This window comes from Xiphias gladius, unplaced genomic scaffold (genome assembly GCF_016859285.1).
Source record: "Xiphias gladius isolate SHS-SW01 ecotype Sanya breed wild unplaced genomic scaffold, ASM1685928v1 HiC_scaffold_1477, whole genome shotgun sequence".
Lineage (NCBI taxonomy): Eukaryota > Metazoa > Chordata > Actinopteri > Istiophoriformes > Xiphiidae > Xiphias > Xiphias gladius.
In genome coordinates, this window is record NW_024401807.1 from 1 (window position 1) to 144179 (window position 144179).

The following is a 144179-nucleotide window of genomic DNA, read 5'->3' on the forward strand; positions in this document are numbered from 1 at the left end:
TATTCCCTCTCTTTTAGCTTTGTTTTTGGTCTCTACCAACTCCTGAGGGAAATATCTGGCTCTTTATCTGCTAAATGCTACACTGCACCAGCTAGTCTCTAACAGCTTCTGTCTGCTGTTTTCTGCTCAGCAGGCAGTGGATTGTGGCTTTCTACATCTTTTTCTCTGAAAACAGCTGCTGCTTATGTTGGAAACAGGGCTGCCATAAAACTAAAACAATGAGCTTAAAGAGGTTAAAAAGCTATGTAGAACTGAAGAGAACTGCAGAGTTGGTGATAATTCTCTCTAGGTTTGTAGCTATTAGCAACATCTTGTTGATACACAAATACTGACTGGTGCAGCTTTAAGGATTATAACTTTTGCATGAGGAGTTATGGTTTCAAAAATTAAATTGTATTTTTATTTACTCATATAAAAATGTAGCAAGGTGCTTCAAAATGTAGGAGAATACTTTTTCTATTATGTATTGTTGAGGTGCTGTGTTTTCAAGAATATGTCTATACACACAAATACACAAACACACAAGATAAAAATACGACAGACAAAAAAAAAACTAACATCCTAAGGTGAAATCAAAGAATGGATATGATTGAGGTAAATAGATCAATATGGTCGTGTCTTAGTTTACCATCTTTTCTTCACAGGGTGAATAAAGGCTCGCAGTCGGGGGTGAAAAATGTGCAAGCAATGAGTTGGAGCTGTCCAAGTTTTCTGTAAATGGCATCTTGGCTTTTTGTTCTTGGATCTGCAAAACAAGGCAGGATGTTGAGTGGCAGGAAAACAACAAAGACCAGGGCTGGGCAGCCATGTGTTGCATTTGACTTCTAATCTGCATGTTTATGTTCCAGCCAAACTCGGTAGCAGCTTATGTGACTGATTAGCAAACATTCAAGTAAAGAGGAGGAAAGTCAACAGTGAAATGTGCTGCTGGAGTGTTTGGAGAGAAATCCTGCAGGGCATCTGCCAAACATGGAACATAAGTTGCCTTCCTACTCTGTATAGTTCAACAACATGGAGTGACACTGCTGAAGGTTAAATGTAAAAGCAGAACCATCATATACTGTAGGAATGACCAGTCAAACATTTACCTATAAATGTGAATTACCGTGAAATTAATGCTGAGACTTTTTTTTACCAGTTACATATTATTGTACACTTTCCTAAAAGGCCTCTGGTAAGTATTGGATTGATATAGATTTGGTTCACTTTTGAGAGTCTTTTAGTCAGAGCACAGGTCAGCTGAACATCCAAAAATGTCAAATTCATCTACAGGCAAACAATTTCATGACTAAAGACTAAGTCTGGTCATATTCTATATTTTTCTTATAGTGTCCTTATTACAAGTATTATATGTGTATCCAAGCCTGATATACTTTAAGCTCTAGTGCCAGTTGAATAGCCATTTATTTTTGCATGAGAATGTCTTTGTTTCTGTTCTTGGATCATGGTGTAAAATGAAGATGAACATCATATGCAGATATTATCAGTTAGCCCAGTAGTTATAATTATTACCAATGTTGTTGCTTTAGTTATCTTCATTGTTTTATTCTCATTCATGTCAATTTCGATCTCATGTTTGAAAAAAAAAAGTAATTAAATGAGCAAAGTGCAGAAAATGAGCAGATTTTTTATTTAATTCATAAAATGCCATTGTCTGAGTGCTGGGACATCACAGACTCAAATCACATACAGTAAGGTTAGTTGACACAATTTTCGTAAGTCTGTCTCTGTACACCACCATGATGGATGTGAAATGAAGCCATCAAGATGGGACAGAAGTGTAGACTTTCAGCTTTTAAGTGTTTGGGAACTACAACCATTTTTAACATAGTTCCTCCATTTTAAGAGGCTCAAAAGTAATGGGAGAAACATACATAATTATAAGGTTTATTTTTAATACTTGGATGAAAATCCTTACAGTTAATGACATCACCATGGACATCACCAAATACAGAGTTTCCTCCATTTAGATGCCAGGCCTTTACTTCAACTGCCTTCAGTTGCTGCTTGTTTTTTGGGTCTTTCTGCCTTCATTTTTGTCTTCAGTAAGTGAAAAGAATGCTCAATTGGGTTGAGGTCAGGTGGATGGTTGGCCATTGAAGAATATTCAATTTCTTTGACTTCAGAAACTCTTGGGTTGCTTTCGCAGTATGTTTTTGGTTATCACACCTTTGTACTGTAAAGCACAATCATATAAGTTTTGCAGGATTTGGCTGAATCTTAGCAGATAGTATAGCCACATACATCTCAGAATTCATCCTGCTACTTCTATCAGCAGTTACATCATAAATAAACACCAGTGACCCAGTTCCATTGGCAACCATACATGCCCATGCTGTAACACTGCCTCCGCCACGTTTGACAGATGATGTGGTATGCTTTGGATGATGAGCCATTTGTTTCCTTCTCCACACTCTTCGCTTCCCATCATTCTGGTACAAGTTAATCTTGGTTTCATCTGTCCAAAAGACTTTGTTGCAGAACTGGACAGGCTTTTTTAGATGTTTTCTGGCAAAGTCTAATCTGGCCATTCTGTTCTTGAGTGTTATCAGTGGTTTGTACCTTGTGGTAAACCCTCTGTATTTACATTAAGAAAGGCGTCTCTTCATTGAATGTTTTCCTCAAGAATGTTCTTAACCTGGCCAGATGATGTGAAGGGCATTTCTTCACCAAGGCAAGAATTCCGCGATCATCCACGTTTATTGTCTTCTGTGGCTTTTTGGCGTTGCTGAGCTCACTAATGCATTCCTTCTTTTTAAGAATGTACCAAATTGTTGATTTGGCCACTCCTAAAGTTTCTACCATCTGTCTGATAGGTTTGTTTTGTTATTTCAGTGTAATGATGGCCTCCTTCATTTGCATTGACACCGCTTTGGAATGCATATTGAAAGTTCTCATGAACAGCTACAAAATACATATTCAACCCTTGGAATCAACTGCAGACCATTTATCCGCTTAATTTGTCATGGAAAAACAAGGGAACAGGCCACACCTGGCCAGGAAATGGATTGTCATTCAACTGACCCCCTCTTCCTGGTTTGCTTCATTTCAAACCCATTGCGGTCGTGTACAGAAGCAAAATTACAAAAACAAAATCTTATGTACCCAACTGTAGATGTTGGTACCTGTTGTGGTTTCTCCCAGTCTTGAGTGAGCTGTTTCCCTGGTGCAGATGATGTTGTGTGACTGAGGTATTCCTTCCACCACAGAGTCAAAAACTGTTCCATGGTTTTTGAGTGGCTGTCATCCCTCTGGCTGCTTGAGCTCCAGGGTTTCATTGCTCCTAGGAAATGTACAATCTTTGCATTGTGGCCAAACCTGCAAGAACAAAAAATCCAGCATTTTCATCAGATTATTGACAATTTTGTTGTGCTTTTGTTTTCTGCTCTAATCTGTGCCCATTTAATTTGACTCCATAAAGATATATCAAATAAGCATCGGTCAATTACATACAAAGTCAATGGGAAGATTCAGTTGGACGAAAATAGACACAAATTATCTGCAGTCAGTGCAAACTGAGACTAAGATGTATCTCCAACTTGAAAACATTTCACCTTCGGTGAAAAGTTTGCGCTTATCCCGAGGTCTTATGACTCTTGATAATCATACAGAGACAAAAGGAACAAGGAGACAGACTAGAGGGAAAAAAACAGAACTAGAGTTCCCTGTGAGTTCTAAAATCAGTCTGAGGATGAGCTGCTACAGCTAACATCTACAATCAGTCCATTGACGCTTTGGGTCAAATAAACACCAAATTTGTGTTTATTTGGGTCAAATAAACAGCAAATTTGTGTCAATAACACGAGATGAAAATGAACTTTTCATAATAAGTGATAAGTTGTTACTATCTTTTCTCATCAATTTACAGCTGAGAAAAGAGAGTAACAACCCTTAATCATGGCTAAGATTAACCCCTATCCACTATCCACAAACACAAAAGTGTGTAAACAGAATTTAAATGTATCCTTTTTACTATGAGTATAATCAAAAATGGCAACAGGCAGACACACTCACTGTTGGAAAGCAGGGAGGTAGCTGTAGATGGAGCTGGCACTGAGGTTGTAGACAAATGGCAGGTGTTTATGGATATTTTCCACCGGCCAGCTACTGAAGAAAGAGTTCAACAGGCCCTGGTCCCCTCCTGACAACAGATAAAGTGGGGGGTAACAGAAATGAATAAAAGCAGGTGTAAATAAATGTAATTCTATTCCTAGAGAAATTCACTTATTCAGACATGTCTTTATGTAAAGAAAAGATCACAAATAATTCTATCAGGATGTTATATTTCTCAAATCTTGTTTCCAGCACTTTGAAATGAAGTCAACAAAGCAAACAAAGTATGGTCTGTGATCCTGTTGTTACTGATAGAACATATGGACAAACGACAGATGAATGGGAACTGGGTTTGAAAAACAAGAATTACCCTGAACTGTGATTGAGCCCAAAGATGCAGTCGAATTCTCAATAATCAAGCTGTCGATGATGTTGTACTACACTATTGGTGGTGTTGGCAATATAATTAACAGCCAAAAACTCAATGATTTGAAAGGCTGGCCCCCTACACTGTGAGTCCTATTGACTTCAAATTTGACCCACATCTACAACTCAATATTCTCTACAAAGAAGCCTCTTGGATAACAAAGGCCACCATGGTGAACTTTTAGCTAATTTGCATAATGTGAATAACACCTACGTTTTGTGTGTTGACACAACACAGAAATTTATTATACAGCCTTACAGGAACGAGCTACACAATTCTATTATAAATGGGTAAGACTGGTCCAAAAACATGTCCGCCATCAATTGAAAAACTGGCCATAACTCATTAACAATTTGTCCATTAATCATAAATCTTTGAAGATATTTTCAGACTGTGTTTGGGAATAGGCCTACCAAAGCATTTTGAGCCTAACCCGTAGGCGGTGCCACAAATTAAAAAAAAGGTGTACCTCAAAACCTGATGGACAGAATTTCAAGGATTTTGTTACACATGCTGTGGGGGCAAGTATTAACCAAGATCCTAAGTGTCATCATGATTGATAAATGTGGCTGTGGCCTATTCATCAATATCTGCCATCTTAAGCAGTACTCGATGTGCTGTGAGCTGGAATGAGCTATAGAGATCAAACTTCAAACAAGAACTGGAAATGGTGGGAAATGATGTGGGAATACTTACCAAGAAATATGATTCCAATGGTGTTACTATAATTACCAGCGAAAAAGTGAAAAATATGAAACGCTTTCCGTATAACTTGAAATTTGGCACAAATATACAGACAGATGACAAATTAAAGAAAAAACCTAAATAAATGAGTGGAGAAACATAACAAATGAAGATTCTTCTACACAGCTGCATGGTACAATTAAGGAATTAACATCCAATCATGCTCTGGCATGTACAAAAAGCTGAGCAGGCCCAGCTGATTCTGCTTTTGTATCAAGATGTCAAGAAGAAAGGATCTAGTGACCTTGAAAGAGGGTTCATTGTTGGGGCAAAGATTGCAAGATCTTCAGTCACAAAGACTGCTCAACTGGCTAGTGTTTCAGTAGGAACAGTGACTAAAGTGACATCTGCATTTAAACCTAGAGGAAAGACATCAGTAAATAGGGTCAGAAGTTGTAGTCAACAGCGCACATTTGATGGCCTTGATGCTTGTGCATTAGTGCGATGTGTAAGGAAAAACAGAAGACCAGGTCTTCCTCAGATGACTGAGAATGGAAATGTAGAATGTACTCAGACTGTGTCAGCAAGAACAGTCCATTGACAATTACATAGACAGGGATATTATAGTGGGATAGCATTGCATAAACCTCTTATTACAAAGCACATTTGATAGTTCAGTTGTGCAAAACCCATAGGCACTGGTCTATAGAAATGTGGGAAAAAGTGATATGGTCTGATGAGTCGTCTTTCACCATATTCTCAACAAGTGGGTGAGTGCATGTGTGGCGTACACGAAGAGAATGGTACAGGCCTGAATGGTAGACCCCTACAGGGAGGCCATCTGGTGGCTCTGTTATGCTGAAGAATGCATTTTGCTGGTGTGGTTGGTTCAGTTATCCCCTTAGAGTGAAGGGTCAATGCAAATCAGTACAAAGTTGTTCTGAGTGATCACCTTTATCCAATGATGAAACATTTCTATCCTGACGGGAATGGTCTCTTCCAGGATGACAATGCCCCCATTCGGAGGGTCCGAGAGGTCACTGAATGTTTTGATGAGTGTTAAAATGATGTGAATCATATTCTATGGCCTTCGCAGTCGCCAGATCTGTATCCAATCAACACCTATGGGATATTTTGGACCGACGTGTTAGACAAGCGCTGTCCACCACTATCATCAAAACACCAAATTAGGGAATATTTTATGGAAGAATGATGTTTAATCCCTCCAATAGAGTTCCAGAGACCTGTAGAATCATTACCAAGGCACACTGAAGCTTTTTTCCGGGGGCACATAGTGGCCCAACAACTTACTAAGATACTTTGGGCCCTATCTTACATCCAGCAGAAATTGGCATCAAGCGTGACACAAGTGTCTATGCTAGTTTCAGACCAACACAGTTGTCATTTTCCCATCCAGCGCCCTTTTTCTTTAAATAGCAAATGCACTTGTGACTATCTGAGTACCCATGGAAATATTGGTCTTCAAATGAGGTGTGGTCAGGCACATTCTTGTCTATCTTGAGGCACTGGAAAGCGTTTGTGATTGACCAACAAAAACCTGGTCTGATGTCGATGGCGCTTTTTAGTGTTACTTTAATTATACATTATCAAGATAGTAATATGCACCTTCATAGGGGGGGTGCACAACGCACATACACTGCTTGTCACACACAGGGATGTGAAGCAGCACACAAACATGCAAAAGTTTAAAAATTAAGACTACAATGTGAAATATTACTATTGTGTACATCAAGATATAAAAAAAAATACATAATAGGCATAATGATTATTCATAATATTTATCAGAACTAGCTAATCACAGTTACATGTTACAATATGCCCTTTGTGTGACTCTACTTTGAAATTACACCCTTGTTTGTCGGTTGATTGTTTTACTTCCTCTCTTTGTTTTTTCCCACTTCTGTGATTGTCTGCCCTGCACTGATATGTTTCACCTGTTCCCGATTACTACTGACTCCCTTGTGTATTTAATTATCTATGTTCCCTTCACTCCTTACCAGTTGATCTGTGTATTATCGCTCATGTTCTTTATGTTGAGATGTATGGTTACATATGTAGAGCTGAAGTCATGTGTTTTCACAAAGGCCCTAGGTCAAATGTCCTCAGAGGGTGCCTTGCAGTATGAATAGGAGGAAATGCTTTGGACGTAAAGCCATAGGTTAGTGATGTTTTTCAGGAAAGACTCGGTGGTCAAGGCTGATTTTCAGAGTGGTTCATTGGCTTCACACCCTCTCACAAGCAGACCTGCAAGTGCTTGATTTGATGCTGTACTTCTTTGTAATAAACCTTTATATGCAATCAAGACGGTGTCAGCCGAGTCTCCTTCATCCTCTTCACATCGTCCTCAACATGTAATAAACTAAAAGAATTTTGGCGTCATGAACTTGGTCGTGTTGTGCCCAGCAGCATTTTCTCGAGCATCAGCGCGCCGCTCCATGCCGGCAGTTAAGGTGAGCATTCCTCACGTTCTTGGGGCACTGGTTTGTTCGTTGAAGCTGTTGTATTTGCTGGTTGGACACACTGCAAAGAATCATTCGTGTGTGTGTGTCATGATGTGTTGATGTTTGATTCGGTGCTCCATTCTAAATTTGGTTTTGTTGCGTTGATGGACAACGCAAAGGGGGGAGTAGTGTAGTAAAGACGTGAAGAAAATAAGAAGTTAAAGTAAAATAGATGTGAAGAAAATGAGAAGTTAAAGTAGGAAAACTGTAGAATACCCTAATTAGTAACGGTAAAGTCTGCTAAAAAAAAACGGCATGCAAGATTAATGAAGACAGGGCACTTATCTTTCTTAACGGTAAGACATGCGTATTAGCTGCTGCGTGAAAGTTGGCTTTTACGAATAGTGGAATTTGACTGGGAATTAGAAACGTAACTCCGGATCTGGAGGAATTAGGAATTCTGAAGAATTCAGAGGAATTTGGAGGAATCCGGAGGAATCCGGAAAAATTAAATAAAGTAAAAGTAACATGGTAAAAGAGGTAATGTAAAGGAAAAAAGAGAAAATGCAAAGGTCAAGCCGCAGATTCGGATGAAACCCTTAGGAAGGCGGTGTTAGACAGGCCATAAAACCTGGAATGTGACTAGGGGATGTCTCAGGTCAGTTCTAAGAACTGGAGAAAATTCAATTGTAAGCTCCAACTCGAATATTCGTTGACGAACGATGTCTGAAGCAGCCACTCATTGAAATGGCTGCATCTCATTAAGGTAGTATAAATTTAGGAAAAAGAGAAAAGTGAGCAGCAAAAATGTGCATTTAGTAAGGGAAAGTATGAATGAGTTAACTTTGAGAAATTTGGGATGATGAGTTTGTTGTGAGCTTTTGTTTTGTGTAATCTGCTCTGTGCATTTGTTTGTTAAACGATTGGTCTGCGTGTGTGTGCCTGTTGTGTGGTGTGTCAGCTGTGTTTCAGCTGGGTGTGACTGGCTGCGGAAGGTTCATGTGTGACAGCCACACATAGGTTGTGGTTGAAAATATGTGAATTATTGATTAATAAGGACAGATTCGTTTGCTTTTAAATGTTAAATATACATGAGCCTTTTTCAGGGGTTTGTTCTGATAAAAATCATGAGCCTCTTTGAGAGGATGTTTGAAACGAATGATCTATGAGTCTTAACTTGTCTTAAATTGTTAAAAATATATACATGAGCCCTTGAGGGACGTTTGATAATATTTATGAGATTCCATTGAGAAGACGTATTGAATATACTAAATATGAACCCTGAGAAAAACATTTATATTGTAAAGAGAAGTGAGAAGAACAGCGAGGATGTTTTGTGTGCACAAGAATGATTAAGAAATAAGATAGGAAGGGAAAGACCACCTTCTGATAAAGTTTACCAATATTAAAACATACATACTCAGATCCAACGCCCCCTCCTTCTCTCATTTTCCTTCTTGTCTGAATCAGCTGCGGCCTGTTTTGCTTTTTCTAAATGCAGTGTTGGTTTTTGGCTTGTATATATTGTCCCTTGTGGTAGTTTGCGATCTTTTGAGGTTTATTTTTGCATAGGATTTCTTTTATTGTGGGACGTTTTGGAAAACTTCACGTGTGACTCCAAGGATTATTTGTGTGTTTAGCTAATATTATATGCGGACATAGTGTTGTGATTTTGCTTTGTGTTAATAAGACTTTTGATTCTCTGAAGTTGGCAAATTTATTTCACGTTCTGTTACTGATTGTGGCAACACAGTGGTTTATAATTCATTTAAATTGGAAACTAAAGAGAGGAATAGCCTAAATAAACTTTAATAAATTGGATTTGATTTACAATAAGGGAGTATAAGGAACCATTACAATGTTGAAGAAGGATGCTAAAACTTCGAAAGCAATTACTCTGGTTGATGTTGTGCAGAAGAGTAATCCCCTAATTAAAGGTAGAGAAAAAATGTCGGAAAAGTGGCATAAGCGTGGCCTGAAATTGACCAACCTTGGCCAGTGGAAGGGACTCTCAACCCAGCGGAATTAAATAGATGCAGGTGCTTATATCCACATATAAGGCGGATCAAAAGAAAGGTAAAAAGGGACAGAAAAACGCAAAGAAAAAAGACAAACAGAGCTTGGCATTCTCCAGTTGTTCGAAAATGAGGGACAGAAATTATTGGAAGCTGCAAAAGATAAGAGGGAGAAAGGCGCAGAAGAAATAGAAAAGAATTGCAAAGGAAACAGAAAAATTAATACACCATTCTCATATATGGCCCCAATAAAGAAACCCCCACCTTATGAAAAGGAGGTGAAGTTTGAGGAGATTTATCCCCAACTTCCAGTGATTAGTCAGCAGGGTAACTATCACATTGCAGATGAGAATGAGCCAATAATAGAAACGGGAAGAGCGGAAACAATCATAAAGATGTACCCAAGCACAAAAGTAAAAAGAAAAGGGCTCGTTTGAAAACTAATGGTGGACTAAGGATCAAAAGGATGGAAATTGGAGATGATGATCAGAGTGATTCGGATGAAAGTATGGGTGGATATGACCCAGCAGTCAGACGGATACTGGCAAAAACAGAGAGAAGAGGAGTCAAAACGTGGAGGAAAAATCACAGAGGAGATGACAGCTCCAATGAAAGTGAGAATGGAAACAGCGATGGAGACTTGGAGAGTAAGGGTCCATCGTCTTCGAGAAGATTTTTGGAAAAGGAGAAAGCTAAAGATGGAAAGAAAAAAGGAAAGTGATAAAGGCAAACACAAGAAAATGTGCAAGAGAGGCTTGATGAGCAAAAGAGGGAGCATCACCACTAGGGAAGTTTGTGTTAATTAATGACCAGAGGAGAATAAAGATTGAAGGTGACTGTAGCCTTTATGTACGAGGGCTTCAGCAAGAGGATCAAGGTGATTATAGGTGTTCTTATTATGATCTACAAGTTCAGAGTGAGGGGTCAGAGACAGGGTTTAGAACTAGGATAGTGACTTTAGTAGTAATAGATGTAAGTAAGATCAAACAACTCCAAGTTGTTAAAGTTGTTAAAGAGAGTTGACAACAAATTTCAGACCCATGTGCAGGTAGAAATTTATGGTTTCAACAGTTGACTCATTCAGTAAGATCGGTTTGGTGAGAGTTCACCCACTAGGCACATGGCCTGCAATTATGGAGATGGTAGCAGAACCGCTGCTTCCTAGGTGTCAATCTTATGTGCTGTTGTGGTTGTTGTATCAGCAGATGTCAGGAGAAGATAGAGTTATGGCTTTATCAGTGCATCTGTTTAGACCTAGACTTGACTGCTCTTGGCTGAGAAACATAACATATGTAAATTTACTCGACAAACATGAGGATGTGACAACAGCAGTTCCTGAAGTGACACCTGTAAAGGCTGAAGACTGTTTTTGTTCGAATGAAATGCATAATTGCCCTGGTATGTTTAGGGGAATAGCAGACTGTGATAAATATATGATGCAATATTTAATGGGCGTAAACACAAGACTGACTGATGGTTTGTATACAGTGACCTTTCATACACCTCAATGCAAACAGAGTAGAACTTTGATGGTAAAGAACCAAACTTTGCCTACAAATGATACTACAGGGAATTTCAGAGACATTTGGTGGGTTTGTGGTGATACTTATTTCTACCATATGGATGGACCAGATGCTGTTACATGGCAAGATTAAAGCTTCCATATGAAGTTTTTGCGATCCAGAAGGGACAATCACCTGATGAGGTCAAATCTACTGCTGTTCCCGGTAGTAGGAAGAAAAGGGAAATGGCACAATTTCATAATCTGGAGTCCTACCATTGGAGGATTAGTCTTGGAGAGTAATGGGGTATAGGACTATTTCCGTGGTATGGTGTAACATTTTTGTGTATCATATTGATAATCTCACCTACACTTCGCAGCGTTTTGCAGATTAGACTATAAAGGGGTTTGAATACTTGTCAAACACTCAAAGGAGTCACAGACTGACGTACTGAAACATGATATGGCTCTTGATTATATTTTGGCCAAATAAGGTGGCCTATGTGTGGCTTTGAACTTAACTGATGATGCATGTTATACTTTGATTCATGACAACTCTGATAAATATCACTAGTGTTGTAGATGCATTGAAGCACATTGGGGATGCGTTTGGCGCATCGCAAGGAGCTGGATGGTCTACTAATGTTTGGTTACGAGACAGATTTGGAGTCTTAGGTGCAGCGTTGATTCAAATATTGATACCAGTTCTTATATCACTGTGTGTGATGTTATGTTTTTGTACGCTGCCACTGACCTTTGCGAAAGCTATGATATTAAGATGGGTTGGAGTTGTGATGCGTGGAAAGCAGGTACAGATCCCACTACTACATAAGACTGACCCAGACAACGAAGATGAGGAACTGGTGGTAGAATGCAATTTATTGAGAAGTATCCTTTTTGAATATATAATCTCATTATACTTTATGCATTTATTCTTGGTATTATTTAGTATTTTGTAGTCTCTTACTATAGAGTGGTATAATCAAAGGGGGGAAATGGAAATGTATCTGTTAACTTGGGATAATGTGAAAGTATGATACTGCTAATTTCACATCAAATGTGATAATCTGCATCTGATGTTTTTTTATTTTTGCAAGATACTGGTTGGTGTTTTCTTTCTTTTCTTCTAGAATGGTATTGGGGAAAACCACTGTGAGGGCGGCTGACTGTTCTCAAACACTCAAAACAAGGACAGTGGAAAATGGACGAAGGGCCCTGAACAAGGACAATGTGGAAATAAAATGTCTGGACTCAAAACACCATCAACACTATAGCGAGAGTCAATGCTGCTGAGTAGCTGCAGTGTGATACTTTCTTATGTCTTCTTATATATATATATATATATACATTCTACAGTGTTAGATGTAATTTGTGATATTGATAATATTCGAAGTTGGACATTTATATGTTAGTGAGTCCAAATGATAATTTGCTTTACTTGGGGATCTTTTCAATTGAATTACTTTAAGAATGTTCTTCTCTGTCAGTAGGTAAATACACTGGGACCTAATTTGTTTTCTTTTTCTCAGTGCTTAGGGAGATTGGTGCTAGGCAGGAAAAGGTTCATTGGAGGGTCAGATGGGATGACCAGCCTGAATTTGGACATTATTTTGTTTTATTTTCTGAGGTTTCAATATGTATTTGCTTAGAACATATCTCTATATATTTTTCACAAATTCTTTTTTAATTGGCTTGGAGTACTATATGTGGTCGCTTAAAGGCAACGAGGACTGTGAGAAGAATTTCCTGCATTGATTGATTGATGAAACTTGTAAAAAGGAAGCTGCCCGACAGGTTTTTGCTCTCACACTCCATAAATTTGTTGTCTGGCTAAGGTTAAGCTGCAGGAGCAGTATAGGAGGACCTGTTATTCTTGTTACATTTGTAAACATGCATGTGTAATTCTTTTCTTTTTTTGAGGCTCTGCAAGCCTCAAAGGGGGGAGATAAGGTGTATGTTTACCTATGTAGAGCTGTGTTTACATAGAGGCCCTATGTCAAAGGTCCTCAGAGGGTGCCTCACAGTTTGGAAAAGGAAGTTAATGCTTTGTGACTGAAACCATATGTTAGTGAAAGTTTTTAGGAAAACGATTGCCTTATTTAAGAGTCAGTGGTCAAGACTGATTTTCAGAGCGGTTCATTGGCTTCACACCCTCTCACGAGCAGATTTGCAAATGCTTGACTTGACGCTGTACTTCTTTGTAATAAACCTTTATATGCAATCAAGACGGTGTCAGCGGAGTCTCCTTCATCTTCTTCACATCATCCTCACCATCTAATAAACTACAATGTGCTGTTTTGTTCCTGTAGGGTCCCCTCAGTGTGTTTTTTTCACCTGATGCCTGCTTATCTGGATACCTGCCTGCTAACTTGTTAACCCATCTGACTGTAAGCCTATTATTTCCATCATTAATGTACCTTCATTGCATCTACCTGGTTTCATGTGAGTCTGCATTTGGGTCCTCCCTGCCTGTGCCGTGAAAGTACGAAATGACCAAAACATGGACCCGGCAGATCAACTCGTTCATAGCCTGCCATTTACCTGGGAGGACTTTGACGTGTCTAAGGACAAGTTTCTTGGCGATGTATATGGGTTCATAAAAAACGTTGACTGTTCTCTGGAGGCATGATCCTAACCTTGCCAGGCAGACAGCCTTTTTCAGGTGGAAATTCCATTCCAGGCCTGATACATATGCTGTTTTTCCTTAGCTTGTCAGCTCAGTCACCTGTCCAGTCAAGCATAATGCCTTTCAGCTAGCATCGGGCATGCTAGCCCTCCAACCGGTTTCCCAGCTTGTCTCCAGCCTGTATCTCGGCCGGCTAGCCTCCAGCCGGCATCCCAGTCAGCTAGCCTCTGGTCTGCACTTTAACCTGCAGACCAGCCTGCTACCTGCAGCGTGCTAGCATTTATCGTTCTCTCCAGCTCAGGCAACTGAGCCTGCAGCCTCCTGCTCCTGAGCCAACTAAGTACATGCATGTTCCTGCTCCCAAGTCCTCCCAGTTGCCCAGCACCATAGAGCTGGGGTACCTAGAGCTGGGGTACCCTGGCCTCGTCTGTTCCTGAGTCGACCAACACCAAGCCTGCTCCTGAGCTGGCCATCCTGGCCGACATCAAACCTATTCCTGAATTGGCCTGACGTCAAGCCTGCTACTGGTCCCCAGTCAGTGGGCCGGCCAACATCTGTTCTTGCATCGAAGGTCCTAACCGACGCAAAACCTGTTTCTGAGTCCGCCGAAGTCCAGCCTTCTCCTGATCTCCCATCTGCAGTCCAGCAAAAACCAGCTCCTGATCTCCAGCGGCTTCCATTCTGCCCTGACCTGTAGCTGCTACAGTTATTACCATCATTAAAGTACCTTCATTGCATCTACCTGCTTTCGTTTGAGTGTCAGGGTTTGGGCCCTCCCTGCCTGTGCCATTACATTATTTGACCAATCATGGCAGTACTCATGGTATGTAAATAGACCCGTCAGGTTGAGAATGTCTGTCAAGACCCAAAAAAATTGATCGACAACGGATCAGACACGGATCAACTTTCCTGCTACATCAATAGAAGTAAGTACAATGTAAGCAACATAAGGAATGATGTTCCATTTTTTTATTGTTGTTTTCCTCTCTGCCATTACCCCCTCTGTTTTCACAGGTAGTCTGTCCCTCCCACTGCCACAGTAAATCACAGATTAATCTTGGAGGACTACTGATGTAGCACTCTTCTCGTGTATGAAAGTAACACCTGTGATTGTCTCAGCAATGAGAATTTGGATGGACAAGAGCATATCGACCAGCCAATTGACCAGTCGAGTACAGCCATAGTGACAACATATCATTTAAGTTTGTCAAACTAATGCAGTTAGAATTTCATATTTGGTATATCTTGCATCTCAATAGATGAGTTTGACGTAGGAATTGAAGCATAAATGTAATACAAAAGTTATTTGCCCAACATTTTTTCTATGAAACATTTTAGTCAGAGATTAAGGGGGGCAATGACAGCATTTTTATATACTGATTTTTATATACTAATTATGTAATTTTCAATCTAATGTACGTATAGTAAACACCTTAAGTATGCTATGAGAACATAGGCTTTGACATAGCCATGTAACTCTTTAGAATAAGTCTCTCTCCCTTCCCTTGTTTCTGGGTTGCAATTGCTAAGCAAGGAATCTTAATGCGTAATTAGATTCCGGTTTTCACCTGCATCTCATGCAGCAATCATATTTAGGAGAAAAATGATTGATGTGGCTAGCTCACCAAGCTAACTTCACAACACTTCCAATCATCTCCCCAATGGGAAAACGATGCACGCACTTTTCTTTGCTTTTAGCTAAATTGAGCATTCAAGTTAGCCTGACATGGTTTGAAAGCTACTGCTGTAAACTAAATTGCAGACTGGAGTAGGCTATGCCACCCAAATCTGTATTAATCAGAGTTGAAAAGTAGCTCAAAATTGTAGCATAGCAAAGCTAATGCGAACCATTTCATTTAAGTAGATGGAAGATGTTAAAACACTTAGCTTCTTATTCCTGGAAGTATAGTTAAATAAAAAAAATGGAAATGGAAAATGCTAATGATTAGCGCCATACTCTGGGAAGCGTACTTAAATAAGAAAGACTTGGGTGGTCTAAACTAGTTTGTTAGTCAGGTAGTCAAACTTTCTAACCAGGTAGGGTCAATTTGATTGATTTTGTAGTTTATTCCATGGCAGCAAAACATTTTAGTCAGTGACAGGAAAATGGTACTTGAGCTGAGAGGAGCCATCAACCCAGAGTCATATGATCATGCCCCAAAGAAAATCCTGAGAAAAATTACTTGTTTTTGAACTAGTACTAATAGTTATGAACATTTATTTTCACTCAAATTTTTGTGGATGCTTAATGAGAGACTCAACTTCATCGTATAAATTTTTTAAAATTTCAAGCCAAAGTTCCAGTGGCTTTAAACATCTTAAATATCTGATGCCTTTGTCTCCTTATAGTTCTGAAAATGGTATATTTTACAAAGATTTGCCTCTCTCTATTTTTGTGTCTGTCAGTGTGTCTCTCTTTCTCTACTCTCTCACAATCCAACCTGAACCAGGAGGCCAAGTGTGGAGTGCAGACCTACTAGGAGGGGCCAGTTGATACTGCCAATCTGGGCACTGACAATACACTATCCCCTCAGTGTACAAATTTTGTCAAAACTCTCTGCTCAAAACTTCTCAAACTGCTCAAAACCTCAAACTCTCAAACCTTGTGAAACTGTAACAAACCCAAGTGCTTAACCACTGTCTAATCAAGTCAAACAAAACTGACGGTATGTCTGCTTCTAACTTGTTCATGCAGTCTGTGTCTGAAAAGCAGGTCCCTCAAACCATGTCCAAAGCTGTTGGTAAGCCAGTGACTGAATCCAAGATTGCAGGCAACCACCTAGATGGAATGCAGGCTGCATCATCAAATTCCCCTATGGAGAATTGTATTTCCAAATCAACTATGAAGCCTTTCTTACTTTGCTCATTCTCTCAAAATGAGTGTTTACATGATAATGCTGACAAACTGTGCATAGGTAACAGCTAAGCAGCACTTATGATGAATGAGTTGAAAAATGTACTGACTTGGATTGATGATGAAAATGCTGATGAGGATACGGTTCTTATTGAAGGGATTACGTTGTACACTGCTCTCAAAGACAGTGGTGAAATAAGTGGAAAAACCAGGTATCTATGAGTTGAAGAGTTGCCAAATGTATATGCAATGAAAGATGCACAGTTTAAAATAAATGTTGATCCAACTTTCAGTGGGATAGTTGATGTGTTTGATGAGACTGCTCATTCAGATATGAGTAATATAAATGTACCACTGCATATGGCTATTCAACGGGCCATTATTCTGTAGATCATGATGCTTTGTGACTTTGAGTAGTAACAAGTGTGGTTGTGACGCAAGGCCACCATTTTGCTGTGATTGATCCTCATAATCGCTACAGTCAGGGTCATATGGATGCAGAGACAGGTACTGCTGTAGTTGTTTATCACTCTGAGTACAGAGCAATGTAAGACCACTTGGAGAACCTTGCGAAACAGCCACCTCTTTATTATCGCATGTTTCAAGCCATGCCACTTGAGGATAGAGGAGTCAAGGTGATGTGAAGACATTGTGAAGTGCCAACCACCAGGGAAAACTCTGTTAAAAACAGCAATGCTAACAGAAACCACCAAGAAGCGAGGCCACTTTATAGTGCTGTGTTGAAAGGTAAATATAAGAGAACTGCCACGTGCAAAAAATTTTGCATGAAGATTTGACTAAAAATAAATGATGTGCCTAAGTAGTAACTTACTCTTAGGAGTAGGCAAGTGCAAGTAACCCAACAAATGCATTTGGAATGAACACTTCAAATGGCAATGACACCCATATGAAGACAGATATTGAAATAACCAATGTATCCATGATCCCTTACAAGCCGCTGAATGCTGTGACAAAGGGAAGACTTTGTTTAGAGATGGATGTGAGAGTTGAGAATACATAGCAGCCACAATATGGGGAAATATCAGCTATGGGAAGAGTCTGTGAAACGAAATCAGTTCAAGGTGATGGCAGTTGTTTCTTTTGAGCTTTATCCTATGCCATTTCAGGAAGTCCAACTGGACACATGAAACTCAACCGGGGAATTGTTGATCATCTTACAAGACAAGCAGCAGGATTCATAACAAGCAGGACAGTCCTCTATTCGAGACCACTTAAACAGTTCAAACATGCAATGCTCAGGTTCATTTGCAACACAGATTGAAATCTGAGCAACTGCTAAAATTCTACGGGTTGACATATACATGTGCAATGCAGACAGATGGAATTATTCCCCAAGTGTTCGTATACCAGGTAATCATCAAACAGATGACAGAAGTGGTAAGACTATTTACCTGAATCGTGAGAATCAATACGATATTGTTACATGTGTGAAGGATGCACATAATGAATCCACATGTGCATCATTTGATAAATATGGCACGATAAACACTGTCCAGATGGAAAGAGACCAAACACAGAACAACAGGCAGAGGAGTATCATGCAGACCACTGGTCAAGAAAGAGGCAACCGAAGGCTGTAGAGAAAACATGCAGCCAATGCAGAGAAGATTTGAGAGAAAATAAAAGCAAGATGTCAGAACTAAAGCTAAACATCTAGAAAGAGAGCGAGTAAAATATGCTACAAATGAGCAATACAGAAATTTAAAAAAATTTAAGTCATGGAAAATACCATAGTGAGTCTGAGTTTCAACACCCTGTGCATGAGCAAAGTAAGAAAAGATATGCAAATGAACCTGATCTGAAGAAAAAAATATGGGAAGCAACACTGCAGAAGTCTCACAAGGATGAGGCATTTAGAGATGCAGTGAAATATAAAAAACATATCAGTGCAAGATCCACAGTTTGGCATGGCAGGTTGAGGTGTCGTGTCTCTTCGTGATCTGTTTTCCCAAAAGATTGTTAGGTCTGCATTCTTGCTGTTTTCCTGCACTGCCTTTTATAGCGTCATTGGTGTTATATCTGTCTCTACTCTCTTGTGGCCAGCTTGTCTTCTGGGTGCACATACGGAATAATTTTTCCATTTTGAGCCTGTGCTTAATGCAGCTTTTCTTTCCTTTTAGGTAGGCTGGCTCAGATTTTTTTACCAACTTAATTCAGCTTCTACTATGCTTTCAGGCAGTGTAACTCTTCTTCCAGGTCTGTGGTTGGCTGATCGTGACTGAGCCACAGTGTTTGCAGCTCTCACCCTCTTGCTGTTTGTGAAGCTCTCTACTCTCAGGTACTTGTGGGCCAGGCTGTGTATCATGGTTGGTGGCTTTTTTTCAGTTCCTGGCCTCCCCTCCCCAGTAGGACTTCAGTCTTGTCTCTGGATTGGTCTGTTTGCTGCTTGAGCTTAGTTTTATATATATAAGTTTTTTTATAGGTTTATGGATATAGTTGGATAGTTTTGTTTTTTTTTAATTTGTTTTCCTAATAATGCAAGTAGGTGTTTTTCTTTTTTCTCCCCTTTTTGAAGTTGATCATTGGCGGATCAATTTATATGCTCTTATTTATTGTTTTACCTTAAGTTGCTGTTGGGTTTTCTACCTGGAAGATTTATTTTGGTTGTTCATCCTGTGTTTTCTTCTTTTGCTTTGTGATTATTATTCATAGGTTTTTTTTGTGTTTGTTTTTTTAGATATTGCTTATTTTTGGTTCCCCCATATTTGGTGTGTGGGTTTGTGTGTTCAATGTGTATATATATTGTTTTTAGCCACAGTTGACCATTGTGGTGATATTTTTCTAGCCTGATGATGCGTTGTAGTGGCCGGAGTTTAAAGCTTGTGTGATTGCCGCCTTGAACAGACACGTGGCCTTTGTATTAACCAGACACCAGCTTCATTTGTTTACCTCCCAGCACTGCATGATTCTCTGTTTTCTCTGTCTTGTTGAAACCCCTGGTGGTGTCCCTTCATGGATGCCTTTATTCAAGTGAACTCAGGGTGTCATTTTGATAGTTTGGTGTGCTCATGTATGATGTGAAGCATCAGGACGATTCCCACTCAGCTGGTCTCAGCTGCCACAGTAAGCCCCAGCCCTGCTCCTTGTTTGCTATAGCTCATTAGTAAGCTACCAGACCTATGGGGTATTGCGCAATAGTCAGCAAGCAGCTAATTCGTTATTGTGTGTTTGGTTTTTAATGTTCTATGTTTGCTAAGCAAATTTGTTAATCAAAGATATATATATTTTTCAGAATCACGTTTCTAGGCCTTAGTGTTTTCAAACCTGTGTGACCTTCTTGAGTGCTAGAGTTACTGAATCCCCTAACAATTTACTAGGGGTGAAAATCCCCTTCATGGCGTTGTTAACACAACAAACTACCACCTGCACCTTCCACATTCTGGTGCTGTTTTTGCAGGATATACACTTCTTAAAGGCAGAGATGTGAATTGTAGTTTTGTTTTTTTGTTGTTTTGTTGTTTTGTGCAGTATCATTGTGCGTTGCACTTTACACTACAAGCCACATTCACCCATTCACACACACATTCATACAGCTCTTTTTCTATCACTCAGACACTGATGAAACATCAGGGGCAAGTTGGGATTCTGTATCCTTCCCAAGGACACTGCGGACTGGAGGAGCCAAGAATCAAACTACCTATCTTCCATTAGTGGACGACTTGTTCTTCCTCCTGGACCACAGCTTATCACTTGCAGGGAGAGGCAAGATGGGGTATAAGTTTTCACACCAGTGCAGACTAAGGGGAGCCCAGGTTCTAGCTATCTTAATACATACATAACCCAGCAGCAAGCCAGGGGGCAGCCAGAAGGGCAGATGTTGCAGGAGTTTTCTTTAGCTTTAATGGAACAGCTAAAGCAGTGTGCAAGAGTTTGTGGAGCAAAGAGTGCCCTCCACAGGGAGTTAAAGTTTTTGCCGTGCCAAGCACACCGTTACCCTGTTGGAAGTACACTTGTAAGCCATTAAGTCAGAGAGGGAAGGATTTCCAGGGGACTTGAGGGATGTAGTTATTGTCTTCCATCAGTTTATTGCCTAGAGTATAACGTGCAGGGTAGCACGTCCCCCTCTCTGTGTCCATGGTGTCCACAGTCACTGAGAGCTTGTCTTTAGAGCAGTTTGGACCTTGGGGCCATGATTGCCTCCAGCCCTGTCATTGGTTACAGCTGCGGGCAGTTAATGGGCTTGCATCCCCATACATCAAAGAACCCTCCTGGTGCTGTATCTTCTGTCCCTGGAATTTTGGGGATGAATGTGATTTGCCAACGTTATCACAAACTTCCTGGGCACATGGCCCTTTCTCTTTGACTTGCCTTCTGTGTTGCAGGCTCCTGGTCCAGTCATCAGGGCCCCGCAGCAGTTCCACCAGTCTGCCGCTCAGGCTGTGAGAAACCCCACTAGTACCTTCAGGGCTCGAGTTTCACTGCGCATACCTGTAATGAAATTGGTTGTTTGCACTTGTCCTGAACAGTACTCCAATCAGTCCATGCTTTTTGATTCCCCACAACCTGGCCTGCCTTGTTCAGGTCGTCAGAGGTACAGCCTTCATTCCTGTTGTCAGTGTAAGGGTGTCAGACGTTCCTTTCTATCCACTTACCGGCCTTGTAGCTTTAAGTGGTGCAGAGGTTATCAGCCTAACCACAGGAGGTACTGAGGTGAGGCTGCCCCAGTACCTCCTGAGGCTGGCAGACCATGGCTGCTGTGTCCTCTCAAGTAGCCGCCAGCTCATTGCAGCGTAGGATAGAGGCAGTGGAGCAGACGGCGATGAGGTCCCTACTGCAGAAATAAAGCTCATTCTTTTCTGCCCATGATGGTGTTTTGGATGTACAAGCCTCATCTCGCAGGACATCCCTCTGCTTGATAATATTTCGGAATGGCAGAGGTAGAGGTGCATCCCTCCACGATTATGAGGCGGTGAAGGCCCACATCAATCAGCTTCATGAGGTCAGGTAATTAGGGAGAACAGTAGCCCCTAGGCCTTTCCTATTGTCTTGTCAGAAAGAAGGATCGAGCCTACACCTGTGTACAGACTACTGTCCCTTTAACAGCATGACTACGTAGGAGGCATCCCCCCTACATCAAATCGAGGAGAGCCTGGACACAATTTCTGGGCTCGCAGGTTTGCCACCATACATCTGGCTAGCGGGTATAACCAGGTTCCGGTTTGAGAACCTGATAAGCCCAAAACAGCTTTTTGCACACCTTTCAGCCTTTTTGGGTGGAATCAGATACCATTTGGGTTGTGTTATGCCCCGAGCACCTTTAAGCAATTGATGCATGTTTGGGTATCAGCAGTGTGAAACACTGCTTATTTATCTCAAATACATCATCGTGTTCTCCTCTTCAGTCTCCAAGCACCTGCAGCAACTGGAGGTTGTCCTTGGTCGGCTCCAAAAGGAGGGTCTGAAAGCAAAACTGGAAAAGTGTGCTTTCGTCCATCAACAAATCAGCTATTTGGGGCATGCCATCTCCAGCAAGGGAGTCTCTGCAGACCCAACAAAGACTGAGGTGCAGCCATGTGGCAGCTTCCCCCATATGTCAGAGCTGCACTAATTTTTAGGCCTTGCCAGGTACTACAGGTGCTCTGTAGAGGGGTTTTCAAGTTGGCAGGTTTTCTGCACAAGTTGGTTGTGTAGCTTGCAGGCACCAAGTCAAAGAGAGAGTCAGGACTCGTCCTGGGGGCTGCATGGACGCCTCAGTGCAAAGAGACTTTCAAGGCCTTAAAGGGAGACTTTTAACACCCTTTCATTTATGAGACAATGTAAGCCATAGGAGACGAAAGGTTGTTTGGGTGGTGAAGCTTGGCTGATGTACTGACATCCTGCAGAAAGCATATTGTGTCATTTCCTGTTGCTGCCGTTTCTGTGTTACTGGTAGCAAGTTTTGCTGCTCTGCCTCTACCCTGTTAATTTTGCTTTTTTTTTTTTATACATGGCTTCTCACTCTCCCTCTTACTCTCCTGCTCACTCTTGCTTGGTCTGTCTTATGTTTAGTTACAACTCTGCCTCCTTTAGAGATAATGGTATATGTAATAAATGTAAATGTTTATTTTTGCAGTGATTGAGGTGAGGCTCAGTGAATTGTAAGCATGGCTCGGCAGCTATTAGACAGCCCCCAGTAGCCGGTGTGACCCAACCCAATGTAGCTCCTACATTTCCCCGACATCTCCCAAGCAGCTGGGAAGCCAAGGTGGCTCGTGACAGTCCATAACAAGAAGTTTAGCCCTAAGAAGAAGCCCATGGTTCCCAAACAACAACTTCACATTTTCAAATAGACACACATACCCGCTAAGAAACCAACTCTGGTTATTGGCAGCTTTATCATGAGAAACATTAGCGACACCTAACACCATAGTTAAATGTATTCCTGGGGCCAGAGCTTGCAATGTTGAATCCTATTTAAAACTGCTGGCTAAGGATAAATGTAAATATAGTAATATTGTTATTCACATTGGCAGTAACACACACAATTACAACAAAACCCACCAAAACCCTGTAGAAACCTGGTCTGCTCCCAACCACCTAAATTAATTGACTCAACAATAAACAGAAGAGGAGTTCTACATAAAAACCCAATCAAAATTATGACCACCACTGCAAAGGTACAACAAAATAAGAGAACTAAGTGTGGACTCTCAAACATCTAAAACTGTATTAGTAAACAATCTAATATCACATAATATTGATTTATTTTGTCTTACTCAAACATGGCTGTGTCATGATGAATATGTTAGCTTAAATGAAATCACTCCCCCCAATTCACATTAAGAGGAGGTGAACTTTAAATTAATTATAGTAGGTGATTTTAATATTCATGTGGACATTGATAATGATAGTATTAGCACTGTGTTTATCTCATTATTAGAAGCGATTGACTTCGCTCAGAGTGTAAATGAACCCACACACTGTTTTCACCACACCTTTGACCTTGTTCTGACTTATGGCACTGAAATTGAACATTCAATAGTCTCTTTTAGTCCGCTCCCATCAGTCCATTATTTAAAAACTTTTGAATTCCTATTACTGATATTCCTGTGGCTAAATTTAAGAAAGTAATTTCATCAGCAATTAATTCACCGCCATGTTTTAATATAACAGAAGACTCCTATGCTAACTTTACTACCTCCCAAATAGGTCATCTTGTTGATAGTGCTGCAGGCTCAATCTTATTAAACTCTATTGCCCCTCTAAAAAAGTAGAGAATAAAACAAAAGAGGTTAACTCCATGGTTTAATTCCCAAACCCATATATTAAAGCAAACCACGGGAAAACTTGGAAGCATATGGCGTTCCTACCAAACTGGAAGAATCGCTCTTAGCCTTGCAAGATAGTCTTAAAACCTATACGAATGCCCTCTGTGATGCCAGAGTAGCCATCTTTAATTAATGGAAATAAAAACAACCCTTGGGTTCTTTTCAGCTCTGGAGCCAGCCTGGCAGAGAGTCATAGCTCTATTGATCAATGTTTTCCTATAGCTCTCAGTAGTGATAACTTCACGAGCTTCTATTAGAGCCACTATTAGTAACAAAATTCTTCACCTCCTGCCCTAAACCAGCACCGGTTTATCTTCAAACACAGGAACCTTAGAAATAGCTGTAAAACCTGATAAATATTTAGACTGTTTTTCTCCCATCAACCTTCACCAAATAACTTCAACAATTTCTTCATCTCAGCCATCAACCTGTCTCTTAGACCCCATCCCAACTAGGATACTTAAAGAAGTTTTACCATTAGTTAGCAGTTCTATACTAGATACAATCAATTTGTCTTTATAACAGGCTATGTACTGCAGTCCTTTTCAGTAAGGATTTAGATGTGCATCATAGCACAGAGTCAGCACTGGTGAAAGTTACAAATGATCTTTTAATTGCATTAGACAAAGGACTTGTTTTCATACTTGTCTTGTTAGATCTTAGTGCTAGTTGACACTATTGACCACCACATCCTATTACAAAGACTGGGACATTTAATTGGCATTAAATGAATCGATCAAAGATGGTTTCAATCCTATGTATCAGATCGATTTCAGTTTGTGCATGTTAATGATAAATTCTCCATATACTCAAAAGGTAGTCACGGAGTTCCACAAGGTTCTATGCTTGGACCAATGCTATTCACCTTATACATGCTTTCTTTAGGCAATATTATTAGGAAACACTCCATAAACTTCCCTACTTATGCAGATGATACCCAATTCTATTGTCAATGAAGTCATTTAGCTAAACTTCAAGCATGCCTTAAGGACATAAAGACCTGGATGACCAGCAACTTTCTGCTTATAAACTCAGACAAAACTGAAGTTATTGTAGTGGGCCCCCAACACCTCAGAAACACAATATCTAATGATATAGTTAGTCTAGATTGCATTGCCCTGGCACCTCCTCCTGTTGCTTTCTGTAGGTATGTCTGCCTCTGGAGATGGAGAGTCTGGATATGTTACTGCGACCATCTACTGCCCCCATGATCCTGCTCAACACCCACTGCTTCAATTATTATTATTATTATTATTATCCCCATTTTCCCCAGTACGTTAGTCACATGGACAATGGAGCCAATGAAACTCCAGGGCCTGTGCTTAGTGCTCAGTCTGTTCTCTTCAGGCCTTGGTGTTAGCCCTCTATGTTATTCTTCCTTCTTAGCCATCGTTGAGGCAACGATGCATAATGCACAACAGTTTTTTTGTGTGTTTAATTTTTAGATATTGCTTATTTGGTTTCCTCCATGTTTGGTTAACTGCATGTATGTGAGTGTGTGTATTCAATGTACATTTCCCCCCCCTGGTCGTGGTGTCCCTTCATTGATCCCTTTATTGCAGTGCATTCAGGGTGTCATTTGGATGGTGCTGTGTTTGTACACATGTGGTGTGTAGCAACAGGAACCATTCCCCCTCAGTTGGTCACTGCTGCTGCTGTAAGCTCCAGTCCTATTCCTTACTATGCCTAATTAGTAGGCTAACAGGCCTATAGGGTATTGTGCAATAGTCAGCAAACACCTAATTTATTGTAGTGGGTGTGTTTGGTTTTAATGTTCTATGTTTGCTCAAATCTGTAGTTTTTTTTTCATTAAATAAGCAAATTTGTTAATAATATACACCCCCCCTCGCTCCTGCCACACAAGTTAAAAGGCATAGGACTTCATCAGACTTATAACTTTGAGAAAAGGGAGGACAGAATTTTGTGCAAGGACCAACTGTGTGTGTGGCATCCAATCTATCACGTGATGAGCATTTTGCCAAGAGATGAAGTTAGGATAAAATAGTGAGGATGAAGCTGAAACGTAAACTGAGCTACAAAGGAAATTATCAAGACATGCATGTGGAGACTAGAAAAATCAAAAATGGCCTGAATTATTTAATACTCATTAAGAGTTACTAGATCATAATTTTTATGGGGTTTTATCTATTGCCCTAGAAGAAGACAAGACTTGTCTGATTCCAAAAATTGACCCAAATGTTTTCCAGTCTTATTCCCAAAAGAGCACCTAATTTCATGATGAGCACCCAGTAAGAATAACTCTTAAAATATTTCAATAAACAAATCCTTGAAGCAGATGGGCGTTTTAGCCAAAACACTAATTACTTATTCTATGCGCAATATGATTTGGAACTGCGCAATACATGTCAAATGCATTGAGAAAACGGAAAGAAAAAGATTTGATGTAAGATGTAGCAAGTGAAGCTTTGAAAAAATTCTGCATTTTGACAAAGGCTACAAATTCCTTACTTCTATCAGAGGTACACCTCCATTTTGGCAATCAGTACAGAAATATTTGTTTGCAAGGATAAGGCAGCTTGGTAGTCCTACATGGTTCTGTTCATTTAGCTCTGTTGACTTGAGATGGCCTGAAATCAAAAAAGGGACATTGGAAGACTTTTGGGCAAAAAATTGTACATTATTAAAACTCAATCCAGTGACAGCAGCCAGAATGTTTGACTTTTGATGGCAATACTTTTTAAAAGATGTTCTACAAAGCCCTGCCGCACCAATAGGCAAGATCACAGATTGTTTATATTGTGTTGAGTTTCAAATGTGTAGGACACCCCAGATCACATGCATTATTTTTGGTTGATGAAACACCAAAAATAGACAAAGACTCTGATACGAGTGTTTTAAAATTTTGTGATAAATATGTCACATGTCAAATGCTGTCTGATCCAGAACTGTTGGAATTAAATGATGTGCAAAAACACGATGAATACCACACTACACTCCTGTGGTAAGAAAAGGAAAAGAACAAGAAGAAAGAAGCAATAAATTGCAGATTCAACTTTCTGAGACTAGTCTCAGAGCACACACTTGTCACCACACCAGGTATTGCTACAGACCTCTTGAAAAACCACTAGACATCAACCTTGTCGATATGACAGCTAAAAAGGTCTAGAAAATGTTTGAAAAATCAAGTGTCCTATCAAATCAGGAAGAAAAGTTTCACTCAATAATTATTTCAAGATTTTAACAGTTGCAAAGAATCTTTCAGGAAGCAAATTCTATGCTTAACAAGAACAAGAATTGTACTACAACAGAAACCACAAGATGTTTGGATAAACCAGTACAATCCTGATCTGTTGTGCTGCTGGCAGGCAAAAATGGACATTCAATTAGTTGCCAATGCATATTCATGTTTGGTGTATATTATTTCATTTGTCCTGAAAAGTGATTGTGAAATCGGACTGCTGCTTGATAAGGCTCAAAGGGAGGCCATGAATGGAAATGTACAAGCCAAGCAGTCAATGGAAAAAACTAGTGGTCTCCTTGCAAAGCCGACAAGTTTCAACAGAAGAATGTTGTTACAAATTAACCCGCCTACCACTTTACTTCACGTGGAAACCAGTTCATACCAACTGGTGGACATCCTGTCACAATGAGTGTACCCAAAATTCAACTTAAACAACAACATGACTGCAATAAGACAGATGACAAGCATATAAAGATGAAAAATGTGGTGGACCGATAAGAGAACAGACCAGACACACAACCCTTTATGAAGTTGTGCCTTGCAAAATTTGCCTCCGAGAACACGCTTCTTGCTAAATCACAAATCCCCTAAAGAGATAAGAGTAAGGTGATTCAATTGAAATATAACATTGGCTTTATTAGCAAAAGAACTAATGAAGAGAAACCTGTTGTGATCCGCTATGCTAGATTCTGACCAGTGAAACACTCTGAAGCCTACTATCACAGCATACTATTTCTGTCCCTTTATTTGGACTGCCAACTGGTACTTGCTCCATTTGAAGACCTTTATTACTATGGTGCTGTGCACAATGAGAACAACACATGGAAAATGTAAAATCTGTAGTGGATGGAAACTGGCCGCTGTTTGAGAAAGAAGTTAAAAAAATAGACGACGTTGAAAAAATGGTACAAGCCAATGGAAGATGCTTGGGCACAGATTTGTCCACAAGCAGGTCTAGAATGACTGGAATGTCAAACATTCAAATAAGACACAAATTAAACATATGATCCAGAGATGATAATATCCCAGACCTGCAACCAAAAAAAAAAAGATCTGTTTACACAACAGAGGCTAATACAACATAAATGACAGGAGCAGATGCTTTGGAGTTGTTACAATCTTTAAATGAGGAACAGTATGCAATTTTTTGTAAAATTCTACAACGGGGAAAGTCAATGGTGAGAATCCTCAGCTCTTCAAAGTACTCATTACAGGCAGAGCAGGAACAGGCAAAAGCCATTTGATCAAAGTCATTTATTATGAGTCAACTAGAATTCTCAAAAAACTTCATCCGGATCAACCAAATGCATTTACTTTAGTACTAACAGCCCCAACAGCTGCCTACAACATAAATGCAAGTACTATACACAACATATTTTCAATAGAAACAGATTTTTCTCTACCAATCAAAGAATTAAAAGAAGAAAAAAATATCTCCTTACATTCAAAACTAGGAAACCTACAAATCTCGATCATAGATGAAATATCCATGGTTGATCGCAGACTTTTAGCATACATACACTGCAGATTGATACAAATCAAGCAACCAGGTGACACACTGTAATGGCCAAAATTTGTATTCTCGCAGTTGGAGAATATTATCAGTTGCCGCCAGTGAAAAGACCTGCTTTGTTTGAACAAAGGCACTTTAGTTGATCATCTATACATCCAAGACATTACTAATATTCTTTTTGATATGCTTCCAGTATATTACAGCTATCATGACCTGGTACATATTGTACTTCTGTAGCCTTTCCTTCCACCACTGTTAATCATGTCATCAACATTTTCATCTCTATGGAACTTTACTTACCACAATAATGGCCCACTACTGTCTCACTCACAAACACACACCCCATACACACACCATACACACACAAAATTCCTTCAACCATCACATTTCCAGTAAGGCAACATCCAAAATCAGCCCAGCAACTAGACTTCTTGGCCCCTTAAAAGGTAAACCTCAAGCTGTTCTGTTATCACATCTTATATATTTGTCTGACTGACTTTTATTTGGTATACTACAGTTGACTTCTTTGGTCTGCACACAATCCTGCATTCATTCTTACTGCACTAACACGACTCTTCATTACACACATTTCTGATTTAGACCTCTACCACTTCTTACTGCACCACAGTATTACCATTCAAAATCATCATCTAACTTCTGCTTGTCCTTGTCAGATGCCCTTACCTACCCTGATGTGTGTGAAAACAGGGGCCTTCACCTGTTGAGAAACATCCACAATCCCCTATCAAAAGCCTTGGAAACTACCCTTATTTTAACACCATATCCTAGACCAAAGAGTAATACAAAACTGTTGTTGTCCTCAATAGCCATTACCACAACAATTTATAGACCATACAAATAAGTAAGCAACTCCCTTTACCACACTCACCACAACCACAACCATTTCATCTTAATTATTTCCTTTCCATTTCTTAATTCTCTGTCCATATACCTCAAACTGTTACCACTAATTACACTCATGCTTGTTGCTATTAGGTGTCCAGTGACAATCTCCAAATCAACCTAGAAACCTTCTTGGCAGACTGAAAATGATATACTCAGCAACACCTCCATATCACTACTTCCAGCACTTCAGGTCTCCTGCTGCACTACTTCATTGGACATACAGCATTTTGGCCGGGCAAAAATACCAGATTACCCCTGCAACTATCAAAAAGTAGGCCATCACACATCTACCACATACATGCCCCTATACATTCTACTAACCTTTTCATGAACACATTATCACTTATTATCTCCACACACTGTCCCTTTTTCTGCACCTTGCCACAATCACTAATTCCACCTGCGTTTTCTCATATGCTCCAGACTTACCCAAGTCACTATTACACCATTGATGTACAGAACACATGTAACATCAGGACTGTGGGCAAATATTTAGGGATACTACTGGACACATGATTACACCGTTGTTGACACCACTGCCTGTATGGACCTGTCTGCCTGGAGAAACATCACATTGACTCGTAACAGGTAAACATCTGCAGCTATCCATCCATAACCTGATGTATATGACCATCTTGTGACACACTGTCATCATCAACAATCACAAGCCCACCTGCACTAAACCTTTCATCCCCTATTCTTGACAGCATTGAGGTGACAGCAGGTGAAACAATTGGTGGTGGCATCACCTGTCACCATACAGGCCCTTGTAACCAACAACTTCAAACACCTGTACATTCTCTTGCTATGGGTGTATGGACATTGTCATCTCCTTTCAGCAGTGAGGGCAGTATTGTATTGGTGCTAGTCTATACGCTATACTCTGCTAGTCTATACTGAAAAACAAAAACATATATTATTATATTAATTCAGATTAATATTGGTGATTCAGTTGGATTATAAATGACAGTGATTGCACAATATTCTTTTGTACTTACGTACTCATATCAATGGTGCTCCACAATTAAAATATTTACGTTAGGGCTATTTAGTCCTTAGAATTTTGAGATACCATTATTAATGACATACATGAAAAATAAGATTTTACACACCAATGAAAGCCCAAGTTAGAGGTCAGTACAATATTCAAACTTATTGATTTATGTATTCTCCATTCACTGATCATGCATATCCTCTAGTATAATAATAGTTTCACAATATGATTTGTACGAGGTCCTAAATTATTATACTGACAAATTTGGGCAACAGTTTCAATAATTTTACAATAGTACAGCCTAAAGTGCGAGCCAGACTCCCTCTGTTGTAACTGGTACTTGACCTGACTCACCAGTTTGCAACCCTTCTGATTTTTGTCCATTTGCATACTGTTACTGTTTATTGGATTCACACTCTATCAACGCCAAATTCGGTATATAGTCATATGTGCCTGAGATACACAATTCTATTATAAATGGCCACGATTAATCAAATAACATCTCAAAAGGCAGGGCTTAGCAGGAAATTGGCCATAACTCAAGTGTTCTTAGAGCAATCCTGATCAAACTCAGTGGGGACATCCAGCACTGTATACTGAACATATACACCAATACGTCTAATACTTTAGTTATACACTTGTGACGATAACAATAAATTAAACATACCCCACAACCTGGATCAAGTGTAGCTGAAACAGAGCCATAAAACAGCTTAGCATCATCCAAGTACCGTCCATTGCATTGCATTCCCTTATCTCTTTTCATAAGCCTTTCATTAACTCCAGTCAAAGTATTTACTTTTGCTAATTCTCTTTGGAGGAAAATATTAGTAAACAGCACAGAAGTAGATTTTTTTCATCCATAAGGCTCCCCAATGCATTTACTATATGGTAGACAAGATAAAGTGTTATTTACTACATGGACACTTCATTGCATTTATAAGTTTTTTTTTTTCTGCATACATTGTGATGATGAAACAAGTGTGCGATTGGTCTCAGTCCTTCTTTAAACAGAATTAAACTACCTGAAGTGGCTTTGCTGCTCATTGTGGGATTGCGCTGCTTCTCTATGTTGAGTGTAAAAGGGTTAGAACCCACAAATTGCCACTTGCAGCTATATTTTATTTTCATTTTATTTTTTATTTTTTCAAGAGGAAATAATGGAAAATTATCTATCTATCTAGAGTATCTATCTAATAGAACAAACAAAAAATATCTATAGATAGATTTTTTTAAGGCGACAAGACGGAATAATATGAACTCAATTATATACATACTGTATATAGAGATAGGTTTTTCCAGTTGTAAAATGTGAAGCGAAGTCCAATGATATGCCAGCAAGAGGTGTATTTGTCCAATCAGCTGCAGGAAGGGTTCATATTTATTTTGTGACATTCATGAGTGATGGTGAAAACAGACACTGATTGTCCAGTCTACTGAAAAAACCAGGCCTCGATGACAGAAGCAAAATTGCAGAGAAGTTTTTGACAGGCTATCAAAAATGTTAAATGTTACTCAATCTTCCTACACAGTCAGGTGTCATACATTGCCAGTATAAGTGTCAGACAATTTTAATTAATCGTAAAAGAAAGAGAGAGACAGTCACAGACAGAATAATAAGCTATGAACCAACACATTCCCTTGCTTCTCCTTTTTATTTTGTATGAAGGTATTCAGTTGTCAGGATTCAGAGCACATGGCATTCTCTGCTTTTTAGTCCTAACCCAAACATGTAGTTATGTGTTACCATCGAAGCTGCCATGCTGCAGGGCGTGATCCAGGAGCCTGGTGTGGGTGTGGAGAGACGGTCTGAGGACAAACACGCCTGAGTTGAAGCAGTCGGGCCAGCCGGGATCAGGAGCTGCCGACAATTCGTCTCTCTCAAACAGCTCGTCCACGTTACACAGAACCTGAGAGGAAACAGTCAATCATCTGAGCCTCAGGACATTTAATCTGTAATAAAATAATGGATAATACGTTAAAGTGCCAAGTCTTAGCTTTAATTTGAATAGGTTTACATTAATATAGAAGAACTGTGTGGGAGCCCTTTAAACACATAGCGCCCACATTTTAGGGGTTCATAAGTAATTGGACACTTGGCTAGTAATTGTTTTTTGGGCAGCTGTGTGTCATTTCAGTGTTAGCTTGTTCACAGAAAAAGCTCACACGTGGCTCAGAGTTGACTGAGAGTTGAGAGTTGCCATTTAGATTTAAGTGGAGTTGTCTGTCAACATGTGGAGTTAAGAGATGAGAAAAAATTATCAGAGAGGTCAAAAGTAGTTGCTTTACCAAGAACATCAGTTGGGTACACTTTAAAAAGCAGGTGTGAACAGGAACACTGGAAAATGGCAAACGAGCAGGTAAATTGAGGAGCACAAGTCTTGTGGTTGGGCATCATTTGCATGGTGAAGAAAAAAACCCTTTATGACTTCACAGCAAGTAAAGAACACTCTCAAGGGTGTAGACGTACATGGTTCCTTGTCAACAATCTAGAGAAGACTTCATGACCATACCTGCAGAGGATTCACCACAAGATGCAAACCCCTGGTAAACCTCAAAAACAGAAAGACCAGGCAGTTCACAAAAACATACAAAAAGAAACTGGTAGAGTTCTGGTATAAAAGTTCTGTGCACTGATGAAACAAAAATCAACCTCTACAAAAATTATGGAAAGAGGAAATTGTGTGAGAGGAACAGTTCATGACCCAAAGCCACCACCTCATCTGTAAAACATGGAGCCGGTTCTGTTATGGCTTGGCCATGTATGGCTGCGTACTGAATACTACGATACTAGGACTATACTAGGACGATACTAAACATACAACCAAAGCAACCAAAGAGCATTTCAGGGTGGTGAGGGGGAATATCCTCGACTGGCCAAGTCAATCACCTGATCTCAGTTTGACTGAGCAGCGTTCCACTTGGTGAAGACCTGACTAAAGGCAGAGAGACCCCACAACAAGCAAAACCTGAAGGTGGAAGCTCTGCATTGAAGCTCTGAGAGAGCATCACCAGGGAAGATAGAAAGTGTCTCCTGATGTCTGCAGCTCAATGACTTAAGGCAGTCATTGACTCAAAGGATTTTACACAAAATATTAAATATGATTTTGTTTAACTTCATGTGTATCTGTCTAATTCCTTTTTTTACTACATTTTTTTTAAATTTTTTAATTATAACATTTTTCAAAAAGTTTACTAAAATTTGGTCATTATGTGTTTAAAGGGCTATATCTCCCACACAGTTCTTTCTATATCGTTGTAAACCTACTCAAATTAAAACTGAGATTTGGTATTTTAATGTAGTATCAACTGTCTAACTATAAATGGAAGAACTTTGAAGTTTTTTTAATGAGCAGTTATCGAAAAAGCTTCAGACATCGCTTTTCTACATGTTAATTGACATGAAGAAAAATGCTGAACTAAATTACAAGGACAGTGCAGCACCCAGACATTTTACAGCGCGCACATGCCAGGGTTTTGAGAAAGGCGCAGACCGTTTTTTTATTCCTGAGCTTTGCTGGAGAGATAGTAACACAAATAGGGAACTAAAAAGTCTAATGACTTGCAATCAAGCAATGAAGAACTCTTTCAATGTACATGTGGACATGTGAGTATTGTATTAAGACAGACCTGAAGAAATGTGAACCTATACTTTAAACTCCTAGCACACCAATTTGCCCAGACTAAAGGGCACTGAGTGTGGTAACTAACAGCAACAGTGATAACATTGTAAAACTAGAATTACCAATTCGTGGTTGTATGCCTCCGCCAACACACTTGCCAAATGTGAAGAAATTCCCTCAAGGCTTTCCTGGGGTGTACACGAGAATGGGACAGATGGACAGACGGACGGTCAACCCGAAAACATAATGCCTCTGGCCATGACCGTACCCACCATTCAGGTCCCCGAAGTCCAGACCTCTGTATATAATACAAGTTGTATAATAATTGTCTAAAAATAACTCTACTTTGGTGCTGTGAAGATATTGTATAACACCAAGATCACCATATATATTTTTTTATTTTTATTGCAAGATTATCCTAGTGGAGGCCAGTAACATTTGCATATAAGTATCAGTTGACCCTGCGTTTATTTTCTTCACTGACACAGACGAAAATTAAAAGAAGACTGCATCTAATAAAGCTCAGCTTTGGGAAGGGAAGAGAAACAGATACGGGACAAAATGAAATTGAAAAAAGAAGAAAGAGAGAAGTTGTTGGAGATGAGAGAGGAAAAGCAGGTACTGCCCACTGTGCCAAGATTCATAGTGTCATAATTATAGTATTATTGTATAAAACACATTTTCTTATGTTTCTGTACTGTTTGAGACACATTTCTATAATTCAAATAGAATATGATGCAACACAGAGATAAAATAAGAAAGATGTATATAATTTTGCCAAATTGTTTTTAATACACTTTGGCAAGAGAGACAAGTGAGAAGTTAGCATGCAAGGGACAGGCTGTGAACACAGAAGGAGAGAGAGAACAAAGAGTAGAGGACGGAGCGAGACATGAACATAAAGTAATTAATGTTTAAGACAGAGACAAGAGGAGATGAGAGAGAGGAGGCAGGTTGCAGAAAGCATAGAGACACAAAAAAGGAGGCTGAGAGAAACAGAACAGGAGACACAAAAGGAAATGGCTCAGAGAGGCCACACAAGCAGAGCAAGGCTGGAGGAGGAGCTGGAAGAGAGGTGACAGGAAGGGAAGAGAGAGATGAGAGGTGAGAGAGTTGATGTCAGTCAAAGAGACAGGTTTCTACATTAATTTGATTCAACTAAATTCATAAATAAACCTAGCTAATAAACTTAAAAATAAACTAAAAGATGAAGATAAGTACTGCCTTCTCAAGAATAAGTGAAAACTGTGTTTTCAAACATAACCATGATTACCCTACCCTACCCTAAAACAAAGTTTGGTGAAAAGCAATTATGCTATAATATGAAGTGGGAGGAGATATATCCTTGGCTTAGATATTCACTTGCATAAATTTCACTTGCTGTCGCAAGTGAAATTTATTAAAACTCAACAAAAATTGCCAGCACCATTGATGTGGTTCCAGTAAAACCAATTATGTGTAACCAAAAGGCAGCAGAACAGAGAACACACCCTCAGTCAATAGAAAAACAATACAGACTCTGTAAAATCTAAGCCAGCTATGCATGCTACATATACATAATACCTTCAGCTTTGTCCAAACTCCCAAAAGATAAGCAAGAAATTATGGTGTCATGGTACAGAGAAGACCTCCCACAGCCAGATTCCACTGACATGGAAATTCACAGATGGAAGCTAAAGAGCCAACCTCAAACACTGCTGGCATCAACAGCATCAGACGTGTAATACTTCCAACATCCACTGTATCCTTTCTCTCTACATCACAATACCAGTGATCAGCTGTTCATGTGAGAGGTAGTTCTTTGCATTAAGGCAGTTGAAGAACTGTATGGGAAAAGACAGGCAACCAGGGTTTGCAATGATGAACGTGCATGGAAACAGACCTGGATCCAGAAAAAAAAATCTCAGGCCAGGATGCTTCTGGACACAGAAGGACTGCATTGGTGTTTGATAGAAAGGTAACATCTTTGCTAAACAATCCTTGAAACACCTCTTACTGAAGCCATTTATGTTTGCAATATGTGATGGTGCATTGTCAACAATCAACATTCATCTATACTACAAGTCATTTCAGAGAGTCTACACAGACATGGATCAACCCTGACAAAACGCTGCCTTCTCTTTGGATGATGTCCCTCCCTCTCCACGGATAATCAACACACAAACACACACACACATACCTATTGCTCCCATATTCACACACAACCACACATACCTATTGCTCCCATATGTGGTTATGATTAGATTTCAACGGTGGCCATAGTGTATTTCCCTTTACTTTAACAATTTAATTAAACATTGTCAACATTCATTTTCAGATGTTTTGTTTCTGACATGTCCTCTTACATCAGTGTCAATATTGATTTCATTTAGAACATGTTTGCCAACTGAAATGTTGGCCAACATCTGTGTGTCAGAACATGAATGGATGAACTTTAAATGTTGACTCTCATAGTAATCTCCAGTTTGATCAGTGAGTCAGTTCACGTGCTGTATAGTGATTTGTGCAGTATCTGCTTTGGCATATGATCACTTCATTTTAGACTGAGGTCCGTGTTTGTGTCTACGAATGATTCCTCTGGTGAATGATCAAAGCTGTAGTTTGAACTGTGTAAAACATAAAACAGAATAAATGAAGGAATAATCTCTCTTGAAGGTAAGACGCTTAAGTGTATAATTTTGTCTTTTGGTTTGTTCTTAGTCGTTAGAAGCATGAAACCCTTTCAGACACTCTTTCTCCTACTAGCGTGAGGATGATACTTTTAGAACCATAAACATTTCTGGTGCCCCTTCTTCTAATAAGGAATCCTTTATACAGGATTTATTACTTGTAACTATCAGCTTTATTAATGTTTAATAAGTCATTTCATGCACACATTTTCACCAAGAATGGCTACCTCAAAACACATATGCCAAAATAATGACTTAGAAATTCTACACATGTGGCTTTAAATAATGCAGTCAACATGTGTTACTGTATGTTCAGTGGACTCACTAGTGTGTCAGCATCCAGAAAGACACACTTGCTGTATTGGGTCAGAGTCCAGCAGTGGATCTTAGTGAAGGTGATGCCGAGCTCAGGACGTCCCAGCAGGGACAGGTGGAGACAGTCCTCACTGTCCATCATATCCACCACGATGACCAAATCAAACACACTCTCAAGGGCAAGCCTGTTGGATCAGGATTCATACAGGTGAATACACAATATGTCTGAAGGCTAGGAACCTGTTGGGAGGGTAGCCACTCTTAAGAGGAGACAGGTGGATATTTAACAGTAACAGCAGCAGAGTGATTCAGGGTAAAAGATGAAATAAATGATGTAACTAGAAAAAAATGACTTTGGAGCTCAGAGAAATCCTAAATATAGAGAGAGGTCTTGCAACAAATTAAAGACCCACTGAAAGAAAGTCTTAGGAACTAACTCCCTTTAACCTTTACATTTTCTGGTTCTGTATGTTGAATAGCCACATACGTCTGGTGAGGGTAGAGGAATTAACTTGTTTCTAGTACGTTTAGTGAACACTGTCACCGCACCAGTCAACACACTTCACTTCAGTTGTTAGTGTACGGTTTTACACAAAAGAATAGATAGATTAAAGCTATTGACCAAGCATAGTCATCCTAAAGTAAATAAATCCTATTAAACCACACCTACACAATGGCTAGATACACATTATCAGTAGCAACTTAATTAAAAACTTACAACAAACAGCTGAACTGGGAGAAAGAGCATACTAAACATTTTAGCGTTCTGAATACAGATAAGACATACTATGAGTTACAGAGCTAACTCAGTGAACTAAGAGTCCCTGATATACTCTAACCTTATTGGTTGTTGCTGATAGAGATATAATGGCTAGTGTGTGTCCATATCAGGGAATCTAGGAACCCTTTCCACACCCACCTTGACTCTTGTGAGACGTTTGGTGTGACCATGACGACAATGCTGCGAGTTGTCCCATGCCGACGTAAACTCCTGGCCACCACTGTGGCTCCCATGCAGTAGGAATCTGTGGTGGCCAGGGTGACGAAGGCCTCACCAGCTAGAGAATGGTCAGATGACAAGATTAGACTGAGGCTGATACTTCTGTCATGATTGATTTGATTAAGTTTACTTTGTTACAAATGTATCATATATCAGGTTTTTGGTGTCCTTGAGCGTCACTAAAGAGGGTGTCATAGGGAAATGTCATTAAACTGAGGCTGCTGGAGGTGGAAGACTACATTTATGACACGGTCAAAATTGTTCTGAAAGAACTTTTGGTAACACTTTATTCTGTGGGGCTGTAATTTCCAAATAATTCCCTGATAATTTCCTAGGAGGTTTCTTATGAAGAACCATTTAATTTGATTATAATTATAGAGAAAAGCAGTATTTGGTTGGTAAACTTACAATTACAGTAATTAATTCAAATTAATTACTCCTGTAACTTTGGGATTCTTTTATTTTGTGAAATTTGTCTCCAGGCAAGTTTACAAATAAACATACACCAATCAGCCACAAAATTCAAACCAGTTACTGGTTTTAATGTTTTGGCTGAATAATGTATGAATGTTGTAAAACTGATTGCTGGTTTTAATGTTGTGGCTAACTGGGGCAAAAGACTGTAAATTTCCATTAACAAAGTTATGATGGGACTGTCTTTCAAGACAGTTTCTATTTTCCCTTAGAACCCAATTACGTAGTCTTTGCAGGAAACTTCCTTGGTAAATTACAGACCCATAACATAATGCATTAATATATTGTCTTAAACCTTGAGACTGTTCTAAAAGGAGGAACAAAACAATGACATTGTTTTTGGACTCAAATCCTTCATCCAAGCTTTGGACTGGCTGGTGAAAAGTAAGCATTTTAGGGTTTGAACTTCTTGAAGTTTTGTAACCTCCCATGTGGGCTTGCCCATAAAGCACAGCTTCAGTGATGTCATTGACGTGAGGACACACACTAAAGATGGCAGGTGCTGATGAGATAATGTTCTTCTGTACATTAAATCCTATTATTTATTATCATTGAATATTGTTATTGCAACAGGTTTGGGCAATTATGTATTTAGATATGGTTCTTTGTGACACATGATTTTTTCCAATCACTAGAAACAGATTCAAGTTTATTTAATCTGGGCTTTCTCTGAAATCTCAGCTTTACTGTATCTAAGGTACTGAGAAAAAGTAATGCCTCTTTTTCCTTTTTAAACTATTTACGTCATATTAGAATTAGTCTAGAGACCAGAGTTACTTTTAACAGATTGGCTGCAGATACAGCATTTTAATGAAATGAAATTCAGCTGAACTGACTTAGGCTGGAAATGAGACAATTTCTGTTTGCTACAGACTGAATTGATTCTAATGCACTTTTGTCATTTTTATCAGATGGTGACAGAAATTTTATTTAGTCTTTTGCACCTGGGGGTGTAATACAGAATTGAATTTGACTACTAATTAATGTTTTTTTAAAGAAAAAAAGTTCATTTGGAAAGTACGTTTTTGTAGCCAAAATGTATCCACACCTTAATGTTTTAACATGAACCTTACTTTCTTGAACTATATATGCTAACCAGTAAACTTAAATCTTAAAAATGACTTCCATAAGGCTTTGGCTATAATGAGGCTGTACTGAGCACACCCCTCCTTCAGTTGAATTCCACTAAGAGATAACATGGTGGCTTTGATTCAGGTACTCTCAGGACTATCAAATGGCCTCTCACAATAAAAGTGTCCAAAATAACATTGACCAGACAAGGAACCACCCTTCTCCAACCAGAAGAGGTCAATGTTTTGTCATGATAATAAAAATAACAGCATGAATTGAACTTACTTTATGACCTTTTGGGGTTATCCTGGCTGTGAATCTCACAAAAAAGAACAAGACAAGATAATGTACTCATGGAACAGAGACTGATGTTTTCCTCAACAAATTGTAATATATTTCACAAAGGAAAATAATCAGAACTAAACACATAATGATCTGCTCTCTCTCTCTCTCTCTCTCTGCCTTACACACACACAAACAACCACCTGCATACTCCCTCTCTCATACTCTCTTTCAGAAAGCTGCCAGGCACTTGTTATAAATTGTAAATGCATTACTGAATTGACATTACATTGATATCCCCCCTTGGTTAAGTTCATTTCTGAATTCACATTAATCAGGTGCCCAACTATTCAGTAATCAGTTAATATTGCACAGCAAATATTTTTTTATGAAAATTGGTTCAATTCCCTTGTCTGTGGGATGTGAAATGGCCAAGTTACAAAATGCCAAATTGAATGCATTGTTTGCCATAAAACCACACTGCCACCTAGTAACGACGAATAGTTAGTTCTCTATGACCCTTATATAGTTATTAGACTATCCTGTAGACTGCATTTTATTATACTATTAAAACATTTAGTCATTATTCTTGATGAACTCCTGTTCATCTATAAGCACTATTAAAAATCATCTTGACAATTAATTAGTCCTGTATATCATTCTGAACAATTCCATGATGGGCTGTATTATGATCTTTGTTCAAACCATATGCTTGTCTTAATATTCTATGTAATACACTGTTGTTATGTTTAGAACCACTGATTGACCATCAATTAAGCATGTGATCTTCACATGTTAAACCTCAATTAAATTAATCTCCGTGGAGTATGGAAAGTTGCAAATCCATTCCTCTCAATTTCCTTGAAACAAAGGAAATGAGTATCGAGTTACAGTTTGGTCACAAAAGGCCAGTTCTCTGCCCATAATATCATGCTTAGATTTGCTGGTTGATAAAAAGAGCTGACTGTCCTTTGTTCCACACACTTCCTTTTCGGCTCTTCTTTCTTTTGGCACTTTAACTCTCCTTCATTTTGTTGTTTATCTTTTTCATTTACTTTTGCTCTTCTTTGGTTTTTCCTTTTTCCTTTTTGCTTTTTTGTCCTTCAAGATTTTCTTGTAACTGCCCTCCAAGTCTCTTCTACAGTCTTATTTTACCTCATCTAGACTGGTATTCTTGCAACAATTTATTCTCTTCGTTAAACTGCGCATATTTTGATCTTTAGCTGAAACAAGCCTCAGTTTGTAGCTCAATACCAAACTGAATGAGCCTAAGTTTATATATATATATATATATATATATATATGTATACTATACATATATATATATTTTGTACTTCAGTAAGTCTTGCTTTGATAGTACTTCGGAAGTACTTCAGTTCGCTTTTACCAAACTAAGTGGAGAGTTCACTTTGTCATTAAAAGATATACTTGATTCATCTGTTTGATTCTGACCTCTTTGCCATGTGTTTATATCAATGCCTCATTTATGCTTATAGACATTTAGCTATAATTAAATCCTCATTTATTGCAAAGTCACGGGCTTGTGTATTCGTTCAAAGCAAAGACAGAGATCCATGTATCAAGGGTTTAGTATTTGTGATCATAAGACTGATAAATTTGGTTTGTCTATTTTCCGTCAATTGAAAGTGGAGCCCCAATTTTCAAAGATTGCAAATTTAAATTTACGGTAGAGTGTAGTATCTACTACAAGGCAGTCACACGGCCAATAATGTCTCTTTTTATGTATTTATTTTCATTATGGTCTTACTGTAAAGGTAAAACCAGTTTCATGCAGCGCATTTAGTTTGTAGTTTTGACAGGCATGTCAGAGTTTCATTATCCTGGCCTGCAGTCAAATGCAGAGGAATGTAACCTTTTGTCTGCAGCCATCTCTGGGCTGCATGTAGTGTTAGATTTCACTTGGCACGGAGCAGAGTGTGGGGGAGCAGGGAGTTTATTCTGATTTCAAGTCAAACTGGATCACTACAGTGTTCTTTATCATTTAAAAACTCAGAGAAAGAAAACAGAGAGAATTACAATTCTGCTCCCAAGGTCCAGAGCTGAAATAGTGGGAAAATTTTGGGAAGCTTGTCTTTTATTTATTAAACTTACCCTGTGTAGAGGACAGCCACCAGACTGAACCACATTTTACTCCTCGATAGACTCAATACTCTTTAGTATAATCTGATTTTATATTGTACATGTTCAAATCTAGATAATTTATATTAATTAAAGTCACCTACCTGACATTTTTGATATCTTAAATCTTCTTTATTTATCCACAAAAGAGATTGGGAAATAGCTCAACTTTTATGCAGAAGCCCTCTAATATAGTCTCCTAGGAATAGTCAATCACACGGGACCAGATGGAAGTCACATCTTTGCACCAGCTGCTACTGGAACCTTTCCTATATACGGAGAGGATGAATTAGTATGTGACGCTGCACATGAAGTCACATCCCAGTCTGTTTTTAACAGCAGAAGGAAGAGTCTGTGTTTACTTATCTGTTTGTTCAACTGGTCATTCAACTAGTAAAAAGTTAGCTTTGCCTAGTGTTGTGCAACAGACTCGAGCTTCACAGCCTACCCTGCTATCCCTCTGCTGATGGCCTGGTCATAGCGTGTTCACTTTCACTTTCCACATGTCAGTGTTGAAGGAAATTATGATTCCAGAGAGATCATTGCACACTGAGACGCAACTCCTGTAGAACAGGAGATCGGTAGATTGAATGTGCAGCTGACAAATCTGCAGAAAGTATGTTATGCAATCATGTCAACATAGACCAGAATCTCAAAGGAATGTTTCCAACATCTTGTCGAATACATGCAACAAAGAACTGGGCCTGTTTTGAGAGCAAAGGGAGGAACTACCAAGTAGTAGTATGGTGTCGACCTGTATGGTGTGAACTGTGAGACATGACTTAGATTATATAAATTTCGTCACTTAACAATGTACATACAACATGGTTGAACCGGCAATTTTTCATTATTATCATAACTGGTTAACTACGTATCTATTATCAATAAATATGAAGCCATCTTTTGAATGTCATCGTTAGAATTATTACTGTATACCATTGATCTGTTGGTTTTCTACCAACTTGGATTAAATTAAACTCAACTTGGATTAGTAACTTTACAGCAAGTGATGACAAAAAGACGAAACATTCATAAACTGTACAACAACACTTTATTGAAAACTTGTACACACAAAAGTAACATTCATCTATAGATCAGATGTAATGTATCTGAATAAACACTTCAAACTGAGATTGTTGATATTGAAATACTCAAAGCACACTGCAGCATCAAGCCTAAAGCAAGAGTCAACAGACATCTATACACATTCTCAAGTATTTACAGCTCCCAAGGATCATTTTAATATTTTAGTATCATAACAACAATTTGCCAACAGTTCTAATATTATGATACTTTATGTGCTCATTTGTGATTCAGATAAACTGATGACACATAGGCAAGTCTTAGGGAGTCAACATGGACAACATGATGCACGGAACTGCAAGGCAAACATAAATGCTGATGATCATAACTGTGGACAAAAAGTGCACTGCATTGAATCAGTGTTGCATTCATGGCTGCTGTTTTGCTACAGCAAGCAAAAAGAGCATTGATTATATCTATATCTATATCTATCTATATATCTATATATATATATCTCTCTATATATATATAGATATATATATCTATATATATATATAGATATATATATTTATATATATAGATATAGATATATATAAGTAATTTACTATACAACATGTTTACAGCTTGTCTTTATAATCCATTATAATGTCAATTTCCACAGCATGAACTCCAACTGAACAACAGTCATGTTATTAAAATTGCTGCTCTGTCAATGAAACTCAGCATTTCCTGAGAAGTATTTTTCATTTTAAAAGCCTCCCAGCAGCAGATCAAAAGGCAAACTAAAAGCCCTCCTGTTCCTGGTAGGCTTTTTGTTAGAAAGATTTGCAGGAAGAGTTAAGTTGCTTCGATAGCAACTTAACAGCGATCAAAGAGAAAAAAACAAACAGCAGAGTGGAAGCATTTGGAATTAATGAGTGAATGAAAACAGTATTTATGATGAAAACAGAACGCGAGAGCAGTAGAGAGGTGAGAATGAAATAACTGTTGTTGTTGTTGTTGTTGGAATTTATGGAATTTGGTTTAGGCAAACTCGGATGTGTGCATTAAAGGGTTGGTTTGTCCATATTACCAAAAATAAATAAAACAAAAAAAACAGAACAGTTCTTTCTTACTTCTAGTGGTAATTGTCCTTATTTGTCCAGATTTTGAGTTACTGGTTGCTGATATTCCTGCCTCCAGCACAGTACAATGGAGGACAATGGAACCTTACTGTAACAGGAAACGCATGTTACTATTAAATTTTTAATATCAAGTTCTTTGAGGCTCTGAGCAGCACAAACTAAATTCCATTCACTTCCATTGTATTGGGTTAGAGGCAGAAATCTCAGCAACAGATACCTCAAAACCTTGATAAAGAAAACTTAAACTATCTGCATTGCTAGATACCACAAAAATATATATTTTTTTTTGTAATTTGGGTAAACAACCATTCTACATCCATTCTACGCCAAACAGAAGCAAATACAATTAATGGTTTGTTTGATCCTTCTTAGATGCCAGCTAGGTGGGGCCTGCTACACTGAAACCCAGGAGATTAAAGGTAAAAAACAACCGTAAAAAAACACATTACCTGCCCCTGCTCATGTAGCAACTATGTTAAATTACATACACTTACAGTATCACTATAGTGTAAGAGTTAGGTCTTACAGACAGAGAGGAAAACAAAACACTGTACTCATGTGTACATCAGTCACAGCCAAAGTACATAGACACAAAGCTCTTTGCAAAACTATCTGTTGAAATCATCACTGAGCTGTTCTAACAACATGGATTAAGATTTTGTTAAAAGTGAATGGAAAAATGATATGTTACACAACTAACTGTATTTTCAGTTTACAGTTTTTTTTAAGTTAGGCTTTAGTTGTATTAAAGTTGAAACTAATCAAGGCTGCAAAAAAGACCCAGAGAAGGTCTAATTTTGTGGACCAGAGACGACTGAAAGTTGAATAAAGTTCTGTGTTGTCGTAAAGGTCTCTCTTGTCTTGTGCTTGAGAAGACGGCATCTAGTTTGTCCTGAGCAGGTTGCTGAGAACTGGAAGTTAAAAGCACAGTACAATGAATGCAAAGAGCCTGAGTGGATTATACAGTGACTATCTGCACTCCCTGCAGTTCACCACTATGCATCAGGCTACATACAGATTTGGTTACATTTTAATTCCAAGTACTTTTGCACCAGTTTTAAGGCTCTGGACATGTTGAATGATATAAAATGTCTTTAAATTCTCATCCCAAGATACTTTGCTATAACAAACTGTATGCTTAAGTGATATCTGATCCTTTGGGGATTTATGGATGATTTTGCTGTCTACATACTTGTAAAGTAACAGATGAGTTGACCAAGACACTACTTTTGCGCCAGCTCTGTACATCATACCATTTAGAAGTATTTGTACTTTACTTTTGTATTTCACTTTGATGCTTATTTCTACTCTACTACAGTTCACAGGGTAATATTGTACTTTCTAGAGTCAGTCCAGAACAGAAGTCTCTCTCTCACTCAACCCAACTGGTGGAGACAGACGGCTGCCCAAATCTGTGCCGGGCTCTGTTAAGTTTCTACTTGTTAAAAGGAAGTTTTTCCTTGCCAGTGTCACCAAGTGCTTGCTCATGGGGGAACATTGGGTCTCTCTCAATAATATAATAGAGAGTACAGTCTAGACTTGCTGTATAGGACAAGTGCTCTGAGATAACTTATGTTATGATTTTGAACTATATAAATAGAATATTTATACAGACAGTTACACATTTTTTTGCTCTTCAGGCTCTGAGCTTCAGCACATTCAATTTGTAATAAAATAATAAATAATGGATACTACATTAAAGTGCCAAGTCTCAGCTTTAATTTGAGTATGTTTACATTATTATAGAAGAACTGTTTGGGAGATATAGCCCTTTAAACACAGTGCCCACATTTTAGGTGTTCAAAAGTAATTGGACACTTGACTAGTAAATGTTTTTCGGGCAGCTATGTGTCATTTCAGTGTTAGTTCATACACAACAAAATTTCACACGTGGCTCAGAGTTAACTGAGAGTTAAGAGTTGTCATTTATGAGGAGTGAAGAGGTGACAAATCAAGTAAGGAAGATAATAATGAGACTCAACAAAAAAGCAAACATATATCGGCAATATATCGAACCCCTAACATTTGGGTACTATGTGCTTAAAGGGCTATATCTCCTGCACAGTTTTTGGTACTGGTGAGGCTTGACACTTTAATGTAGTATCCATTATTTTATTTCAAATTGAATGTGCTGAAGCTCAGAGCCTGAAGAACAAAAAATGTGTAACTGTCCAAATAATTCCAGTCTTGACTGTAGTTACTGGTTACTCTGCAGATAAAGATTTTACAGTCAACATAGGATAAGCTTAAATATGATGCACTGTTATGAACTGAGCTACCCAACAGTATCTAAAGTAGCTAAAAACAGCTACAACTATAGAATAGTACTGAAACACCAGTACTAAAAAAAAAATTAAATAATATAACACTCTACTATATTACATAATATAATATAAAATATATCACTGACGGGCCAATATGCATAATGAGTACTTTTATGTATAACACTTAATAATATAACACTTTATATGTTTATGTATGCTTCTTATGCTTATATAGTACTTCCACCTAATTAACAGGTGTTGATTTTTTTTTTTTGGGGGGGGGGGCATTTTATGCCTTTATTGTCAGAGTAGGGGAGTGACATGCAGTAAATGATCTGTACAGCTGGGAGCTGAACCAGTGGCTTGCTGCACAGGGCTTATATGCCCATTTGGTATATGCCCTAACCACTTGGCTATCAGGTTGACCGTGCATCACATAATTAAAGGAAAAACCTGAACCAATGGGTGAAGTATAATGAATGGCGACGTTTGTGTACATGTCTACTGCACAATAAAGTAGCCATTATTCATGCTCACTTATAAAAATGTTTAGCAAGCCCAGCTGACCTTTATTTTAGATCAAGAGGGCAGGAGTAAAATATCTGACTTTGAAAGAGGGTGCAGAGGGCACCCACAAGTCATGAGGGCTCACCAAATGGTTTTGATGAGTGTAAACATGATGTAAATCATATGCTGTGGTCTTCACAGTCACCAGATGTCAAATAGCTGAACACCTATAGGAGAGTTTGCAGTCTACCCTCCGCCATTGTTAGAAGACTAAATGAGGGTATACTGCATGTTTGAGAAGAATGCTGACAAGAAGCACTGAAGCTGATTTGGAGAGTCATGCAGGAATGACACCTTACTAACACGCTGTATGTTGATTTTTGCTCTCATTTGTCACCCATCAGTATAATGTAAACAACAACACTTTGTTTCAGTAACTGTCCAAGAAAAACAAAGAAACTTACCTTGAGGATCAGAGTGAGTATCATGCTGGCCTTTACCACTTTCTGGATCTGCACCTGAACAAATTACCTTTTATCAGTTTGATCTCTTTGACATCTGCTGTGATAACATTATTGTGCTTTGTTTTATTTGTGGCTCTAGTGTTGACTGTAATGTATATTGTCTATACAGTAGAGCTTGGCATTATAGACCAAGATTATATTTCGGAATTTTTAGGCTGAATGGTGATACACTATATATATATCAGTAATTTCTGCTAAGTGGGCTAAATGTTCAGTTTTAAGTCATCAAAATAAAATGCAAAGACAGTGTTTCCTTCTCTGTTTGAAAATATGCAGCTGCAAAACATGTAAATGAAAAATGATATTATTATTTAATATAGCCTATATTAAATAAAAATGGAATGCTCCTTGAGTTGTAACAAACAGACAATAACAGAATGATTAAAATAGAGAACAATTATAATTATCTTTGGCAGTACGGCCCAGCATTGTGACTCCAACTAAAACTTTGTGAACGGCATTCCCTAAAAATTTTGAAATGTTCAAAATCAACATCAAATGTTTGGATGCCTATGTAGGCTTGCTAAGCCAGGAGCAACACTTGTAAAGAGACAATGTAGTCCTTCATTGTTGTAGTTGTGCTTGGCACTAACATTCCTGGGAAAGCAGTGACATATACAGTGATGTAATGATGTGGCCCTATAGTGGCTCTCCAGCCTGTGGAAAAGCAAACCAGTTCACAAGTTGAGCCAACTCTGAACCGGCACTAGAACCACCCCAGAATAAGTACCTAGGTTCACATTGGTGGAAAGGGGCAGCGTGTTGCATGAGAACTTGTGTGTGACTGGGGCATGGTTTTCGCATGGACGCAGAGAGAAGAGATTCAACACTGGCATGGCTTTAAAGAATGCTACATCAAACTATATTGATATAAACACTATCGTCTCATCCTATATCATGTTTGAAAAAATATCCATATACAGTACCTTAAAAAGTCGATTTACCGCCCAATCCTACTATACTGTAAATGCCATTCTAAAAATATCACGTTTTGACGGATGAAGAAAAACATACTGACCTCCCTGCAGTTTGAAGCAGAGCTTTTTCTTCTGGTAAGCGAAATAACTGGATGCTGCTCCCACCAGAGCAACTCCTATGGCGCTGACAATTCCTGCAATCTGTCCAGATCCAGCTTCTGCAGGACAAAGCACACACACACACACACACACACACACACACACACACACACACACACACACACACACACACACACACACACACATCTGACTGTTATAGAAGGCCTGAGTTTCATTTAGGAAACTCAAAGTTTGTGTATATTTACAGTTCGACTATCAGTCTTTCCTGGGACTGTTTTATGTCATCTGAAGCAATGTGTGTAATTCAGAAGAGATGTAGTTAGGCAGCGAGTAGTTTTAGCCTACTACTTACATCTTTTGCTCTCTCGAAAGCTTTTTATCTCCAAACACTCATTTGATAGGATGCTGCATCATTGTTTTTTTCAATCATCAGAATCATCAGTGCTAAAAAGAATAAAGCTGTTCCTGATTTTAATCTTTGTTCTTTATTATGTTTTCTCTGATGTATCTTATTCCTCACCTCCTTACTCAAGAACTTTTTCACTCCTAAAGGTGATCTTAAGAGCATTTTAAGTGTAATTCATTACTAAATAGTTGATGAAAGTTTGATAAATTAGTGCCCTGGATTCCAAACTATAAATTGTCATAACCTCAGTTTTCCACAAGGTGGCAGCCAATAACTTTTAATAATAGCCAGCTTTTACTTGCAAAGAAAAAAGTGCCCAGAACACTGCGAGGAAGAACTGAAGTTAAAATGTGGACAAGTAAAAAAACAAATCATAAGCAACACAAAGACATTTAGTGTACCTGACAAACAGGGTAAAATCCGTCAGTGCTAAAATTGACATACTGAATAAAGGAGATAAAAGGTCCAGAAAGCTGGATTAAGAGTGAAAAATGAACACACCCAAACTCTAGGGCAGGGTGGAGCACAGAGGCAGCACACACATACCGATAACAATGCTGAAAAATACACAGGGGCTGCATGAATAATAAGCCTGGCTATTTTGTTGACTGGCACGACTTTAAAACCATAGTGAGTCATGAGCAAGAGGTGTGTCTTGTGACGGCGCAGTGTATTAAAATAGGGCATTGCCTGGACATAAAGAAAAGAGAAAAAAGATTGACAGGATCAGCCTACAGCATGACTTACTGTGGGAAAATGCTGAGCATGTGGACAGTTTTCTTCTTTCCCACACACATGCAGCAAACCTGGAGGGCATTTCTACTATACTGTATATAGTGCACAGTATTATATTACTGTATAGTTTGTGTACACTTAGTGGCCACTTTATTAGGTACATCTGTACAGTCTAATACATCCAACTGTTCTGCCATAAAGTTTACTTTTGTGATGTCTATAAAGGTCAGGTTTTGTTGACACTGTCATTGAGGTATTAATTCAATTCTGTGTTTTAGTATCAAGCTCATAGTTAGTGATAGTGTTGTATTGGACAGCAATATATGACTATATAATAATTATGACCTCAGTAATAAACATTATATTGAATTTTCCGACAATCCCGACCAAAATTTAAAATTGTGATCTGAGCTGTTTTATTGGATTGCAATAGATCATATAGGTGTACCTAATAAATTGGCCACTGAGTGTATATTACATACAGTATTTATAGTGGCATGAACAGTTTTGGGCATACCTGGTCAAAATTTCCATCAGTGTGAATAGTTAAGTGAGTAGAAGATGAACTTACCTCCAAAAGGCATAAAAATAAAGATGAGACATTCTTTTCAACATTTTAAGCAAGATTAATGTATAATTTTTATTTTGAACAAGTTTAGAGTGAAAAAAAGGAAAGGAGCCCCATATCAAATTTTGGGCCCCCCAAGAAATTTGAGCTCTCAGATAACTCTTACCAAGGTATAAGACCTTAATTAGCTTTTTAGGACTATAGCTTGCTCACAGTCATCGTTAGGAAAGGCCATGTGAAGCAAATTTCAAAGCTTTATAAATACTCTGACTCCCCAAACCTTTCCCAACAATCAGCGACCATGGGCTCCTCTAAACAGCCGCCTAGCACTCAGAAAATTAAAATAATTGATACCCACAAAGTAGGAGAAGGCTATAAGAAGATAGCAAAGCATTGTCAGATAGCCGTTTCCTCAATTCGTAATGTAAATAAGAAATGGCAGTTAACAGAAACTGTGGAGGTCAAGTTGAGGTATGGAAGACCAAGAAAACTTACTCAGAGAGAACTGCTCGTAGGATTGCTAGAAAGGCAAATCATAACCCTGTTTGACTGCAAAAGACCTTCAGAAAGATTTGAAAGAATCTTCAGAAGAAAACCTTTCCTGTGTCCTCACCACATAATTCATCATCACAACTTTACAAAGGAAACATCTAAACAAGCCCTAAGCATTTTGGAAACAAGTCCTGTGGAATGATGGAGTTAAAATAGAACTTTTTGGCCACAATGAGCAAGGGTACTTTTGGAGAAAAAAGGTTGAAAAATTAATCAAAACAACACCTCTCCAACTGTTAAGCACAGGGGTGGATTGATCATGCTTTGGGCTTGTGTTGCAGCCAGTGGCACAGGGAACATTTCACTGGTAGAGGGAACAATTTTTTTTGTATTCAACTAAATACCAGCAAATTCTTAAGAATTGCTTAAGATGAAAAGAGGACGTCTTCTACACCATGACAATAATCCTCAACACAACTCAAAATCCTCAATGGACTACCTCAAGAAGGCCAAACTGAAAGCTCTGCCATGGCCCCTCACAGTCCCCAAACCTAAATATCATTGAAAATCTTTGGATAGACCTCAGAGGAGCGGTTCTTAGACAGCCCAATAATCTCACAGAACTAGAAGCCTTTTGCAAGGAAGAATGGGCAAAAATCCCCCAAAGAAGAATTGAAAGACAATTAACTGGCTCCAAAAAGCATTTACAAGCGATACTTGCCGACACCCCGTATTGCTAAGTACCGACCAAGCCGGGTGCCAAAACTTTTGTTTTGGGTCCTTTTCCTTTTTTGTTATTTGAAACTGTAAAAGATGGAAATACAAAATTAAGATTGCTTAACACATAATAGAAATGTTTCATCTTTAACTTCATGCCTTTTGGATATCAGTTTATCTTTTATACTTACACTTAACCAAAGACACAAATTTTGACCAGGGGTGCCTCACTTTTTCATGCCACTGTATGCACCATTACATGTAAAATTATATACTTAAGTATACATTATTATGGTTGCCAGAGTTGCACTTCTGGACTTTTTGCCCACATATTTGCACAAGAAAGTACAGTACAAGAGATTTTTCAAAGGAAAAAAAAGCTGATAACATGAATTTTGTCACTTATTTTTTTTCTCACATTTATTTGGGATGCACATGTTCTGAGTTTTGGAACTTAGGTTCTCATCATGCAGGTGATAGGATGCAAAGAGGAAAAAATAACTGTACTCTAAGTGAGCAAGGTGTGGGCAATACCTTGGGCAACATTTGAAGTTATACAGAGTGCCATTTCTACAGTTTTTAAGCAGATTTATTGATGTTATCAATGGAAAGAGTGAGGCACACTGACTCCAGCAGTACTGTGTGTGTATGATTTCTGTGTGTTCAGATCTGACAATACTCAGCATTATGATTGAGAAGAAGAGGTGTGTTTTTTGACAAAAATTCTATCAGTCAAATTCAAAGAGTTTTATGTATCATATAAGCATTATATCAACTGAAATATTAAAGGTATAAACACCTTAAAACACCTTAAAACAAGACAGGGCAACAAGATCGTGTAGAGATGAGGAGCCACCTTTGGCTCGTACCAATTTTAGGTTCTGTTGTACTTTATTGGTGCTTAATGCCTAACAAATTTGCAATCAGTTACTGTCTTATAGATAACCCAAGGCCTTCGGAGCCATCAGGGTCTGGGGACCTGAGTTAGTTTTCCACTTTGCTCACTTTGCTCAGTAAGTTCTCCTGCCTCGCATGGAACATAAATCCAACATAATGCGCACTAAATTCTGACCATTCTACAGGTTTTTTTATTCCTGAATTTCTTACACTGCCATTTTTGCAACATCAAAAACTTTAATTACAAAGAACCCATCAAAAATAAATATGTTGCCAGTTACTAAACAGTACACAAAGACCTATTCATAAGCTACAAAGTGCCAAATATAAAAACCATCAAACCATCAAATATCTAAAAGTTAAATTTATCCAAAGATAATGAGAGGATTCTAAATGATTGGAAGAAACACCTTGGAGGCTTACACCTTTACATGTTGGATGTCCCAGCAGAGTGCTCTGAATTTGGGCTATGTTAAGAATGTGTGCAGACTGCTGCCGATTGTGGAAGATCCAAGGTGTTTGGTACTGACAGTCCACAGGCAGGTGCCATGACAGGTCCAGACATGACGTCAGTACAGCATAAAACACTCACAAAGACTTTGCTTTCCACAGATGTTGACATAAGATTATTTTCTTTGAATAAAGCAAGATTATTAAATTATATTTGTTTTGATGCCTGAAGTACAGCTCAAAGACCAAGTGACATAGTCAAAAACTCCTTCACATGCAATTTAACTGAACAGATCATAGCTGTTATCCAGTAACTGAGTCAAAGTGCTCTATTCATCGTCAGGCAATTCCTATCTTATGAAATTATTAATGGTAAATAAAATACTGGAAAAACAACCACCATCAAAACAATCAACACTAACAAAAATGTATTATTTTTTCAGAAAACTACCCCACCCAAATACGCGTGGGCTGCATTAAACCCCACACATTAGGTGGAGTTCACATTCCACTGCAACATTAATTTTCATAAAGAGGAGAGCAGGGTGGAGAGTGGAAGAAAAAGAATTGTATGTACACACTTGTTTCTATGCAAACCTTGACAGCAACTTGTACGCTGTTTTATACGCATGAGCTAGCTACTGTTAGCTGATGTAACAAACAGAGGAGAAAGGAGGATAAGGGGCTCTGGATGAGCAAAAACAGGTCAAGGTCTCTGCCCACATACAAACTTTAGTTGTCATTCTTGCACTGAGGTGAAGGGGATAGACAAAATAACAGAAACACTACAGTATACAACAGACCTGTTGTGAATACTTGGAATGGTTCACCAATAATTAACGCCTCCATATTTTACAGATGCACTGTACAGTGTATATGCTGTGACAACCTTTATGGAATCATTTCTTCTTACAATATCTGTGCAGGGCAAATAAACTATGTTTAAGGTATGGTTAGGGGCAGATAACTGAAATACTTGGTTAAGTTTAGGGAAAAACAGTACTTTAACATCACAGAAAAAAAGGCAAGCAGCAAATGTTGAGTGCTGATTTACAATGGGACATGAACTAAGGTCTCCTGCTTAACAAACAACTGCACTATACGCTAACACCAACACCCTTATTTTTTACCATGCTAGTTATAGAATACTAGCATGTATTTGGCACTGTGTTCGCACTCATCATTGGCATTGGATGTAAATCGTGACTTTAGGAATCGATCGCTGTGAATGTGAATTCCTAGTATACTGGGCTGGTGATTCAGTGGTCACCAAGCCTTTGATTGTCTGCAGCCTCATACTAAGGGCAACATAATTTAGCTTGAAACAAAAGCATCAGATGTCTGAGCTTTATTCTGCAATAATTAATGTTAGATAAAATATATTCTATGGCCCCCTTTCATCAAATTTTTAACAAGCTGACTCTGATTTGCAAAATTAGATTATTTCTTCTCCTGTTGATTTTGAGACATTTTACTTATCAAAGATTCATATTTACTGCCAATGAACAAGCATACAAGAGCCCTGGACTAGTAACTGTATCTACAATTTGTGATAGATCTTTTTTCTCATAAATCACTTTTATAAAACAGTCGGTGTGAAGTGTCTGTGTGTCACATGTAGAGATATACTGTACAGCTCTTCATGTCTTGTCAGCAAAAAAAGAATCAAGCCAAGACATATACTTTCAATAATATACAGGAAACGCTTAACATCGTATTTGCAATATCACAACAAAAGGAAGAGAAAAGCTCTTTTTTTTTTTTTGTATTCTATGGATCAGCAAACTGTGGAGCCCAGAAGGTGTCATGAGGATTTGTTTTTTAATAAGTGCGCACAAATTCTGTACTTGAATTGGTGAAAGTAATTACTGGTGTAATTAATAAGGTGTTCACACACACAAACCATTTTTTTCTTTCATCAAGACAACTGCCAGGTGCACAAAAGTTACTTTTTCATGACGCCTGCCGGACTCCGTAGACATATCAGTTATCTAAAAAAGTCCAAGTAATCACATGTAAGAATCCTTATCAATCTAATCCTAATAATTAACCATTTAGTCAAGTTTATATGATTACTAAATTTGTTAAGGGTTTCTGTTATTTTGTCCACTCCCTCTAATAGTGGAGGAGCACCAAAGCGCAAGTTGAAATATGTTAGGCTTAACCACCCACAGGAGCACACTAGCCCACTTAATCCAAAATGTTATGTACAAGAGAAAAACTATCCCAGTGATCACATTCTTGGCTTCATCTAGGAAAGCATGATTCTTATCTAATTCCTGACTTTTCAAAGACCCTACAATATTTTTTTCAACAGTGAGTCCATCAGACATTTGTAAACTACTAGTAAACCACTAATTGAGTGCAACCTCAGACCTAAGAGCCAATCAGAATATAAATGGACCGATGGCTCATGGGATAGCTTGCAGCAGATCCATGGCCCTGTCTAACAGAGGTGTTAAATTTTGCTTTAAGTTGGACATCCACATATAGAATTCCTCTGGCATGTTAGCATTTATCATCTTCAGGATTTGGCCCCACAGAAGATCTGTATCTGCAACGACACAATCGTAGCAGGGTTTTAGCCGGAGAAACCAGACCAGGGGTACCAATATGAAGAATATACCACTATGAAACTCAAGCCAACTGTCAATTAATCCTCAAAGATGCCAGGTTTGTCAGGTGAAATTAAACAAAATGCAACTAATTGAATATCTAAAGTCTTCACGATCAGGCTGAAATTTCCAATGTCAAGATGATACAAATAGTCTGACAAATATGAAAAAAGCCAGTGATTTGACACCCCCAAGCATAACAACAAATCAATATGTGATGGCAGCATGTGAATTTATTAAACACCAACTGTCAAATTCCCAACAAGAGAGCAAGAGATGATCAATCTTACAGGAAGACCACACTGACACTGATAGAGCATACACACAAAGACAGGAAGTACAGAAGAGCAGAGAAAAAGATCAGAGATGGATTTACCTTGAGGTTGATCAGCACCACCTGTGACAAATGCAGAGTGCAAATTAATCTACAATGTTTATGATAGTCAAACACTTTTTCAACCTGCAAAAAATAAATACTAACACAGGGTTTTTTACTGGACAGACTTTATAGAGTCTCAGCGACTTGATGTCTGGAGACCTAGGAAACACTCCCCATTCAAGCCTAGCCCGGGAACTTTTTCTGCTTTGACCTAAATGCTAATGTTAACATGCTCATGATGACCATGTTAACAATGTTGATGTTTAGCAGGTGTAATGTTTACAGTGCTGACCATCTTAAGCCGCTTTCACACATGCACTGTCACCCTGAACCTTTCTAGAAATGAGGAACTGTATGTGTAAACACAAATGTCCGAATCAATTGAACTGGACATTAAACAGACTTCACCCTGCCATCTCCCTAGTACAAAGTCTCTGTAATGTCCAATTGAGCCAATGCTTGAATAGAGCAGGTCACTGCCCAGAGAATTCACAGCGAGCAAGTGGGCGTGTTGATGACATTTATATAATTTGCACGCTCTACCTAGGTGCCACCCCTCACCTTAACCAAACAGTTTCCACTGTTTCTAGTGGGTGAGAACACATCTCAAACGGACAATCTCCGGTTGTATGCTGCATGTGTGAAAGGGCAACTTCGGACAAAGTCCAGACCTGATTATCTGGACATTGTCCAGAGTTCATATGTGAAAAAAAGCTTTAGTTCAGCTTGTCAGGTTGAGGTTGATGGGGATGTTATAAGTTTTGAAGGTATAATATTGGACAAATTAAAACTGAGACCTGATATTAATGCTGTGACAAATATTGATGCTGCTGCTGCTGGCTGGTGTTTTGGGTTATGTGTTATAATTTATCTAATATCACATAAAAAATAAAGAACTGCCTTAGAACAGTTTTATATATGCTAATTGACTACTGATACATCTATTATTGGCTTGTTGTGATCAAGAAACTGGATATACACTTCTCAGGGCAGTCAGTGGACTCTGTACAGATGCTACACGAACCGAAGGCAGGACCAGTAAATATAAAAATAAAAATGTACCCTGAGGATCATAGCCAGGGTCCACCGCATTACCTGGATTAAAAAAAATAAAGAGAAAAGTCAAGTTAGACATTTTATAATGTTTTTTTTTTTCCAATCCAACAGCAGAGTCCTGAGGGGAGTCTGTAATGAAACTGTGGGTATGACTGATTTACATAAGTTCTCTCAAAAGAAATAGACACAACAGATCATTATTACTGTCTTGTCACTGTGCTTCCTCTTACACAAGTTGATTTTTATTCCCCATGAGTAAAATTCCAGCTGAGAAGTTGTGAGTGCAATAAGCTACAGCTAATAACAGGTTACTGTAGCTACTGCCCCATGTACGTATATGATCATGCAGAATCATATGTGAAATCCAACCATATGGTTCTAATTACACTGGAAAGCCTGTGGCTTTTTATTCCTTTTTTTTCCTTGGTAGAAGAAAAACTAAGTCCTTCCATGCTCTGACTAAAAAACTGTACAGAGACACAAAGACAAGATCTAACAAAACGACAGACAGCGTCTGTGACTTTGTTTCATCATTCTTTTAAATTTACAAGGTAAACAGACTCTTCTTACTCATCCTCTGAGAAATATCATTTTAGAATGGATAAACAATGGGCCTCTTTTTCTTGTAAAAACCCAGACGAATTGTGAAAAATACAAGCACTAAGCCTGTGTGTAATTATTCAAAATTTTATTATTTTTGGATTGTTCTGCATGGCAATCTCCGGTCACAGACTGATAAACCAAATGAACAGATAATAAACCATGTGAATGGATTCACTGAGTGCACAGTTCAGGGGAAACTCTGAAGGCTTCTAGAAAATGCATCTGGTTTTTGGAATAAAAGCAGGGAATTACAATCTTAAAACAAATGTTTTTACGTAATGTAATACTGTAGTTTTATTTATTTGCCATACCAGTTAAATGAAGGCACAAACTGATAGCTGTTGTAAGAAAAACACAGAGAATACCCTCTCATACCTGATAAACTGTACTTTATAGACTGTAAAACCAGTGAGTCACAGCATGTTAGTTATTTTACAAATCTTTGATTTTTAAATCACAACGTTTTTTTCTCCAGATACCACTGATCTGTGCTTTATCCTCACATTTGCCTGTCAGTTTATAATCTTTAATAATTTTTAGGGTCTCTGTTTGATAACTCTGCTGTATGCTTTATAATCATGCAAGTGTAAAGTAAAATCATTTATCTTATTTGGATTTTCTCTCCAGTTTTCTTTTCACTTTCTACATTTCTATGTCATTAACTGTTAATTACAGTGAAGTGTCTTCTTACTACATGTAACACAACTTTTGAATGTGTAAGAACAAAAATCCTCAACCAACAATCGAGCATAATTTTTGACCAGTTTCTTTACAATATTTATAAATACACAACACAGGTTTTTGTTGGTTTTTCACAGTACACTCAGACATTAGCAAGAACAGCAAAACAAATATGTCCTGAAGTAATCCTTCACATTTTTGTGAGTGATCTCACTGTGTGCTATACAAAGTAATCAAGACTCATAGTGAATGGATCTGGACTGCACTTCTCTCATCCTCCCATAGCCATCTGACAATCTAACAGCATTTGGCTGATTACCAAAACCTTTATACGGCTGCATGTCTCTAGACAGCTCACTTCTACCAGTGGCCACTAGTCAGTAGTGGCCACTGACTGTGGTACTGTAGTGAGTTGATTCCTCTCTTTCATTCCTCTCGCATAAATATTTTCCCTGACAGTTAACATTTTCTAACCGTCTTTTTGAGCTTATCATCTGTGCCAGCCATAATTCTTGGTCGTTTGACAGTTTTTTTCCCTGGTTAATAGTCTAACTGGCCATTGGGACTACCCAAACAAATCCCAATGGGCCCACGCATTGGTGGGTCGGTCGAACGTCAAGTGGGCTGCCGCATCGGTAGGCTGGTGGACGATAAAAAAAATCCATTAAGTTTTTATCAGCCCTGTCTGTCTCTTTACTGGCCCGCTCTATCTGCCTGTCATTCGGGGTGTGCATGAGAGCGTGCTTCCTGCGAGATGCTAAGAACCGCCTTCAGAAAATCCTGCAGTTTAAACTGGACTAACAAAACACTTTTAAGGCTGATTCTCTCTGAAAGATTCACTATAGATAGACTCAAAAACACTCACTAGCCTAGCAACATTAAGGCAACAAAAAACCCATAAAGCAACACTCTGCAAAAGACCATAGTTACACCACTTCACTCTCCATTCAAAAATAATATATTTTGTAATGACTGAACACATAATTGTCTAGTTCTGAAATATAAGACAAAAACACCCCTTTTTTAAACCGAAGTTTCAGAAAAAAATGTTGTCTTATCTAAGGGCCAGTACGGTATCTTTTCTCTCCAGGGCGGTAGAGAACTTGGCATAGTTTTTCCTGTTCATTCGTTTTAGGTGCTGCACAAAAATGCTTAGGTGCTGCATCTAAGTCTTATAATGGTAGGGAAAACCCTGGCTCAAAAAGTGGCAAGTGACTTACATCACCTCCTACATAATGGCTGGATCTGAATTTGTCAGCGTTACCATGACTTTAAAAATTATATGCAATTCCCTTGAAACACTTATTCTGGCTGAGTCAGCAGTAGTGAAGGACAATGAAACACAACAATGAAAAAAAAGCAAAATGAGTAGTATTGGAGAACCCAACATTTACTGATAAGTACAAACTACACCCAGCAATATGTTACTGTAGACTGCACAGAAACACATTGATATGTACACATTTATAATTGCAGAGAGTGGAAAAAGCTATTTGTGTCCCAGATGCATAAACTTTATATTATTAGTTTGAAGGGTGTTCATAAGAAAAAGTACTGGATGAAAAAGTACAAAATTAAGACTTTTTAAAAGTGTCACCATGCAAACCATCTAAAAATTGTTCCATTTTTGAGCAGAATTGTCCCACAATAAAAAGTAAAAAAAAATTAGAAAAAATGTCTGGAAAATTGTTGTGTTCAGGTTCCAACAACAGTTCTGAGAATAAAATAAAAACATCAGTTCTTTGAGAAACATGTTTGCATGCCATGTTTGCATGCTTTAAAGCTGCTGTTAGTTCAGAACTAGCGCATACTGCTCATCAACTGCAGTTCAGATTTAAAGATTCACACTCCAATTTTATTACAGCGTCTTATGTAACCCACATAATCAAAATTCTCTTCCAGCTCACTGGTTTGAAACTCAAAGTGTGAATTTTGTTGAGCTGCAAAACGTCAACAATACATTGGGATGTAATTTTGGAATATGGGGTGCTGTAACAAATCAGACAGTGTATATTTAACCATGATGGCCTGCAATATGCACACAGCCTGATGTATTTAGGTGATATTTGACCAAGTGGCTGGCACGCCGAGTAAAATCCCGAATCAAAATGAGATATGTTTATAGTGGCACTGAGGTCTTACCTCCTCCTGAGCGGCCTCCATCAGGCTTGTAGTCACCACCACTAACATCTGATAAGTCAGAGTCACCAAACATTCCACCGTCTGTAAGAAATTAACAATACAATGTATAAAAACCAGTCATGCTCCTCACATACAATTCATACACTTTATATCATATTTTCAACACATCACAAAAGGGTCCATTTACAAGCTAAACACAATTTTTCCACACTTATACTCCAGGATGACATTAAGAATAAACCTGCTGTTATTTTGTATCTTATCTGTTCTCAGCAAATTCATTGTAGAGATTCAAATCAACAGTGCATTCATCTCTTAACATTTTCTGACTTCCCTGTGGATCTCAGCTCCAATCTCAGCTCAAAGCCCTTTGAAAATATTAAAAATGTTTAAAAAAAACCTCACAACTTTATAGTTTCATTTTTAAAAAGGCTCAGTAATTTCATAAAACGGCAGCTCGCTGTAGTTTTTAACGGTAGTTGTAAGGGACTATTTTCAGCGGTGAATTAATCCACATTTGGTGCTCTAATGGGTATTTGAGGCAGCAGGATGGTGTGTGTGAGAATGAGTCAAAATGAACCACAGTGTGTGCGTTCGAGGTCACCCAGTGCAACAGTGTTGCTCATGGATGTGTTTTAAATCATTTTTTAGCAATGGATCTCTATGGCACAGAGGAAGAAGATATGTCATGGTTTGGATACACACACAACAACATGTAGGAGACATTCATAACTGGTTTGGCTCTGCACATGGGATTTATTCACATAAATGAAAATATACACCATCGTTGTCCTTTGACATCCATGTAATATTAGAAGTAGACTCACTTCCTCCACTCTGTGGTAGGTTGTCAGAAGGTTTGTCAGGTTTGGGTTATGATCTTCTGTCATCACCATAAGATCATAATGATAAACTGAATTATTTGAAAGGGATAACGAACCAAAAGAAGAGCTGGACAGGCCAGAAATCATAATGAACAAGATATCAGTCTGAGAATATACTGGGCTTAATTTGGACTGTTATTTATAACTAGATACTTGGCAATCAGTTTCCGTCCACCTCTGATATTATGTACATAATACAGAACTGGACAACACCATGTTTTATATAAGAAAGAATAAAATATAAAGAATATATCCATTCATATTTTACTGTTATTTATCTTACCCTGAGGGGTGAAGCACTCTATCAATAGTTTCAATTCTTTTTCAAAAGCTCTTCCACTGAAAGTTATAAGCAATCTTTTGGTTTGAAAATGTAACATGACCCTGTCTGTCGGCTTACCTTACATACCTGGACAAGAAGACTGAGATTAGATTTATGCTTTCTTGTTTTGTATTTTCTAACAAAATGTTTTCACTTTTAATGTTACAAGAGAAAAGCATGATGACTAACCAGTGTGTTTGGTGAATGTAACACTATCTCAGATAATGTCTTTGGCTCAGGCTACTTAAGGTTAAATGTCCACAAATACAACAGAGCAGGACAGTTAAATGTTAGCCTACACTCTGATATAGTATCATGTACAGTGCTGATGCTTTTTTAAATGTAACCTGTAACACTATGAACAGATGTAAAATGAAATGCCTTGACCTTGGATTTGACACTCAGTTACTACTGTAGGTAGTATGCCGTTCTCGTATATCAAAGGTAAATTAAAGGTCAGAACTACTAAAACACTAGAGGTCTTTGGGAAACCCATAAAAAGACCTACCAGAATTTCCAGAATGTGGTTTCTTGGGTTTCTCAGTTGGTGACTCATCTGCTGAAAAATTATTTATATAGGCAAGGACAAGTTAACTTCTTTATATCAATCACTTTTAAGTTTAAAACATCCATATCATATCAAAATACATGAAAATGATAAAGAAAAAAAAGAAGCTCCATCCTGTCATTCCCTATTATGAATGGTAAATGTTAAATAGACTGCACTTATATAGCGCTTTTACAGTCTTATGTTATACATGTTATATATAACTGTTGTCCAACTGTTGTACAAAATGGTAATAAATGAGAAAAACAGCAGGTTTGTCAGGTTTGGGGTTGGAGTCTGTGGTTACAAATACATTATCACCAGAAGATCACATGATAAACTGAATCATTTTAAAGGGATAAAAAACCATTCTGGTGAGGCCAGAAATCATAATGAACAAGACATCAGTTTGAGAATATACTGGGCTTAATTTGGACTTTTATTTAAAACTAGATACTTGACAATCAGTTAGCCAGATATGCAAACATTTTCAGTTGATATTAGAGCAGACAAACACACTGTTTAATCCATTCCTTACAAGGAATGATCCTCTATTTTTGCATTTGAAGATAGTAAAATGAATATACGATCCAAACTCTGAGGATGCTCTGTTTCTTTTATGTTGCAATTTTTGTAATGTGAGTTGTTCTTGTTTCCTGATTATTTCTATCTTGTTTTTTCGTAAGGGGCTTTGTAACTTTGTTTTAAAAACTTCTTTATAAATAAAGTTTATTATGATTACTATGAGTATTATGATTATTATGATTGTTATCAATCCACTTCAACATGTGGGGAAATCTAAAGCTTTACATTCCTACCATGCTTAGTTACATTTGCTAAGCTATAACTGGACAATCACTAATTGTAGAGGGGTTTTAGCAATCAGTCAGCTGACATAGGTAAAAAGTAAGAATGCTTTTAAATTACAAAAAAAACAAAAAAACACACTTATCAGACCCTATTCAGAACCATTTTCATTTCCAAGAGACTTTACACCATCAGCTTCAGTCTCTGACAGCTTTACCTGGAATCAGAGCATCCTCCAGATCAAGTCCAAAGCCACCTATAATACACAAGCACACATACTTCAAAACACTGACCAAATGATACTTATCAAGTTGTCTTCCTGAAACATTTGTAGGCAAAACTTGTTTACATCAGGATCCGACATAACTGATGGCAGATGTTTATGCAGGGGAAGTTGATTGTCGCTCTTCTTTAAGACCCGAATGGACGTGGGATCACAATATATCACCGTTGGGGTATGTCCGGTTAAATTCAAGTTCAGAACTGCTGTAAATCTGTTTGGCTTAAACCCAAAACGTGACTGTCATTGAGCGCGTCATCTCATATAGCAGTCTAACGTTAGCCCTCCTACGAGACACTCAACAGCTATGGTAACATCTGAGGCTGTTTAAAAGTTTAGTGTCTAGTACTAATGTTAATATAAAATCTGCGAATACTGACATGATCATACATTTGTCCTTTCTCCCCATAGCTATTGTTGCTGTGTGGCACTCAGCTGTTTTTTTTAATCTTATAATTTATTATAATGAGATTTGTTTTCAGCAAGGAAACACATCTACTAATGTCAGGTCGACACAATAGACAGGCTGCTTATAAACTGCTTATCACAGGTACCAATGTGTTTGTGTCCAGCACAGACATTTCTGTTTTCCCTGCTCACTGCTGCTCACTGTGACTGTACTGAGCTAAAACTAACGCTAGCTAATTAACTTTTACTGTAGCTGACTGTCTAACGCCGTGTACTGTAGGTTTTTAACAGGCAGTCCTTTCATGCACAAATCTCTCCAGTAGAGAAAAAATAAGTCATGGTCAACGTGTCTTTCTATGGCTGTGTGGACAAATTTTGGTTTGAAACAATCATTGTGAGGACATTTTTGCCAGTCCTCACAACTTCAAAAGGGCTGTGAGGGGTAAGACTTTGTTTTAGGGTTAAGTTTAGAATTAGGTTTAGGTTAGGGTAAGGGTTGGGGTTAGGCATTTATTTGTGAGTATTAGGGTGATGCACTATATCAATAAGTGGCCTCACAACTAATGTAAGCGACTTTGTGTGCCTGTTTTTTATATTTGTCTAAGTAGCTTTTTTAGAGATTGGGAGCCAAGTAGGGGTAGTGGCTGAGGAACCGAAACCCTTCTGACTCCACTGTGTCCCCTTTATTTATGAGACACAATGAAATACTCCTAGCAGGCTTACGTTACCCTGGGTGTTATTCTCTATCAGGTAAGAGGGTACAAACCACCAGTTTTAGGCTTCTCTGGGGCCTTTGGTTGCTCCTTCGGTTTTGCAGAAGTTGGTGCTAAAGGAACAAAAGGAAATAAAAAGTGTTACTATCTAACAGCTAGTTAACATTTCTAGCCATCCTCTCCTTGAACCCCAGTGTTTCTCGTAAATTTCCACTTAAGTAGTTTGACAAAAAAGTAACTTAAAACTTTACATTGATTTGCTTTTTCTAGCTTTCATCTACATCTTGGTCTTTTTCAGCTAATTGTGTTATGTTTTAGCTAGGTTTACCTAATATACTGGCAACTGCGAGTACATTGAGTGAACTCCCTACATGAGTAACACCAACAGTTCACTCTATAATGTGTAATAAATAGACTATAAATAGATAAATATATTTCAGACACTAAAGAATCATCATCATTATTGCTCTGACACTGACAGAAGCATCGCATCTATCATGGACACTACTTTTTCTGGTCCATTGTGGGAATTTTTGAAGGAACTATGATCTTCATGTTTCAAGTTTACAAAAACTTTCCTAAACCCAAAATACATGAATTACTTTTCAAAAAAACAGAACCAATCTAAAAGGGACCGATGGACAGTCAGATCAGTTCCAGTGATAATTAGGCTGCACTACATGATCAGAGCTGATAGTCTCCTCAGATCCACTTCATTATTAACCATATCCACACACAGGTCAGAGACCTGCAGCAATACAAAAAGACTCAGCTGATCCAATTAGAATGACCTGGCGTGACCCAGTTCCAGGATCAGGTCTGGGTTGGGTTAGGTTAATAACTGTGTGGACCAATGAAGACTACACAGTATATCAATTTCACGCTGGGAATAGGGACAGTCAAATAAAAAAATTTGACATAATTTGACATGTCTCTAAATTTAAGGTGCCAAGTCTGATTGTAAAATGTCCTTGAGAGTCACTCACCTGGGTCATCAAGGGCATCAAACAGGTTAAATTCTGTGTGACAAAGACACGAGTAACAGCATTACAATCAGCACTGAACATAGAATGACTGATACTAAATGTAAATCAGCTCTTTTCTTAAATAAAGCAAAGATATAGATCAGTTTTGACTCTTAATTATTTGCCAGTATTCCTGTGCTTTTCACTAAGTACTTACGGCTCTACAGCCACTACCCACACAGTATTCTTTGTTTTCCTTCATAGTGGAAATGGGTAATTGTGTGGATGTTGCAGGGAGTCATACAGTATTTTTGCTGGTTGTTGTGGTGACGCTGACTCATACACCGAGCAGTTTTGAGGCATGAGTCACTAATGAAGCTAGTGAAGCTTGTTTCTCCACAGAAAAGCACATGTCAACGCTTTTTGCCCCAGAGGCTGTAAAACACACAGCAGAATGCCTGAGGTACAGCAGACTGGCCAATACTGTGATATACACATCCATAAACCCTTACTTCAAAGACAGCCTAATCTTATATGCACACTCTGTTTTAGTTTCTCTCACAGTGTCACACTGTACCCAGGCATGAGATGATACACACAGACTTCAATATGTGTCCCATTCGCTCCACAAACCAAAGAGCAAAGCACTGCAGCTACATGAAAATAAATAAATAAATAAAATCAAAAACAAAACACTTTTAAACAGTGACTGTGTTTACTCTGGAGAACTGTCATATTTGGATTTTTGAAAATTGTAAGGTTTCTGATGTGCTGTAAGTGCTAAACCAGGTCCTCTTGAAGCAGCTTCACAATAAAAGCCTCACAGGCAAAGGAAATTAGAACAACATAAGAAATCACTTCCATCAAAAAAACAAAATCAAAAACAGTAAACCCAAGGACACAACCTTTACAGACTGGGAAGTTTGTAATGGTGAACATGTTAGCAAATAGTTACCAACTTCCACATCCAGCAGGCAGTGTACACTGGAAACGAGGCTGATGACAGCATAGACACTGAACCAGATCAGTTAAGTCCTGACTCTAAGATTTTCTTTCATTTTAAACAGCGTTTGGATGATTTCAGGCGAAGGAATGTTGAGTTACAGCTGTAGGTTAGTAAGGTTTTAACCAACATAAGACAATGAATCATAATATTTAACTTCACTTTTTTAACATCAGATTTTCTTAAGTCATCTCTAAGGCAGAGAGCTGGGATCACTTGTTGTATTTGGGTGAACCTCACACCTCCTAACACATAATCAAAGTGAAAACCTCCTGTGCCACAGCAACTATTTCTTCATGTTGCGCCTTGGAAAATTGTGTTGGAAATCTATTCAGATAAACCAGGGTGTAATGGCTGTAGAAAATATTGCATTCCCTCTGTTTTATAGGTGTGTGTCTATCCTTCCACTATTTCCTGCATATTTGTGACCACTGTTTTACTTTTTGCACTCAATCAAACATTAATTTGGAGTGGGTATATGAGGTTAAAAGGCTGAGGCCTTAATAATCAACATTGCTGTTTCATCGTTAAGCTGTGGTTAGCATAACAAAGTAGTCTACAGACTATACAGACCAGTTGGTGTCATTTAAATCTAACATTTTTGCTTCCCTTTTCCTTTCATCCATGCTGCTCTAGAGTAAATGCCAGAAATAAATCTCACTAAATAATTACAAACAATAATTTATGAATGTGGTCAAATGTAAGGATATTAAATCTAAGTTAAACAGCCTCAACATCGACAGCCATGACTAAATGAAAAAATATTAGTCTATCTTCCTTCAACCAAAGAGCATGCCATCTAGTTCTCAACTGCGTGCCTGTGGTTTACACAACCAGCCCTTATCCTCCTTCATACAGGAAGTTGATGCAGCAGGCACACAGACACAGTAGTGTACATTGATTATACCTAGACTTTAACTGACTATGAAACCTTATAGTTACAAAGCTTTGTCTGTAAATATGTAGTTTATCTTAAATAAGCAAGACTTTCTGTCTTCTGTAAACCTGTTTATGCATTTTTATTTTCCCAATTTTCTTTTCTTTTTTCTTTATTCAAATCAATAATTTTTGGGTTTGTGGACTGCTGACGGGACAAAACATGCTTTTTGAAGATATCAATTTGGGCTTTAGGAAATTGTACAACATTTGTCAGTATTTTCTGACCTTAATAAAATCAAACATTTGATCAGATTGAGAAAATAATCAACTGAATAATCAATGATGAACATAATAATTAGCTGCAGGTCTAATGTCAAATAGTCTCCACTTGAACTCCTGATCTCAACCTATTAAAATCTCTTTTCTACAGCCAACCCAAACTTTCATGCATTTGTATAATGTAATTATAAAATATATTTACTGTACACTGATGACCCATATCTTTTCCAGTCACATAGCAACAACGCACACAACTTGTTTCTAGATCTGGGAAATACTCCAATACAGGCCCCAAAAAAAAGGTTAAAATCCTGCAAATCTAAAAAAAACAAGAAATTACGTGTTTTATCCAAACAACTGACCAAAACAACCAAAAAGGACCATAGCTACCAGTGAAGACACTTTGATCACGTAATCTGTATTTTTTCGAAAGTATTTTGGGGTTGTAGCAACCTGGGAGGAGTGTACCTTCATGTTGGGAAATAAGATTTAAAGAAAATGCAATTGAATGATATGTGACAACTCATATTTTTTGTTTTTGTTTTAATTTTGGTGGGGTAGATTAAGGGACCTCAATATTTCTGTACAATTAATCCCAAAAGAACAATTGTACAACGTCACCTTACCGATGGGCCCATATGTCCCAAATCATCATACTCAATTAAACACACAGCCTAAAGACTGAATAAAGCCTGGACCCTGGTGTAACCTTAGGCATGGTATATCTGTGTGTATAAAATAAACTCCATTACTGATTCAGGTTCAGTAGTTTTCAGTTCAATACAGTGACAGATATGCAGGGGTCATTTAGGGATGGTATCTGGAATATCAAATAAAATGCTCTTTCAGTGAAACTTAAGGACTCAATTGACATGTCTTAGTCAAATTGGGATCATGATAACATCATTATTGTTAAGCCAACACATCGTTCCCTTTAAGGCCCAATGGTGGATTCGTCAGGCAGCGAAGTGGACAGACAGCTGCGGCACACAGTGTCCACATGATGGAAAATGGGACAGGATTCACCCCCATGGGCTAACTACTTCACAAAAACCCTAGCTAGTTACTCTTCTAAATGATACAAAAGTTACACGTTGCAGCTTCTGTAGGGCTGTGCTAACATGTCTTTGGTTAGATAATGGCCCCTCTAGCTGCCAGCAAAACACGAAGTACTTTTAGTCCTAATTTAGCCGTAAGCCTTCCCTGCGTCCCCCTAAAAGGAAAGTACACTAAAATGCATACCATAACCATACTGTAATCCCTACACAACGTATACTTTAAGATAATTCCACGATTCGCTTACCGTCTTCTGTTAATGTTCCAGTAACGAGAAAAAGAAGTAAAACAATCCTCAGACAAAACTTCATGTTGACTATAACTTTTTCTTCGCAGCTACTTACGTTTTAACTAATTTTAACGCTGTAAACCGTTTTAGCTACGCATTCATGTGTCTCTCTTTAGCTGGCAGGTATTTGTGGGCACCGTTTTCTTGTCCAGACTGGTGTCCTCTTACAGTATATGAGTCAACTTTGCCAGAGAGGAACAGACTGGGTGTGGCAGCCTTTCAGAATGGCGTTACATGCTTGTATAAAAGAATGTGAAATTAACTTGAGCGTATTATTTTATCAATGGCACATGTACAGAGATACATAGAGATTAAGCCACAATAAGTCTGCCAATTAGCTAACTTAAATGTAACTTTTTTATTGAAGTAGTTCGGTTAACGCAGCCAAAAATGTTCGTTCATTTCATGCAAAGCCGAACTCCGTTTACAAATGATACAATTTAAAGTGTTCTTGCTTGTTTACAAAACTACAGATCTTATAAAACTTATTTCAAGTGTCTGTACATGGTAGCTACATTCATTGCTAATTTCGGTATAGATTTTAGACATATTGAACCACACGTTTTTGATAGAATAACTTTTATAACCCATTCAAATGTTTGTGTCACAAACAAAACAGTGGGATGCGGTAACGAGCAATGCGCAAAAAATGCATTTTTGTTGAAATAAAGCGCTGTTCGATGGTAATGGTTGAATCAGGTTTAGCCGAGTTCAAATGAGGGCCCTCATTATTAGTATAATTGGTAAAGTATGTCCTAGAGTCCTAGAGTACGTAGTTGCTGAGAGGCAAGGCATCCCTAAACAGTACTAATATTTGAATGGCATTTTGCGCATGTTTTGTAAAAATTGAAAAATTCGAAGAATAATTTGAATAATAATAATAATCTTCCAGCACTTGTTAAGATTAAATAAATTAAATTATAAAACTGTATTGTATAAAATATAAATGGACACTTTATTTGAGAATTGCATGTAGGGAAGTTTTCGGTCAACACTGTATCTACTTTAAACAGAGCATGGGGTAATTCAAGGGGCCAAGGATGAAAAAGGGCAAGCCTTTCACAGGAAGAGTCATGAACTAACTGTTTCAACTAAAACTTGTGTGCCACCAAGTGTATGTGGATCCCATATAATTTTGACTCGTTATTTGCTGTATGTGTGATTTATTCCAGCTATTCTTCAAAAGTTATTGTTGTTTTTATTCACTGATGATGATAATGATGATAAAGATGTACAGAAGTTCATCCCCACCCTCGAGTTCAGGGGCATCAGCATGCACCCCTGCCTACTATCCTAACCATATCCTATCGTCATTATAGTAAAGCATACGCAAGAGCAATAAGAGTATAATATGCTACATTTAAAACAAGGAGAACAATTACTCAAATGTGCCATCTCTTTCCTAAAATAAACAAAATTCTCAAACCCAAGGATAACATCTCCCAATCTTTCAGTTGACAAGTGCAATTCCTTACTGTCATTCTGGAAAACAAAAAAAGACAATATTTACAGCAGCCTCACCATCTCTGCCCCCTCCATGTCTCCCCCTTACTCTACCACCTTAACTACTCAGTTCCCCCGGTTCCCCTAACCTCCCCTTTTTGTCAAAAATACTGGAACGTGTCGTCGCTTCACAATTAAAAGGCCACTTCATCTTCAACAATGTTTGGAATATTTCAATCTGGATTCTGCACAAAGCATAGCACAGAAACATTCTTCCTCAAAGTTACCAATGACCTCCTCCTCTCACCAGACTCTGGCTGCCTCAACATTCTTATCCTTCTTAACTTCATTGCTACTTTTGAAACCATCAACCACACATTCTTCTCCCCTCATTCAACATCACCAGTACTCCCCTCTCCTCACTCAACATCACTGGTACTGCCCTCTCCTGGCTAAGGTTATATTACACGGATAGACAGTTAATCAGCACCAATAACTACACCCCCTCCACCATTCCTCTGTCTCAAGGCATCCCCCAGGGTTTGGTACATAGTCCTCTACTGTTGATTATCTACCTGCTCCCCCTTGGAAACATCATCCATTGTCATGGGTCGATTTCCACTGTTACGCCAGTGACATTCAGCTCTTAAATGCCAGCAATTCTATGATAACTGAAACTCAATCCAGCCTTACTGAAATTAAATCACAGATGCATGCCAACTTCCTGAAACTGAATTTCGATAAAGGGGACATAGTGATCATTGGTCCCAAATATCTCACTAAAGCCACACAAAATATCTACCCCAGCATTGACAACTCCAATCTCTTTTCTTCTCCGCATATCCAAAACCTTGGTGGAATTTTTGAGAGCAACCTCTCATTTGAGCACCATGCAAATCTCATTACCAAAACTGCTTTTTTCAATCTGAAGAACAGCTCGTCTCCACCCATTGCTCCCCTTTTCTGCTGCCAAAATCCTCATCCATGCAAACATCACATCCAGACTCTACTACTGCAATAGTACAGTATGGTATGTCATCCAACATCCCCATTTAACTCCAGTACATCCAAAACTCTGCTGCTCGCCTGCTCACTCACTCCTGCTCCCAAGACGACATCCCCCTGTCCTCAAAAACCTTCAGTGGCTTCCTGTTCCACAACACATCCAATTTATACTCATTCTCATTACTCATAGGGCCCTCCATAACCAGGCCCCCCTCCTACGTCTCTGACCTTTTCCACCACTGCATATAATCTCCGTTCATCGGAGCCAACCACTTATCCCCACTATTCAGGACCAAGCACCAAACCTGGGGTGACAGGGCATTCTCCTTTGCCACCTCCACCCTCTGGATCTCTCTCCCAAAACACATTTTGAGACTTTACCAACTTGTACGCATTCAAAAAACTACTAAAAACTCATAATTTTTTAACTTCTTTAATTACTAATTTAATATCCCCTGCCACTTTAATGTACTTTTAGAGTGTTTTTAAGCTCTTAAGAACACTCTAAAACACTATAATATTACTTGGTATTTTTCATTTGACCGTCTTTGAGTATCTTGAAAAGCACTCTATAAATAAAATGTATTACTATTATTATTTGAATAAATCCATGGAGACTGCAACATTTTGTTGATTTAGTATTGCCTTTCAAAAAAACTTGATTTAAACCATTTTTGTTCTCTCGCACTCTTTATAATGTAATAGATTAAAAAAATAAATCATAGGCAGATTACATAATGAGCTTTAATAACATATTAATTCTAAATATATGCAGTTAAACAACCAGGCATATCATAACAAGTACACCAACTTCATAAAATCATATAGTGTAAATCCAAACAGTGTTTCATCTCAATTTTGTCTCCCACATTTCCTTCAGTTTGTCACAGCAGGACTCAGATGTGTCAGTCAATACAACAGAAACCACCAACACCCATGCCTCACATTACCATCCTCATGTGCATGCTGCCCTATTGTTTTATTTTATTTTATTCTTCTTTTTCCTTATTTATTTAGATCTTCTAAAGATCTAAGATCTAGTTTACCTGTCAAGTTCTGCTTTTATTAATCCTGACCTGTCCAACAGGTGTCCTCAGTGTCCTCTAGTGTCCTGCACACGTGCATCTTATTCTGTTAAATCAGTCCTGATCTGCTGCCTGCTTCTCTGCTCAGCTGCTCCTCTTTAACAATAAGTACTTAGGCCCTGCTGGTCAAACTAAAAGATTAAAATATCTGACTCAACACCTACAGTGAGAGCTGCCTTTATTGTCCATTTTTATAATTAGAAACAGTTCAAACAGATGAGAATGAAAGATATTTTAAAGTTGGACTCTTCTGACTGGTGCTTCATATGCATTTAGTGATAAGGTTGTAATTGTATCAGATCACATTGCAGTGACGTGACTCTACTGCATCATTACCACTAATAGATCTTTTTCACAGCAGACATTTTGATATGTAATAGCAAGAAAATAATAGCAAGTGTAATTTATAACAATAGCACCAGCTGCATTTTATTTATGTGCTCCTGTTGGACCCTTGTATTGTGCATGCTGGCTGAATAGCATGGCTCACTGGGACATTTAAATGCCCTGCACACCCCAACATGTGTTTATTCTGGTTGACTAGACCCATACTCAGTCTGAAGTTGGGTGGAACTATGCTTGGATGCATGTGAGGTCACCAGATTAATTAACAGATATGAAGTTAAAGTTTAAAAAATGAATATTATTATTCATGTCCAAATACTTCAAAGTTACGACAGAACATCCATAGATGGTTTTACTTAATATTAACAATCTATTCTTCCTAACAAGACTGATGAGAATAATAATCATATCTTGTCAGCATATATATTAAATATCATACCCTTTCATCAAAGATTTTGAGAAATATGTTGTATCCTTAAAAATGAAATCAGACAGAAACCATTCAAAATTATTTTCACTCCATCCATTAATGACATACAAAATCCTGAATGAGCAAGCCCCTTTATACATGTCTGACCTTCTTAAACCTCATATTCCATCCCGTGCTCTATGCTCTCGGAGTGCAGGGCTCCTGTCTGTCCCCAGAGTTATAAAGATGTCTGCAGGCTGCAGGCCCTTTTTCCTATTGTGCCCCCTTCCTCTGGAAAAATCTCCTTGCTGACATCAGACTGTCTTACTAAGTTGAGGACTTTAGGTCGTGGTCGTATGGTTCAGGTCTGTTTGATGGCATCTGGAAGTTGCACGACATCCTCTTCGATCATTTTTCTTCATTAATGTTTACAATCTATAATGATGTCTATGTTGTTCTATTCTGTGCATACGCCATCTATTGTATGTCTGTCTGTCCTGGAAGAAGGATTCCTCCTCTGTTGCTCTTCCCGAGGTTTCTTCCATTTTGTTCCCATTAAAAGGTTTTTTTGGGGAGTTTGTCCTTTTCCCATTTGAGGCTCTGAGAAAAGAGGGTTAGACTGTAAAGATCCCCCAGGGGGCAAATTTTGGATTTGTGATATTGGGCTACATACATATAACTGTCTTGACTTGACAAGCCATGGTTAATGTTATTACTTACACCTGTGCTTTTCCTACTATGGTAATGCCAAAACAAAAAAAAATACAGTCAAAAAGCCTCATCCATTAGAGTATGTGTTTTTTTTTGTATTTTTTTAATTCTAGCCACTTATTTTAATGCAGTGGTTTCCCAATTTTTATCTACCCAGAGATCTCACTCAGCGCAGGGCATTTCATTGAAGTGAGATGAAGATGAGTAAACCATCAGCTGCAGCAGCAGACGGAACTGCTGATTTTGATTCTCAATGATTATGCCCAGTTTTTGGACCTCATTACCCTGACAATTTGAGGAAGGGTTTAGAAAAGTCATTACTTTGTTCATAGGAAGAGATTACGATACTACATGTGTTGAGGTAAAAATAGAGGTAATTTCCTTCAAAATTAGACAGAAAAGTATCTTAAAATGTTTATAATCTTCAAGAAGAGGAGAATAACAAGTTTGTTGACTAACCTCCTCTGCTGGGTTCATCAGTGGGCTTTACATCTTTACAGCAAGAACATAAAAAACAACATTAAAGTCAGCTAGTTAGGCACTTAGAGAGCACATCTGCCAAGACTGTACGTCTTTGTAAATAATGAATTATGCAAACTTTCAAATGAGTCAGATACATGACTGAATTATGGATAAATTAAACCAATTCTGCTTCTGTTCTACTATCTGATTCCATCAGATTTTGTAGAAAAGCTCTAAGCCCATGTGTGCACTTGGCTTCTAAATTTGGTTTTGATTGTACAATGTGTTCTACAAATAGGTATGGCAATAACACTTCACATCAGTTATAAGAAAACTGAATTGGATTTGTTTTTGTGTGTCCTCTAAATATGTACCAAATTTGCTGAATATTGAAATACATTTATAAGAGGAGTGGTTAAAAGAATTATTCTAGAAACGAATACAAACTATATAAAATAACTTTTCAAAAAATGTAAAAATGGTGCAAAATCTTTTTCTTTTACTAAATAGGCCTACATTGATATACATGTCCACCTGATGGCACTCTTCACCCAATAGTTAATCACTTGATCCTAGAACAGTTCGCCACATGGGGTCACTAGATAAATTTCAGGGGCCACAAGTTAAATAAAGGAATACCAAACAAAATAATATTTTTAAGTAAAAAAAATATTATTTTATATATTATTTTGCTTGTGTGCTTATTTCTTGTGAAATAGTGGATACTTGTTTTCAGGCTTCTAAAAGTCATAAATGAATCAATTTGATAATGGGAAAAGTCACTGTTTGTTTGTAATGCTCGCAACTCACACTGAGGCCATAACATGTGACTAAGTATTGCAGGTAGACTTTGATTCATTCTGGTGTTGCAACTGTAAAAGGTTAGGAACCACTGGTCTGTGACCTAACCACCAAATTACGTTGAAATCTCTGAAGTAGTTTGTGAGATATTCTGCTACATAAGAGACAGACAAACAGGGATGACAACAATCTCCTTGGCAGATATAATAAACACAAGACCAACCAACAAACAAACAAACATATGTGAATGTAGAAACACACAATAGCAAATACATGAAGGTGACCAGAAGGCAGAATTTGTGCAGGGAGTAAAATCAATGAATTATCATATTAGCTCTGCCAAAAACTTCACAGATGTCACTCAAACACCACAATCAGCACCTGTTAATCACTAATTATAATCATCCTAATCATTAATCATGTTCTAACAAGTCACCAATCCCAGTCAGGGGAATCATTGAGGCTGATTAATATTCTGACAGACTCACTGATTGAACAAGCTGCTGCTTTTGGATAAACGCTGTTCCTACTAGACCTCCACTCCACTGCTACTGAGAATCCTGATTGATTTCTGCCTCCGGCTAACCAAATCGCCCTCTTTGTTTTTCTTATTATGTCACAAGTAGTAAAGGAATCCAAACACTGGACACAAAACTCTGGGTTCAGAAACAAAAAAAGCAAGTTATTTTAAAATCAGAGGTGAGTTCAGGAAGAGGAGTGGGGAAGCTGGGCAAGGGGATAAGGGAAGTGGGCAGCAGGCAATGAGGGTGAAGGGAAGGTGGAAGTCCTGAAAACTGGGGAATGGTTAGCTGAGTGGGCAAGGAGAGAGGGTCTGGTGGGGCAGAGGGGAGGAGGTAGCAGGTGGTGAGGGAACCATGAGGGAAGGAGGCGATTCAGCAGTCAGGAGATGGAGTAGATGAGCAGGCAGGCAGAGTGGGGAAGAGGGCAGACGGCAGATGGCAGGCAAAGCAAACTGGAGGTTTGGAGTGTGGCACACAGACGGCTGGCAGGCAAGTAGTTGCCCTGGACACAGAAAGACAAATGTTAACACAAGGAAAGAGCAGTGGAACAAAACGTAGACTGTTCAGTTATAAAGAGCTGAGCATAATGTACCAGAATGGAGATGCAGGCTGAGGCTGTAGGACCAGGGAATATACTGTATACTGCAAGCTTGACACACGCACACTCACACACACACAAAGGGAGAAGGGAAAGACAGGAAACACGGGGAAAAGGGAAACACTAGAGACATAAGGGGAAAAAACTGGCCTAGGCTGTGACACAACAATTCTTGGTGATGGCATCCCTTGCTTTGTGCATGTGTCCATATCACAATGGTAAACAGCAGTGTCTGAGACCACATTCCCATTCAGGTCCCCCCTTGAGATTTACTAATGCACTAACTATACATGTTGATTTTTATTTTAATTTGTTATCCATCTGTAGGCTATGTGAAGAACAGGCCAGAAAGGTAGAAGTTGAAATTTTGTGGACTGACTTTCCCCAGCAACCTTGGAAGGTCTGGGATCTATGGATCTACAGAAAAAAATATGTCAGTATTCAACCTACAGCATATTGGCAGACTATAATTAATTTGGAGGCATTCAGAATCAAAAACACACATATAAAACTTTATGGATAATAATTTGTTATTCTTATCCTTGGTCTCAGATTGCCAGAATGCAGCTCACAGTTTCAGCATGCTCTGAAAGACTCTCAAATATGTGTCAAACAAATAAAATAGCTTTAGTAAATGCTGTGTCAGCACTCTTAGATACTGTTTAGTCTAAAAACTGTCTAATTTACAGCTGCATAGATTTAACTGGAGTGTATGTGTCCCTCTGATGAATCTAATTCAAATTTTCTCTCTCTTTTAGCTCTGTTTTTTGGTCTACCAATTCTTAATAGTAATATTTGGCTCTTTAGCTGCTAAATGCTCCACTATTATAACCAGATTTCTAACTGTGTCTGTGTCTGCTGTTTACTGCTGAAGAGGTAGTGGACAGTGGGTTTTTACAACTTTTTTTTCACAGAGCAGAGACTACAGGGCAGAAAACCAAAACTCAATAAGGGGGTTTACGGAGAGCATCTGACAAATTAAGTCCAAGGCCATCTAAAAGTGCAGTATATAAAAAATGCACATATTCAGATTTTTCAGTACATTTTTTTAATATATTTAAATAACAAACAGTGAGATAAAGACATAAGCCATCTGAATGATGTTTGTAAACTCACCTCCTCCAGTGGGTTCAGTGGGTTTGGGTCCTAAGAAAGAGGCTCCTGTAAGATAAATATGTATTTATAGAAGGCCTCACTGTCCTACCTGTTTTCTCATTGCGCCTTAAAGGAATAGTTAGACAAAATACACTTATTCATTCTCTGGTGGGAAGTTAAATCAGGACATTGATACCACTCTAACATCTGTATAGTAAATATGAAGGTTTTGGTACCAATTAAACAAATGAGGTAGACTATAACGTGTCAATTACTGAGCTTTAAATGTACATCAAATTTCTCATCTAATTCTCTACCAGAAAGTGAATACTTGTATTGTCAAACTTACAACTACTATAACTTAATTTACTCAAGTACTGCACTTACATGACTTTACCTGGACTGACATCATCCTCCAGATCAAATCCAAAACCATCCAAGAATGTAGAATATCAAATAAAATACAGATTCTTTTTCAATGCACCTGGACTGTTTGCTTCCTACTTTTTCTGTCTCCCTGACACATTGCTAACAATAGTTTATCCTCTTCTGGCTTGATCTGAGTGTGAAAACCAGTTTCTGTTGGTTAGTTTTACAGTATAACAGCAGGTAACTAAATGAAAAAGAATTAAAGATCTACATCAGCTTATCATTGGTAGCAACTAAAAGACCATTAAAACCTATGATTACGGTCGTCAGCTGCTTCCCTCTGCCATCACATTTTTTTTGTCACTGCCCCAACACAGATCATAGCACTACCTCTGACCATTTTGGTGCTCAAGGACAGACATCCACATTATAGCAAAAGAATCAAATGGTATTTTTGTTTGATTCAACTTTATCCACGTTCGGTCAGTTTCTGCTCAATGTGATGTCATCAACATGTCATCAATCAATCAGTAATTTCATATGCACTCAGGTGTGCTGGGTATAAGACCTATCCAGGTATTGATCATGTTTGAGATATAACATTTGAATGGTCTTTAACACATTGTTATTGCGGGCTTTAGACAGGTCAGATCCTGCATGAGGGAGATATGAAAAATCATTACAAATTTACATCAGCTTATCATTGGCAACCTGTCGGAGCAACAGTAGAACATGATAATTGACTGATGCTTATAACTTTGTTCAGTTTTGATTTATTACTGTCCATTTTTTTTCCATTTATCTGTGACCTACTTGTCTGCAACAAACCCTAACAACATATGTTCAGTGTTTGGATGCTGCAGGGAGTCATGGCAACACTGACTTACAATTTGAGAAGCTATGAATGTCATATGAGTTCTTTCCTAACAGAAAAGCCTGTCTGCCAACACTTTTTGGCCAGGATGTTGTAAAATATAGTGCAGTATACCCAGCCTAGAGTGTGCTGTGAAATTAAGACCCAGATTACCTTCATAATGACAGTACAATAACAATAGGCATCCTGATCTTACACACCCTTTCTGTTTTAGCTGAAGTTGTTGTCTTTGCTTTGCTTTTTAACAGGACAAGTGAGTCATCAGTATTGCCCCAAAAGCATGAGGCCGGGCTTTCCCTCTGCAGGCACACCTCTCTATGTGTCTCATTCAATTCACTGCATGGCAGCTGACACAGATGTGAATGAAGTCCTAACTTTCTCTCTGAGTGATCATTTGACAAGCACGCATAGCTGAAATCAGAGCACAGCTGTTGTCTTTAACTTATGTGTATGGTGATTTTGTCTGATGATGTCATGTTTATTAAATCAGTATTTCACCAGTGCAGAGCAGCAGTTTGGAAATGGCTCGGACTAATGGTTAACATGTAGTCTTAATGGGCCACGGTTCATTCACTACTTCATTCCTGTTCCACCGTCTGACAACAGAAACAGAAAAAATTGTACATGAGAACAGCTTTATTGGGAATTTGGCTGTATTAAGTTACTGTATATGTGAGCAGATAGAGTAGGAGAGAAGCAAACAGATAAAGGGCGGTACAGCCACACATTAGGTATTGACCTAGCCTTGTTAATTGTAATTGTAATGTAAATCTATCTAGAGCAAATCTCTAATAGAAGCAGAGCAGTTATAGACCTGACATTTAAAATGTGGATTTGTAAAAGGAGCTAAAACTCAGAAAAATGTCCCTAAGGTGCTTAAAAATATGACCGTGAGTTATACTTATATACTTACACCAGGCAAATGGAGAAAAACAGCAAATATTTTCAGAGATGCATTATTTTTATGATTTATTTGGTTGTAAATTTGGCTGGAATTTACTGTCAAGCGTGACTAACAATCTGTTAATTTGTAATGTTTGTATTGGGCTAATATGTAAAACGATTAAACTAATTTTCCAAGGTTTTCCTCACCAGTGTTGTATGTACAGAAAGTAAAAATTCAAAGTTGAATTAATATAATGATCACCTCACACTTAATTTAACTTAATAGCCTACTGGCATTATCAGAATTATTTCAAATATTAACAGTGTTTAAACACAGAACTAAAATAAAACCAGCAGACTCTATCCACAGGTTGAACACTATATTCAAACTACATATTCACACACAGCACACTATATTTACAGCAAACTAAATTCACACTATATTTACACAATATTACACAAACCATATTATATTCACACTATATCACACAAAGCACACTAAATTCACAGTGGTTTTTGTTTGTGATTTCTTTTCTGAAGAGTAGATTGTAAAATGTCAGGGTTTCATATGTCTGAGATCCTGCCATGTAGGGTGAGAACATAACACGTCACAAAAGATATTTGAAAGGTGCAAACAGATGACCCTTGCATGTGGCATGTGAAAAAACTGGCCCTCACAAGACGGCCCACTAGGAAAATTCCCAAACTTCCCAATGACCAGTCCACATCTGCTGTTAATACACTTTTTTTGATGTGGCACATACAGTAACAATTGTCAGATTGCTGTAATTCTATCCAGTGTAAACTCTGTTCTGTAAATGAATATGGGATGACCTGAGTTTCTATCACTGACTGAAAAATAACATTGTGTGGTTAGAGTTCCACTACATGTGAGAACTCACATGGTTTCATTTCAATAACTGTGTGAGGCCCAAAAAGCTAAAAATGTTTCACAAGAAAGCAACAATTATAGAAAAGCCCAAAAGATGAAAACAGATTTGTGAAATAGAACTTTGTTTTTTCTTCTTTCCTCTCCCATTAATTATCTGACAACCCCTCAGATTTATCTGGTGACCCTTTGGAGGGGCCCAACCCCTGGGGTGGGAACCACTCGGCCAAACTAGATAACTGTATATAGAAGTGTATATAAACCAGCTACACCTGGAGCAGTAAAATGCTTCCTATATCAGTCACAGGGGACATTTTACTTTTACTTTTATGCCATGCATATATGTTGATAGTAATACAGTATTACTTAAGTAAAGGATCTGAAAACTTCGTCCGCCACTAATGAGAAACGGCGATAGAAATTTCGTCTTAGTATGCATTTTGCCACGAACAAAGCCAGCCACAACTTTCTGATAACTTGAAGATAGTCTAAAATATGGAGGTCTGAGGTCTGGTTTGTTTGGGCATCAGTGAACCTGGAGAAGTCAGGAGAAGAAGGATGGATGTGGTGTTCAGGCCTATAACACTGGGTCTATTGGTCACGCATCCCTTTGAGGGTAGTGTTTTATGGACAAATAATTCTTTAGTACTGGCACTAAATTCTGTAACCTCAGGGATGAGGGAGGCTCAGATCATGGAGGACTGAGCCTTTTTGGATTTAGCTTAGACCTTTAGTTTTTCATAGTCGGTGACTGGAAGCTTGTGACTTTTGCTGTTTCTAGTGTCTCTTTTCCCTAGTGGATGGAAGTTTGTGGATGAGAGAGCTGGGTTTAGAGTTCGGTTGGGTGTGGTGTTGAAGTTGTTGTTAGTTGTAGTTTGGGGTATTTTTATCTGTTAACATGAACTTTGTGTAGCTGTGTGTAGCTTGTTTTAGTAACACTTTGGTGGACACGAAGCAGTTTTGGGGGATGTGAAAGGGAGCAGATGCAGGTTTTTAATCAAATCCATTAAAAGCAGAAATTCTCTGAAAAATCTGCAGGGTCCTGCAGGTTCTTAGCTTGATATACAGAGAGCCATTTTGTTTCACTTTATTCATTCAGTTGGCATTGGCCAGTCACATCAATGCAAGCACAGATTCCCAGGGGACTACTTTGTAATGCTAACAGTGTATTTCTACTGTTTACCTCACAATTGCCCCAATAAGAAAGTTCAATAGTTGCTGCCGTGAATTGTTCTAAAATCTAGTGTCAGAGTATTATAAACTACTGCACAGTGTTTGCCTTTTGATAAGCTTTCAGATTTGCAGATCTGTTACTCCAACTGGACATTTAGGATTGTATTTCATGCCTCACCAATACCTGAAGTGAGACCCACACCAACACAGCCCCTTGCAGTGTTTTCACGCAGGCCTTTTTTCAGTCTGAACAGCCACTAACTGAAGAAACAGTAGTCAATGAGCACAAAACCAAACTTATTTGAATCACTGACCCAATGCTGAAAACGTGTTGGGAGTAATTCAGAGGTCTGAGATTAGGCCAAGAGATTATGTCTCATGAGAACGAACTTCTGTACCATCATTCAAAGTACAATAAATTGTCAATTGTCCTTTAAAGCTGCACCAATCAATATTATATATTAACAATGGATCAAATGGCGTTATATAATGTGAAAAGTGTCACCAATGGTGGTGAACCCACAGAGAATTACCACAGTTTCTGCAGTTTTAATGTCTTTCAGTAATTTGTTGTGGTTTTATGGCCCAGACCTTAACTGTTTGAATTCAGTCTCAACACTCTTCTCAGTGTTTCCAGTAGCAGCAGCTGTTTTCAGAGAAAAAGCTGTAAAAAGCCACTGTCCACTAACTGTTCATCAGCAAACAGCAGACAGACACAGATAGAGACTAGCTGGTGAACATAATGGAGCACTTAGCACTTAAAGAGCCAGATATTTCAATCAGGAGTTGGTAGAGACCAAAAACAGAGCTAAAAGAGAGAGAATATTAGAATCAGATTCATCAGGTGGACACAAACACAACTCCAAATGAATGGTCATGTTGCTATGTAACTGCTGGATGTGGAAATAAGCAACTGTTTACTAACACATTCACCATATCAGCTCTATAGGGTGAAGAAACGGTATGCCAGCATTGTGTTTTCAGTTTGATGCAATGAACCAAAGTGACAAAAAAATCTAATAATGTAGCTTTAAATTAACTTTTATTCTATGTCTATAATGTCCTGGTGAAAATATTTCTTCTGTCACCAGAGGCTGATTCAAGAAAGAAAACACTTTGCAAAACATTTGAGCGATCTCCCCGAAGCTGAGTTAAGTTTCATCTGGATTCATCCAATCACTGAACTTGATGGAAACAGGATTTGTCCTTAATGCTTTGTAGGTAAAGTGTTTTTTTAGGAGGACTTATTATTTCACACTTCTTAATTTTAGCCAAGAGTTTTTACAAACACCAGCAGCCATCCATGTTGACATAATCTGTTACTTTGAGAAATATTTCCGTGTCATTAGGCTCATTCATCAGTCAGCAGATGCTGTGTGGATGCAAGCAGCAGGATAAGACTGAGCTAACCTGGACATTTCTGCCATCTGTTTATTTTTTAATGTCTTTGCTTTCTGCTGTCTGTATGATTCATAATCTAACCTTTTTTGTGAACTAGCTTCACCACTCTCCTCCAGGAAAGTCATGACACAGTTGTGCTCCTAATGTCATTTTAATTTGATTAACTTGCATATGAGAAACAATAATTCAGACAACACTTGACTCACAGTTGTGATGCTTTTGATGGGATTAAACTATAAAGTAGTGGAAAGATGTGTTGTGCACAGATATTAGAGAGTAAGAGAAAAAAGTTTTCACTAGTGGTAGTGTCCTGGTAAATTTATCCTCACAGCCGTGCTAGAAGAAAGGTCATGGGATTATTAAAATCCAAGGGTTTAAAAGATAAGACTTTAAACTTTAAAAGACTTTAAAAATCTAAGGAAATTTTGTGTTGCTCAAACCGAAAGATAGTTTTTGACCGTGACTGTTGCCATATTGATGTGGGGATGTGCAAAGTACAACTGATGCCAGACATGGTTTACTGTTTACAAAGCATTACTGTGTAACACTTTATAATAAAGCCCATAATAAGGCCATTATAATTTAGAGTACAGCCTACAGACCTTGTGTGTGGCAATTCTCCCCTTTTACTCTTTATTTACACAATAAGGAAAACATTTTTAATAGAATTTTTTTTCCTAACTTCAGCTCAGTTTCTCTGGTCTGTGCCCTGTAGATACCCAGTGTTTACAGAAATACTTAGAGTATCATTGATTTCTCCTTTTCTCTAAAATACCCAGTTGTTACTCCCTTTTTCCACATAGTCCTGTTGTCTTTCACTGTACCTGCATTTAAGTACCATTAGGAACCAGAATGGATTTTATTGGTTCAGCATTCATATCCTATCCCCTAGGATTTTATATATTATTAAATTGTTTTCTCAATTACGCTGTGGTGACAGTCACTGGCTGAATTATGTTCAGAGGCATTGTCCTTTTTACTGAATGAATGAAGCACTATAATTTATGAACTGCACTGGAGTCACCAGGAGATGGTTGAGGTGGACAGATTTTCCTTCACAAATTATTCAGTAGTGGCTATTGATTCATCCACACTGATTCCCCACATCATAGAATAACATGAATCAACAAGACTCTGTTATATCTCGTTAAAAATCTGTGTTTCATTGCCATTAATGATAACATTAGGGTATAATTTAGGATGGATGTTCACTAATATAAAAAATATAAAAATATAAAATTATTATTACCACCAGACTGGTGGGAATAAAAATTTTATATTTTCACTCATTGTAATTTCATCCTAAATCAATTTCTTGATCAGAAGTTTAGTCAATTAGAGGTTTCCAAAGTTTGTTTTCAAGGATTTTATCTGCTGCAGCTAAATTGTAGCTTTTTGGGGCAATCTTACAGTATTAGACAAAATGCTAGGACTTAAACATTAGTAAAGATGAAATGCAATTAATTTGTTAACTCCTGTTTTGGGAGTCTATTGCATAGAACTGCGGCAGCACCCTCAGTCCTCTGTCAGTTTCTACACAGGATCCCTGCAGATACGTGTGTAATACAGAAAAAAAATAAACTTGAAACCTAAAAATGTGAAAATTTGGGTGGCTGTTGAATGTAAATCTGACTCACGCTGTTAGCCATTTTGCTGCTATATTGGCCAGGTAACCAGATTATTTTATGAGCCCAATCACATCTACCTAAATACTTACTTATAGTTTAGGGGTCCTGTTTTCTCTGAAGTAAATTTAAATATTTATGAGGATTGAACAATTCCAGGCTTCTGTATACATAGGGCCCCTCAGGCTGCAGCCTTGGCCAGACTGTGCGTTAATCCAGGCTAGGATATAAATCATAAAAGATCTTTTAGATTACTACAATAAAGTTCTAGTGAGAGTAACAACTCCCCATGGTGTTTCTTTCATTCATTCCTTTTCTTTAGGAAATCATATGCTGGTCATTTTTGACACATGAATTATCGCTTATTAGGGACTTCTATAAAGTATTTACTTCAAAATGGAAAAAAACCAGGGAAGCCTAGAAAGTCGCTTCCTGGCTGTAACAGTTAATCTGTACCATTTTGGGTATCATGTGACGTAATTTGCTTGAGGGCGGAACCACGGAGAGACTTATCCGGAGCTTGCTCCAAACCGGAGTCATTAAGGTGAAGCACAGTGGGACTCGGAAGCTGTTCGCTGGGACGCAGAAGGATGTGGCTGCGGTCAGTGTTGCTGCCTCTTCTCAGACTGTATTTATGCGGAGTTAAAGTTCTTCTCTATCAGATGTTCAACAGATCCTTTACGTTACCAGGTCAGGTCCATTCCCCCCCCCCCCCAAATGTCTGATACTCTCTCATTTGTATATTCTTTAAACTTCTAATTTCCGAGGGTCCACGGTATGTGGACTTCGTAGGAAAAATTACAATTTCCGATAATGTCACATTTATAGACAAAAAATATTAACAGATAAAAAATTGGCTCTAGTCATTTTTAATATCGAAGTTTTCTGGTCAGTTCGGCATTGATCTGATACGCAAAGCATGTGAAGTTTAGAATTTAAAGTGGCAATCTCGAAGATTTCAGTCCTTGTTGATTTGGCTACACCTATAGTTATTCATGGTTACAGCAAATGCGGTTTGATGCTTCATGTCACAGAAGTCTGGCGGCAGCAAAACAAACTATTGTATATAATAAAGAAGATGGAAAGCATTTTTCCATCATTTTCTGCACACGGCATGAGTCTGCAAACAGCAAATGCTCAGTGAAAGGAGTTGGTTACCTCGCTGAGAAGTTGGAGACGTGCAGCCTGTCGCCTGCAGGTCCTCATGTAACACCTCACTGTGGCTGCTCCTTTTTGTTCCATTACTCCCTGCAATATTTCAAACCGATCCTCTGTCCAAAAATGCCGGAAATGACCGTTGTCATGTTTAGTAGACATACTTTTAATGAACCATAGCGGTAAGTGCTAAGCTCACTGACAAACACATTGCATTTCCTGTGAGTACTTCATAACAAAAGTCAACTCGTGTTTTGCTAGTTAAATGCTTTTAATGTGAAGCTGCAGCAGTAGGAAATATTCGGTTCGCATTAACTGTACCTGGTAATACAGCATTTATTTCGGGAGTGTCGCCACAGGCACCCAGTTCATAAAACTGCAAGTATATAAATATTGCAATACTTTCATCAGTGGGCTATAGACTCAACCACTATTGTGTTACTGCATTTGACTTTAGATAGTGACTTGTAACAGACATTTATGTAAATGAAAATATTCGAGATTGATAATGTATGGTTCACTTGATACAGCTCAATATAATCTTCAAAGTAAGTAATAAGAGGCAACATTGAGAACCAGATCTGAAAAATGCGGCTGTAGTGGAAAGCAACGCTCCCAGGGAACACATGTATGTGGGATTAATCAAAAAAACAACCACTGAAAGAGAGAGCGGCAAATTCGTGAAAGGGGTTAGGGGTTATAGAGAATCGTTTGGTGTCTGTCTATACGAGTCCACAATCTGTCACTGCTCTATTTAGCTATCTACGGTGACAGTTAATGTTATTACTAGTCGCAACTTCACAATAGTGATTGTATCATTTGTAATATTGTGCCTATCTGCTAAAAATAATGCTGTGTTTGATATTTAAATCAGGTGAAGTTCACAATAAGGGATTTAAAAGCATTTTCCATTTAAGAATGACCTAATGCTGTACAGTGTCCTTGTTAAACAGTGTGTTTTTAAATGAACCAGAAACCTGTGACCAAGGTTGCAAAGTGTCCTTGCTCAACATTGTGCCAGTTTTTTGGAAAATACAGCTTGATGTTGTTAGCATCAAAATCAGTTACATGTATCATCTTTGTGTGTTGGCCAATACAAACAAAGAACTGATGCCATCCAGCCTAAGCCATATAATGCGAATGTGTAGACTGTGTAACTGTGTATGACGAAATTTTTTTCTGTTCACAGATCAAGGAATATGACATTACTTGACCTTTTCATTGACCCATGTGCGCCACATGCCTGCGCCAGGCGTTGTTCATGAATAATCAGACTTCCTTTGTAAGGTTATAGATATTGTAATCAAAAAATGTAAAAAGTCTCTATAAATCATCACAGTAAATACTATTTATCATTATACTTTTATGAAATTAGCAGTTGAACAACCCTCTTTAGACTGCAGGAAGAGTATTTCTTCTTTGCTTGTTTAAAAAAACAGCAAATATTTAACACAGCATTGATTAAAATGTTTACTATTAACAACTTCCACTGGTCAGACAGTTAAATGAGCGACATGCCATCACATTAATAGGCAAACTAGCACATACAACCCCAAAATATTTTTTTATTTATCATTATCTGAATTACAGGGGGTCCTTCAATATAGGGAAATCTTTCAAAGAGTCAAGGAAAGCCCCATTCAGACTATATTTCTGGCTCATTTATCATGATCTGCTCTGGTCAGTGATTTAAATCCCGTCCAGAGCTATGTCCTTGTATTTTAAACTGGATCTTTGGGTGTTTTTTCCATGGGAAGAGCTGATTGTTCTACTATTGCTGTATTTTTTTAATCAGCTCAGTGTGAAATTTGACTTTTCTGCGAAAATGGAAGAACTCAAAATGTTTCTGCTAATCTGAAGATGAAAACATAGTAACACACCAACAGATAGGTCTGATAGGTTTGGGAACCAAGGAAAACAAAAAATTAAAGCCATCACATTAGAAAGACCTCGTAAAAGCTCATCAGATGTGCTTTCTTAATTTCAGATACAGGGAGGTGCTGCTATTCTCTTTCAGCCCAATTTTTTAATCCTGTATTTGTTTCCATTCAGTCAAACTGTCCCCATTGAAGATATATTGAATCAGCTATGATCAGCTCCTGTTTGCAATGTACCCACTTGCCATGTATAGACAACTATCACTGGATTACTGTGATACAGCAGAAAACTTAAAACCCTGTTGATTCTCAACAGTTGAGTTGATTGCCAAGTTCTGCAGCCAATTTTTCCTCTTTTTCTAAGTGGATTTATGGGGGTTTATTTTGGATGGATATCAGAGATAGTGATATCCTCAAAGTATAAGTCATACTGAATCATATCAATATGTGTTTGTCTGTGTTTGTTCATCTATGATTGAGTTATGATTCTTAGAACAAAGAAGATTTCACTTCACACAGTATCTTCACATACCCTCCTTCTGCTCTGCGGCGTCCCTTGGCGAGGCTTTTGTCTTTCTTTTTGTCTTTGTCATGCTGAATGTCCACGTCTATTACAGACCACTCCTGTCATTTCACCAGGGTTAAAATGTCGTCCAGAACCACTAGTTAGATTACCGAGGAGTACAGAGTACAACCACAAGTTAAATTACTGAGGAGTACAGTAAAGTATAGTACAGTCCGGTCTGTGTCGAGTTTAACTCTGAGAATTTGAGAACAAATCATCTTAATTCAGTGTCTACTTACTTTTTCTAGAGCTTTTTTAGAATTTACTCAATTGAAGTTGAACTGGAGACAACCAGATGTGATCAAAAACTGTGAAAAAAGGCTTGTAGGTGGACCTTGAGTTCAAATGATTTTGTCAAAACACTGTCTCTAAATAACAAACAACTCCCTGTTTGTAATGCTCTTTGTGCACACTTACCCTGGAGTGAGAAGTGTTTTTTTTTTTTTTAAGATTTAAAGCAACAAACCGAAAGGGAAATTTGCGTTGAAGCATGTGATGGTAGAGTGAGAAATCACAAATGTATTACAGTTGAAGACAAACAGCTGATTGTGCCTCCAGATCGTGAAAGGGCTTTATACGCTTATAATCACTCAAAGAATGTAGGCAATTTAAGGGGTAGTAAGAGGATTTCTTAGATTATTGTCACATGGAATATCCTGCACCATGACTAAAAGATAAAGACGGACTGGCTTATGATTTATGAAGCAAAAATTGCAGCTCGTTACACCCTTAGTCTTATCCTCAAGGTTTTGGCCCTCATTGTGGCTCATTATGGATGAGAGTCACACTAGTCAGGAGTTCAGCCCAATTACCTCACCTCATAAATAAAAAATTGGTGTTTAATCCTCCACTGAACTGTAAAACTGTGTGTACACAATGTTCACTGGACACTGTTGTAAAACTGTGTTGACGTGTTTACCAGGGAACCCATAACTCAGCAGTAGGCATGTTTGAGTAATATCTTAGGTTATTTCATATTAAACTATGTTTACATGCCTTTAATTAACTTATTTCAGACTTTCAGCGGTAACCATCATATTTTTACATTCTTGTGTATTAAGGTGCTAAACCTTGATTCTGGTTGCTATTCAGTATGCTGTTATAGTCAAAAACAAACATCTTATCCATCTTATTTTATCCATAAACAGTCTCTCCATACCTTTTTGTCAGAAAAATTACAATATCACACTATATATATATATATATAGAGAGATATATATAGAGAGAGATATAGAGATATATAGAGATATATATAGACACTACTGGTTAAAAGTCTTAGAAAACCCCAATTTTATGCCTCTGGGTTGTCCGTCTGTCCATTTGCCCACATTCTGAATGCGATATATCAGGAGTACCTTGAGGTAATTTCGTCAAATTTAGCACAAACATTCCTTGGACCCGAGGATTAACTGATTAGAATTTTGTTGGCCATAACTCAATAATTCATTCACTAATTATGATAAAATACACCTAATACCTTTAATTAAATTTGTATAAAGTCTTCACTACATATATTATATGAGTCTAGCCAGACATGGATTTAAACTGTAATTTAAATGGTTTGCAGAGGCATATAACCGCGAGGCGGGAATTGTAGTTCCAGTTTTTATTGAGATTTCAGCATTTCAAGTCTAGTGAATAACCTCAAATGTTACAAAGGTAAGCTATAAATTCCCCAAAGGAGGAAAAAAAAAAACAAAACAAAGTTTAGGTCACCAAAAAATGGTGGAAATTGGTTAATTTACAGCTTTCCTGCACCGATGTAAGTAAATTAAGCCTTGAAAGTTAATGAAAACAGTTACTACATGAGCCCTAACTTTTGTTGATTACTTACAAACTCCCTCTCTCTACAAAGTTAATGTTGGAACAAACTGTATTGCTACACCCTCTGACGCATTGTTAGGACAATACTACTGCAGGAAGTAGTATTGTATATTGCTAAAGGTAAAGGGCAAGTAACAAAGGAAGAGAGACTGGTTGGTCAGGGGGTCATTCTACATAATATGACCGAAAACTTTAGAAGAAAAGAACTAGATGAAGACTTCCAATGATGGAAGACCAGCACAGTCTACAGACTTAAACCCCATGGAGCTGGTATGGGATGAACTTGCAAGTGCAACACTTGTGTGAACTTCTGCAAAAGTGTTGAGACGAACTTTCTCAACAATATTTGATTTCCATCGTAGAGAGATCACCACAAGTGTGTTTAGCTGCTGAATGAGTGGAAAATTTAGATTAAATTTAGTTCAACAAAAGATTCCTTGATTCCTTGTTTTTTAAATCTTCATTTGTATATTTGTTATATTCTTTTATTTCAGAAACACTGATACACTGAATTATGTAAATTTAAATAACAGCTGAAAGAATTGAGGTGTTCTAAAACTTTTGACCGGTAGTGTATATTGATATAGAATTATGGATACATTGATAGAGGGTTTTTATTTACCCACTACTATTTGAGGGTATGGGATGAATGTAATCATAGGACTATTTGCATGAAACCTTTATAGATCAGAGTACTGCATCACAAGTAATCAAGTTATCTGATTTTCTTTTTTAACCTTATATCTCACAGTAATGTGGTTTTTATGTTCATGGAAACGTAGTTAATGAATGGGATATTTCACTTTTTTAGGATTCAGCTGATATATAATTGAAAGATTTCAAAATCTCAGGAATTGTAGGTTCACAAATAGCTGTCATGGTTTCAGCTACCTGTAAACGTCCTCAAATGTTTATTTCACTGTTCTTGTTAGGTGCTCACTAAATGAAGGTATCCAAGGGGATTGCTTACCAAAGGAACCAATGGAGGGTAAAAGTTCAGGACCTTCATGCTCTGGCCTCAATCTGGTCGCACACCCCCGAGCAAAAAGCAAAGTCTGGAAATACTTTGGCTTTGACACAGATGCAGATGGATGCATATTGCACTGGAAACGGATATACTGTCGTGTATGTATGAGTCAAATAGCTTACTCTGGAAATACCTCCAATCTGTCATACCACCTTGAAAAGAACCATCCTGTAGAGTTCAGTGAGTTTGTGAAGAGCAACACGGATCAGATGCGTGAGGCATTTGCCACAGCATTCTCCAGGATAAAGACTGAACCTTCAGGTCTACATGGTCAGCAACAATCCCAGGACACAAACTTAAGGCAGAGTTTGGACTATGAAAACAGACGACACAATGATCTGACAATAGCTATCATCAACTTCATCTGCGAGGGGCTGTACCCTGTATCTGTAGTTGAAGAGCATACGTTTAAGACTTTAATGAGTACTGTTGATCCTGGCTACTCTCCACCCAGCAAAAGTGACCTGGCAATTAAAATGGTTCCTGAGATGTATTGCCGGACCCGGGACATGGTCTTTAGTGAGCTTGCTGGGGTTGTGAACTGTGGCATTACTACAGACCTCTGGCAAAGTCAAACCCAGAACAGAACGTACATTTCACTCTCTATGCATTCAGTTAATTACAATAGTACAACTGGTTTCTCTATGATCAACAAGTGCCTCAAAACATTTGAAATACAAGAAGACAACACAGCCGAGAATATCACCAGAGCTATGTATGAAGCCTTTGTTGAATGGGGGATAACTCATAAAGTTAGCGGTGCCACAACAAATGGTTCAGTAGACATTGTCAAAGCATGCTCACTCTTGGAACTGTCAGTGGAAATGCCTTGCCTTGGACACACTATCAATCGCGCAATGGCAGAAGCCTTCCAGCTGCCAAGGGTCGACAGCTTTTTGGGATGTTGCCGCAAACTTGTTGATCAGTTCAGAGAACCTGCAGTGTATCTGCTAGGAGAGAAACGGAAGGAGCGTGGCGTCACTCAGTGTGAACTCATCACAGACAGGGGTAGGTCTTGGTTGGCCACATTAATGATGTTACAAAGACTGAAAGAGCAACAGGTTGCTGTAACTTCAACACTTACAGAGAGTTCCAGCAACCATCATTTCAGCTTTGATGGGTCTGACTGGATTTTATTGGAGGGCTTTATTGAAGTCCTCCAGCCTTTTAAAGTTGTAGCTAATATGATCACTTCTTGCAGGTACCCAACCATTAGCATGGTGAGACCTATACTTCATATGCTGTTGAACACCACCCTAAAGGTCAAGGAAGGGGACCTCAAAGAGATCAGCATGACCAAAGAGGTTATCTCCAAGGTCCTATCAAGCACCTATTCACAGAATTCGCAACTATCGCAGGAGATCTCAACATTCCTTAACATTGCTACATTCCTGGATCCCCGGTATAAGAAGTTGCCTTTCCTGTCCACTCAGGAACGCTCCAAAGTTGAGAGTAACATCATCGAAGAGGCAAAGACAATCCTTGAGAAGCAAATTTCAGAGCGATCATGCCTCGATGATTTCTCCTTGTTGTCTGATGAACCACCAAGCAAAAAACAGGCACCTCTTAGGGAATCTTCAGCCACTAGTACAACCCAGGACAACCCTTTGGCTGCCATATTTTGTCAGTCTGATGCAGACCAGAGCCAGGAGGAGCTGCATGCTCAGGTGGTAGAGGAGCTCAGCAACTATAAGTCACAGAGGGTTCTAGGTCTGAATGAAAACCCTTTACTGTGGTGGTCAAGTCATGCAGCCTTGTTCCCCACCCTACCCAAGGTACTGCAGAAGTACTGGTGTGTTCCTGCTACAAGCGTACCTTGTCACAGGCTGTTCAGTTCCTCTGGGACTGTTCTGTGTGGGAAGAGGAACCGCATAGCTCCATTTCTAGTAGATCAGCAGGTCTTCTTGTATGAGAACTCGCGGAGCTACTACGAATTGGAACCCTGTGAGGTTGATGTAGACAATGTTTGGGAAGGAAACTGTAGTCTGGGTAAGCCTCTTGAGTGATTGTGGGTTTGGTATTGGAAAAGGTCAGCATTTTGACAACTTTATTCCCTGTTTACTGTGTTACCGGCTTGCACGACCTGGTGAAGCATTAAAAAGGTCAAGGCATTACAGGTAGTACTATGTATTTGTAATGGATCTGTTAATAACCTTTCTTTGTGTTTTGACCTATAATCTGTATGAAAAGACTTTTGCCTACATTGTCTCACCCAGTCATTTAAGAGTAGTACAGTATTTTGCAGAAAGCTTGCTCTCTTTCCGAGAGTGAGATGAGAAGATTGTATCAATCTCATGTCAGAGAGACAGAGCTAAACCCAGGACATGTTTAGCCTCACTAATACAAAGACTGGAAGGTGGAGAAACGACTGTCCAAAGTTCAAAAACACGCCTACTAACACCTTTTTAAAGCGAAATAATGAACCCTCACTTGCTTAATTTATATAGAAATATTAAAAAAAAATTGTGGATCGGTTGTTGTTCAAGGAATAGCTCCAACACTAAAATCATGTTGTTTGTAGCTATGCCAGCAGATTGGCTCTTGGTTCAAACTAAATATCTCAAAGAGAATTGGATGATTGCCAGGAAAACTTTTTTTACACATCCATGGTATCTGGAAGATGTGTCCTAATAACTTAATGGATCCTCTGACTTTTCATCTAGATCTATAATCAGGTCAACATTTGAATTTGTTCAATATTTGCTTTGGGACCAAATAACTGCAAAACTAATAACACAATGACGCTGGACTTTGGGTAAAGTACATATTAGCAAGTGTTAACATGCTAACATACTAAGATGGTGACCACGGTAAATGTTATACCTGCTGATATCTGAATTTTAGTGTCGTCATTGTGAGCCGGTTAGAATGTTAATGTTAGCATTTACTTAAAATCATAATTGTGCATAAGCACAGCCTCACAGAGCTGCTGGTATGACTGTAGCCTCTTAGTTTCATTACATTTCTGTTCGTGAATGGGTTAAAGAGATAAGACAAACTAGATAATTAGTCAGCTTTTGAGGTGGTGTTGGGCTTTTCTTTTTACTTTGGACAAAGACCGACCCACTCTTAACGCTATGTCCTGACTCAGGCTCTTTACTTAACACACAAAATGAGAGTGATATTAATCTTCTGATCGCAGTCTCAGGAGAAAAAAAAAGCTGCAAGAGGGAAAGAGTGCAATAAAGTTGAAGGTCCAGAGGAGACAAAGGTCCTCTGGACAATTTTCCAGAGGAGTATGATCAATAAATTGTGATACTGAGCAAGAGCAGTGTGCAGGATCTTCTTTTCTCAAGACTGTAGTGACATTTTCCAACGCACTTGCATCCAAGATAGTTGGATATGCGAATATCTCCCTAAAAATTATAAATTAACAATACCAACTTTTTTAAAATTTATTTTGCTAATGTATAAATGAGAGAAAAATTATTAAACTGCAATAATTGAAAAAAATTTCCTTTGTCAAAGTCAGTACAGAAAATGTTCATTGTCATAAACATAACAGCAGAATCAGCCATAATATGTTCATGTTGGATCAATCAAATCTGTAATGACAAACTAAAAGAATTCTACTGATTTATAGTAATACTGTGTGTTGCCTCTGTCTATCCTTGCCTCTTACAAACATTACTCACTATGTTGTAAGCTCTGTTTTGTTTGTTTGTTTGTTTTTTTTTGTCCATTTCTGTTGCACTTTAAATTTTTTTCAGTCTGTATGATTCAACTTAAAAATATCTTGCTTTGAAGAATACTGGCACATATACCATGTGATGTATAAAAACTTTGTGAAAGTAAAGACTTTGTTTTCGACATTTGGCTGACTGGTTGATCTTCAGACCCTTTTTATTGCAATATTAATGGTGTGTTCTGTGATTTGTTTTGGCCAATGTGGATCAGTAGACAAAGTCCCACATTTCATTGTGGAGCATGTAGACTCTGACCTGCACTGATTGGACTGCCATTGTGCTGTTTGTTTAAATGAGGTGTGGCAACATCTAATATGATAGATGAACTGGGAAAAAAAACAAAAAAACCCCAACAAAATCTTAGTCCTCTCTGCCTGCCCGGTCAGGAACTGGATCAGTAAGACTCAGCAACCTGGCTGTGGTGCCACTACTTTTAACCCTACCTGTTATTCACAAAGAAAAAATCAAATCATATTGATACTGATTTGAAGGATTGAATTATGTACTCATGTGGTGCCCTTTCTCCTCCACACAGTCTTATCCAAGCAAAATGGAAGGGTTGCCATTGTGACGGGGGGTACCAGAGGAATGGGTTTAGAGACAGCAAGACACCTGGCAAGCCTTGGCATGCATGTTGTCATAGGTAGGCTACTGTCCAATGATATGCCCTTACTCAGTCAGCAGTTCAGTCTGTATATCAGCTGTATGTACCATTGGATTACTGTATGTGAATATATATACCGTTTTTTCCCCCCTTTTTAATACAGGTTAAAACATCTCTGCAGTCCAGCTTTAATTGAAATATTTGCCATTTTTTTCCTCATCTCAAGTTTTTTTATTGTAAATAAATGAAGCAAATACTGTCAAAAAAAGACACCAGTTGCACACCATAAATGTGTAAAATCCACTTATTTTTCTTAAGACTCACATAACAACATGGTACTTCTCTTGCATAGCAAAATTTGAGTCCAAAGTTTGCACTGCCCTCTTTTCAAAGCTCTGTTTTTGGGTCTTTTAAAAACTTAGCTCATAGATGCACATGTTCCTCTTTGGTGGCCAGTTTGAACTGTTGATTGAGCACTGACTTTTCCTTCTATAAATTTGTGTTTTATATCCAAAGATTGGGCTCATGGAGACCAAAGTTAAAATGGAAACAGAGAGCTTGCATACGGTAACTGAAGTTGATACACATTATGTGGAGTATTTAAAAGATCTATGAGTGTGAAAGATCCACCAGCAGCCTCTACAGGCTGAGCTATCTTGAACCTCACCCCCAATCATACTAAATTAAATAAATAAAACTAATGATCTCATGTCCCAGTGAAACAACAGGAACCATCCCCAATAGTCAGATGCTGTGTGATTACATGTTCTGTCATTTATGTTCATGCAGTGTTTTGTTCAGTAGTCCAAATGATTTAAAATAAAGCTCAGACTGGTGAAGTTTATTAGATGACTGTTAATGAATTCCATGATAGATGAATAATTTGTACTGCTGTAGACAGAGATGGCAAGAGTCAGAGAGGCTAGTAGGACTGAGTTGAAGTGGTTATCTGCTGGACTTCTGCACACCAAGTCTCTTTAATCTCCATCATCTCCAGCTGGGAACGAGAGAGAAGAGGGCATTGCAGCTGTCAGGAAGATTCATGAGGAAGGCAGCGAGGGGAAAGGTAATTATCAGTCTGTCTCCACCTCTGTCTGTCGTTGGTCACATCTGTCATTTTAGAATTTGGTAGCCAAAGCACTAAAAAAAAAGGTCTTCTATAGTAGTCTAGAATAAACACCTAAAAATGTGATGTGACACAGCTGTGGTGTTCAAAGTGAATTTTTTAAAGCTGGCCCACCACAGTTGTGGTGCTCCAGCAATTCTAAAAGATACAGGAAAAAAACAAAGATTTTAAATGTTCTCTATTTTATTACAGTCCCAGAATTAAAGTTAAATATCATTCATATGAAGTAATTTGTAGTCTCAGTTATTCTGCTTCAATAATTTGGCATTTAGTAGTTTCCAGCTGGCACTCTGGTACAGTGACCACAGTAGTACACTCCTTTGGCTCTCACAGCTTCAGTCGAAGCTGACGTTACAGATCCGTAGAAGGCAACTGCAACTAATAGAATAGCGGGGTGTACTGTACATCTGGTAAGAAACTTGTGAATAGATACTAGATATATAGATGCATAAATTGTCTTCTCTATCAACGATTAATGATGGACACTTAGTTGTTGCTGAATGGTTTCGGGGGGCTAATTGCTGTTTCAGTTCCGCTGCATATTCATGCTAAGCTAGTTGAGAGCAGTTTCTTGGTTTGGTTTGCCAAGTGAAAAATAAAGTAGTTGAGTTGATTTTTAGATCACCTCTTATTTAACGGGTCCTGTACTTTTCTAATAATTTTCTACAGCGAAACTGATACGTACATGTAAATTCATTAGAAAGTTCCTGGAAGGGTGTAATTTGGTACTAATTCTAGAGATATGGGGGTATACTTCCAATTAATTACTGTAAAAGAATTGCTAGTCATTCAGTCATTACACAGCAGGTCAGCTGAACATGTAAAGCGTAGTTTAAATTACAGACAGGTATACAATTTGACAAATATAGATTTTAACAAATAAATGAATATTTACTCTAATCAATCAGTTAATCGAAATTCTTCTGCTTTAAACTTTACGCAGTTGCATATATACTTTCCTGCTTCTTCTGTTTAAATACTCCAATAAATCTGTTAATATATGCCCTAAAATTACAGAGTCTTTGCAGAAAACATCCAACTTACTAACTTTTTCCAGACCTTGCATCTCATAGTCTTCATCTAAGGATGGAGCTTGCTGGAGCTTGTTGTCATCACATGGTTGTATGTGGGTGGAGATGGTAATGCCTGTTTCTTGGTAGATGGCTTCTGATGTCAGAGGATGTCGTCCCTGATCTTTCTCCGGTCATCCTCTGACTCCTGCTCCATGACCTTTGATCTCTTCCAGTGGATGGTCAGTGGTTTTGGTCTAATGTTCACAGAAAGCTGATGTCATCTGTTTCTGCTGTTCATTCAGCGACCAGGGTCTTTGCTGTTTCACTGATGTAATGTTCCCCACAGCTTTCACATGTGATGTCAAGATGGTGTCATACATCACTCCAGTCTTCCTCTCAGGGAGGTCCTGTCTTTAGGGTGGACCACCCGAGATCTTCTAGTGTTGAACCGTGTGTGGTCAGTACTTAGGCCTTTGGTTAGATATTCTCAGAGACTTCTTTTGGTCCCTGTTGATTTAGCAAAGTCTGTCATGGTCTTAAGTTGTGGTGTGACCAGCTTCGAACAGAGTTACCTCCAGAGGTTACCACCACAACAGCACCCAATACACCACCACTTGCTATCACGTGACCGAAGTTCCGTACTTGGCCAACTGAGCAAACTCCATCTGCTAATGAAGACCATGAGATGCAGTTGAAAGCTTCAGAAAAATATAGCAGGTGGACGTTGATTTTATGTTATTTTGTCAAACTACTCTTCCCAAGATGTGGAATACATTTTCATTCAAAATCCTCCAAAATGATTGTACATTTATTAAACTTTTCGAAGTTACTTTAAAATGAGGGGACCTGTTGATAGTGTTACCAAGCTTTGTTCCGCAGATTACGACAATAACATGACACAGCACTATAAGAAAATAAAAACAGCATTGAAAAAACATCAAAAACATAAATTTAAAACATAACATAGAGCTTAGGCTGCAGGTTTAGTGTTTAGAACATTAATCACACTTGAAATAAAAGACTTCTAACTTCTGTGGCACTCATTTGTAATACTCCCAGAGAAATGCTATGTGGTTCATTATAAATGAATATGTAATGTGAAATTACTCCAGGAAACAACTCTGAAACACAAGGCCTTATGGGTATGGGTTCAAGGTTGAGCTCATGTGTTATGAACAGACCTCAAATTAGCTGTTTTTTGTTGGGTGCACAAGTATATCACCTGGTTATGTGAGTACCATATATCAAGCCTGAGCTCTTGCTACAGAGGCCAGGGATCGAATCCAGCCTAAGCCCTCTCTTGCATATCATCCTCTCTCTCTCCCCCTCTTTTCCTGTCTCTCTCCACTGACTATCAAATACAGGGAGAAATTACATAAAAAAATTAGCTTTTTGCTTTTGTACTGATAACAAAACACTTCCCTGAGTCCTCCAGGGATAAATACTCAGCCAACGTCTCTAGAAATCTAATGTAATTCCTTTTAATTTTGAAAACTAATTCTAAAACACTGAATAGTACAAACCGCTGAAGAACGTGCAGTCCAATGACTGAATGGCGCTGATGAAAGCAGCTTTAAATGGGATTCCTGGAGCGAGCGCACTCTTCATAAAATAACTGAAGTAATGCAGAGGCAAGTGTTCTAAAAACTGTAAAATCTTCCACCTGAATGAATTTCCTCTTAAACACAGGAGTGATCTGCATACATAGGCCAGTCTAATGATAGCCATCATACCATCTAACCACAGAGAGCTCTGTGTTTGAGTCACTGTGTGAGAGAAACAGTAATAATTGGACTTTTTAGTAGACTTTTTCATGAGCTTCTTCACATGGACATTCGGTGGCATGACATTATAAGACATTCTACTTGCCCTCTCTTGTGAGCTATCTCCGTTAGTGTAATGCATCGTACAACTGCAATGTGGGAATTTAATTGATTTAATCAGGTGCGTGAGCAGTCAGTTCAGAAAAGTAACTCATTAACATTCCTGCAATTGCTAAGAAATAAGACCGTACCAGGGTTTACAGGGAACACATTCAACTTTGTTCAGTGATTTAATCCAAGAGGCCACATTCAGTGTCAGACTTTCCCCCCGAACTTTCTGAAATAATATTCCTCTTCACTGGTTTTACCCTTAAATTGTCCCTTAAGCAATTTTGAAACTGCACCAACTTGTCTTTTATACTGACAATTGATCAATGACTATGGGTAACATGAAAGGGGTAACTTAAAATGACAAGCTCACCAGGAATGACAGCATCATTAACTCTGCACTACAGAGCTTTTTAGCCTCCTCTAGTTCTTTTTCTTGGATTTAACAGTGTTTTGATCTGTTAGACACAGTGGAGCATTTGGCAGCTAAAGAGTCAGATGTTTACCTCATGAGTTGGTAGAGACCGAAAACAGAGCTAAAAGAGAGGGAATATTGGACTGACAATCCATTCATCTATCAGGTATATGCAAACATGACACATATTGAATGATGATGTTGTTAATATGTTGCCTGCTTTGAATTTTAGTTTGGTCCTGTACCTCAAAAATGCGATCGATTTAGATCATTTGAAGACTTCACACCAAATGTATCAGCAGATTTGTCAGACAGGTCGTTGTGAATAAAATTTTACCCAAATGGTAGAAACATGATGTGACCCTGTCACTTTTTTATTATCAGTGCTACAAGTAATATTTACACTCAGTTGTCAGGTTATTAAGTACATCTAGCTAAAACTAATGCAGTCTAATCAAACAGTTCTGTGATAAATCCTCATTCATGATGGTTATAATGATAAGTTTTTGTTGAAATTGTGTTACAGGTGTTGATTCAACTGTATAATCATTTTGGAGGCTGCAGTTAGTGGTTCTGTTGAACTGCATTATGTTGACAGGTGTTAAATTATTCAAATAAATGAGGAACAACAGATGCACCACTTTGTATAATGCAATACAGTTTAACAGCACCAAATATTGCAGCCGCCTAAATGATCGTACAGATGATTCAACACCTCTTTAAAACAGTTTTTTTTAAAAACTGAACATTATAACCACATTTATCAGGGGTGGGGTGTGTGAGGGTGGATGTGATGTCGCGTCATGGTTATGGGTGTCACGAGGTACTTTACATCATAGATGTTTCACAGTTTTTAGGATTTTGGATTGGAAAAAATAAAATAACTTCTGTTGTAGTGAATACTATAAAATGAAACCAGGAACAATATTGTAATGAAGTTAATTATGCATGTAATTTACTAATTCAAAAAGAGGTTTAGTGTGAAGTTCCTCTTTGGTTTTTAAAACCGTTTAAATTGGTCAAACTAACTCATCAAATCATATTTATTGTCATGTCTATAGGATCATTCTGTCAGTGCTCTGTGGAATCTGTGCTAACATTTTTTTTTTCACAGCCGAGTTTGTCTTCGTGGACCTTACTTCACTGAAATCGGTGAAACAGTTTGCTCAGACGTTTAGAGACAGAGGTCTCGCCCTCCATGTTCTGGTTAACAATGGTAGGCTGTTTTACTGTTACTGTAAATACAGGATAGGTCATACTAGTGTTACATGTTTGAAAGGGTCAAGCTGTTTGCTGAACGCTTTTGTTTTTTACACAATGTTGAGTGCATGGTCCTTGCTAACTCTAAAACCATATCTTCTCTTCTACATGTGGTTCTGTCATGTAGCTGGGACCATGCTGGTTCCTGAGATGCAGACAGAGGATGGCTTTGAGTTCCACTTTGGTCTCAACTACTTGGGCCACTTCCTACTGACCAACCTGCTGATGGACTTGCTGAAGAGGTCAGGACGACAGGGCTGCTGCTCCAGAATTGTCAACATGTCTTCTGCTACACACTATGCAGGAGTCCTGAACATGGATGACTTAAACAAGAGGTAACGGGAACAAGGAAAACTCTTAATCTGTTGTACCTTAGGCCACTAGGCAGTTTCAAAAAAACTTACTGCCCCACTTTGATCAAGCGAGCACAACAAGCATAAAGCAATAGGAAGCTTCTCCCACAGCTATTATTGTTAATGTTCCTGCTTTAACTACACTAAACATTTTTTTTTTAATGCCAATTTAAAAGCATCTGGTGGCTCGGGAGTGTTTGACATATTACTTCATGTTTTAAGCATTATTTTGTTATTTCTGTACATTTGCTTCAGGTTAAATATTGTTTAGGTAGTGGAGTGACATTGGTCCAGAAACAGACATGTTTCTAAGACGTCTATTCTTAGCTCAAAGTCTATAGTCTACATGAACAGTAGTTGCAAATCTGTGTAAATCTGTGCAGCTGTAACATACCCAAGGACGCAATTGCTACAGCAGAGACAAACCTCAGAGAAACAGTTACAGAGCAGTTTGATCAGTTGAATGTCCTCTAGCAGTCTCAGCATACAGAGCCTCAGAGATATTCATCTGACTTTAAAATGTTAAAATGGAAATTGGAAGTTTCTCCACCTCCATAATTCAGTTCAATTCAATTCAATTTTATTTATATAGCGCCAAATCATAACAGAGGTTATCTGTTAGCACAGTAGAAATATAACATAAAGATGTGTAACAATAATGAGACAAATAATAAAACTAATAATTATAATGAGAGGGTGAATAATAGTACTAATAAAACTAAATATAATAATAGATGATAATCATAATATTTGAAGCAGTGGGTGTTGAGCAGGATCATTGGGGAAGTAGGTGGTTTGCAGTCACAGATCCAGACTCTCTAGCACTAGGGGGATAAATACCTGCAGAAAGCGACAGGAAGAGAGAGGAGAGAGACAAGAAAGCGCAAAACTACGGGAGATAGAAGAAGTCAATTTAGTAACGAGGAATTGATGCCATATGAATGCGTGCAGGTGGAGAGGAAGGGGAGGAAAGAGGAGCTTGGTGCATAATGGGAAGTCACCTGGCATTCTAGGCCTATGGCAGCATAACTAGGGGATGGTTCAAGACAAGCCTGAGCCACTGTAAGCTTTATCAAAAAGGAAGGTTTTAAGCCTACTCATAATTGTGGAGAGGGTGTCTGCCTCCCAGACCAAAACTGGAAGATGGTTCCACAGTAGAGCAGCCTGATAACTGAAGGCTCTTTCTCCTATTCTACTTTTGGAGACTCTAGGAACCACTAACAAGCCTGAGTTCTGGCAGCGCAGTGTTCTAATGGGGTAGTAAGGTACTATGAGCTCTTTGAGATATGAAGGTGCCTGACCATTAAGGGCTTTGTAAGTGAGGAGGAGGATTTTAAATTCTATTCTGAATTTTACAGGGAGCCAATGCAGAGAAGCTAAAACATTAGAAATGTGAACTCTTTTCCTAGTTCCTGTCAGTACTCGCGCTGCAGCATCTTGGATCAACTGGAGATTATTTAAAGATTTGTTGGTAAAGATTGATAATAAGGAATTGCAATAATCCAGCCTAGAGGTAAAAAAGGAAGGACTAGTTTTTCTGTGTCTTTTTGAGAAAGGATGGGCCTGATTTTTGCAATGTTACGTAGGTGAAAAAAGGCAGTCCTTGAAGTTTCTTTTATGTAAGTTAAAGGACATATCCTGAAAAAGACCTCCAAGATTCCTAACAGTGGTGTTGGAGGCCAGGGCAAAGCCATCCAGAGTAACTTAATCATTAGATAAGGTGTTTCTAAGGTGTTGGGGGCCAAGCAGAATAACTTCAGTTTTGTCTGAGTTTATAAGCAGAAGTTGCTGGTCATCCAGGTATTTATGTCCTTAAGGCATGCTTGAAGTTTAGCTAACTGATTGGTTTCGCCAGGCTTCTTTGTCAAATACAATTGGTTATCATCAGCATAGTAATGGAAGTTTATGGAGTGTTTCCTAATAATAAGCCAACAAAGCTCACAAAATAATGAAAGCAGATCAACTCTGCTAAGTCAAACGTAATTGATAAGTTTAACAAATGTAGCCAATGTTCACTCTTGGCTGTATTCAAACATCACCTTCAGTTAGGACGTGTCACATGTTTCTAGATTTTTTCTTAGAAGTTGGGAATGTACATTTGACTATTTAAAACTTATTAACACCCAGAAAATAAAGAAAAAGGGGTGTTCATAAGTGTAGGCTGTGTTCAGACAGACTTTCACTCTGCTTGAAAAAATGCAGCCCTCCTCGTTCATATGAATGTTAGAAGTGCGCTGATGCATCGGGGGGACCGTTGAAGGGGAGGTCGTCCAAACGATGCTGCATTGTACGGCGTCGTCCGAAGGACGCTGCATTGTACGGCGTCGTCTGAAGGACGCTGCATTGTGCGGCAAAACAATCGAATCTAGTTCAACTTTCTCTGCAGTGCAAATTGACATCATCCAGCAAGTCGTGAGGTTGGCTGATCGCATACATTCAATTGTACATTCCTGGTTGATGACTTTGTAATGTGGATACTGTGTTTCCTCTGTTTCATTACCAAACATAATAACAGCTGCCGCAATGATAATTTTCCATAACTCTAAAATCCTGTCTGAGTCTTGCAAACCATTGTGCTGAGTTTTGGGGTCTAATAAAATTTAAACACATAAATCTGTTCCTCCAACTGTGCTTTCTGGATTGTATGTTATTGTCTAAGTGGTACATGAAACAACCCATGATGTCATAGTGATATCATCTCTCCTATCGATTTCATTAAAAGAAATGTAGGATACAGTTTTTGCCGCTTCACTAAAATTGAGGATGGGAATGTCTGTGAGTTGTTTGCTCGACCACTTTGGTCCAGACTGAAATATCTCAAAAACTATTAGACGGATTTTGATTAACTCATGTTCCCCTCAGGATGAGCAGTAATAACTACTGATCCTCTAATTGTTCAGCTTGTCTATTTTTTGCCAGGTACATACATGTATCCAGAACTCAGCTTTATGACCAAATACCTGCAGAACTAATGACATTCACATCAGCACCAGCTGGATGCTATGTTTAGTGCTAATAGACAAATGTTAGCATGCTAACAGGCTATACTAAGATGGTGAACATGAAAAGAATTATACCTACTGAACATCAGCATGTTAGCATTGTTAGCATGCTAATGTTAGCAAGTACAGCATCACAGAGCTGATAGCATGGCTATGGACTCTTTTGTTTGGTTTCATCTGTCTCTAATGAGTGCTTACACTCATTATAGACAGACTTCACGGAAGCACTATATTAAATCGGCCTTAAAAGTGACTGCTTTTAATCAGTGTTTCTCCACCACGACTTTAGGAAGCTTTGAAACAACGTTTTGGCATTCATTTTTGGAAATAAAATTTAAAGGAAATACAGTAATTACCTTGCAGTACAGTAATTTAAGAGTTAAAGTAATAATTGAAATATGAAAAATCCAAATAATTCAAATATTTTAGAGACTTAAATAATTTCCAGTATTTCTAAAATGATGGCTACGGCCAAAATCACTATGAAATAATACATGATGCTACATTATTTACAATACAGTCCTGCAACAGTGCAAATAATACTTTGTGTTTTGGAAAAGCAGACCTGCAATGTGTACAGTTTTTATAATAAGTACCAACATGCATCACCTGAGGTCAGAGCATGCTCTGTTGTAGTTGAATATCTTGCGGTTATTGGTTTTCATAGGAATATTATCTCATAGATAGAATACAGAAGAGGTTTGATCAAGAGCATTACAGCAGCTCCATACAGTTTCAGCTACTTTTATGTTTAAATTCAAAAATAGTGTCTACACTCTTGCTATCAACAAGTATAGTCAACTCGCAGCTCCAAACTATTATTGACTGTCATTGTTCAGTCTTTGAAGCTGACAAAGTGGTGTGTCAGACTGAGAATTTGTGGTTATTTCAACTCCCGAAGGACTTCACAGTTAACCTGCCCTGACTCCCTCTCTCTGTCTCCAGGATCTGCTACAGCTCCCATGGTGCCTACTCTCAAAGCAAACTGGCTCTGGTTCTCTTCACCTACTACCTGCAGGAGCAGCTGACAGCTGGCGGCTTTTCAGTGACTGTAAACGCTGTGGATCCGGGCATGGTGGACACGGCACTATATGACAACCTGTGGAGTCTTGCACAGGCGTTGAAGAAACCAGTGGCCAAGATACTGTTCAGGGTACATTTTTACTAACATTAGTTCTTCCTTTGTTAACACAGTCTAATTCCTTTTATCTCTCCGAAAGGATGGGGCGATATGGCCGGGAAATGAAACTTTTACCTGTTTTTTTTTTTTTGACTTACGTTTTTAATCCTTTCTTCCTCCATGATTGAAGCATCATATTTTTTTAGGAGATCATGAGCAAGATAGTTGAGCATGGCTGTATATTTCAAGAAATACAGGATGTGTGTACATATGTGTATGTGTGTATATATATGTATATATGTGTGTATATATATGTATATATGTGTGTATATATATGTATATATGTGTGTATATATATGTATATATGTGTATATATGTACATATGTGTGCATATGTGTATGTGTATATATGTACATATGTGTGCATATGTGTATGTGTATATATGTACATATGTGTGCATATGTGTATGTGTATATATGTACATATGTGTGCATATGTGTATGTGTATATATGTACATATGTGTGTATATGTTTATATATGTGTATATGTGTACATATGTTTATATATGTGTATATATGTACATATGTGTACATATGTGTACATATGTGTACATATGTGTGTGTATGTGTACATATGTGTGTGTATATGTACATGTGTGTGTATGTGTACATATGTGTGTATGTGTGTACATATGTGTGTGCATATGTGTGTGCATATGTGTGTACATATGTGTATGTGTGTATATATGTGTGTATATGTGTGTATATGTGTACATATGTGTGTGGGTGTATGTGTATGTATATATGTATGTGTATATGTGTATGTATATATGTACCATACATCCTGTATTTCTTGAAATATGCAGCCATGCTCAACTATCTTGCTCATGATCTCCTAAAAAAATATAAAATTAAAAAAAATGTATATATGTGTATATAAATGTGTATATATGTATGTGTATGTGTATATATGTATGTGTATGTGTATATATGTATGTGTATGTGTATGTATATGTGTATGTGTATGTGTATGTATATGTGTATGGATGTATATGTATGTATATGTGTATGGATGTATATGTGTGTATGTATATATGTATGGATGTATATGTGTGTATGTATATATGTATGGATGTATATGTGTGTATGTATATATGTATGGATGTATGTGTGTATGTATATATGTGTGTGTATATGTGTATATATATATGTGTGTATATGTGTGTATATATGTATGTATATGTATATATATCCTATCCTTAGTGAGAATAACACAAAGGATGGTGAATATAGTACATACAGACAGAGCACGACACAAGCATGCTAGTAGTACAACTTTTGGACTGCACAAAGACATTTTGAAACGTTGATTATGCTAATGATGAAGTGTCATGAATGCACACCTACTTTTGAGCACGTGGGGTTCATCAGGTTTCAACTATTAATGTGTTAGATGTTCATCAAGTGAAGAAAGTTTGCTGAATCAAGATTGAAACCTCGCTCATTAAGCTCCTATTTCTGAACACAACCTGTCCTTTTCTTCATGTATGTCCCTTTCAGACTCCAGCAGAGGGAGCATCCACAGCCATCTACACTGCAGCTGCCTCTGAGATGGAGGGGGTGGGGGGCTGTTACCTATACAACGGCCAGAAGACGCAGTCCTCTGACCTTTCCTACGACTCTGAGCTACAAGCAGAGCTGTGGAAGAAAAGCTGTGAGCTTGTGGGCCTTCAGGATGCCTGACACACTCTGCTATGACTCTGAGACAGGATATATAGATCCACTTCCGCCAAAGTCATCTGAGAGATGCTATCTTGAATCAAACCCTCACTTTATTTTGTTAAACACTTAAATAATCTGATTAACAGACCGTCCACATCTGCTTACACAGTTGGTTTTACAGATACAACTTTAGTGAAGAAACTAGCAGGTCTTACTGATTTTCAGTTTTTCGCAGGAGCAAAAGCCAAATACCTTAAAGAAAAAAACAGTATGTTTTGAATATTGTTCCATGTCTGATAAAGATGCCAAAATCTTCCATTCTAAAATTTTACAAACTGGAGCATAAACTATTTAAACTTTGTGATTGTTCTGCTCAGTGTTTATTTACTACCCACATCAGAACCACATCTGATGTAACACCACATCTCTTTTCAGGGGTGAGTGTAATTTTGACCATTCCTTAAAAATAGAGCTTTAAATTGTCCCGACCTAACATGTGTAAGTCTAATCAGGCAAAACAAGTTAAAACACCATTAGGCTAAAAGCGTGGGCTTTTAAGACTATTTTGCATCTGGCTTTGATCCAACATCATATTTTCTGATAGTTGAAAATATTAGAAAATATTATCACTGTATCATTGACCATAGTAAAGTTATCTGTCATCTCATTACTACTGACTACTGGGACATTCCTCCAAAAATATGGGTGTCTTTCTTATAATAAGGCTGTTATTATAATATTAGTTTAATTATTAGTCTATTATTATTATTATTATTACACATCTTTATCTGTAACCTGCATTTGGCTATGTTCTCTTTCCTCCCTCCTATCCCCCCCATCTCTCTCTTTCTCTCTCCTCCACTTTACATACATTACATTGTAGAATATATGTAAAGTGCCCGGAGGTAACTTCTGTTATGATTTGGCGCTATATAAATAGAATAGAATAGAATTGAATTGAATTGAATTGAATCGAATTGATTTCATGACGAAGTAAAGATTAAGTATTTTTCCTTAAAAAGCTAATGATTGTGTTTCATCAGTGGAGGGAATCCAATCTAACCCCACCGTGTTTAAGTCTGTGTGCACAGTGCAAACAGTGATCTGTGGTTCATTTATAGTGTTGTAACACATAGACATGGTTGTGTTTCTGTTGTGTGTACACTTAACTCCTAATATCTGTATGTTTTGTTTTTATTGAACATCAGCTACAGAGTCATGTATGGAGTTGTGCCAAATCAGACTCTAATAAGGGCTCCATGCCAAACTTTTCTGGTAGAGCAGCTTTGTTATGTTAAATATTCAAAGACCTAAATGCCTTAGCAGTGCCTGTCAGAGTTTACAAATGACTCAATTGATTTTTAAAAGGAATATTGTGGCACTGTCTTCATGTATGTTTCCATATGTGTGATCTAATGTGACATTTATGCAAAACTACTGAAAAATGTTGAGTATTTTAAGTTTTCAGACCGTACAAAACATCAGCACTAGTTTAACCCTTAGGTGGGGTTGGGTGCTTAGCTGGATAGATTTTTAGGGTAGATTTCCCATTTGGATACAAAAAAATCAACTTTTTTTAGCCTTAATGAAAACTAATTTTTACATTTATTCTTTATGATTATGATTTATTATAAATCAGCAATCACAGTGTGATATTAAGTAGAATATTAGAAATTGAAAAAAATTCTCTTTATTATTACTACCTAAACAGTCCCTTACCATTCATCATACTCCATTCAAATGTTAAAACGTGCAGATCGAGCGGGAGATGATTGGAATGACTTTTCTCGGCAATATGTCTCATAATTTCCTAAATATTCAACATTTTGTCTGTAATTTTTCCCAGTGAAATGAATGGACAGAATGTTCAATGGCTAGAGTGGGTAACCTCACAAATAGAGTGGGAGAGATGTTAAACTGTTCTGAAAAATTTCTGTTTAACTTGTCCTAACGGCCACAAATTTTACTCATAACAACATAGGACATAGTCAAATTTCTCTTCTTTTACAGAATTTAACTATCTAAGCAAACAGACCTGTACATTTTGCTCCATGAGCCTGTCAGTGGCAGGAGAACCAGCCAGTTACCCCACAAGCTGCAATACAAATTAAGAACCAAATTTTCAGGGAAAAATAGAAACGATCCCTTTATTTAACTCACTTAATTTTCGACATTTTTGATACCACAAACAAATAATTTATATCACTGCATTCAGCAGAGTCTCCAGTCCCTCACAATTTAAAAATTTAGTTGATAGGAGTTACGGGCTTTGACTGGTAACCCAGAGTTCGAGAGGTGTCTTTTGGCTGAATCCATGTCTCATTAAGTAGAAACTAAGCAGTTAAATCACGATGGCAAGCTCTGAGTGCAGTTAGGCACAAAGGGCTGATTCAGATCAGCTGATTAGACTACTTGTATGTGATGTCTGTGGTGTTTATCTAACACTTGACTCAGCCCTTTTTCACTTCATACAAATTTGCATTTTCTAGTTATCATTACTTTTTTCTTGATTGTAACATTTATGGTCTGGCAAAAGTCTATCTCATTCTGGTCATCACAACTCCATAAAAAGAACAAACAAACAATGGTCAATCCCACATACACTGTTCCAATGCCCCAAATACTCACTAGAAACCCAAATATGGATTAATCCACTGCTAAAGATAGTCCCTAACAAATGCACAAACAAATTGTTGTTCAGGTGTTTTCCTGGGATTTATTGATAATATGAAAACTTTGGAATCATTTCAGTCTTATCCCTTAACATTTTCTAACACTTCATATGTAAAATTTTCTTTTCAAATATGCAGACAAAAATTTTCAAATAGTTGGTCATAACAATCTCACAAATTTTGGATATGTATTTTTCTGACAATATTGTAAGTGTAATTTACATTATACTGTATATATATATATATGATTCAATAGGTGCTTGAATCTGTGGAATACAGTGAAATGATTTGTAATAGTTACAGTTATTTGGACAGCGAGACAATTTTTAAAATTTTGCCTCTGAACACTCAATAGATTTGAAAAGAAGCCATCAACATTTGATTGTAGTGTAGACTTTCATCTTTGATTCAAGGGATTTAACAAAAATATTACAGTAACCGTTTAGGATTTACAGCCATTTTTATATATAATCCCTCAATTTCAGAGGCTTGAAAGTAATTGGACAAACCAATACAATTATAAATATAAGGCTTATTTTTAATACTTGGGTAAAAATCCTTTGCAGTCAGTAACTGCCCAAAGTCTGGAACCCATGGACATCACCAAATACTGAGTTTCCTCCCTTGAGATGTTTTGCCAGGCCCTTACAGTAGCCACCTTCAGTTGTTGCTTGTTTGTGGGTCTTTCTGCCTTCAGTTTCATCTTCAGTAAGTGAAAAGGATGCTCAATTGGCTTGAGGTCAGGTGACTGACCTGGTCATTGAAGAATATTCCATTTCTTTCCCTTGAAAAGCTCTTGGGTTGCTCTTGCAGTATGTTTTGGGTCATTATCTATCTGTCCTATGAAGCATCATCCTATCAATTTTGCACCATTTGGCCGAATCTGAGTAGTTAGTATAGCCCTACACACTTTAGAATTAATCCTGCTACTTCTATCAAGTACATCATCAATAAACTCCAGTTCCACTGGCAGCCATACATGCTCATGCCATAACACTGCCTCCACCATGATGGACAGGTAATGTGGTATGCTATGGATCATGAGCCATTCCTGTCCTTCCCCATACTCTTCTCTTCCAATTATTCTGGTACAAGTTAATATTGGTTTCATCTGTCCAAAGAATCTTGTTCCTGAACTGGGCAGGCTTTTTTAGATGTTTTCTGGCAAAGTCTAAACTGGCCTCTCTGTTCTTGAGTGTTACCAATGGTTTTCACCTTGTGGTAAAACCCCCTGTATTTACATTAATGACAGTGTTTTTCTTCACCAAGGTAAGAATTCTGCAACCATCCATTTTAGTTGTCTTCCAGGCCTTTTGGTGTTGCTGAGCTTGCTAGCGCATTCCTTCTTTTTAAGAGTGTACCATATTGTTGGTTTGGCCACTCCTAAAATTTCTGCCATCTGTCTGATAGGGTTGTTTTGTTTTTTCAGCCTAATGACGGCCTCTTTCGCTTGCACCAACACCTCTTTGGACCGCATATTGAGGGATCCCATGAACAGCTACCAAATGCAAATTCAACACTTGGAATCAACTCCAGACCTTTTATCTGTTTAATTTGTGATGAAATAATGACGGAATAGACCACACCTGGCCATGAAACTAATTGTCAGTCAATTTTCCAATTACTCTTGAGCCCTTGAAAATGAGGGACTATAGAATAATAAGTATATAAAACTAAACAACTATATAAAATTTGCTGTAATTCCTTGAATTAAAGCTGAAAGTCTTTTCAAATCCATTGTGGTGATGTACATAGGCAAAATTATGACAATTGTGTCCCTTATGGACCTAACGTATATGTTGAATGATTGGGAACTTGAACTTTATATCTTTCCATGTAAAACTACTGCAAGCTGCCACGTTATGAGTTTTATTAGTTCATATACTTGAATGTACCCTGCCTCTTGTCTTCTGATTAAGACATCAGAAATCTATAATTGTGTGCCATTTAGGACACCCCCTCCGAATTAGGGTTAAAAAATAATGCAAGCCTGCTAAATTGCAGCACATGGTTTGATTCTTCACAGATCAATTATGATAAGTTGGATTTAACATGAAGGTATCCAATCTGCAGAGGTTTAAGTGAACAGCCCCACGTCTGTTTGATATGCCAAACACATTGAAAAAAGACTTACCAAAGTCAGCACCCAGAGTATACTGTCCATGTTAAACTGTCCTTCATCAGTGCTGCAGTTACTGTTACTGTTTATGATCATGTTGTCCAGGATAAAAATGTTTTTTACTTAATAATGTACAGGACATTTTAATAATACCCTTAATTCTGGTCTTTTGTTATCTCAACTCTACCCTGTACAATGGTCTGTATACATTTAAATTGGAAACTGTATTCCAGTCAAATGTCCAAAATATTGATCATATTATAACAAACAATTTTTCATGTTAAATGCGATTTATGCCTTTTCCTGTGGTTTCATTTATATTCATGTGAATTTAGTATGTTTACGTTTAGTAAATGGATAGACTAAGATGTCCCACTTATGGCAAGAAGATGTTAATCACTAATAAACTACCTTTGAGAGGCCAAACAACCTATTACTTTTCAGTGACTCATGATATGTAATTTTTTTAATGTTATCTATTTTAATAAGTGATCAAATTATATTTTAATATTTTTTACAAATATCATAAGCACATAGCTGCTGTCGGCTTCCATGTAAAAGAGGGGGGTTGTCTGATATGAATATTTCCCTGTAAGAGACTTGACCAGGGTGAGGATCCCTCTTCTCTGTGATGAGAGCAGTTCTCATCATCAACTGTATCACACAGAGATATGAGTGATCTTGTAACCGAGTAGAATATAAGCTGTTGTTCTTTATAACAAAGGTGCAGAGACCAGGATGGTGAAAAGCAGTGCTTAGATGGAAATGGGGACAAAGTGATGTCTAATCAGAAAACATGATGATGTGTCATTGAACAAACAGCATGATAGTGTGTAAATGGAGCTGTTCACTTCAAATGTCAAAACACATTATATTCATGTATCTGGTCTACACTGAATCTACATGTGGTGTGGACTTGGACATGCATTCATAAATTCTACGTTTAAAATATCCGTTTAACTGTAATGAAAGAAACGTGACTGATTTTATGTCAGGATTCTTAAACATTTTCATGTCACAGATCCTAAATACACAGGCATTACACTGTGGGTCCCCAGTTTATCAAACTTTCTCATATTGAAAGATTATGAACTATCTACACTGAATATACACTATATGGTCAAATGCACTGTATGTGGACAACCCTGACCACATACTTCCCTATACTTTTGTCTGGGGAACACTTTTTGAAAGTGTTAATTCTATACCATACAATGATATTTTAGATAAGCAGGCTTCCAACATTGTGTCTAACTGATAATACGAACATGATGTGCTTTAGGGAAATCCCTACTGAGCTGACTGTGGTCAAAACCTTTCCTTTTCTATATAAGCAAGAGAAGGAAAAAAAACATTTAAAAAAAAATCAAAAAATTTGGTCCAAGTGTCTTCATGAAACATTCCTGTTATTCTTTGAGTAAAAATATAAGATTAGGTGTAATATCTTTTATATATTGTACCTTTAATAACTTAACTTTAAAAAGTTAAGTTATTATAAGGATTAAGTTAAGGATTGTAGGTTTGACTTTCCATCTAGAATAAAACACTCCAGCATACTGTTAGAGAAGTTAAAAGGCTAAACTAATCGGGGCTTTTAGTGATTAATGATCCTGATATATGTACTACTATTTGGTAGTGAAAGTTTTTCTGGGGACCCAATATAACCCCATCAAGGACGACAGGAAACCCCACTTGAACTACAACTAGGACAACTGGAAGCCCCTTACAGACCCATACACTCCCCTCAAGGTCTCACTTTGATTTATTGATTTTAGGTAATACAAAATATCATCCATATTTTTCCCATTTGCATGTACAAAGGGACAAATCAGACACACAGTCCTTTGTACAAGTACAATGATGTACGTTTGATTTAATTAGAGTACAAACATCAACTCTACATAGCCCCCTTAACCCAAGCACAGGGAACCCAGGTAAATTTTTACCGTTAAGACAAAAGATGATGCCTAATGCTCACTCTGCCACACTTGCCATGAGTCCAGGAAGCCTTAAGGTGCTCTTCAAAATAAAAAAAAACTGATCAGTGGGCCTTCGTGACGGGCAGAAAAATGAAGCCCTGAAAACAGTTGAAAACGATTGCCGTTGTCACTAATATGCCCAACTAAATAAAGACTTTAAATGCTTCTCCACTCCCTGCGCTACTTAAGAGTGCCTGAAAAACGTTTTCATGTTTTTACTGAAATATTAACGGTTGTTCGAGCTCTCTAGTCTCTAAGTAAAGGCTTATACAGAACAGATTGTAATGTGCAAATAAAAATCTAAGAGCTGTTTTTGTTCAAATTTGCAAAGATGTAATAAAAAAGACTGAAGGTGCCATGTACCTACCTGTATATGACATCATGAAAAAATTACTATTGATAAAGTGGTACCAGAAATGTAACCACTCATTTCATCTCCGCAGACCTTTATTTAAGAACCTTTTCACATCTTGACATGAGAAGCTTGCGCAGTGTGAGGCTAAAGTCAAGTTCTGACATGAAGCAGCATATTGTAGATTAGAACCCCGTTGTGCCACAATTGCTTTTCAGTCCACCAACTCATGCAATACATTCATGAAACAATTTATAAAATATTTTACATTTTGCTAAAGTCCTGTAAAGTAAAACATTTGTAAACTTATGTGCTGAGCAGCACCTTATCCATGGGATTTATCCCGTTTTTTGGATTTAGCCCTTTACATCCAAAAAATTGAATGTACTAAATGCGAAAGCCCAAGATGGCTTTAGTATTTCCACAGGAGGTCTGTAACTTTATTTTAACCTCAAATGTTGGTGACATAAGTTAAGACCTTTGTGGATAATTATACTGAGTTGAATGATATACAGCAAGATTTCACATAACTTTAGCTGAGCTGGGGTAAATAAGTAATCTCAGCCCAAATGTTTACAGGCATCAGATTTCCTCGGGACATCTTAAAATCCTGCTCCTTTAATGTATGAAAAGTAAAATTACCAAAGACCAGTCCTTGTCTCTGAATGCAACCGGTTTGGCTTCACATTTCAACCTTATGACTGAGAAATCTGCCTACAGTGATCCAAATTACAAAGTAACACACACAGTGTAGTTTATTTTGACTCAATCCCACACAAACTGTCCTAATGCCCGAAATATGAACAACAGCACTAAATATGGATTAATCTATCACTGCAAATTAGTCCCCAAACAAATGCACTATTTCCTCCTGTTTGATAAAAACTACATTGGGCAGCTGTTAGGAAATGACTGAGCCTACTTTTAAAGATTTACGTCTTCAGTAGGAACCAATGGGCTTGGAGCTGAGAGACCCAGAGTAGGGGTTTGTTAGGTTAGCTTGTTAAATGGAGTTTCAGAGATCTTCTGCCCTATCAAAGATAAAAGTCACACTGATTGTTTGGCATAAAAATGATCACATTTTGAGATAGTGAATATCAATAAAAATTATCAGCTTTCACTTGCATGAATTCAGAAAAACAAAAGCCCACACATAATAAAAGGCAGCCTCAACCTGCTGTCACTTGTTCTTTTGGCCCAGTCTTTATATGGAATGTAAAAATTGTCTTAAAATGTGCCTCGCCAAATTTCTGCTAACATCCTGTGCTTTTACTGTCATCATCCCTGTACACTATGTCTTGTGTCAGTGTTGGTCTCACCCCAAAGAAATATGTCTTAGGTCTAGACTTAAAGGAGCCTTTCACAGGCCCTTCTAGCTCCTCTGTGTTGTGGAACGACGTGCTGTGGATGATCTGTGATGTCCTCAAGTGGAGCTTCTGTAGTTTGGGCTTCATCTTGCTGAGAGAAGACTTCCTCCTGAGGGGTTTCTCTCTGGGTTGGCCCTCCCCGTCCACAGAGTCACAGTCACCAGTGCTCAGCAGCCTGAGGGGCTTCAGGTTAGATTGCAGAACCTTGGATATCCTCCAGCGGCCACCGCCCCCACGGTCTGCGTTCTCGGAGTTTGATTGCTCGTATTCTCCTATGATGTCCCTTATGTCCACACTCACACTGTCGGTGAGGTACTGGCAGGCCTTCCTCCCACTGTAGTCTCTGATCTCCACATCAGCATTGTAGGCACCAACCAGGAGCTTCAACACCTCCATGTGGTTGTGCATGGCAGCTATGTGCAGCGGGGTGTAGCCTGTGTTGGATCGAACATCAACACTGATGGGAATGTTGTGTTGCTTGGCAAAGTTAATAATCAGTGCTATGAGCTCAGGCTTGTCGTGCTTGGCGGCCCAGTGCAGACAGGTGAAGCCAGTGATGAAATCCTTCCTCAGGACAAGGCTAGGCTCTGTGGTGAGGAGGCGGGACAAGCTGCCCCACACCCCATCCGAAGCACACATCATCCACTCATGTTCCAGAGGGTCCAGAGTGACCAAGGTCCTGTCTTCATCCAGGCTGGAGGAGACCAGGGAGGCTGAGTCACTGTCACTCCTGGAGGACAGGTAAACCGACCTGCGCAGAACCATGCTACGTCTCACCTGAGGGGAAGTGTTCATCATGACCTGGATGAAGTGTTTGCGGCTGCCTTTAGGGGTGCTTTTACCTTCACTGCCACACAGGCTGTGTGTATCAAACTGTTCCTCATCCTCCACGTCGTCTGACTCTGGCTGCCTGGAGAGAAATCTGTGCTGCGATCCTTTAGAGTTTCTGCGCCTGGTCACCACATGAATCTGCTCTGCTTCCTTCAGCCCTTCTAGTGAGAGAGCTTCAGTCTGAGCCTGTCTGTCTGTGGGACTAAGGCAAGCAGTAGCTGTGTCTACCTGTCCTGTACCACCGGTTTGTACAGGCCCAGGCAGGGTGAACACAGATCCCTCTGCAGGGAGAGGTGACGCTTCAATCACTGAAATTTCTGGTATGTCAGGTGTTTTTCCCGTCTGTTCCTTCTTGGAAGCCCTCTTCTCTCTCCGAAAGCTTTCAGTGTTCCCCATATCACCCGAGCTGCTGTCCACCTCCTCAGCTATACAAACAAACTCAAGACATTTGCGTCTAGCGTCGGTTGCAGGAGGGGGATCATGCGGAGCTCCCACCTGGCTGTCACTTCCGTAACCTGATCCTGGGAGTGTTTGTTGCTCGGCGGCCGCAGCAGCCCTGCTGCCGTGTGCTCCGTGTGAACCTTTGCCGTCATTTAAAACTTGTTCCGGTTCCGTTTCTGCCCCATTACTAACGCTTGGGCTTTCCTGCCCCTTTACTGACCCGCGGAACCTTTTCCTCAGGAGGACATATTTAACTCCATTGTCAGTTTTTACAAAAGCGATATTGTCTACGTAGTTCTTAAATCTCTCCCGGACCGCCGCCTTCTTCTCCGGCTCCTCCGCGAACACGTCCTTAAAATGCTCCGTTAACTCGGTGTTTTTTACTCTGCCTCCTCTCTCCTTTACAAAGTCCAAATAGCCTCTTGAGAACACTCTGCGGCCATTGGAAACACTTCTCGGTACAACCACTTCCAGCCTAGTTTTAATGTGCTTTACAGGCGGGATAACGGCTAAACGAGCAAAACACGTAGATACAGTCCTGTCGCACAATCCCACATCGACCAGCAGACCGGATTATCCCCTTTGCAGAGACGCACCGAATAGAACAGTTATGATGCGGACAGGGGACCAGTGTGTGAGGTCGAGCTTGTCTCCGCTCTGTATTTCTACCGTTCAGGCGTCTCCGCCTCCTAGCAACCGACTGACACCGACACCGCTGACCTGACGAGTAAGCCTGTGGGGATGCGTGAAAAACTTCATTATTGTTGATGCATTACAAAATTTTGGAATTTTGTACACTTACAAAGGTGGTTATGTTTGACAATGAAAAAGTAAATATCCATTCTTACCCTTTACGTTGTCGCTTCTCAGCGCTCTGGTTTACATTACACAGTAATTGATAGGATGTATTAAAGTTACCCCTAATGTATAGTTTTTGATGAATCCCACGCGTACAGCTGTGTGTTATGGAGAAACGTGGACTGGCTGCTGTTGTACCAACCGAGACTGAACAAGTCACCACAGTGACGTGAGTCAGACAGGTAGTGGTATCTGCAGCACAGGTACATTCATGTTTCACTGTCATCCTACGTCCTCAGAATTGTCCCGTGTTCTCAGTGATCACAGTTATCAAGAAAAATATCAACAAGTCCTTACTTGGATTGGTTATCTAACAGGTCAGAAAGAGGGGGCAGGTTTTCACTCTAAATCTAAAAGTGGGTCATATTCTGCATGTTACAAATTTATCAACTATGGTGACAATATGATCTCATCATCTCTTCCTTTTACACACGTCTGCTGTCCAAATTAATATTGCTGAGCAAGATGTAATTACATACCAATAAAAATAGGGATATTTTTTGAAAATATAAAGACTTCTTATGCAATGCACAACAGTGGAGTGTAATTCATTGCTCTGATTATCAGTTTGTTTATTTTAATTTGATTTTGCAGACATCTGCAGTATTGTGATACAAATTTCAGAAAATATTTATTCTTATGATTTCAACCCCGTCGCTCAGACCTATGACTAGTATTACGTTAAGGACTAAACCTGTTCTTAAAAAAACACACACACAAAGCTCAGTAAACCAATACTTGATTGTTGGACACACACACAGCAAAGGTCAGGGATATCAGTAGAGTTTGCATAAATGCACCAATTTAAAAGGGACGTGGCAAACCGTGGGACAAGGGGTGGGAATTCAAGTGCTCCTTAGGGGCTAGTATTTATTGAGAGGGGGCAGTTTAAAGTCTGAGTTGAAATCTAAACATTTTTAATTAGTGACAGTAGTTCCTTTATACTAGAAAAGTAGTGTAACCAGTCTTAATAAGCGTATCTCAAGCATAGCATGTGGTAATAAGGGTAAGCATATTAAGATGAGTGTAGTAATAAGCCCTATCTCTGCTCTGGATTTAACAGGAATAAAAATTTCAAACCCCAGAACTCCACTAATTCTCAAGAAAATAAATAAACAGACATGTTGTAACAGTGATGGATTACCTCACTCCAGTACTTCAGTAATTTTCAAGTCTCTGCATGTTCACTTGTACTGTCATAAGATAAATGGGAACGAGTAGCCTAGTAGCTGTCTGCAAGTAGGAAGCACGTTAAAAAAATCAGAAAAACACATCAGGCATTATAAAACTGCTTAATGATGTGACATATGCTTGATATGTAGTGTTGTAATGCAGGAACAGTGCAGTACTTTGAAAAACTGTGCTTTTCCAAGCACCTCATTATTTTAAAGAGCAGTGCAGGCAAGTCAATATAATGGAGGGGAACTGGCTTTTGTGTGTATTGCTCCAAACACTGAAACAATGTCCCTGTTAGTCTGGATAATTGACATATCATGCTGTATCAAATTTTCTACCAGAGAAATACTTCTTATAAAAGCTGTATACATTGTTTCCTGTGGATAACCCAGAGTAACAAGGAAATCCATCCTGAAAACGGATGTTGTAGAATTTTTTTGATATCATTTTTTCATGTATGTATATATGTAAATATGGGGGTGGGGGAGTTAACAGACCCTTTATAGCATAAATATCAGAAAGATATATTGTTAAATCATGCTCCTGATTTTTTTTTAATCAATTCTTTATCTCTTTATTATTCATTTATCAAGTTAGGTACTGATTTACACTACCTCACAGCAGTTGAATGACAGTGAATATAATAAATTTTAAATACATGATTTCCATCTTAAGTAGATAACACGCTGTTATATGGCTGGACCGATTCATTTCAGTGTATTCTCATGAAGATCCAATGGGGGGGGACGGCTGTGGTTCAGGAGGTAGAGGTTGGTGGTTCAAATCCTGGTTCCAAGTGTCCCTGAGCAAGATCCTGCAGTCCAGCTGCTTCTTGCATCAGTATGTGTTCAGATGTTCAGTTTCTTTCCCCTAGCCCAAGAAAAATTTTCTTTTTAAATTTCATTCTGATCTGTTCTTTCATTTTAACCATTCATATCTATTATATGTATATCTACCACTCAAAGCCCTTTACAATACTTGCCATTCACTCACATATTCAAACATCTCTCTCTCACACAAACACTTCAGTATTTTGCCCAAGGATACTTCGACATGCAGACTGGAGGAGTCGGAGACTGAACCACGGACCTTCCAGTTAGTGGATGACTAGCTGTACCTCCTGATCCACAGCTGCCCCCATGTAAATGCCTTTTTCCATTATAATGGTCTTTATGCTGTTCTCAAAGCCTCACCCTGAGAGCAATATAATTCTGGAGGAAAATGAAATAATACACTTTACTATCATTTATTTTTTATTTAAATTTTTGTTGTGGGTGGGGCTGGGGGTGCCATGTTCTTCCAGCTCAGTCTGTATTCATGTTTTTTACTTTATGATCATGCTCAGTAAGATTCTGAGACAAGTTGCTCACCCATATCAGCTCACCTATCTGGCAGATTCTATTGTTTATTCTCTGCTGTGGGAGATTTGTCCTTTTTGTGTTATGCTAAAGTTGACTGAAGGCAAGAAACTACAGGTGAATTTTATTTGACATACAAATAATCAGGCTTGTTGCAATAGATTTGGGTTTATATAAAACAGTTTTACTGAGTTCAATCCGTAAAGTTTTTATTAAAAGCAAAACCTAGACTCCATAATCATTAATCATCACAATTCACAAAACAAGGGCACTCAGGTCAGTCAAAGCAGCATGTCACTGTGCTGTTTGCTTCAAAGACTTCAGAGATGGGAGTCATCCAGATGCCTGACTCCTTGAAACACACACACACACACACACACAATGCTGCATCATCATTCTCAGCCACATAATGGGTTAAAAACACACAACATATCGTGAAGAACACAGGACATCAAACCTACAACACAGGACAGTAAACCTACAACACAGGACAGTAAACCTACAGCAGCAGACATTATGCCTACAGCCCATGACATTAAACCTACAATACAGGACAGCACCGGACATTATGCCTGCAGGACACGACATCAAACCTATAGCACAGGACATCATACCTTTAGAACAGGACAGAAAGGGACATCATACTTATAGCACAGGACATAACGCCTACAGCAAAGGACAATATACATACAGTATACATGAGAGCAACAGACATTATGCCTAAAGCACAGGACATTAAACCTACAATACAGGACAGTACCGGACAGGACAAGAGACCTACAGCAGAGGAAATTATACCTACAGCACAGGACAGAAAAGGACATCATACCTACAGCTCAGGACATTATACCTATAGCACAGGACATAACGCCTATAGCAAAGGACAATATTCCTACTATACAGGAGAGCAACAGACGTTATGCCGACAGCACAGGACATTAAACCTAGAATACAGGACAGCACCGGACATTATGCCTGCAGGACAGGACGTTATGCCTACAGGACAGTACAATAGACCTAAAGCACAGGAAATTATACCTACAGCATAGGACATTATACCTCCGTCAGTGATGGCACAAAATTGTGCAAACTTATTATACTACACCATGATTTAAAGAACTTTCAACCCCACTGAGCACTGTCATGATGTGTTTGTTGTGTTGCACTTACCCAGAACCTGTAAAATTTCCATAATGAGGGCATGGAAAGCAGGGAAGAACTCCTTGTGCTGCTTCACTTTGACAATGATAGTAAAAAACAAGAGTAGAGAGAAAAGAAAAAAAAAACAATTGGATTACTGTAGCCCTTCAATAAATCTGACCCCAACTGATTGGTCTCTGGCATTTCAAACAATGTGTGTGAGTTCTTGATATGTGAACCTGTCAATGTCAATGTCAGCGTCTGCCAGCAGATTGTGGAACCCAGCAGTGTGTTCATTGGAAGAGACCAGTCTGGCCACCTGGTTCACCGCCTTAGCAGGAGGAACCCTGCTGTCTGACACAAAACCACAAACATCAACTGAACATTTTTACTCAACTGTTTCAGAGGCAGACAGTAAATTAATTACTACTACAACTTTGCAAATATCTGAAACTGACTACTTTTGACTTCCACCAACAACCTGAAGCAAGAATGTAAGCTTCTTAAATGTAAAGTAGTAGAAGTTATACCACAATGTAAAAATACTCTATTACAAGTTAAAGTCCTCCATTATTTGAGTAAAAGTGCAAAAGTACTAGCTTCAGAATGTGCTTAAAGTACCAAAAGTAAAAGTGCTAATTTTAATAATGTTGCAACTGATAATGGTCTAGCTCATTTTAACCATTTTATGTACTGCTGGTCTATAATACTGCATCATTTAATTAATTATTTATTTGTTGATTGATATTTTGTTGATTGTATAATTAATCTAAATCTTCAAAGTAACTTAAGCTTTAAAATAAACGTGTTGCAGTAAAAAGTGCAATACTTCCTTCTGAAATGTAGTGGAGTAGAAATAAAAAGTAGGAGAAATGGAAATGTTCAAATAAAGTACAAGCACCTCCAAATTGTACGCACAGTAGTTAAATGTACGTAGTTACTTTCCACCATTACTGCAGGTTACCTAGGTCCATAATGTCTTGGAGGTTCCTAATGGTGTTGGTCATCTCCCAGCCTGGTGTAGACCATATTCATACGTGGGTAGACCCCAGTGAGGGACGTCACATCAAACAGCTATTGGAAGTGAGACACCATGGATCCCAGAATGTATTGATTTGGAATCCTCAGCACCTAGCAGAATAAACACCATCACAGAAAAGACAGTTTTGAACAAGCAAGTTTCACTGTAGCTAACCCTGTCCAGGATCTGGGATGATTTCAGATATACCAGGGACACGTCCAACAGCATTTGAGACCTGCTGCGAAAAAAAAGAAAAGAAAAGAAAAACGTGGATTTTGCACAATTCCATTTAAATGTCAACACTGACTTGATAAAGTGCCACAAAAAGTACAAAAGTGGTGCAAAATTCTACCTTTTCATCATCAGTAGAGGTGCTTTCCAGCATGGTGTCAACCAGCAACATCATGTCATCCACCCTCTCTCAGCCTTTGCAGAATCATGTGCACCATCAGATAGCTGCCATGGCACCAGTCTGGCAGTCAGTTTAGTTAAACCTCGCTGCAGCTCCTAAACACATGCAAACACAATACCAGCCAGTTAAATCAGGGTCTCTGAAGGTTCACCAACTTAAATTGAAGCCTTTTTCAGACCTCCTTAATACCACACTGAATGTAATTTAATACCTGTCACAATTCATGATCATACAAGCAAAAGTATGAAAACCACTAGGGATGGTGAGTCCATGTAAGAAACATGGATTTACAGTTTGAGAAACAAGTCAAATTTGCCTCATTGATCACAGGGCAGGTTCTTCAGGGCTGACTTGAAAGTTGTAGCAACAATTATCTGGTTGAAAGATCAGTAAGAAAATATACAAAGCTTTCTCATATTAGTATTTCCCATCAGCTATTCCTTTGGTTTGTTATACTGAAACCTGCAGGTAGCCAGTGTTTACCTTTAGCAGGTGGAGCTGCTGGGCCCAGACCTCCAGTGTAGGGAGCAGACTATGAAACTCAGCCAGCTCCAAACCAACAGAGGAGGATTTCTGTCTGTGCAGTTGCAATGGAGCACTGGGATTGGTCACAACAGCACTGATCTCAGTCAGTAGCTGGAATATAGGGGAAGAAATTGCAGAAAAAACTCCTGACAGTCATGTTTCAGAAAGTAGATTTCAGAAAACAACAAGGACTAAGTCCTAGGTGACTAAGTACACCGCAAAACAAAGAAGGAAATATTCAACCGAGAATATATAAAACAGACCTTCCGGAATCAAACAATACATTGTGATAGTGGGCACATAAACTGGCTTCTCTGGCTTGATCACTGAAATGCTCACTAATCTCAGTTGTGTTGTCTTCTTTAGGCAATCTGCAAAGAATGTTGGTACTGTTAATGAATGGTGTACTTCTCATTAGATTACTGACACCAATCCCTCTGAGTTTGGGTCTCTTACCCAGGGTGACGAAAAGGCTGGCACAGAAAACCCTGTCGATGACACATAGCTTTGTCCAACGTGATCAGCATTGCTTTGGGACAGTGGTACCCAAGCTTTTTGGCTAGTGATCTCATACAATAAAACATAGTCTACTTGTCACCCCCAAATCATTATGGTCTTAGTCTGGACATGATTTGTGAGCAATCAAGTGATTTTTTCCTTCTCTGACTGTTTCATTTGAATGTTTTTTTGATGCCTGAGGGGTAAAAGTAAACAGTATTTCACTAAAAGAAAATGTTATTATACAAATGTAATTTAATTTTGTGAAACAGTAATAGACAAGCTGCAGTAAGTGTATCGTGTCATTTCCGGAGAAATGTGAGATTAGCAACACCAGGAACCATAGTCACATGAGTTTCTGGGGACAGACTGGGCGACCAATCGGAGGTCACAAAAATTAATGTTGAGTCGGTGTTTACATACGCAAAGACAATTTCAGACTGTAGTTTTTTCTGGGCCCCTGCCTAATCTGACCAGTAATGACATTTATAGCCGCATGTTATCATTCAACCGCTAACACTAGCCATGCGTATATCTCATTATTAGACTCAACTGGCTTCGCTCAGAATGTAAATAAACCCACACACAGTTTTCACCACACCCTCGACCTCATTCTGACTTATGGCATCGAAGTTAATAAAATTTAATAGTCTTTCCACAGAATCCTTTTTTATCAGACCATTGTTTGGGAACTTTTGAATTCCTATTACTGGACTACACACCATTAGGGAAAAAAAGTATTTACTAGATGTCTATCTGATAGTGCTGTAGCTAAATTTAAGGAAGTAATTCAATCAGCACTTAATGCACTGCCATGTTTCAATATAACAGATTACACCTATATATAACACTTATGTTAACTTTAGTCCCTCCCATATTGTTGGTAGTGCTGCAGATTCAATGCGAATGAAATTAAATCTATTGCCCCTTTAAAATAGAAGACAATAAAAAATAGGAGATTAGCTCCATGGATTAACTCACAAACCCGCATATTAAAGCAAACAATGTGAAAACTTGAAAGGATGTTACGTTCCACCAAACTGGAAGAATCCCGCTTAGTCTAGCAAGAAAGTCTTAAAATATATATGAAGGCCCTCTGTAATGCCAGGGCAAACTCATCATTAATAGAGGAAAAACAAAAAGAGTCATAAGAGTCATAGCTCTATTGATCCATGTATTCCTATAGCTTTCAGTAGTAATGATTTCATTAAGTTTTTTTAATGATAAATCTATTAGAGACAAAATTCACCGCCTCCTGCCCTCAACCGGCACCGATTAACCGTCAAACACAGGATCCTAACTTTAAAACCTGATATATATTGAGACTGTTTTTCTCCCATCGACCTTCACCAACTAACTTTGACAATATCTCCCTCCAAACCATCAACCTGTCTCTTAGACCCCATCCCAACTAGGCTACTTAAGGAAGTTTAACCCTTAGTTAGCACCTCTTTGTTAGATATGATCAATCTGTCTTTATTAACTGGCTATGTTTTTAAAGTAGCTGTAATTAAACCTCTTCTTAAAAAGAAAATCTCAGAGTTCTTTTTGATCAAGATAATTCCTTTAACTCCAACATAAAAACAAACTTCGAGGACTGCCATTTTCACCAATGTAACATTGAAAAAATCTGGCACATCCTGTCTCAAAAAGATGCAAGAAAGCCAGCCCATACATTTATTACTTCTAGGATGGACTATTGTAATTCCTTATTATCAGGCTGCCCCAACAAGTCTCTAAATACTCTCCAGTTGATCCAAAATGCTGCAGCATGAGTATTGGCAGGAATAAGGAAAAGGGATCATATTTCTCCTGTGTTAGCAGCAGTATATTGGGTCCCTTTAGAATCCAGAATAGAATTTAAAATCCTTCACCTCACCACAAAGCCCTTAATGGTCAGGCACCATCATATCTTTAAGAGCTCATAGTACCCCATTACCCCACTGGAACACTGAGCTCCCAGAATACCAGCTTACTTTCCTAGATTCTCTAAAAGTAGAATGGGAGGCAGAAATGTCAGATAACAGGCTCCTCTACTGTGGAACCTTCTTCCAGTTTGGATCTGGGAGGTATACACCCTCTACCCGTTTAAGAATAGGATTAAAACCTTCCTTTTTGATAAAGCTTATAGCTAAGGCTGGCTGAAGCTTGCCCTAGTTATGCTGCTATAGGTCTGCCGGGGGACTTCCCATTATGCACCAAGCTCTGTTCTCCTCCTCTCTCTCTCTATCCGTACGCATTCATGTCTCATTAATGCTTGTTACTAACTTGGCTTCTTCTCTCTCCCATGGTTTTGTGCTTTCTCGTCTCTCTCCTGACTCCTCCTGCCACTTTCTGCATATATTTTGCCTCCAGAGCTGCAGAGTCTGGATCCGTGACTGCAAGCCACCACAATTATTATTATTAGTCTCACTTTTGGTCACATCATTATTGTTATCATCATCATCATCATCATCATTATTATTATCATCAACAATTTTATCATTAGTCTTTTTATTATTATACATCTTTATGTGGTACCTGCATTGTGTGATGTTCTCTTTCTCTCCCCCTCTATCTCCCCATTCACTCTCTCAACTGATGCTCTCTCTCAACCCAATTGGTTGAGGCAGACGGCCGCCCACCATGAGCCGGGTTCTCTTCAAAGTTTCTACTTGTTAAAAGGGAATTTTTCTACCAAGTGCTTTGCTCATGGGGAAATGTTGGGTCTCTGTAGATATTATTATAAGGAGTACAGTCTAGATCTGCTCTATATGAAAAGTTTCCTGAGAGAACTTCTGTTATGATTTGGGGCTATAAAAATTAAACTGAATTGAAAATTAATATTTTTCTTTCTTATTCTTTTACACATCTTGAAACCCCTAAGATATACCCTCAACCCCCAGGCTGGGAGGAACTGTTCCAGGATAACTCAAAAGTATTCATAGGTGGCCCAAAGTTCTGAATCTGTGTATACACAGTTTCAATAGCATGTTACATTTTTTAAGGCTAAAAAAGCCTTAAAAAATTTAACATGCTATTCATGGGAACAGTTTGACATTTCGTGAAATATGCCTCTTTGTTGTCTGACAGAGTTAGTTACTGGTTAGGGACTATTTTTTGGCCAGCCAGAGTAACTTAACAGACATTATAAGAGTAGACACGCCATTGACACATTTTGAATAGAAATGTCCGTAAAGCCAAGGTGGCAGTTATATGACACATATCCTGCCTCTTCCCCCCACAAAAGCCAATCACCTGCTTTATAACAGCTGAACAGGAAACAATCCAATCCTGTTGTTGGACTGACCTAAGCTAAACCTTGCACATGCGTAGAAGTATAATCTGTGGAAAAAGAAATATATTAACCTTATTTTGGGGCAAAGTCACCAAAATGTTTTTGCGGTTTTTAAATCAGATTTGACTCGTGATTCTGTACATGCAGTTTTTATGTCCCAGTGAAAGTAAAGTTATGGCTCTCTCCCCATTCATTTACACACAACATCTAACTCTACACCAGAAAGCATATTATTAAGCATATAATAAGCATATTTCCCAAAATGTCAAACTCATTACACTTACAGTTAGGAGTTATGAATCTACATGAGTAATAAGCAATAGCATCACTGCTTTACTAAAATGTAGATTTTCATTCTTTGCATAACAACATTTACTTACAGTACAGTTAGTTTACATACTGTATCCTGAAGCTTAGCATACACACTTCAGCCTTTAAATGGAGAGCTGGAAGTGAAATACTCACTCTGCTTGGTGCTGAGGTGTTTTTAACTTATGAAAAAGGGACATTGCCGTATTAGCCTTTCAACAATTGTGAATTATTGTTTTTTTTATACTTTAACAACACGTTTACGAATGATAAATGAGTGAAAATCAACAAGAAAAACACCTGAATGCACCACATGTAAAAAGGGACAAAAAAATAGATTTTGGTGCCAATCCCCTCACCACACCCTGGGTACCACAGCCACCAGGCCAAACTCCAAAGAGATTCATTGCTGTCTTTTCGGATGCAAACATAAGTGTTCAGGCTTTTTGTATTGTGTTTTTTTAATTCTTCCAAGCAACACAGTTTATGTTTGTAGAACTTCACTTTTTGTGGCCTACATAGAGAAACATAATCAGCATGAACACTGTTATGATAGCACTTGTTTGGAGCAGGAGGAACCTACACACCTTGTTTCCAGCTCCTGCTTCAGGCGCTCAGCTTCCCTCTTTAGCTCTTCTATTTGATTTTTACTTTCCTTCTGCTGTTCCTGACTTGCCTTAGAAGAGATACAAAGGTATTAGTACATCACTGCTTCAGTGAAAGCCATTTTGGAAAACTCAATCAAAGTTTTTCAGGTTACCTTGACAATGGTTTTTAAAGATGGAGAAACATTGCTTGATGTCTTCTTCATTTGTTCCTGATCAGACACTCCTTTTGATTCTCCTTTGACAGACCTGAGGTGAAAATGGACAGCACAAGCAGAGGCAACAAAGTTCATTAGGATGCTGCCAGGAACAACGATCGTCAAAAGTAACAAATTTACAAAATTAATTAATTAAGTTTTCCTTTAATAAATTAAAAGCAGCCACTTTGCCAAACGGGTGGATTGTTGCTAATAATTCAATAAAAGAAAAATTAAGAAGAAAAATATGTGTACTCTCATCCTACTTATAGTATTCATAAGTGCTGTTCATTGTGCCATTCGATCCATACTTTAAGGTTTATGAAACCTAGCACCAAAATTAAATTAGGGCACAGATATTTTGTGCCTGTAGTTAAAGTTCAAAAATTCACGACACAGTCATCTCTGTATGTGCATTAGAGGCACCCATAGTAAACCAAGCCCAGCCTAACTTAGTAAGCAGGGTGAAAGCAGTAGCCTAGCTACAATAGGTCGGTGTGAACAAAGTGAGTGAAGATATACACCTACTAACACCTCCAAAGCTGGATTTTTGTTATCTAGCATGCTTGGCACTAATATATCTAAGAGACCGTCTGACAGGATATAGCCATTGTCAAATACTACATGGTTCCTCTGGTCTTCAGTGAGCAAACAAAGACAGCACTGCAGTGAGCACACAGTATTTATGTCACCTGCCAACTTCATTTGACTGGCGTCCTGCAAAAATTTTGTTTTTTCTTTACATAGGTAAGTAACAAGGTACTGAATCAAGATTTTGTAATGCAATTCATAATGTATAACTGCACACCATGCAGTATCACTGGACTGATGTAATTAACAAGTCTTATGCTACACTGCACTGCATTACTACTTTTTTTTTAAGTGTATCAGCATTGAACTTGAGGTCAAGGACGCACATGTTACCTGAGATCATCCAGCAGCTGAGTCATTTCAGTCTCATAAAAGTCAAACACATCCAACACCCTGCAGATACAACATGATGAAAAGTACTACTCAACTCAACCAATTGAACATTTTCTATTTAATTTTAAATCCTAATTCAATTTTTCTTGAACCAGTTTTAAAATTTGAAAAGCAAAGCTCCCTTTAAATTTACATCTTTAAAACTGCTAAGATATATTTCATGCCTAGCATCACAGGAGCTGTTCTTTTACTGATAAATACTGAAAAAATATTTGTAATCTTTGACAAAGTGTTTCAATGTTACCAGAGGGTACAGTTACTATGTACTGCGTGCACACAAATACTCTGCATTAGGCAGTCTATAACACCAGCTGTTGAAAGTTTCTGAAATGTATCAAACATGTTCTTACTGCTGGTCTGCTGCACAGTTGTGTTGGCCGACTCTCTTGCAGATTTGCTGGAAAGTCTGACTCTGTCGAGCTAAGTGACACTCTTCTTCTTTGATGGTAAAATAAAGTCTCCTCTGAAGCTGAGCTGCTTTCTACCTCTGCCTTGACAGCTTCTGCTTCAGAACCTCACAAAGTTTCTAGAAAGATAAAAAAAAATGCTGCTGAAGTTGCTGTGTGCGGCTGTGATGCTGGACAGTGCTGCCAAGGTAGCGGACCTCCAGGTCTTGGACTCTGGTCTTAACCCCGTCCAGCAACCCCTCCAACTCTGTGGCCCGCTGAGACTGCTGAGCCACTTGACTAATGTGCTCCTGAACACTGCTCTGAAGATAGACACAGAAAATGTTCAATCTCAAAATACACATGCACTTTCTTCACCTGCTTCATCCTTCTCACGGTGGTGGGGACTGGATGCGTGGCATCCGGTTGTTGGACAGAGCCAATGCAGTCAGCAGGTCAGAGTGGAGGCCGTTACAGCAGTGGATTAACGCCTGTGGTTTTGGAATGACATGTTCACTTTTCTACATACTGAGGCTGACAAAAGTACACCAACATCTGAGTTCCTATTATTGATACAACACAACTGTAGGTTTATAACTACAGTATCTTAGTGAAGACGCATTGGAGATAGCTAGAATTACAGTCAGCTGGTTCAGTCTGTGACAGGGTTGGACTGAAAAAGAAAGAGAGGAAAGACTGGGAGGGTTGCTAAGGCTGAAACTTGGATGCTATTGGCCAGTAAGCCCAGCCGGTAAAGAAACTGACAGGTCCGGTAAAAACTTGGCCCACCTGGGATTTGTCCTGGTATGCCAATTGGCCAATCTGACACTGGTCTATGATGATCAGCTGGCTGCAGTCCAGCCTCAGGTGTACAATTCATACCTGCACTCAGCTATAAGGTGTATCTATGGGATACTTATCTGATACTAATAAAACTGGATAACAGGAGGACAGGTGGCCACCACAACACTGCATATACATTATTAAATAGATACGGGGACGCAAAACACCTGCAGACATGTAGTAACTGCTCAGTATATGCCTCTTCTGTGATGGATTTCTCCTTGTATTATAGCTGGATATTTGTCCAAAATGGTGATGAGACTATAAAAAAGACCTGATATTTATTGTTCTTTTAATAGGTTAAACATATTCTACTATCAACCCATTTAAAATACCTCAAATGATGTCAAGCCCACCAAGTTTGGCCAGCTATTTGTGAGACTAACAAAAAATACAACTAATTATTAACAAATAAAGTTATGCTGTATTACCAGTAACTGTACAGTACTGAACTTTAAACATATTTACAGTGTTTGAGGCGGATTTTTTTTAAGCCCTATTTAAAATTATACAAGAAGGAATACTTGCTTCCTGAATGTAATACTGATATTTTTGCAGCAAACAAAAGTAACAGCCTTTGTAAGGCCTTTGTACCTCATATAACACTCACTAATGTATGATTGTAAAAGTTTCTGTGATATACGAAAGTCTTCCAGCAGAGCAGAGCAAAGCGCTTCATCGTGGTGTCAGATTTTTTTTTAAATTAAATAATTAATTAACAGTAAACTGTTTTTTGGAGTTTTCTTTTATTTTCACTATCAACTATGAACTTTATCACTCCTCTGTCCCACAAAAGAAAAACCCAGTATGTTGATATTTGATGTTTGCATTTACATATTTAAAAGCCCAATAAATGTCACGTGTTCAATGAAAGAAAAAAAAAAACTAACTTGCATATTTATCAATAATTTTTCCAGCTGTTAGAAATGTCTCATCATCTGAACCCTACACTAAATTTAAAACAAAGTGAAGTAAGCTTCCTGCATGCCTTCATCAGGATCTGCATTGTAGAGGTCCAAACACTCTACAAACCTTATGTTTATTAATCATCTTGTTCTGTTATTCACCACAAATCACCATACTGCTACTTTATGCAAAAGGTGATTCAGGGGCTCGTACTTAGTATAATGCTAAATTTTCTGTTGTGATAAAAATCTACATTTCTAAAAGGAATGATTGACTGGTTCATTGCTTGGCTCACTTGAGTTGGTTGTTGGACTTGATGAGCTCCTGGATGAGAGCCTGTCTCCTCTTAGAGTCTGTGAGCATGGTCCTCAGAGTTACCCTGATAGTACCAGCTGACATCTTGTCCAGAAGAACCAAATCTAAAGACACATGGTGAATCATGCGTCAGAGGCATCACTAATAGGGAGTATTTATATTCATATTGTTCAAAAACAAGGTATCTGTAAACCCCACAAGGCCAGGTGTAAGCATTTGTAATAACTTTCAAACACTTTTAAAACTGTAATTTCACTCTGACAAGCAAAGTGACAATAACGACAAGTATAAAAAACTGCTACTAAAACTGATTGTCTTCATTCCAAAACAAATAACATTTTAATATTTTTTTCAAAATGTAATAATTATATACAATCCAAGAACATGAGTTAGTGCTTTCAAACACATTATCAATTGATCTCAAATTTACTTATAAACTTAAAATTTGCCAAGAAATTGGAGCCACTGACCCTTGCCTGAAAGGTTCTTATTCCCAACAGGATCTGCAAAATACACTGGTTTAAAGCCATGATGCTGGAGGAGTTTCACATCATCCCATTCTACCTGCGGCCACTGCAGCACAGACAGAAAAAAATCAAGGAAAGAAATGCAGGAATGCAAGTCAAACAAACAATACAGAGAAGTGTGAACCTGTGCTCTACCTGGAACTGCCTGTAGGTCCACAGATAAACATATGTCTTATTTCTCGATTGTAAAAAGTAAGTAGTCCTTCTGTCCACATCCATTCTTTAAAGTCCTCCAGGCAGCACAAAGCTAGCTCCTCAATAGCATCTTCTAATCATTGCAGGACTCGAATGCCTTTCACCTGTCAAACCCACTAATGATCCAGTTTCTGCAGTCCCCACAATTGAGATGAGCCATCGCTATAAAATGAGTGAAAGACGACCCACTGTTTCCTCCTTGCCTGGTGTGTCTGACGGACAGACACGCGTACACAAAGACACACACGAGCCTCTATAGCCTCTGATGAGTAAATTATGTTCTGCTAAGTGTTACGGTGTCCCATCGTTTCACCCCGACTGCTACAAATGAAACAAGGTGCACGGCGTTAGTGGCTAAAGATTTGCACATAGCTCCTGAACTCGATTTGAAATAAAGACAATTTAAACCTGCTAGACTGCCGGTGACAATACGCTACTAAAGTTTATTAAAAGAAGATCATTTTTGAATCTTGAAGTAATTCTGTTAAATTCGGCATACAAGAAATTAACAAAGTGGATCACGTATTTCACTAAAACTACACTCAACGACCAAATTCTGAACGGCAAGTTCGGTTAGCTTCTAGCTAATCAGCTAGGGTTATAACCAGCTAAGTATCGTGAATTTTTCATTCCAATAACTGGTTATCTGTCATTTTTGAGGTAGTTAGTGGTCAGGGTCTGGGCCATTCTATAGTCAACTCTGATTATTTAAAGTATCGTTACTAAATGTGCTGGTTTTATGTCTTCTAAAGTAGCAAACTTTAATATTATGCAGTGCTGCAGGGATGAAGGTATTTTTGTAGGCCAACTCGGAAGTTAGCATCGCCATGGTTCCCTTGACAAAAAGTCAATGGGGTTGTCCCTCTAGCTTTTGGATTATTGCAGAAAATGAACTGTGTGACAAACAAAAGTCTATGATACTTACACATTTTGTACAGCAAGATAATATTCACACATGAACACCACTTTTATAATTTTTTAAGCCTTAATACAATCATCAGAAGTAAAAAGGTAATGTTAGGCTTCAACGTCACAACCAGAAAGCTTCCAACTTGTAATTTGATTTAGCATGCTTACTCCTTCTACAAAAGCCTTTCCTCTTAGAAAGTTAGAAACACAATGAAGCTGTAAAGGTACACTGGTGAGCAGTTTTCATGTTTGCCGTGATGATCTTAAATGTCCCCGACAATCTCTGTAGTCACATTTAGCCACTTGTTAGCCACTGCCTTTTTTTAAGACATGTAAAAGCTTAAAAAATCACTTGACATAATTTATGTCTTACGATAAAAAGTGCAAATGTATTGCGCTCGTGTTAACTACAGACCCAGTTTCAGGCATCTAAGCAAAAACCCATTCAAAAACTTCAGTACAAGGGAACCAGAAGTGCAAAAATGCTATCTTATTTCCAGGTTTTAGGACTCATTCCTGCAGCGCTCAATAGCCATTCGTTGTTTTGGATTAGCCACTATAGTAAACAACAGACATCCAGGCAGGGCAGCAGAAACAGGTTAATCTGGTCTTTTTAAGACTGTAAAGTGTCATTCAATCGTGCAAACGTAAATTTTGCTTAAACCCATAGGGCTGTAAAGGTATAATATACAAAATGATAGTATAAAAATGATGAATGCTTTCTGGTTTACTTTAGTACTATGTCAGACATTGCTTCATGATGATGACCATAATCAGGCATATAACATATTGTAATATCTTGTATTTTCTTGCTTTAATGGGCGTAAAATTGAATTCAACTCAAGGCTGTTATTCTAAGCACAAGTTTTCTTCATTACAGCCAGCTTACCTTTGCTGTTAGGACAGTGTTGTCGCAGTCTGCACCCAGCCATTGGTGAAATGTCCTTGCGCTTCAAGGGATTTATAGTTTCGGAGCTGTTCACAGGTATACACACTTATACCGTAAACAAGATAGTTGGTGATATCCAATTAAGGGGTTGTAAGCAGCAATATGGGATCAGCACTCCAACTATTTGTGGTCAGGTTGTATGGATCAGTATTGTTACTAGATGACAATTTATTTAAATAACGGTCCCTGGCATCCTTGCACATCCTGGTACCCTTCATATGGTATCCTCTCAATTTGCTTCTGCTTCTACAGTTTTACTACTTTCACTGCTACCAAAGAGTATATAAGTAATGTAAGATCTATTTCCCCTCACTCAGACCGTAACCACAGTCTTCACCCTGAATCCTTGTTCTGAGCGAAGCCAATTGAGTCTAATAATGAGATAAATGCAGTTCTAAGGCTATCATTATCAACGCCCACATGAATACTGAAAACGCCTACTATAATTACTTTATCTGTACTAAGGACTAAACTTGATAAAAACTCTGAGAATTCAGAGTATGGGCCAAGAGTGTGGTACACTGTAACAAATAGAATGGACTTTAAAGTTTTCCATGATGGTTGTGTTGGAGTAAGAACCACGCTTTTGAATGAGTTATAATTGAGTTTAGGCCGGTGCCTTGAGGAATGTGAGTATTGATATGACTGGGGGGGGGGGGGGGGGATTCATTTAGGCTAACTTATTCATCATGACACAGCCAGGTTTCATTGAGACTAAATATGTCAATATGATGATCTGATATTAGATCGTTTCCTAATACAGCTTTGGATGGGAGCAATCTAATGTTTAAGAGTCCACACTTGATTCTCCTATTTTGTTGTACTTCTGCAGTGATGCTCTTAATTTTTATTAGGTTCCTCTTCTGTTTATTTTTGATTAATTTAGCTGGTCAGGGGGCACACACAGTCTCTATGGGGTTTTGGGGGGGTGACTGCTACAATGGAAGCACAGAGAAGTGTGTAAGACTGCAACTCTGCCTCCTGGTCTCAACTCTGGATTGTCATGGTTTTGGTGTACTAATACTCAGTCAGATTTCATAGATATTAGAGCCGCTCCATCTAAAGTGGGATGTATGCAGTCTCTCTTAATCAGACCAGGTCTTTCGCAAAAAGTCCGCCAATTATCTACAAAGCCCACATCGTTTGCTGGACACCACCTTGACAGCCATTGGTTGAATAAAGACAGCTATACATGTCATCACTGGGCAGATTAGGCACGGGCCCAGAGAAAACGACAGAGTCTGACATTGCTTTTGCATATGTACACACCGATTCAACATTAATTTATGTGACCTCTCATTGGCGTATTCGGTTGTCGTTACTGCTGAAATGAATATCAATCTTACTATATTGACGTTTATCCTTAGCCAGCAATTTCAAATAGGATACTGTGTCGCCCATTCTGACCCCAGGAATACATTTGGCTGTGGTTGCTGTTGTCGCTACCTTCATGGTTCTCAGTAAGAGCTATCAATAACCAGAGTTGGTTTCTCAGCAAGTGTGTCGCTGAGTGGGGAGTATCTGTTTGAAACATGAACTTGTTGGTGGTGAACCATGGGCTTCTTCATGTTACGCTTCATGTTACACAGTCACCCATCCGCCCTGGTTTGGTTTACCAATTCACTGATCCTAGCCTCCATCACTGCAAATAAACACCTGGTTAAGCAGGTAGAGAGTTGTTTTACAGCTGTGTGCTTACGGCCGAGTAGAATTGAGGCTCAGCGTCCTGTCTCTGGCACAGTCCCAGATCTACATGAGCCAAGTGTGCCCTCTCAAGATGAGCTGCATTCATATAAGGGAGAGAAGTTTTATCAAGTTTTATCCCTTTTTGGAAGTGATAGGCTGTCGGTGGACATTGTGGAGCAAGAGAGACTCAGCTCCTCACCGTGTGACGTAAAGTCATATCATGGTAGCATGGGAAATAGCGATATTTTGCCAAACATTTTTTCAGCTAAGATTGTGGGGCTGAGCTACCAGCTGAGGCTCCGGCTCAAGTATAGGGGGTTTGGGCTGGTATATCCCAGTCCCAACCACCAGTTTCTGTTCCAGCAGCTGTAGACTATTTGCAAATGCTTAGAAAGATATGAAACATTCCTGCCAGTGTACCACAGCATTAAAACGATGTGATGTCCAGCATTAAAATGCTAGACATCACAAACTGACAAGGCCCCAATATGGTTCTGAGACTGGGCTGGCAGATATGCCACTAGTTAAAAGGGAAATGGTGGCCCTGACATCACGTGGCCCAGAACGGGTGACTGCCAACCCCCGCTGCCCAGCCAAGGAATGTCACAGGAGAGACAGCCTGGTGTGTTGAACTTAGAATAATAGCAAGTGAATTGCCTTCTCAGGCAATTCACTTGCTATTTTGTTGGCAGCTAGTAGAAAGACTGCCAGCCCTGAGAATCATGACACCATGACCTTAACTGACTCAGCTCTTATAGCTCATGCTCAGTTTACGAAGGACATTGGTGCTGCCATGTCATCAGTCATGCTGGCGCACAGGCAAATTTGGCTGGCAAAGACCTCTCTACCTGAGAATATTAGAAAAGATCTCACTAACATGCCTGTAGTGCCTGGCAGAATTTGTCATCCAGAAAAGGCTGAGAAGTGTCGCTACACAAAGGAGTGCATTCAGCGCACATACAGCCGAGCAGGTGTTGCCAGATATAGGCCCAGGGGCTCTCAGTGTCCACACTAGACTTCAATGGTTTGACACATGGCAGGGTACAGAATTTTACAGCCTCTGGTGGTGGTGCAAATCACCCACCACAGCGTCAACAAGGGTACCAGCCATGCTCTTACCCTTAGGAGACACCCCAAGGAAGGGTCCCCTCCAGAGGTTCGGAACCTCAGGGGAACATCACCTAGGGCTGGGGCGGCCTCCCTGGCGACGCCTGGTCAGCTGGGAAAAGTGTGTATCAGATCCTTGGGTTTTGGCTCCTGTGGCAAATGGGTACAAAATCCAGTTTTTTCCGCCATTTGCTTTTCAGGGACAGCCTACCAGTTCAACATCCTCCCATTTGGCCTTTCTCTCTCATGAAGAATGTTCACCAGGTGGTGGCAGCTGCTCTTTCACCCCTTAAAATATCCAGCAAGGTGATCCTGCCTTATGTAGATGGCTGGTTGATCTGTGCCCCAAATCACAGTCAGGTTGTGTGGGTCACAAAGAGGGTCATCGATCACATATAAAGCTTTAGGGTTAAAGGTAAATATGAAAAAGAGCAATCTTGAACCGACCCAGCACACAATGTTTCTGGGTATATGCCTGAATTCCCTCAAACTGTCAGCTTCCCTTACCCCTTGGAGTGTTATGAAACTTTTGACCTTGTTAGAACTGTTTCGTCCAGGCATCTCCGAAGAGATCGACCACTGCAGAGGTGGTTGAATGCCTTCAATCGCCAAAGCCAGACAGGCGCATGAAACTCCAAATGATCATTCATTCGGGCACTTCATCCTTGTTAAAACAAGTCCCTTTTGACTGTCAGAGTTCCAGTAGGGAACATTCCATCATGCAGGACAGTGGTGTCTACAGATACCGTTAACATGCATTCAGTCCCTGAGTTGCTCACACTTACGTACAGTTGTGTTTTTTATGGTGACAACAAATACTCTGTATACTGCTGTACTCTCAGCTGCTGGACAGACAATTGACTGTGTGGACCCCTCCACTCCTGGTGACTTTGATGGTATGAGTCATCCATGGTGAGGACTGTGATGACGGTATGACTGAGGTTGAAATAGATTAAAAGTTATGGCTATAACTATGGATCTATGAGACTGAATGATGACATCACCATTTCTTGCCAGAACTCAGAACGGGCTGACGCTTTCCAGGAAAGAGGAAGAGGTATGTTCCCCGGGATACTCTTATAGACAGCGAGACAAGCCTCCTAAGGTCAGTCACATGACTTTGTTGACAAATGATCTCGAGTATAGATAGTGGGATGGCATTATTTAAGATGAGGACCATGGTGACGGTATTCGTTTGGTCTCATAGTTTCTTTATAGCCATAACTTACGTTCTTTGCTGCTACGTCACAGGTAATAAACACACATGAATGACAACAAACAATGGGATTGATGGATTGGATTCTATCACTTGTAAGTGTGTTTCTGCTGCCAGCGAAGTGATAAAGCAGGAGTATATTTATTTTTAACTTTAAAAATAAAAGACTGTGTGACATTTGACAATCCTTTTTTATGACCTCACTGACAGCACAAACACACACATATACACCTTTAGGTCCATAAGTATTTGGTCAGTGACACAATTTAATTGTGTTAAATTCAAGGGGTTTAACAACAATGTTGCATTAACCATTTAGAAATTACAGCCATTTTTATACATGGTCCCTCATTTTTAGAGGCTCAAAAGTAATTGGACAAACAGACATAAATATAAATCCAAGGATTATTTTTAATACTTGGAGTAAAATCCTTTGCAGTAAATGACTGCCTGAAGTCTGGAACCCGTGGACATCACCAAATGCTGAGTTTCCTCCCTTGAGATGCTTTGCCAGGCCTCTACTGCAGCCGCCTTAAATTGTTGCTTTTTTGTGGGTCTTTCTGCCCTCAGTTTAGTCTTCAGTAAGTGAAAAGCATGCTCAGTTGGGTTGAGGTCAGGTGACTGACTTGGCCAATGAAGAATATTCTATTTCTTTGCCTTGAGAAGCTCTTGGGTTGCTCTTGCAGTATGTTTTGGGTCATTATCTATCTGTGCTATGAAGCATCATCCTATCGATTGTGCAGCATTTGGCTGGATCTGAGCAGATAGTATAGCCCTATACACTTAATAATTCATCCCGCCACTTCTATCAACAGTTAAATTATCAATAAACACCAGTGACCCCTCTCCATTGGCAGGCATACATGGTCATGCCATAACACTTCCTCCACCATGTTTGACGGATAATGTGGTATGCTTTGGATCATGAGCCATTCCTGTCCTTCCCCATACTCTTCTCTTCCAATTATTCTGGTACAAGTTAATATTGGTTTCATCTGTCCAAAGAATCTTGTTCCTGAACTGGGCAGGCTTTTTTAGATGTTTTCTGGCAAAGTCTAATCTGGCCTCTCTGTTCTTGAGTGTTATCAGTGGTTTGTACCTCGTGGTAAACACTCTGCATTTACCTTTATATAGGCGTCTCTTGATACGCCTTCCTCCTCAAGAGAGTCCTTTACCTGGCCAGATGTTTGGACTGCATATTGAGAGTACCATGAACAGCTACCAAATGCAAATTCAAAACTTAGAATCAACTCCAGACCTTGTATCTACTTAATATGTCATGAAATAATGAGGGAAGAGGCTATACCTGGCCATGAAACGGAGAGTCAGTTAATTGTTTAATTACTTTTGAGCCTGTGAAAATTATGAACTATGTATAAAAAGTGGCTGTAATTCCTAAAGGCTAACGCAATATTTTTGTTAAACCCCTTGAATTAAAGCTAAAAGTTTATACTTCAATCAACTTGATGGATTTCAAATCCATTGTGGCCGATGTACAGAGGAAAATTTTACAAAAATTGTGTCAAAAACTGTGTCAAAAATAAATATGTATTTAAAATTAAGAATTACAACATCATATTTTATAAAAAGCAGTTGAGCAGCAGTTATAACAGTTGAATTTCTTGCATTTAAAGATATCAATGTAGAGATTTCTGATCAGTTTAATTTAGTAAAAGATGAATCAGGAGATTTATTTTTAAATGAGAATTCCTAGGGTATAATTTCTTTGAAAGTGTACAACTTTTGTCTTTTCTTACTCCTTTACACCACTTTACGTTTTTTTGTATATCCTACTTTACAGCAATAATTCAGCTGATCCCTGCTCTTGAGTCTCCCAGTCTCCATAAGTTTAGACATAGTTGTATATGACTAAAGCTATTTGGAAATGTGTCCAAATCTGACCTTAGTCATATTCTGGACACACACATTGTAGCTTTTGTCAGTTTAGGGACATTTCAATCATTTCCTGGAGGCTTATCCTAAGCTTACCAGTACAAAGGTCAACTACCTGATTTCTCTGTAACACCCAACTATACCAAATGCCGAACATTTGTGTTGGTATATGGTGTTGTTGTGGTCTCTTACAGTAAGCTCCAATATTTAGTTTGGGGGTTTATATTATTTGGAAACACCTCAAAGAAAGACCTGGAATGACTTTCAACTGAAGAAATAGTCCAAATGAAAAATGTACCAAGTGAAATCTGTTGATTATCCAGAATAACATTGTTTCTGTTAAGAAACATTGCTGAGCTTTTCAAATCCAAAAAGCAAAATTCCATTCAGCCAACATGGCAACATAGCACATTATGCCAAACAAGAAGTGACTGCAAAAATGTTTTTATTTTTTTTTTTGTGACTTGGGTGAACTGACCATATGAGTTTGTTTGATATAGACAGCAGGCTTAACGACAAGCAACACTAAATAAGAGTAAACTCTCTCTGTGAGTTGGTTTTTTCCTGCATATAATGAACTGCTGCCAAAGGTAGGAAAAAATTCATTAAAAATCTAAAAATATTATTTTACAAAATAATTAGCAGAATGTGAAGTATCTGTAAGAACTAAAGCAACATACTGAGGTTGTGAGTCCAAATCCCCCTAATGCAACACAATGTGAATGTTGTTTCCCATACGATAAAGTGCATGTGACACAATATGAAGTGATCACATCTGAAATGGTATTGCACATGTGATATTACACAGGAAATTATGTTTTGAGTTGATGCCTTAGATTTCACATGTGAAATGTCAGAAAACCACATGTGCATATATGACTTTTTTATATTTGAAATGCTGTTCTAAATTCGATTAACATATTTTACATGATACTGTAATCACATGTAAAGCTAAATATACAATATTAGGTTTAAAAATACTGGAGTCCGAATATAAACTACCCTCTATAATGTAAGCTTTTAATTGTAGACCCTCCCCCACACTGGAAAAATACAGAGGATAGCTGAATTTTAGATTAGAATGTGAATGAACATATAATACATAAAAGATACACTTAGGCCTCCCCGAACTACTCAGCAATACTGAATGCAAGGGACATTCATTTTTGATAAAAAATAAAACAATAATGTAATCATTCTTTCTATAATGTTAATAAGTGTTAATAACGCAGACAGTAGCTCCCAGGACAACTAATGCTGTACTAAACATTAGCAACCACAAGATGGCAAACTTGTTATAGCAATAGGCACAATGCAATATTGTGCTAATATGAAAATTAAGACAAAAGCCCAGATCATCTATACAGGGGGAACCTGGGGTGGAACATGAATCATGTTTTAAATATTATTATTTCACAAGAATAAGGAAGTCCCTTTTTGCAGGTGTGGAAGGCAGCAAAATGTAAAAATGTCCATAAACAAGTGTCTGGCTTGCAGTTTCTGTAGGAGTTCTGACAATGAAGTTAAGACTCAAAAGCAAGACTTGTGGGACAGGCAGGTAAGAGTCAAGAAACTCTTCACCTGGCTGTGTCAGTAACAGGCAGGCAGTCAGAAAAGGTGTACAAATTAGGTGAGGAGCAGGCAGGCAAAAACAGGTACAGGCAAAGGTCAGGATCAGGTAGGCAAGAACTAGTGATGATGAACGCTGACAAAAACAGAACAGCTACAAACAAAAGTACCCAGTTTGGCCGCTACTCCAAAATCTGGAGAGCTGTGTGCTGTCAACAAGGCTAAGCTAGCTGCTAGATGCTAAGTAAATCCTGCCAAACTGTAGTTTGCCTGCACAATCACAATGTCTTGTTTTCTGTTTCTACACCTGTTAAATACCAGGGATGTGAAGTGTGTGGAGGATGCCGAGTTGTTTAAAAGTACCTTTGATGGAGCTGGGCTAAGTAATTAAAGGAACCAGTAATGTAATGTATTACTTTTGCTATTGAGTAATCAGTAAAGTAATGTAATTACATTTTCAATTAATAATTTTTAATGAGTAACTGATTAGCTTTTAAATACCTTGTCCAACACTGCATCAGTGTCTCACTATCACCTCCTTGAAGCTCTTACCAAAGTAATGATTCACTGACTGGTCTGCAGATATGTTCATGTAGCAATCTGCAGACGTGTGGCTAACACTTTCCCTGTCTGTCAGCGTACAAGCATCTCAAGCAACTCTGAAACAAGTCTGTGCAAGCAACTCTGTATGAGCAACGCTGCACAAACATTTTTTTTTAAACCTAAACGCCGGTCAAACCTGAAAGTGGCACAGTAAAATTAATTTGCCCATCCTTGTGAAATACTGTAGGTGGGGTAGAATGTTGGTGACAAAGTGACTGAACCAACTGTACTTGTGGATGATGTGACAGGATAGCTTCCTCAATTTTAGACTGTGTAGTCTTGTCCATTTCCTCAAAGGTCAACACTGACAACATGATTTGCTATTGGTGAGGAGCACAAATTCCCATGTAAAAGTTAACTAAAGTTGAACTCTATCCTAAAGCACCTCATAAATTTACTTTGCCTTTTCCAGCAAATCCATTGATGGCAACTATTCTTCTGAAATTGCTTGATTTTGGTCCAAAATGTAGTCGTTAGAAATGTTGATTACTACTAACCAAATTGTAATGAAATGTTTTGAGGATATTAGTTTTCCGCGGAGGAAGGTTCCTAATTATTTGGGTGACCCTCTGACCTTTCTTCTGGTTCTACTGGTGGGATAAATTTTCCATTTGTGCCCAAGGAATATGAAAGTCTTTCATTTACTGAAGAGAAGAGCATGAATGTGAATTTTGGATACTCTGTAAGTTTTCCTCTAGTACCACCCTAAGGCTAAAATGTTTACATACCAACTATGTATTTCAAGAGCCATAAGAATAACCAAGGTGATTAGGTTGTGCCTACCTGCCCAGGAACTGCAGATGGAAAGAAGCTAGCAGCTAAATCTGATTCAAATCATCTCTTCTCTTGTTTGGGATCTCCAAGAAGGAACATTTTTTTAAGAGCCACCAACCAAACTCTATAAAATCTTTGTATTTGAAATAAAATAGAATAGAAGAACAAAAAAAAAAAAAAAAAAAAAATATATATATATATATATATATTTCAAATTTTTGTGTCACTGGCTTCCCTGCATTGTGGTCAATAACGATGCATATTCATAACCAAAATCAGCCAGATCCATATGATACACCTACAGCAAATCTTCCACAACAAAAACCTCTAAAATTACTTAAGAGCAAATTCCAAACAAATAGAGAGGATTAAGAAATTTTGAAAATCTAAGAAAAAAGATAGTAATTAATTTGACCAACATTGCATGCAACAGTTTAATGCTTCTCCATTTGTAAATGTTTTATGACAGTGAAGGTGTAAGGTCAAAATGATGGTGTTGAATAAAATCTGGCAAATGCTGCGGTGCTTTTTCTGTTCTTGACATAATGTCAGGCACCTGCTGTTTATCTGGTGCTATCTAAAGCTTTCCTCACCACCATCTCCAAATGGGCTGTTAGAGGCCTATTACTTTGTGTCATATCAGCCACCGGCACCTGTGCAACATGTGAGAGTCAGATAATCTCATTGTGGATTACCTGTCCTCTCTTCATCATCAGGAAACAGCCAGACCCCTGCAAACTGAAAGACATTTCTATTGACACTTTTTGACAAGAATCTCTGACTCCATTCCCTTCCCAGTCCATGTACAAGAACAAAGTTTAAAAGCTGATTTCCAAGCTGTAGGATTTGAGCTGATAGAGTACAGCTAAAAATGAGTGAAAGGAGAACTTCAAGGTGAAGTGGGATTAGTGAGAACAGCTCGTCATACTTCTCCACCGTCCCCAATTTATCTGCAAATTATGTCCTGTGCTAAGTCTTTGACAGGGGTGAAGAGAAACAGACCTTTTCCCCTCAACCACTTTATAATACTTTGATAGCCATTTCCTAGCATTTTTGTATTTTATGTTAGGTCACAGCACTGTGTCACTGCTTTGAGCTGATTTCTGTTTCAATTTTTCTTTCCCATATAAAGTACAGAT

General features: G+C 38.4%; 5 protein-coding genes and 1 long non-coding RNA gene across 12 annotated transcripts; 2 read left to right on the plus strand and 4 right to left on the minus strand.

The window, feature by feature from the left end:
* Positions 1–628: 628 nt before the first annotated feature.
* On the minus strand, positions 629–42378 carry gyg2 (glycogenin 2; the record flags this gene model as incomplete). Its single annotated transcript, XM_040123149.1, has 7 exons — positions 42183–42378; positions 38032–38170; positions 37123–37297; positions 32253–32415; positions 4015–4141; positions 3126–3318; positions 629–745 (listed from the first exon to the last, which is right to left on the minus strand). Coding segments are annotated over exons 1-7 (921 nt in total), but the record flags the coding sequence as incomplete, so codon positions are not given.
* Positions 42379–43112: 734 nt separating this feature from the next.
* cd99 (CD99 molecule) lies at positions 43113–68933 on the minus strand. 4 transcript variants are annotated; one of them, XM_040123138.1, is made up of 11 exons: positions 68689–68933; positions 65246–65278; positions 64313–64372; positions 63076–63114; positions 62013–62060; positions 60299–60379; positions 56879–56911; positions 55814–55834; positions 48539–48655; positions 47461–47514; positions 43113–45136 (listed from the first exon to the last, which is right to left on the minus strand). In XM_040123138.1, the coding sequence occupies exons 1-11, from the start codon at positions 68750–68752 to the stop codon at positions 45108–45110; spliced, it is 579 nt and encodes a 192-aa protein (XP_039979072.1). In that variant the 5' UTR covers positions 68753–68933; the 3' UTR covers positions 43113–45107. The 4 variants fall into 4 exon arrangements, with proteins under 4 accessions (XP_039979072.1, XP_039979071.1, XP_039979073.1 ...); XM_040123137.1 differs by having other exon boundaries at positions 62013–62063; XM_040123139.1 differs by lacking the exons at positions 55814–55834; positions 56879–56911 and having other exon boundaries at positions 62013–62063.
* An 8092-nt stretch (positions 68934–77025) lies between these two features.
* On the minus strand, positions 77026–88383 carry LOC120787470. Its single transcript, XR_005706935.1, has 3 exons — positions 88258–88383; positions 87986–88115; positions 77026–77271 (listed from the first exon to the last, which is right to left on the minus strand). It is a non-coding gene; the product is annotated as an uncharacterized LOC120787470 (long non-coding RNA).
* On the plus strand, positions 84919–110838 carry dhrsx (dehydrogenase/reductase (SDR family) X-linked). Of its 2 annotated transcripts, none has more exons than XM_040123145.1 (7): positions 84919–85022; positions 95091–95198; positions 96157–96225; positions 100699–100800; positions 100972–101179; positions 105145–105352; positions 106880–110838. In XM_040123145.1, exons 2-7 carry the CDS (start codon positions 95144–95146, stop codon positions 107060–107062), a joined length of 825 nt encoding a protein of 274 aa, XP_039979079.1. In that variant the 5' UTR covers positions 84919–85022; positions 95091–95143; the 3' UTR covers positions 107063–110838. The 2 variants fall into 2 exon arrangements, with proteins under 2 accessions (XP_039979079.1, XP_039979078.1); XM_040123144.1 differs by having other exon boundaries at positions 84976–85111.
* On the plus strand, positions 84990–95082 carry LOC120787467 (E3 SUMO-protein ligase ZBED1-like). 3 transcript variants are annotated; one of them, XM_040123141.1, is made up of 2 exons: positions 84990–85022; positions 90775–95082. In XM_040123141.1, the coding sequence occupies exons 1-2, from the start codon at positions 85012–85014 to the stop codon at positions 92873–92875; spliced, it is 2112 nt and encodes a 703-aa protein (XP_039979075.1). In that variant the 5' UTR covers positions 84990–85011; the 3' UTR covers positions 92876–95082. The 3 variants fall into 3 exon arrangements, with proteins under 3 accessions (XP_039979075.1, XP_039979076.1, XP_039979077.1); XM_040123142.1 differs by having other exon boundaries at positions 85003–85111; XM_040123143.1 differs by lacking the exon at positions 84990–85022 and adding an exon at positions 86043–86858.
* A 2738-nt stretch (positions 110839–113576) lies between the features above and the next one.
* On the minus strand, positions 113577–117399 carry LOC120787463 (ankyrin repeat domain-containing protein SOWAHC-like). The gene is given in 2 exon segments (XM_040123132.1): positions 113577–117218; positions 117221–117399. Coding segments are annotated over 2 exon segments (1827 nt in total). The 5' UTR covers positions 117246–117399; the 3' UTR covers positions 113577–115416.
* Positions 117400–144179: the final 26780 nt, after the last annotated feature.

Excerpts from the sequence above, each read along its gene's own strand:
- cd99 (XM_040123137.1), bottom strand. The coding sequence starts at position 68,752 with ATGAAGTTTTGTCTGAGGATTGTTTTACTTCTTTTTCTCGTTACTGGA. Across the intron at positions 65,279-68,688 it reads TGGAACATTAACAGAAGACG|AATTTAACCTGTTTGATGCC; the intron begins GTAAGCGAATCG and ends TTTGTCACACAG. Across the intron at positions 55,835-56,878 it reads CCCTGGCTATGATCCTCAGG|GTGGTGCTGATCAACCTCAA; the intron begins GTACATTTTTAT and ends CATTTGTCACAG.
- dhrsx (XM_040123144.1), top strand. The coding sequence starts at position 85,012 with ATGTGGCTGCGGTCAGTGTTGCTGCCTCTTCTCAGACTGTATTTATGC. Across the intron at positions 101,180-105,144 it reads ATGGATGACTTAAACAAGAG|GATCTGCTACAGCTCCCATG; the intron begins GTAACGGGAACA and ends CTCTGTCTCCAG. Across the intron at positions 105,353-106,879 it reads TGGCCAAGATACTGTTCAGG|ACTCCAGCAGAGGGAGCATC; the intron begins GTACATTTTTAC and ends TGTCCCTTTCAG.